The sequence below is a fragment of the Palaemon carinicauda genome, chromosome 27 (assembly GCF_036898095.1).
Source record: "Palaemon carinicauda isolate YSFRI2023 chromosome 27, ASM3689809v2, whole genome shotgun sequence".
NCBI classification, from domain to species: domain Eukaryota; kingdom Metazoa; phylum Arthropoda; class Malacostraca; order Decapoda; family Palaemonidae; genus Palaemon; species Palaemon carinicauda.
The window spans coordinates 34,753,987-34,873,986 of NC_090751.1; the positions used below are offsets into that span (position 1 = coordinate 34,753,987).

Below are 120,000 nucleotides of genomic sequence, written 5' to 3' on the forward strand. Positions count from 1 at the left end.
GAAGGGCACTCCAAAATCAAACCATTATTCTCCAGTCTTGGGTAATGCCATAGCCTCTGTACCATGGTCTTCCACTGTCTTGGGTTAGAGTTCTCTTGCTTGAGGGTACACTTGGGCACACTGCTCTTTCTAATTTCTCTTCCTCTTGCTTTTGTTAACGATTTTATAGTTTGTTTAGGAAATATATTTTTAATGTTACTGTTCTTTAAATATCATTTTTCCTTGTTTCCTTTCCTCACTGGGCTATTTTCCCTGTTGGAGCTCTGAGCTTATAGCATCCTGCTTTTCCAATTAGTGTTGTAGCTTAATAAATAATAATAAAAAAAATAAAGAGAAAGTCAGCTCAACTTCAACCATCAGGGATGTTGCTAATCATTACCGAAGTATAGTTGCTTTAGAGTTTAAATTCCATGTATACGTTTGTTTCTAAAAAGAGTATAGATCTACCAACTGAGTCATCAACAGCCATTGTCTGGCTCTCCCTTGTCCTAGCTTGGATGGAGGGCGGTCTTGGGTGCTGATCATATGTATATATGGTCAGTCTCCAGGGCATTATCCTGATAAGGCATTGTCACTATCCCTTGCCTCTGACATTCATGAGTGACCTTTGAACATTTACTGTTTCATATTCTGTAGGACGACTCGTGAAATCTTATCCTGGAAGAGTAAATCTGAGATCTAATTTTCTATTGTTTGAGAGTTTGTCTATGTGTAGGGGGTGCAATGCTATACTCAATCTTTTTTAATGAGGCGCATTTGCACCGACTCGCAGCGGTGCCCTTTTAGCTCGGAAAAGTTTCCTGCTATCTGATTGGTTAGTTATCTTGTCCAACCAATCAGCGATCGGGAAACTTTTCCGAGCTAAAAGGATACCCCTGCGAGTCGGTGCAAATCTGCCTCACTAAAAAGAATTGACTATAGTATGTGCCATTGCTTTGAACAATGTATGGATGGTGTGAGTCAGAGATAAAGTTCAGGAAATATAGGTCGAATATACGTTTAGTCTGTTCGTATGGAGAATTTGAATGGTTATAATTCAAGAAATATAAAACCTTAATTGTTAGTTAATCATCTGCTGGTAGGTTTTTAAAGTCTGAAGAAGACATCAAAACAAGAAGAGAGAGAGAGAGAGAGAGAGAGAGAGAGAGAGAGAGAGAGAGAGAGAGAGAGAGAGAGAGAGAGAGCAAAAAATAGAAGCAGTAGGTTTACAGATCGATGCAAATAAAAGATAATAATATAAGAAAGACATAAAAAATAAAACACTTATCGAAAGAGAGCGGTAAATTCGCACGTTTGATTTCCATAGAAGACGAAACAGATGGTGAAGGGACCGGGAATGGAAAGTCTGTCTTCAGTATGAGCGGAATGCAAAGAATTAATCGCACCGTAAAGATGAACACTAAATTTCGGTCTAGGGGAGAAGCATTTGGAAAAGAGAGTTCTGTGACCGATCGATATGTGTAATGGACGAAAGGCAAAAGAATGTAGCAATGAATGGGGGGATGTGAATGTTGTAAGACATCCGCTCCAAGGATGAATGAAAGGTATTGGGTAGGTCATACTGCGTTTCTCTGGCCAGGAACAAGAAAAGTTTACAAACGTGGTTAATGTGGTTTTGTGAGAGTGGGTTTAATTGTTATTAAAGCTGTGGTAGGTAGAGGCAGGGCATTTCTTTTATCCGTTTTTTATACTATCCGCTGAGGAATGCGTTGCTATCTAGAAAAGAACTTATCAATATAATAAAAGCACTTGTAAAATAATCCTTGCTGATTTTCTTATTTCCTAGTCACACAAAAAGAAATTAAAATGAAACTTTTGTGTATCTCGATAAGTTTAATTTGAATTTCTTTTATTGTTCTTCTTCTTTGTCTGCATCTTTTTCCCCCAATGTGGGAAAAGATGCAGATAAAGAAGAACAACAAAAGAAATTTTATCGAGATACACAAAAACACTTATCACCGGGGTATTCGGAGACTGAATCATTTCGTGACCTTTGTGTGAAAGGCCTCGTCGCACATAATGTATGTTCCAACTTAACATAAGTAGAACTACATACAAGACTAATCCTCTTTTCTCTACATTAGGTTTCACGGCCGTCAAGACAAGAGACACAGCTCGTCATTTTAGATATAGACAGTGACGTAATAAGGCTTTACCTCGCGTATCATATAGCCAGCCAGGTATATTGAGTGTCTGTCGTGTGATTATTGATGTTTTAAAATAGACAGTCACAAATTTCTCTTGAAAAAAAAAGTAACGAAAATGTCCAAATCATTAACAGAGACGAGATACCAGAACTACAAAATTAACGAGATGAAAATTGGCTTTTGTAATATTCTCGCACAAGGTCATTTACTGACATTCGGATGTGCTGTATTTATGTCAAAGTAGCATCATTAAAATACTAATCATAATAACATGATTATACTTTTGAGTAATTCCAGTTCAAATACCTTCATATAAACTAAAAGGTGATGCAAGAGGTTTCACTTGACTCAACAACACTTTTGAAATTCACTTTTTCCTAAATCTTCTGATCTTGCAGTACATCACGCTCCAACTTCAGTTTGCAATGCAAATATGATGCTTTTCAAAACACCAATTAACATTAAAGGAACTTTGACAAGTTCATTTCGTTAACGAATGATTTTCGTACACTTAAAACACCTCTTCACACACACATGACCTAGTCTCTACTGTAGTACGAACTCTCTCTTCTCTCTGTTACCTTCTTGCACGTGTGGTAGGTTGCCACCTTTCCAAATATGATTGTGATTTTTACATGTAAATCGCCCCTGTTCTCTTTGTTATTGCTGGAGTAACGATATCGCAGAAGTAACATCCATTCGGAAGTATTACCACAGCATTTTAGAAGTAACATAACGTTGACCAAATAACAAAATGGGATTATGAATACCTGTCACCCCTCGTCCTGTGAAAGTGACTTAAACGAAGGTGTGCACTGGGCCGAACCAGACTGCATGGGTTGACGTGTGACATAGCTGTAAATGTTTGTTTTATGTACCGTACAAAGAGACAGATAAACGTACATGGAATTTTAGTATCAAAATGAATTTCCTTGGATGCTTGGTAGCTGGTCATCTTCCTTCTCTAAGATGTTTTCAAGGCCGTTTGAAGGTTCGGAGGACGTGAGTTGTTATGACGCACCGATTTTAGGACTATAATGGACATGGTTATTATAGTTCTGGGGGATTCCAACTCTGCCTCGGGAGTGATGGAAAGGTAGCACGTTGTGTTGGCAAAAAAAAAAAAAAAAAAAAAAAAAAAAAAAAAAAAAAAAAAACAAGAAGAATAATTGTGTTCGATATGATACCGAGATAAAATGACAACATTTGAATTTCTAACTAAAGTTATTAGATACATCTCTCTACATTGTCAGCTTCCCACATATAATAGATATCATTATTGATCTGTAATAATGTAACGACATCGTATAGGCCTACGAGGCCCTGCTACCGTTTGTTTTGAAGACGGGGTTTCCTATATATTAGTGTCGCAAATTATCTCTGGCCTACTACAAATTAATTTTCATACATATTGAGCCAGGGATGAGGAGCATGTGCCAAAAAATAGATAAGGAAAAATAAATTAATATATGACAGTAAAGAGAGTTTCATACCATTGATATTATTATTATTGCTGGTGTTATTTTAAAGAAAATAATGTATTGGCGAAACTAGATTGTGAATTATTCACACACAGTCCAATCCCATAGATTTATAGATTTACACATGTATGTGAACTTAATGAGAAAACCATAGCAATAGACACCAACACTGCTAGCATGATACCATTTACTTGATTTCTCCTCTGCCATCAATTAGGGAATTATAACATTGAGAGTTGAGTGAAGTTCAATTGGAATAGAATTGATTCTAATCAACCAATTTCTATTCAAATATAGATAATTCAGGCTATCAAATTTCCATTCGTATAGAATTTTTACAATCAGAGTAAAATAGCATAGAAACCATACAAAATAAACAATATCAATTTCAATAGATTTTTATCATAGTTAGAAGAAAAGTTTGATGAAGGTCAAGAGATTATATACCTAAATGAAGGTAACCTTCTATCAACTCTAGTCTGACTAATGTAGGCTACAGAAGGCCATAACAAATGTACTGCGTATACGAGTATTTACAGTATAGGTTTACTCTCCGTTACCCAAGCCTACTTAATATTTAAAGGAAATTAGATTTTAGCATTTTTCATATTATTGGTAACATAAGCAAAATGGAATTTAGAAAAAATGGACAAATTCTACAAGAATGTCTATCTCTAGACTCTTAATTGCTGGATAATGCCTTAATCAGACTACACTAAAAGAACTAGTTGGGGAAGCAGCAAATTAACAGAGAGAGAGAGAGAGAGAGAGAGAGAGAGAGAGAGAGAGAGAGAGAGAGAGAGAGAGAGAGAGAGAGATGGGAATAGAGGAATTAAAGTTTTTAGAAGATGACGTATGATAATTTTTTTAATTGAAATCATATATTTCAAATTTATATACTACACACAGTACATTCAAGTTTATTCCTTTTTCCATCTGTTTTTTTTTTTTTTTTTTTTTTTTTAACATTCAAAGCCTTTATGTTTATTCCTTAAGGTGTATAATGATAATGATAATAATAATTTACTTGACTTTACATAATATCAGTTCTCCTCCAGTTCTTGGGTAACGTAGAAAGCGCATGCGCTTTTGTTATGCGTATCAAGTGACAGTTCTGTGGTCAAGGGGAAGAGCCAGTGTGAACTAAAAGCCTAAGCATAAAAGACATTTCTTCGCAGAGTTTTATTCAACTATCATCCTCTCTAATTTATTTATTTATTTATTTATTTTTTCGTTTTCAAACAGTATCTCATTTCAGATTTCAGATAAAACGTTTAAATAGGTCTACATTTTCGATCATTAAGCATGTAGTTTTTCATTCACACTTAAAAAGAAGACATTGTTTTTATTAGTATTGTTGTTAGTTGTGGTATTATTATTATTATTATTATTATTATTATTATTATTATTATTATTATTATTACTATTTTTGTTGTTGTTGTTGTTGTTGTTGGTGTTGGTGTTGTTGTTGTTGTTGTTGTCATTTAGAAGAGAAAAGCAATAGCTTTCGTTAGTAAATACTTTCATATAGATATTTTAGACGGATATCAAGAAACGTATTAACAATGCTTGTAAAATCCTTATATACACTCGGGAACAGTACGTAAATTTGAATACAAAAAAGTAATAACGAAATATATAGATGAGCAGGTCAGTCGGTAGAAATGAAAATGTGTCCCAAATAAAGATTAATCCATATGGAAAGGAAGAAGAAAGCGAACGAGGAAGGGGAAGAGGGCATAATGCCAATAAGCGATCCGCAAACTTTCTCTTTAAATCCGGTTCGATTCGGAGAAGCTTGGAAGTTGCTCTCACAAAGCTCCAAAAGGCTTCTTCTTTTTCTTCGTGCTCATAAATAAGCAATTATTATTATTATTATTATTATTATTATTATTATTATTATTATTATTATTATTAGCTAAGCTACAATCTTAGTTGGAAAAGTAGAGTGCTGTAAGCCCAAGGGCTCCTACAAGGAAAAATAGTCCAGTGAGGAAAGGAAATAAATAAACTACAAAAGAAGTAATGATCAATTAAAATAACATATTTTTAGAACAGTAACAACATTAAAATAGATTTTTCATAAATAGACTATAAAAAGAGACTTACGTCAACCTTTTCAACATGAAAACATTCGCTGCAAGTTTTAACTTTTGTAACAGTTAATGAAAACCGAAAAATTTAAGGAGATTTTTTTCTGTGCCTATAATCATAGAATACATAATTCATAAATAAAGCATTTGTACTATCATTGTTATTCGATGCATTTACTAATAATGATAACCTTATCGAGAGAACCTTCTAAGCCCCTTGCCTTAGTTTATAACTTAAGATAAGATTAGAAACGTTGAAGTTACTCTTTTATTTTCTGATTGTCTCGTATTATTCTCGGGAGTTCATGGGACAAAGGTAAGTATGTTTTAAAATTCATTTCCCGAACTAAGAGATGCAGCCGATATGGTATTAATATGACCAATAGTGTAATAAATTACTTGATTTCTAAATGCATACCTTATAAAATTCCTTGAAAATATGAATCTCTCTCTCTCTCTCTCTCTCTCTCTCTCTCTCTCTCTCTCTCTCTCTCTCTCTCTCTCTCTCTCTCGTGTTGATGACTGAGTTTGTTGATGAGTTCACAGGGTATCTAGCAGTTTGTTTATTTTGACTCTGAAATAGATATCTGTATATGTGTTTTTATATATTAGTCCGAATGGAGCCATATTCGTGTTTACGAATTTATAGAAGGGAGGTTCTGATGATGAGAGCGAATTAAAGGAAAAAGGTTTTATATATTGAGATGAATTGCTTGTGTAAAATATTCGTATATTTAGTGACGTGAACTAAAAAAAAAACTTATGAATCTACAAATACGTTGATATGTTAAGAATAAAAAAAAGGAGAATGTACGTGGTTAGAGATTATTTTTCCATGTGGATAATAGAAAAATATGCAGATTTATGAAGTGTATAATTCTTAGATATAGGCGTACAAAGGTTCCGAAGAGAAGGAAAATATAGAATTTGCATTACTACAGATATATTTCACCGTGTTCATTGGAACCATCGATCCTTTAAAAGGATTTATATCATTAGTAATTTCCAATTTAAATTTGATGTCTGCCACGTTTGCTTGTAAACAAGTTCTTCTTAGTCTAAACTGAGTCATGTTTTGAATAATCTTGTTTGAGCTAATCAAAATGCAGCGCATGATATAAAGCCTTACAAATGGTTTTCTGTTGCTTCAAAGGGAGAAATAGAAATGAATGAGTCGTGATGTTCATGTATACATCAAGTTGAATACAACTGTGCCCTAAGTATAAGGGAGGTTTATTTCAGGCAGGTGTTTTAACTTACGTCATTTGGCCCCACGGTGCTAAGGTGCAAGTATGCGTAACCCGATGTCAAACAATGAAGTAAAAGTTAAAATAGGTTGAACAAGAACACTGAGGGAAGTGAAATGGAATGGCAGTGAAGCAGAAGACAAAAAATTGGTTGCAGTTGTGGACCAAAGGATGATGCGAAGACCTATTAGTAATTACTATAGCGAACATCGTGAGGTGCACTGGTGACACTATCCCCTTCTCATAAGTTAGTAACTTGGTGATCCTGCGTTAGTCGCATTAGTCTTAGAACATCTATTTTTTCCTTCACAATGCTTCCTAAGCGTACCATGCTGACATAGGCTAGTTTGGCGTGGGAATTAATGTAAAAGAAGAATGTATGAAGACGCTACTCAATAAAAGACTAAAATATAAATTGTTAAAATACCCGTCACTTAAGAACACATTCTCACTGTCAAATAATGACCTCAGTAGACCTTTCCGTTTTTAAAAAGGAGGTGACCTATTACCCTCCAGAGTAAAAAGTTCAACTGTCAAGTAAACATTCAATTATTTCCCTTATAGTATTTTATAGTCTTGCCTGTGATATTCTCCCTTTTACGTGGATTTTAAGTACAGTATATACACCTCGTTCAGGTCTCTCTATCTGTAGACTATGTTAATTACGTCAAATGAAAGGGCGCTACATTAATCAAGACTTTTAGAAAATTCATAAATGGTTTCGTCTATGATATGTAAAGCAACATTTTCCTTACCACCTCCTAATTTGTTAGAAGAATACGAGGTTTTTATTATTATGGTAAACTATTGTAAAAATATTCCTCCAATAATAATAATAATAATAATAATAATAATAATAATAATAATAATAATAATAATAATAATAATAATTATTATTATTATTATTATTATTATTATTATTATTATTATTATTATTATTATTATTATTATTATTATTTGTTAAGGTACAACCTTAGTTATAAAAGCAGGATGCTATAAGTCTAGGGGCTCCAACAGGGAAAATAGCCCAGTGAGGAAAGGAAACAAGGAAAAATAAAATATTTCAAGATAAATACCAACATTAAAATTAACATTTCTCATATAAACTATAAAAAATTAACAAAACTAGAGGAAGATAAATAAGATAGAATAGTGTACCTGAGTGTACCCTCAAGCTAGAGAACTCTAACCCAAGATAGTGAAAGACTATGGTACAGAGGCTATGGCACTACCCAAGACTAGTGAACAATGGTTTAATTTTGGAGTGTCTTTCTCCTAGAAGGGCTGCTTACTATATAGTCTAGTTGGTAGAGGGGGTCTGCGTGCACCCCCCGGAAATCAATTTCTAATTGATGTCTTCCTATGGGGAAAAATGTGTAGAAAACAGTTTGCTATGTTAAAAATTTGAAATATTGTCCCACGTGCCTATTTTATGCAAATTAAGCCGCCATTACATGAAAATACTAAAATCGCTATAACTCCGCCAATGCAACAGATAACTGCAAAAATAAGGTGTCTAGACCCAGGTTTTGAGGGTCTAGCATCAATATAAGACCAGTCTCATAGTGACCACATGTGTTCCTGACATGTAAGATATGCAAATTAGTGCCGCCATTACTGAAAAACCTATTTTTACCATATCTTTGCAAATGTTATAGCAATCGTGAAGAACGTGTTGTCTGTACCCTTGTTTTATGGGTTGATGTTTATTATTAGACTATATTTGAATGTGCCTTTTGCTTATTTGTTTTATTATAATGAGATATAGTCAGGTAATGAGAGATTCTGAGGGTACTTACCAATTAGTGTTTATTAAGCAGTGAAATATTTTTTATCATTTCATCATAGGTGGCAACACTTTACTGAATAGGAGAGGATGTGATTCATTGAATCCGTGTCATTTATATTGGATGAAGCAGTGTGTTTTTCAGCAATTTATGAATCATTCTAGGTTTATCTTTTCTAGGTTTATCATAATTTAGTCTGCTTATAGTCAGATAGGTAAAAGGTGTTTATATAATCTCTCAAGCTCTATTTGATAAGACAATTAATGCAATTACTTGCATGACTTAGTGTCATTGGTAGTAATATTTCAAAACACTTCATCATGTTGGTTATAGGCCTATACTTCTCATTTCAGAGTAATAGTTTTGGTATAAGTTCGCCATCATGCCAAAGCGAAGGAATGCTGAATCTGCCAGCACTGAACGCACCAGCCTGAGCAAAAAGCCTGCTTCACCTGCACCTGTATGCATGCTTCATGTGTTATCCATCTCTGATCATGGGCCTTTTACCCCACTCAGTAGAATCAAAGGAACTGCATTTGATAAACTAAAGCACCTTCATGAAATCCGGGACCTGCGGCTCTGTCAGCCACATGCATCTCCCTATCGTATGCAGTCTGTATGCGACCAGATTCCTGAGACTGTCCCCGAGGACCTTGAAAATAATGGGTATCACCGTCAGTGTTATCAGCGGTTCTCTGGCAATCTGCATCTTATAGAAAATAAGACAACTGAGGAACCACAGGCATCCACCTCGCTATTGCATTCACCTCGTAGACATTCAACTGGACCTGTCTTTTCAGAGGAGTGCATTTTTTGTGAGAAAGTAGAGATCAAAGGTGCTGATCGAAAAACTGTACGACCTGTCCATTTCTCATCTTGGAGAAACAAGGAAAATGCATGGGAACAAATTGAATCGAGAGCTGAAAAAATGGGCATGTTTCGGCTTCATAGACGTGTGAAAAATGTAGACCTCTTTGCTGTAGAAGCAAAACATCACCCATCATGTTTGAGATCATTCCACACCGCATTTGCTAACTTTGAACGCGGGGTTAACAGAGCAAATGACCCAAAGCGTACTGAACACGCGAAGATTTCGGCCGCTTATGAGAAGGCACTGAATTTTGTACGGGAGCACATTCGAACTCATGTCATCCAACGGAATGAAGTCCTGCGTCTAACATCATTGCGCTTGCTCTATATTGAAGAACTGAAACGCAATGGGCAGGAGAATGAAAACTACCGCTCAGAGAAACTCCTGAAACGTCTACAAAATGATTCAATCAAGGAGCATGTGTCCTTTCTGAAGGTTGATCATGATAAACTTGATGCAATTTCATTTTGGCTTGTGTACAATTCCAATATTTCGGTTAACGATGCTTTAGCACAAGCTTACACGCTTGGTAGCAAAGACAAATACCAAAACGCTGCTCTGCTTCTTCGCAGTAATATTCTACAGGCTTACAAAGACTCCAAAGTCCTCCCATGGCCGCCAACATTAGATGATATGGACCTCAGCTGTGATGATCTACTACCATCTGATCTCATTCGTTTTCTAAGCATGGTGATGTCAGGAAAAGAAGACATAGATACAAGTGAAAAGATGAAGCGACTGGTATTCTCCATTGGGCAAGACATTTGCCGTGCAGTGTCAGATGGAAAATGGAAATTACCAAAGCACATGCTACTGTGTGTGACCGTTCGACACTTGTTTCGTAGCAAGCAGCTCACCAAGATATTGCACCGACTTGGTCACTCCGAGACATATGATTTTGGTTTAGAGATGGAAACTGCACTGGCCAAGGTCCTGGATGAGGTATCAACCTATCTCACACCCCAGATTGTGACAGGAGAGGGCAACATGGTATTTCATTGTGAGTGGGACAACCTCAACAAAACTACAACGAATGTTCATGGCAGCAATATTGTCAACAGTGCTGGGGGAATCATGGTACAGGAGGTCAAGCCCGGGATCCAAAATTCAAATGTCCGAATGCTTCCAATGATGGATAAATCCAAACAGCGTAGCTTGAAAGTTGATACACCAGAAACCCTCCCACCCCTGCACTTCACTCGTATTGGACCAGTGTTTCCAGATGGCTCTTCATTCACACCACCTGTTAAAAATGAAACAGTTTATACTACCAAGAAAGAAGAGTACTACGTCTGGCTCTTCAGCAGGTATATTGGAAGCAGTGGTGAACAGCCTGTGCCTGGACTAGGGGGGTTCATCTCTGCAACTGGAACTCCGCCACCAAGGAAATCAACTGTTGACTACTTTACACCTATTCATCAACCAATAACTGACAACACAGTCGTTCGTGAGCTACTGAAGCGGTCTGAGGCAGCCACAGCCGAGGTGGGTCAGAAATGGGTCCTCAATACATTTGACCTTGGCGTTTGTATGAAGGCACTCCCCATTATTTGGCGTTGGCCAGAAGAGTTTGCCAAACATGTTGTAATGATTGGCCCCTTTCACACATCCATGAACTTCATCGGCATGCTCACAGGCCACAAAATGAAGGGTTCAGGATACACTGAGATTCTCTTAGAGGCACAGCTTGTGACAAGTGGATCCATAAAAGGTGTTCTTAGCGGAAAAGCATATGCAAAGTCCCTGTTTTGCATTAAAACTGTTTGCGAAGCAATGGAAAGGCTGTTGATTGAACAGTTTGCTGAGGAAGAGAACACATTGATGATTGACAATCCTTCCACACTACTGGAGATTATCGAGTCATGCAACCGGGAGAACCTTGAGGACGCACTCAAAGATGACTCCACCATGAACCTTATCAGAAAGTATCAAGCCTACGAGGACAAAGTACGCCAGGGCCACTTGGGAAAGACTGCTACTTTCTGGATGTCCTTTGTTGATCAATGTCATCTCGTCTTCATGCTGCTTTACTCCGTTAAAACCAACAACCTTCAGCTGTTCCACTTCTGTAATGGAGAGATGGCACCACTCTTCTTTGCATTTGATGGGCAGAACTATTCAAGGTTTGTTGAACATGTATTTCATCTCCTTGTTTCTTTGATAACTATAGAATGCCGAAATATACAAGTTGACTTATACAACCAAATACAGTGTCAGCATAAACACAAACACAAACATGTTCCCACAAATAGGTTTTTCAGTAATGGCGGCACTAATTTGCATATCTTACATGTCAGGAACACATGTGGTCACTATGAGACTGGTCTTATATTGATGCTAGACCCTCAAAACCTGGGTCTAGACACCTTATTTTTGCAGTTATCTGTTGTATTGGCGGAGTTATAGCGATTTTAGTATTTTCATGTAATGGCGGCTTAATTTGCATAAAAAAGGCACGTGGGACAATACTTCAAATTTTTAACATAGCAAACCGTTTTCTACACATTTTTCCCCATAGGAAGACACCAATTAGAAATTGATTTCCGGGGGGTGCACGCAGACCCCCTCTACCAACTGTACTAATAGTTAAGGAGCCTCTTGTAGAATAAGCATACTATATGTTTTCATGACAACTGACGTTAGTGTGATGCCCCTGTAATGATTGCAATCAGCCAGGTCTTCTTTTTTTCACCAACACTTCTAGCTCCAATTCATCGGGGTTTACCTCTTCGTGCCACACTTCACAAAATAATCTTGTAAGTATTCTGGGAGTCACTTCATTTTCAGCCAGTATCATCTCAGCAGTTATTCCATCGTAACCAGGGGATTTCCATCTCCTGAGTTTTTATAGAAATAGCTTCGACTTCAAACACACTGAATTCATTCATAGGCACATCAAGGTCTTCATTAGCTTCAGGTATATCAATCAAATTATTCCCTTCGTATCTCCAATGCATGACCTCACTAAAGTGTCCCATTCAACGTTGCCTTTCTCCATACTCTGTTATTATAAAAAAAAACATCATTTTTTATGGGTATATGCTTCTTTTTTTGCTCCCATAGAGTTTTCATTAATAATTCTATGAGCGACTCTTACACCATAGCCTCATCTAATTTCCTGTTTAGATATTCTCTCCAGTCATTCTTGGCATTTCTTTTGACCTCACTATCAGTACTGGAATACTTAGCATGCTCTACTTTGTAATTTTCATCACCCAAACTCTCAACCACCAATTTCTGTCTTTGTCTCCTTTTTATAGTTTCCCAAGTACCGTTTGATATCCATGGCTTTCTATTTGTTACTGCATGTCCCAAAACTTCACTACCAACTGACTTATACATGTTCTTAATATTACACCATGCTTCATTAATTGTCTGCTCTCCATCTCTCAAAGTCTCTACGGCTTCAAATATATCCCTGCATTCAATTGCAAATGTTTCTCTGTGCTTATCTTCCAGAAGCTTGGTGGTATCAAACCTGGGCATTCTATCTACATTTTTGTTAGGTGCTTTCAGTTGTAATTTCAGTGTGGCAATGAGGAGCTGGTGATCACTACCAATATCTGCACTTGTACAGCTTCTTACGTTTCTCAGAGTCCTCCTTCTCTCTTTATCAATGGCTATGTGATCTATTTGATTTTTGTAATTGCCACATGGTGTAGTCCATGTATATTTGTGGATGTCCTTGTGCTGGAAAAGAGTACCTCTAATGACAAAATTGTTTGTTGAATAGAAACTTATGAAATGTGCTCCATTTTCATTTGCATCTTCACCAAGACCCTAAGCACCCATAACATTCTCTATACCTTGGTTATTCCTTCCAACTTCAGCATTGAAGTCACCAATTACAATTTTCATATCTCTCTCTTGGATCTCATTTATTACACTCTGCAGATCTTCATAGTATTCATCTTTCCTTTGTTCAGGGAATCATTTGTTGGTGCATAGTAAACAATAATACTCATATTGCACTGCTTTGATTTAACCTTTGCAAGTAACACTACTATTTACAGCTTTCCACACAGTAAATGCCTTTTCTGCTCTTGGTGTCATCATCATTCTTACCCCTTCTGTTCCAACGCCATCTGTCCTTCCTGAATACATATATAAATTGCCTTGGTCTAAGGTTTCCTTACCAATCCCTTTAAAACGTGTTTCACTTAAGGCTAAGATATCCGAACTTATTTCATAAATTAATTCTTCACTTGCTGTACCTTCCCAATCTGATTCATGGTTCTAACATTCCAACTACCAATTTTAAATTTTTCTTTAGTATTTATAAACCGGGGGATTCTTAACACCCTACTACGCCTGGGACTGGGAGCCATTCTGTGATTCTCGCTTTCCATAAACTGAATAAATCCATAGAGGATTCATTGGCTAAATTCGTTAAAGGATACCCAGTTCCTTGTGATGTGCAAAGCTTTCTAACTAAGGCAAGTGACCCCTGCTGGTCCTTACTAATTCCAGTAAGATCATCCGCCAGGTGTCCGGAGTAAAAGCCGAGGAGACATCCTGTCTATCGCCTTAAACCTAATCATTCAACCTGTTGCCAGTGACTTCTTCGAGATTTAGGGTGGCATTTCCTCCACACCCAAAGTTCTTGTTACTCCTCCAGGTTACTCATCGGCTTATATAACCGTTGGCAAACGTGGATTGCTAACATACACGGCTTAGCACGGTAAGGAAAGGAAATAAATGAACTATATCTGAGAATTAAGAGTAAACCCTATAAGATGTCTTAAAATCAGTAACAACATTGAAATAGATCTGTCATTTATAATCTATGAAGAGAGACTTATGTCAACCTTGTTGCAAGTTTGAACCTCCTGAAGTTCCACTGATTCAATTGCCTGATTAGAGAGGCCATTCCACTATTTGGTGACAGCTGGTATAAGACTTCTTTTTTGGCTGAGAGAGAGTAATAAGAAACTCTATCTTCTTCATTTCTAGGTCAAAGGTCAGGGTCGAGTAAAAGTTCGAGAAATAAGCTGCCGTGGCGGAGGTCACAATTTTACTCATAGAGTAGTGAAACTTTCTGGGATTAATTGTTATGTTGAGCCGACGAAGTGATTCAATTTTGAAAGTCCCAGGTCAAAGGTCAAGGTCAAGCAAAAGATCGAGAGGTAAGCTGCCGTGGTGGAGGTCACAATTTTACTCATAGAATAGTGAAACTTTTAGGGACTAATCGTTATCTTGATACGTGGAAATGATTCAATTTTGAAAATCCTAGGTCAAAGGTCAAGGTCAAGCAAAGGGTCGAGAAATAATCTGCCTAGGCGGAGGTCTGCACTTTACTGAGTGCCTCTCTAGTTTCTTTTATTGGTGACACATATTTCATTCTTTATTAGTTCATGTAGTTCCTCAATCTTTTGGCCATATTCAATCCGTAATGTTTCTCTTGCAGGTATCCTTTTCATTCCATTTACTCCTGTTTTGTTCCTTCCTTTCTTTTATTCAATTTATCAGTTCATTGTTCATGTATCTTTTCTTCCTCAAATATTCCTCTATTATAAACTTTCAGTAATATTTTCTCTGCTGCTTCTTTTATTATCAGGTCCGTTCTTTTTATCTTATCTATATGCTTTTTTCTACTCTCGTGCATTTCTTCAAACTTTCCCCATCCGATGTGAAGTATCTAATTTCTTTTTATCTTTCCTTTTTAAAATTCCAGCATGGTGATTAAATTATGAACCGAGGTATAGCCTACACTAACAAATAGTTTTTCCCCTGGTCTATATATACATTACATTGATTAGCACTTAGGATATTGGTCTTTTCTGTTGCAGTATTTACTAAGATTAGTTTCTGTACAATTGAAATCCCAAATATTAAAAACTAACCGATAATCGTTCATCCAATTTATGATATCCTCTCTTTACATAGGTTTTGATATCCTAAGAATAATACATGTTCATTGAAGTCCCGTAATATAGTTAATGCCTCTATTTTCATTTATATTTCTTATAATTTTTCCACAAACAGGTGTTATTGCTTTGTCCCTATATTTGTCGTCTTCAGTTTTCCGGCTAAAATTATACAATCATAATGTGAAAACATTTAAGTATAATTTATGTTAAGAATAGAATTTGCTCTTATTTCTATTTATCTATTTCCAACATGTCTGTGTACGTGTCATTTGCAAAAGCTTAATTCCTTTTTCTATAGCCATGATCTTTTCTGTACAGAGTTTAAGCACCGTATTTTTTATCCATAGAACATTAATACTTTTGAAGATTTTTTATTATTGCTATTATTTTTAAAGTTAAACTTGGCGTTTTAGAGAAAAAATATTCAAGTAAAAGTTATCGTAACCTTGATATAAAGTTTACTATGTCTTATGGATACCGGAAAGGTGTTAGAGATATCAGGGAGATATTTTGAGTTTGTGAAGGGATATGTATATAAGTTAAAATAGTGAAAAACTAAAAAACAATTCAAAGTTCTTAATTATATAAGTATATATAAATCATTGTGCTTAATATCAGAACAGATAACAAAATAGAGGGTGAGGTGTAGTCGTGGCAACTGAAATTTACAATTTTACTCTTCTCTTTGAATGTCTTTCGTACTCACCAGGTGTTGCGTTGACAGCTCTGCTAACATAAACATGTCGGGACTCCTGGTAAGCACCTTGTTATTGCTTGTTAAAAGTAATATATATTTTGTTATTTTAGTTTGAATAGTTTTATTCGATAATTATAAGGAGAAGTTTAAAAGTAACCATGACAGGGACAAAGTCTACCTTAGCGTTAGTAGTCTACGTATGCCTAGCCGTAACGTACTAGCCCGTGGCAATAAACTGATCAATTTTTTTTATAATATTATGATATGGACCCTACCTGTATGTTAGTTAATTATAGTCACTGGTTATTTTCAGAGATGCGTATCGTTTTTTTGTAGATTTTAGAATGGCGGTCACATGCTAAATAATCCTTTTAGAGGTAACTGAAGATGTCACAGGGTGCCATAGCCCCCCAAGTCCTGACGGAGCCATTGTATATTAGCGGCCAGTTCCTTCCTCGTGGATTAAAAACGGACATCAATTAACCTAAACTTTCCTCCATTACCTAACATACAAGCCGTGCCCTTACCTAAGGGCGGGGGGCCGCTAACGGCCCATTGCAACCCCCCTTACATTGCTGTATTTTAAGTTGGCCATAATCATACATGCAGGTGGCCGCTATGTTACATACTCCCCGTCGTGACTAATGCCCCTTGTGATTAGTCTGTAAACTCGGGGTGTATGTATGATAGCGGCCACCTGCATGTATGATTACGGCTAACTTAGAATACTGCATTGTAAGGGGGTCGCAAGGGCCATTTACCCCCCCCCCCCCCCGGCTAGGTAAGTAGGTTAGGGGGGAAAGTTGAGGTTAGCTGATATCCATTTTTAATCCACAAGGGAGGAATTGGGCGCTGACATACAAAGGTTCCATAAACTCTCTGCTGTTGAATGGTGGATTCCCTTTCTAACTATTCCTGGTGTATGTATGATGACAGCCATGCCCCATAACTCCCCTATTTCCAACCCTTTTGCTTAGAATATGGCAGGCTAAGTGGGGGCGAGGGGGGGCGGGGTTAGTTGCGGATAGTGTTCTATACTGTACACATATTCCTGTCCATTGTTATACAAAAGCGCCAGCTATTCTTAATAGAGTTGACCGAGTGTCGTAACTACCCTTGGTAATGACATGGTGATTAATCTTTGTGGTAGAATGGCAGATGTACTTTTGGAGCCTTTGTGTGTCAGCGGCCAGGTGCTCCCTTATGTATTAAAAATGGACATCAACTTTCTCCCCTAACCTAACCTAACCTACAAGCCGTGTACATACCTAACGGGGGCCCCCTTACACTGCCGTATTCTAAGTTAGCCGTAATCATACATGCAGGTGGCCGCTATCATACATACACCCCGTACTTTCTAGTATTACCTAGTAAAGGTAACTGAGAGTCATAGCTGTGTGTTATCCCTGTCCTTTTTAAGAAACTACATCATTTAGCCTTCCAGGTAATGATGTATAGCTTTTGATTTGATAGACTATTATTGAACTTCTCATTTTATATGCCTGAATTGACCCATATCTGCAAATCTATAAACTTTTATACATGGAAGCCTAACACTATTGTATTAACTTTATCTACAAAGCCTTTTTATGTTGACTGGTAAATCTATAATGTTATTAACCTGCTCATCACATAGTGAAAATCGATGAAGTCATTGTTGTTTGTCGACTTTTACATTTTTATTCAGTCCTAGTGAGAAATAAAGATCATAGACCTTTCTCCAGTTCATCTTTGACTCCATTAATGATATTAGGCCTATAGGTGATGCTCAACATAATTTAATGTTCTTTTTAGTAGAGACTATTTAGTAGTGGTGATCATTAAATACTGTATATGAAACTTTAATTTTAAGAATGAAAGTGTGCTGGCCATCTTTGTTTGTTTCTTTGTAGTATAACTACAGTAATGTATGCAAGGGCATAATAATTTGCGTATTGATAGACTAAAATGTGAACACCACTTCCATTTTCTAAGTCCATTGTTTACATTTGGAAGGCAGTTGAAGGGTTATGGTGAATGCATTATTTGCGATCGCTTATGGCCTACTGTTTTGGTGTGACATTTGAACCAATTAAGAGCTTCTAAGCATTTATACATAATTTCCCTTCTACTGTTTTTTACAACAGCCAATCCCCCCCCCCCCTCCTCTTCAGATCCATCATGGCTGATGATGTAAAAGAAGAACTCCCTAGATGAGTGTCGCTTATGGTGCACTTTATAGCTGTTGTTGCCCAACTGAAAGTAAAAAATATCACCAAAATAATCGTCCCCACATTTGGTGTGGAAAGCACAACTTGTGCCACTCTCCAGAGCCATACAAATGTGGCAGTAATGTTCGATATCATACAAAGCAAGCCATGGCTGAGTAAACACCAATTAAAGGAAGTGTTATATATACTACAGTACATACAAAATTGGTAATTATATGATACTTTAATATCACACTAAATATATGAACCCTATATAGTTTCAACTTTTTGTCTTATGTTCTATGCATTTATGATCATTATTAATGGTGCAAAAGACCCCAGTTCCCCACTGGGATCCCCCGTAGCTTTTTATATAGGGGGTTGGGAAAAGTCATAAATTGGTGGTTTGCACCAATAATCATGGTCAGAAATGCATGATACGAGATAACTAGTATATAGATATGGTGTCCATGTATGTTACTAGAAATTAAAGTATCGTGTAATTACCTGGTGATTTTTTATTCGCAAAATCATGACAATATAGCACGTTATATCTTGAAAAATCGATCAGTTATGCAATTCCAGTTTGTTTATGGTATAAAATTGTGACAGCAGACAAAATGTTTGGAATAATGCACTATTTTCTAGAAAATTCTTGGAGTATTGCTGGTCAGTTTGGTACGAAATAACCACTAATGATTTATAATGATTGGATATTCAAGTTGTATTTGATTAGTGTATTTGAAACAAGACATGTGAACTGATACCAAAGCATATGGAATTTGCATTTGTCTCCTTGTTTTGGTACACATTTTATCAGGTAAAATTATGATACTGTACAGTTTTTTTTTTATCCATTTTTGACCATGAATATTGAGGCAAAACCACCAGAGCATGAGTTTTCTACCCTGTTATGGATTTTTAGGTTGGGAAACTGCAAAACAAGCAATTTGCAGCAATATAAATGGTCATAAGTGCAAAATAAACACAAGATAACCAGTTGGAAAAATACTTTATTGGGTTTATGTAAGTGGCGTGATATTAAGGTATAATTACCTATAATTTATATTGTTTCTAAAATGGTATTGTCTTCGACTTGGCTCACTTCGCTCGCAAATAAATATTATCTTATTTCTTCTCTGTTCTGGCAAGCAGTACGTGGATGTGCTGCTTATACCATTCACATTGGTCATTTTTGTTTTAAAGTATTGTAATTATTTATATCGAAAATTGAATAGCCCTGGCTCTGCCGTGGCCAGCTTTTGTCGCAAAAAAACATTATCTTGTTGCACCTCTGCTTTGGCAAGTGGTAGAGGGATTTGCTGCACACATCAGCCATGTGGGTTTTTATTTCTGTGATATTTTTTGCTTTCAGGTAAGCAACAATAGTAAAATACAGAACAGAGAACCTTAAGAATATAATCAATTATGGAAATAGATGAAAATATTACGCTTAATTGGTTAAAAAAAAAGAAGGCAGGTAATTGACGTCATACAAAAAAAGAGCAGTTGACAAAAACAAATGCAAACAATGTATGCGCAGTAACCCAGCATTAGGTTCCCAAAAGTAAACATAGGACTTAGACAATGAAATGGTGTTCACATTTTAGACGATTGATATCTAAATGATTGTGCCCCAACCCCCATTAGTCATAACAAAATAACCAGTACTCGTCCATTTCTTATAAAGAATTTAAGTATTGTATATTAACATATTCTATGGTCCATTTCTTTTAGCGAGGCAGATTTGCACGGACTCGCAGCAGTGCCCTTTTAGCGCGGAAAAGTTTCTTGATCGCTGATTGGTTGGACAAGATAATTCTAACCAATCAGCGATCAGGAAACTTTTCCGAGCTAAAAGAGCACCGCTGCGAGTCTGTGCAAATCTGCCTCGCTAAAAGAAATGGACTATAGATATGTTATAAAATTAAATCTGAACATTAAGAGGGAAATGCTATAAAGATTTTATCATACTTTTATTTATTCAGGAACCTACCTTGTATGTGATTAAGGGTATTGCTATCCTTGACAATGATGGCAATAGACTTCTAGCAAAATATTATGACCCAACAGTCTTCCCTACTGTGAAAGATGAGAAAAAATTTGAGAAAAATCTCTTCCAAAAGACCCACAGAGCAAACGCAGAAGTCATCATGTTGGATCGTCTCACTTGCGTCTACCGCTCCAATGTAGACCTTTTCTTTTATGTGATGGGATTATCACATGAAAATGAGGTGAGTTGTCATTTTTTTTAACATAAAAATTTTACTGAATTTATAATTCTAGTCTGTTATGGGGTCTTGATTATTGTGGCAATATTCTGCTGGTGGGTGAAGACAGTTCACCAAGCTGCAGTAACTGTTCACTATGCACTTCATATTTTTCCTCAAGCTTTGCTGTTTAGTAAATGATAGTTTTGGGATGGTAGTCTACATTGTTTTAATTTTGCTGTAAAGAAATTACATTGTTACTTACTTCAAAATTTTAAACTTGCAGCAAATATTTTTATGTTGAATAGGCTGACATATGTCTCCATTTATAGTTTATATATGATACATGGGTTTTAATGTTTTTACTTTTCTTAAAATACTTTATTTGAATTGTTTATTACTTTTCATATAATGTAGCTTATTTATTTTCTTATTTCCTTTCTTCACTGGGCTATTTTTCCCTGTTGGAGCCCTTGGCCTTATAACATCCTGCTTATACAACTAGGGTTGTAGCTTAGTTAGTAATGATAATGAGAGCAATCAGAGATTGCAGACCTCTGTCAATGAATAATACCAACATTTAACTAAAGTCTATGGACATCACCTCCCACTTTTCATATGCTGACTGTACGGTAGATGGTGAAAAGTGCTATATTGATTCAGAATCGTGATTTTGATCCATATCTCCTCCAAATTTTCATGGTTTCTTCCCATGTACTGTATAATATGTATATCTATTCATTATCAAAATTTGGCTAAAATCTGATACCTGTATGTCAATTTATTTTTATGTAATCTTTAAAATTGTGAAAAATACAAATCCGGATCCATTACCGGATCGTCTCCAAAAATTAATGAAGCCGTCCATGGCCCTAAAATCTATCTGTGGTGGAAATTTGGTCAAAATATGTTAATTTTTTTTATGAAATCTTTAAAGTTGTTGAAAATCCAAATCCAGATCATCTTCAAAATTTAATGGGGTTCGTCTGTGTCCTAAGATTTATCTGGGGTGAAAATTTTTTCAAAATCTGTTGAGTACATACATACATACATATACCAAGGGCACTTCCCCCAATTTTGGGGGGTAGCCGACATCAACAAGAAACAAAAAAAAAGGGGACCTCTACTCTCTACGTTCCTCCAGCCTAACCAGGGACTCAGCCGAGTTCAGCTGGTACTGCTAGGGTGCCACAGCCCAACCTCCCACATTTCCACCACAGATGAAGCTTCATACTGCTGAGTCCCCTACTGCTGCTACCTCCGCGGTCATCTAAGGCACCGGAGGAAGCAGCAGGGCCTACTGGAACTGCGTCACAATCGCTCTCCATTCATTCCTATTTCTAGCACGCTCTCTTGCCTCTCACATCTATCCTCCTATCACCCAGAGCTTTCTTCACACCATCCATCCACCCAAACCTTGGCCTTTCTCTTGTACTTCTCCCATCAACTCTTGCATTCATCACCTTCTTTAGCAGACAGCCATTTTCCATGCTCTCAACATGGCCAAACCACCTCAACACATTCATATCCACTCTGGCCGCTAACTCATTTCTTACACCCGTTCTCACCCTCACCACTTCGTTCCTAACCCTATCTACTCGAGATACACCAGCCATACTCCTCAGACACTTCATCTCAAACACATTCAATTTCCGTCTCTCCATCACTTTCATTCCCCACAACTCCGATCCATACATCACAGTTGGTACAATCACTTTCTCATATAGAACTCTCTTTACATTCATGCCCAACCCTCTATTTTTTAATCTATGGCCTAGATCTTCCAACTCATTCACGAGATAGGGATTGGAACAAGTGACTTCTCTGGTCTAATTTCAGTGCTCGTACAAGCACCAAGATACTATATCGTACTTGCACGTTCTTGGCAAGGATTCTCTCCAACCAAGGAAAGGCCATTGCATGACACTTTTATGAGGTCTGCTGTACCATGCTCTCCCGTTTATCCTCCAAAGGTTAAGGCCCTTTGTACACTTTATTCAATGAAAGCTTGAGAACCAGAAACATTTCAGTCGCTTAAAGAGACCAGTCAACGCTCATTCATCCTTCTTCCTCTACAGAGGATTGCCTTGTTCTTAGATCGACTGGTAAATGTCCTAGGCGTAAAGGATTCTTTGAAGAGCGTTGACAGAATCATCAACCCTATGGTACCTGACTTGAATCCAGTACCTGCGGAGGTAGAGGGCTTCAAAACTTGGTTTACGATCACGTAGGTCCTTGCACTCATGATTTTATTGACTAATGGAGGCAACCATTCTCAACTTCAAGTCTTTCATTACAATACTGTACTTCCCTACAAGAAACGACGATTAGGGACCAGGATGACTTCCTTCATATCCTGGGTAGACCCCACGACTCTTCCTACAGCATCGGAAGGAATGCAATAAGAAGATATTTTAGAACACCTGATTCTTTTGGGCTTTGTGGAATAATTAGATCTCCTTTTCTTTTTAGTGAGGACTTGGAAGGACCCTCCCAGATTAGAGCGCACAAATTCAGATATATATCATCGGCAATACCTTGTCACAGGACCAATTTGTGAAGGCAGGAATCTGGTAACAACAGAATCTTCACTGCCCATTACCTATGGAAGTATACCCATAGGTCCCTGGACACTTTTATCTTTGACCCAGTTGTAGTTGCCCAACAGATCATATAGCAAACTAAATTCATTCACGGTACAGGAAATATCTCGTTTAAGATAACGGTCGTGACATAAGTCTGTAATGAGAGATAAACTGGTCGTTTTTACATCTTTCTTCCCCTACCTTTGGGACACTGCAGTTACTCCACTATGACATAAATCTATAATGAGAGGTAAGGTCGACTGGCCCTTTATACCTCTTTCTTCTTCCCCCTTTTTTTTTTTTTATAGTATGACAGTCACTCCTCTATTTGCTGAACTGGATGGTATATCCAGGTAAGCTGCATGTTTGAGTAACATTTCTCAACAGAATAGTTTTGTTTAGATGTATCTCTCCTATCCTCTAAGATGAGAGTTAGGATGGGCAAGCTTATGCAAACCCATTTATCATAAACGGCCATAAATTCAGAAAATATATTCTCCACAGACATAGATTCTCTCTTGACCTTCTACCAATCTCTGGTAGTGACCTAGCGTAACACCTGCCTCATCTTTATGTTCAGGTCTTAGGAGGTTGACAGGAGTCATCAGTTGCTCTCTAATACAAGACCAAAGTGCTTTTACATTTCCCTGGAAAATAAACCAGCCAGTTAGCTTTTAGTAACTCCCATCCTTGTAAGAATGAGTTTTCTATTAAAGGACATATGTTTGTATTTGTGTAGGAACACATCACAAATTTTTAAAGTAATTTGTATTTTTCCTAACTATGCAAAGCTGAGTGCTAAAGTTGAAAGTCCTGCCTCAACTGCCCAGCAAGTCCTGGTTAAGGTCAAAGGGTGGCTCAGTGGCATCGGTGAGGGAACAGAGCTAACCCACCACCTGGCAGTAACTACCACCACTGTTATGAGTTATTTAACAGCCGTATCCCTCTTGGCTCCACTTCTTTTATGTCTCACAGGATTATGATACAGGAGAGGGTGTTCCCAGCCCACTCGTCCCGTCCCTTTTAGTCGCCTCTTACGACACGCAGGGATATGTTGGCGCTATTCTAATTGTTTTTATGCCCCCGCGGCCACAGGGGAGGAACGTAAAGAGGAGAGGTCCCCTTTTCTGTTTCATTTGTTTGTTTGATGTCGGCGACCCCCCAAAATTGGGGGAAGTGCCTTGGTATATGTATGTATGTATCTCTCTTAGCTAAAAAACATACCCCTATTAAAGGATTCAGGTTTGTATAGTTAGGAAAATTACAAATTACTTCTAGTTTTTTATTTTTCTTTCAGCTTATCCTGGTGTCAGTTCTCAGCTGTTTATATGATGCTGTCTCATCCATACTGCGAAAAAATGTGGAAAAGAGGACGTTGTTGGACAATTTAGACATTATTATGTTGGCCATGGATGAGATTTGTGACGGAGGGTAAGATAGAATACTGTATTGATTTGTAGATATCTAAGCTTCAAAGTACTTAATCATTCCATTGACTAAGCTAAATAGATTTTATGCATTCCGTTGTTGTTACAGTACTCTAATTAATTTCTTGGTTTTTTGTTTCATTGATAATGTCTAATACTGTTTGTGGTATTTTTTTCTTTAAGTGATACAGTATAATGTGGACCAATACTTCATTGTATTTAATGCTGTATTTTTTTTTCAGACGACACATTATATATGTTTTGACTGATTATTTTTATTTTATTAATTTTGGAATTTTTAACAGAGTGCCATTGGAAACTGACCCTCAAGTAGTTAGTCAGCGTGTAGCATTACGTATGGAAGAAAGTCCTTTCAACGACCAAACAGTGACGCAGGTATGTGTATTTTTATCAAATATTTGATAATCTTATTTCTGAGAGCCCTTCCCAATTTATTGTTCATTATTTTCACTTCAAACTAAGCCATATAATATTCTTGCATAGTAAATTTGAAAAGTACTGTATTAAAGTTATTTTGACACTACCAGAGAAGTTAACAAATTTTTCCCTAAGGTATCCCAGGCACACCAACTTTATTGTGCTAGGAATAAAAACATCCCATGGTGCTGCACGGCATCCTTCATTCCATTGTGCTATAAGGACTAGACTTAAAGAGTGTGGGGGAAGTGAATAGGATATTTACGCAAAGATTAATGGGTGCCTTTGAGGAGATAGAGGAAAGTTATATATATATCATTGGAGATGGTGACCACCTGGGCAAAGGAGCCGGAGGTTTGAGGAACCAATCTAGCTGGTGCTTGATGAGGAAAAGGAGTGTGTGCGCTTGCCCTCATGAGACAGTAAAGACTTGTAGGAAAAGAAAACTAATAATGTAACTGTTGGCTATTGAAAGAGCTTGTGAGATTAATCTGCAAGAAGGAAACTCTTACTTAGTAATGTCTTTGATATTGTCATCATTTATCCACTGTATTAAAACCTGGAGGAGCCTTTCTTGCAACTTTGCAAGGAATGATACCAATTGGTCATGGCCATGCCTCAAAAGCGAGAATGACTTTAACTCACGCCAGATTAGTAAGAAGGCTCACCGCTTATCTCCATATTATAAAGATCCATATAAGTAGAGCAATACAGACTTGAGTTTTAAAGACCTGGTTGGAAGGAAATGAATTTCTTTGGCAACAGTTACTACAATGTAAGGCAATGGAGCTCTTTGGCTGTTAGGATAGTCATCCAGTTTATGCATAACTACTACATTAGAATTCAGGGCAAAACAAAAAGCAAGAACTGGTGTTGAAAGAAGCAGGACCTCGGGATCAAGCGGAGTTGCAAAAAAAAAAAAAAAAAAAAAAAAAAAAAAAAAAAAAAAAAAAAAACACAACTATGTAGTGAAGGAGGGAGTTGTTTGAAACTGGAGATGAAAGGTAGGCCACTCTTGGTTCTGAAAATCAGAAAAAATCTGTTGAAGGTGTTCCTCAAATCTAGGTCCTTAAACTGAGCAGATGTCCCTTAGCCATGAAAAAAGAGTCAGCTGAAATGAGCTGGATACAGTAGAGGCCAAGGGACCAGCAAATTATGGATGGGCAGTGCAGCCAGGGAAGGGAACAGAGGACTATCCCACCCTGGTATGAAAGAAAGAGGACTGAAAGAATTATTGGACTTTATCCAGTGACAGGTTTAAGGCCTAGTTCAGAGAGGGAAAGAAGGATGCAAAGTGTTGGGGGCAGTTACGGGAGTAATAAAAAAATAGAGGGTTGGGCATGAATGTAAAGAGAGTTCTGTATGAGAAAGTGATTGTACCTACTGTGATGTATGGATCGGAGTTGTTGGTAATGAAAGTGACGGAGACAGAAATTGAATGTGTTTGAGATGAAGTGTCTATGGAGTATGGAGTAGATAGGGTTAGGAATGAAGCAGTGAGGGTGAGAACGGGTGTAAGAAATGAGTTAGCAGCTAGAGTGGATATGAATGTGTTAAGGTGGTTTGGCCGTGTTGAGAGAATGGGAAATGGCTGTCTGCTAAAGAAGGTGATGAATGCAAGAGTTGATGAGAGAAGTACAAGAGGAAGGCCAAGGTTGGTGGATGGATGGAGTAAAGAAAGCTCTGGGTGATAGGGGGGATAGATGTGAGAGAGGCAAGTGTGTGTGCTAGAAATAGGAATGAATGGCGAGCGATTGTGACGCAGTTCTGGTAAGCCCTGCTGCTTCCTCCGGTGCCTTGGATGACCGCTGAGGTAGCAGCAGTAGGGGATTCAGCGTTATGAAGCTTCATCTGTGGTGGATAACGGGGGAGTGTGGGCTGTGGCACCCTAGCAATACCAGCCGAACTCGGTTGAGTCCCTTGTCATGCTGGGAGGAACGTAGAGAGGAGAGGTCCCCTTTTTTGTTTCATTTGTTTTATGTCGGCTACCCCCCTTGGTATATGTATGTGTACAGGTTAGTGTGATGGGATATCTTGCATGGGAAAAGACATGATAAATTAGGTTATAGTGAACAAATAGTACAGTTAAGAGTTTGGAACTGGTAAATTTTTTTTTATGTAGTTAGATTACTTTGTGTAAATTGCTTATTTGGGATTACTATTATTTAATAAGTAAAGAATTTCACTGAATATAGGTTTATTGACGCAACTGGTTATTAAACACAAACTATATTTATTCTGTATTTACAGTGCACTATCTTTTCCTTCCTCTCCACTTGGTTACTTTTACTAAAGCTTTTTCATTCATTCTTCATTCCAAGATTCAGAAATACTTTGCTAATACTAGTATTTTAGAGCATTCTTTTGACAAATTGCCTGTTGAATATAGTTATTGTGTATGATAAATTATAATTTGTAATTTTCACTTGTTGTTGAATATAGTTGAGGATTTTAACATCTTGATTTATTCTAGAGAAGTGTGAGCAATTTTCTGAAAAGATTATCACTACTGTAGTTGATTATCTGAAATTTACAATTCTATATGGTTTTGAGGTTTTAGTCATTATTGTGGTTATACTAAGATTAAAGTATTTATTGGGTAAATGTTCAGAGATCTATGATAAATTCTTGAAGATCTACAAAATGTATAATTATAAATTTCCAAAAATTACTTGCTTTGGCACTAGATAAAAACCTTAGACTCGTTATATAGAAGTATTATTTCGGAGATAGCTAAAACCAGCTAAAGATTTGTGAGTTGTATCTACCCATCGCTAGTTAGTGGAGGGGGGGAACCCACCAACACTCACACCAGCACTAGTAGACACTCACTTTTTATTTCAGCTTGGTAGAGTAAGGACGTTGTCTTTCTCTCTTGTCAGAACTGGCCTAAAGTTTAAAAAGTCCTTTTTCTTTGAGCCACCTTCCCTAGGGCTCACAGGTTCCCCGTGCAAGGTAAGGTAGCAAGAGTTCTTATGGTTGAGCTCACAAAGGGAGCAGATATCTTCCCTAGGGGGGGGGATTTCTCTCCCCCTAAGGCTCCTAAGGTCTTTGACCTAAGAGTCTTGCGCCCGCTCAACTGTTTTGGCCTCAGCTTCTGATCGTCCCGATGTGCACTCTGCGGGCTGGCATGAGCAGTTGCTGGCAAAGACGCCTGGGAGTGACTTAACCGGTAACCCCTTCAGGGTGACCCTAGAAACGAGCTTCGGCTAAGTTTCGCAAGTAACGTTCGATGCCGACCTTCAACATGAACAAAGTTTGTTGACAGGAAGCAGATAGCGCTGCCCAGACTTCCACCTCCAGATGTTGGAAGTCATCCTTTTCGGGGGACAGGCATCGTCCATCAGGTATTGAGCAACGTTCCCTTTTAAGGGAGAGACATTCTCCACCAGGTGTTGGGCTATCATCCATTACAAGGGATAGATCCCCTCCAAGAGCTGCTGTCCAGCAATCTTCCCACTGGCTGGAACAATTGCCGACAGTGGCAACAGGGCTTGGCTGCCCTTCCTGTCTGCAGGAGGGACTGCCTTTGCCTGGGTGGTTTTCTCCTTTCGGGGGATTCCTCCGGCGGGCATTGGATTTGTCAATGCCCGCCCTTTTTCTTTGGAGCTTGGCAACAAAGGAGTTAGGTGACTGCTTGCAGTTCTTGCTCATTGCCGCCTTACCATCAGAGTGCAAAACAAGTCTCGTAGGCTTTACTTCTTCGGGGTTATTGCCGACATCGTGCCTTTGGGCACAACAAAGTTCTTTGAGCTTTGTGAGGTCAGGTTCTTCGGGATCTGTGCCTTATGGGTTTCCACCTCTTTCGAGGGAGAAACTACTAGTAGGCTGTAACTCTTCAGGGTTATTTCCCATGTCGTGCCTCTTGGGGCATAACAAAGCTCATTGAGGTTTGTGAGGCCAAGACCTTTGGGACCTGCACCTCATATTTCAATCTCTTACTAGGAAGAAATGGCTGGTCTACAATGCAGCACAAACTTTTTCTTTCCCTTCCGAGGGGATGACATGAGGCTACTTGCCAACACCCTGTAGGGGTTAAGATGAGCATGAGTACATTGCAAAGACCACGGTTTCGCAGAGAAGTCGTGCACAGTGTTGCACACCCATCCACTGAGCCCCAGCGAGGTGGATGGGCAAGCTCTTCAGCCGGATGAGCAACCCAGATTGTTTGCCTTGGTACCCAATATGAGTATGTGAGACCCCACTCGCCAGCGTGCAAGCCTGCACAGAGCTCCAGATTATTGTTTCCTCTAGTGGGCACTAATCTAATTTTGTAGAGCACAGGTCTTCATCTAACTGTTGCTTCAAATATGCACTACTTCGGTAGCAAGCAGAGCTTCAGCTAAATGTTGCAACAAGCGAGCGCTACCAAAGTAGCGCTCACTTACTCACATTACCCGTATATATCCTTACAGGTAAGAATCAATTCTCTGCTCGCCGGCGCTCGCTGGTGTCAAGGTCCCTCGATGACCCTAATAGCTCAGTTGTGGCGACATACAGATTGATCCCCTGTCCTTCTATAAATGCTCACAGAGGCACCGAAAGGGCTCCCTACACTTAACCATCTACTCAGATACCCACAGGGAGATATTCCATCAAACGATTCCATTGCTTTGTCTTCACGCCAAGAGGTTATCCAATAACCCCCTGAAAAGAAAGGCTTTTGAGATTGGGGACAAAAGAAGGGCAGGATACCTCCAGGGAAATATCTGCTTAGTAGAGCAGGCAGAGTGTACTGTCCTTTGTGGTTTGTGTCATAGACAGGGTATTGCTCCCCTCAGTGCCACTATAATAATGATAGCGGAGCTCCTTTTGTTCCAGAGTGAGGAAAACTTTGTCATTGGCCATGAATGGCTATCACTCGGCCTTGAGCCTTGTTTTAAACTGAACAGAGTTAGCATTCCCTCCTCAACGTAATGCTCTCTCCTCTTACAGAATTCTGAGCACACCTGCCCTCAGTCGGGAATCAGACCACCTTCTATGAACATAGTGGGGTACTGTGCTGCAGTCACTGATGGAACACTATCTTTGTCAGGCATCAGACCGTGACCGTCTCAGGAAACGGTCTTTTCTTTCTCTCCTAGCTCTGTCCTCTGCAAAGAGAGATAACGAGCTACATGGTTGGTCCTATGACATCGCCCATTCACAAGAATGGAGGCAAGTGACACTGATTCATCCCGGAGTCATGTCCAAGACTCAAAATTCAGCTGGAGTGAATCCTAGAGTTAGAACCTTCCAAATAGAGCCTTCATTCCAGATGACCCAGACCAACTGTTACTCTTGTCCTGTGAGGGCAAGGAGGAATTGCTTAGAAAGAACCTCCAGAGCCTGCCATCAGATCAGCAGGTTCTTGGCAGAGGGAGGACCAGAGGAAGATTACTAGGAACTCTATATCTTCTGAGATTAGATAGGAAATGGAGAGACTTCTCATCTTCTAGTCACCATCCCCTTGCTCATGAAGCCAGGAGTGTCAGTAAATTCTAGGCATTCAAAAGGAATTTCTCTGTAACGCAGGTGATACATATGGCAAACGGCAGCAACCACCACTACCTGCGAGATATAACCCACAAGAACCTGAATACATTTACCTTAGGTCCTGTGGTGGCTACACAAAACGTGGTCAATAACACCTTGGCTCCCTTGTAGGAAAGGCCACTACCAATTTCATTCTCCCCTCTCTTAAGACTCAGCATCTGAGGAACTCTGCAAGCTGACCTCTTCTAACTACAGGTCAGTACCATCCTCTTTGTGCAACCTAATATATTTATGTACTGTAAAGCCTATTTGCTATGTCCCCATCCTCCATGGGAGGTGGAGTCAGGGAATGTCTAGGGTAAGTGAGGTATTCAGCTCCAAGTTTATGCTTACCTGGTCAAGTCGCATTGCTAAATTCTATGCCAGCACTAATTGCCCAGGCTGTCATCATTTATGGATCACGAGATGTCAGGTTTCCCTCTAAACAGCTCGTATGTAGCACAGAGGGACACCCTGAGACAGTCTCCTGGCAGTTGGTTTAGGGACTCCATCCACCATAAGGTTAGGTGAATCTCCTATGTAAAGAGTGTAAGGTTTGTATCTAGCGCTGGAACAAATGACAGATTAGAAATAATTCGTATCTTTAATGAATATACAAACTGAAGCTCTTTTCACATTCTGGTCCTGCCATCACCTACCCCCAGAAGTCATGCTGCAATTGCCAAGTGTCTGTTTACTAGTGCTGGTGTGAGCTGGGTGGTGGGTTACCCCGCTACCTCCCTTCTCACTAACTAGCGGAGGGTAGTTACACCTCGCAAAACTTTTAACAGCTAGTTTCAGTTACAGTGATACCTCGGTACTCGACCATAATCCGTTCGAGATCCGTGTTCGACCTCCGATTTGTTCGAGTACCGAATTTTTTTTCCCCATAAGAAATAATGGTATATATTCTATTCCGTTCCCAAGCACTCGAACAGGCCCAAAATATTAATAAAACGTGTACCTAAACAACAATAATTATCTAAATGTGTATGAAATTGGTCAGAAAATCCTATAAAACAATTTTAAACCATTTACTGTACTAAAATAAAACAATTTTAAACCATTTTCTGTACTGTAGTGAACATACCTTTGAGCAGCGGTTCGATGGCATACAGGGATGGATGTGGAGAGGATGGAAGGGGGAGGTTACTGCTTGGAAGGAGAGTCCCCTTCCATGATGTGGCGGGGTAGTTCTCCTTCAGGAGTTGTTTCTCTCTCCAATGAAAGGGTGGGCAGATCTATTTCAGGGGTTTCTTCTCTTCTTTGTCTCTTCTTTGGAGGAGAAACAGGCTTTGATGTAGCAGCTTTCTTTTCTTTTGTGAAAAACTGGTCTATTGTTAATTGTTTCTTCCTCCTCTGCAGTATTCTTCGAAAATGATACATGACACTATCATTAAACATATGCACTGCCCGGTTTGCTACTGCAATTTCTGGGTGGTATTTTTCAGCAAAAGCCTGCACATCTGCCCACTTGGAACAAATTTCATTGATGAGAGAACTTGGAACATCCTCCCTTACCTCATCCTCTTCTGAAGATTCCTGCTCCACAATCAGATCCTGCTGCTGTTGTTGTTGCAGGTGCAACAATTCCTCCACAGTCAACTCGGTAGAATGGCTTTCTACAAGCTCATCAATATCATCCTTGTCGACCTCAAGCCCCAAACTCCTGCCCATGACAACAATTTCCTCAACGACATCAGTGTCATCAGAAATTACAGGGGTAGCAGTGCTTGGACCCGCCTCTGGTTGGAAACCTTCAAACTCCCTCTCTGTGACACATGATGGCCACAGCTTACGCCAGGCAGAGTTCAATGTCCTATAGGTCACACCTCGCCAAGCTTGGTCAATCATGTTAACAGAGTTGAGGATGCTGAAGTGTTCCTTCCAGAATTCCTTTAGGGTCAACTTCGTGTCACTGGTCACTTCAAAACACTTTCTGAAAAGGGCCTTGGTATAGAGTTTTTTGAAGTTTGAAATGACCTGTTGGTCCATGGGCTGGAGTATGGGAGTAGTATTGGGGGGCAAGAATTTGATTTTGATAAAGCTGTATTCTTCTTTCAAGTCATCCTCGAGACCTGGAGGATGTGCAGGAGCATTGTCCATAACCAGAAGACATTTCATTGGCAAGCTCTTTTCAATGAGGTAAGCCTTAACCTGGGGGGCAAACACTTCGTTTATCCACTCGGTAAAGAATTGTCTTGTGACCCAAGATTTAGTGTTCGAGCGCCACATAACTGGTAGTGCACTTTTACAAATATTATTTCGTTTGAACACCCGGGGGTTGTCCGAGTGGTACACTAACAAGGGTTTGATCTTGCAATCGCCACTTGCATTTGCACACAGCAACAATGTTAGCCTATCTTTCATTGGCTTGTGACCTGGCATCTTCGTCTCGTCCTTGGTAATGTACGTATTGGCTGGCATTTTCTTCCAAAATAACCCAGTCTCATCACAATTAAAGACTTGTTGTGCGATCAAATTTTGTTCATTTATGTACCGATCGAATTCCCCCACGTATTTATCGGCTGCAATTTGATCCGAACTAGCTGCCTCCCCATGCCTAGTAACACGATGAATACCTGTTCTATTACGAAACTTTTCAAACCAACCCCTGCTCGCTTTAAATGTAAATGAATCACTTTCACTGGTACTCGGACTTTTCTTCACTAATTCTTCATAGATATGCAACGCTTTTTCACAAATGAACGCTTCACTAACACTTTCCCCGGCCAACTGTTTTTCTTTAATAAATATTAAAAGCAACTTTTCCATCTCCTCAATCACTTGTGGCCTTTGCTTAGTTACCGCCGTAACTCCCGTTGCAACATTCGCCTTCTTAATCATTTCTTTATGCTTTAAAAACGTAGAAATGGTCGACTTCGCCATTCCGTATTCTACCGCTAAATCGGACACTCGTACACCATTCTCATATTTCGCTATAATTTCCTTCTTCAACTCGATCGTTGTTCGCACTGTTTTCCTCTTCTCCTTCCCCTTAACACTCATTACTTTCTTGGGACTCATTATGAAAGCTAAAAAAGCAATTAAAAGCACTGAAAATCACTAAATCACAACGAATGCTGATCGCGCGTTGTCTGAGTGACGCTCTCGAGAGAACTGATGCTTCCCGAACAAGCGAGAGTGGCCGAGATGGCGCGATCATCACAAAGCCCATGCGGTCGTCACGTGTTCGGCTGGTCGAGTACCGAATTTTTGGTCGAGCACCGCAGCAAAAATTTCTCGAAAATTTTGGTCGAACTCCGAATTGTTCGAGTATAGAGTCGTTCGACTACCGAGGTATCACTGTATCTCCGAAATAATATTCCAATAGAAAGAGCTTCAGGTTTGTATTATGAAGACTACAAGTTATTTCAAATTTGTCATTTCAGTGTTTCAAAAGGTGCTTTTAACTCTAAAGTTTATAACATTATTTTAATGCCCAAAATTTAGATGGGGAGAGAGAGGGTTCAGATTGTACTTTTGAAGATGCTATTATTATGTTATTCATCAAAGTAAGCTATGAATGTTTGTGGTCAGTATGCAGACTTTTTATATAGTGAGCTGAAAAGGGTTGGAGGAAATTGTTGGCACCTTGAACCAGTTACTGTACTGTACATTGTGTTGTTTCTGTGTAGATGAATATTTCTTCCAGTGCAATTTTCAAAGAGTATGTACAGATTTCTGTAATTTAACTTTAGATCATTTTTTTTCAAATTAGATTTAAGTTTTTTACTGAAATAAATTGATTTACTTATTTATTTTATACTGGATAGGGTAGAGCCTGGTGATATTGGAATTGAAGTGCTTAGTAGCTTCTTTATTCTGTTCAGCTAAAGTCCTTTCTTCATCACATCTCTAAAAATTTCATATGGCACCTTATCATAGTTTTCTGTGGTTTTAATATACAGTACAGGTATTTTGAATTTCACACTGAAAAGAAATTGATTTTTGTTTCAGCCTTGATGTAGTAAAACTATAGTTTAGAACATAAATTTTGAATGATCTTACTTTGTTTTTGCACTGTACTATCAGTTATTTATGAATTTTCTTTATTGAGAAAATTCTATATATTTCATGTAGCTATTCCATTCGTATACCTTATGGTTTCCAACAGAAAATTCTCCCAAAGGGCAAATATTTCTGTAGATTTACTTCATATTTGTGGCATACAGTAGAGAACTGCAAATGTACCTACTTTTTAGCATTTTGTTTTCAAGTATTCTTTAAGAATTAGTGTTCTTTACAAGTTTAATTTTATCCTTTGCTATAGTGTACACTTTCAATAGGTAATATCTTGAAAAATCCATGGAGGATAGTAATCATTATTTAATGTACCATGCTTTGGTAATAAGATCCCGTTAACTGTTTATGGGGCTGCTAGAACCCATGTAGGTAATCTTTAAATTTTTTGGAGAAAAATGCATTTCAAATTTTACATTTTTGTTGCCTTTTCCAGTTGTTATTCGTTAGACTAAGTAGATCATTTAGCTTATAAATGGCTCTGATTTTTGGAACTACAGTATATACATTTTTGTTAGTAATGGTTGATATATACTTGCGACATAAAATGAAGTAGGTCTAGTTTTTAGTACATTTCTACTAGTTTAGGTAACTAATAGGATCTTTTCACACTTGAAGGTGGGATTGTATTATGAAAAATTTTCTTTTAAATACTCTTTGTTCCTATACTAATTCAAACCCGTGACCTTCAGTAGGAGTGTGCTTTCAGCTTGGCTGGAACTTTGGGTGTTAAGATTTATAACAAGGTGCTGGTAGTTACTGGCAGGTGGCGGGGAAGCCCCATACCCCAACCTCTACGAGTAGCTACTTTGTTTTAAGCCGCCAGAGAATAACAGATGTACTCTTGGTGGTATCAACTGGCTGTTTTGATTTGTTTGTCTCCTAGTTTATGGTTAGCAGTTCATTGTGTGAGGGAATTCAAGCAAGACAAAAGTTCTTGCAGTATCCAGATAATTGTTGCTAACAGTTTGTGTAACCTGCCAATGCAGTATACACTTTGTTTCTGTTGACAGCATTCCTGTTACTGTTTATTCCCTTGCTGGTGTGTAGTAGTGATGACAATGTCATCGTAATTTAGGAATGTAATGTCATTGCACACCATTGATAGGAGGTGAACTTCGTTATTCCTTCGCCTCTTGCTGCACCTTTGTCTCTTGATGCCGATAGCAGATCCACACATTCATTGGACTTACAACACAGCTGGTCAAAGAATGACGTGCCCCCTCCTTCTTTTTCCCCTTTTATTTTTTTGGGGATAGTTGGTTCTTTTAAGACCGATCAATAGGAATTACATTTAAGTGACTCCATCTATTTTTTAAGCAGTGGAAGAGAGTTGCTCAGTCCTTCATCAAGGACAGAAAAAGAGATGGTTAGATTGCATGCTACTGTACTATGCATTATCATGCTACTATGTGCCAACATGCTCTAAGTGAGCACCACCTCATCTGTTTGCAATTGAGCATTTTCTCACCTGTTTACGATCACATGCTCCTTTATCATTAGAGCATTTCTATGCATTAGCATGCTACTATTTACTCAAGTGTTCCTATATCTATTCACAATAGGAGTGCCATTTCACCCATTGAGATAACTTGCTCCTACGGAAATGCCATCTCACCTGTTCACAATCACTCGCTCCTACTAAGAGCACCAGCTCGCCTTTTTACGATCTCTCGCTCCTACAAGAATACCGCCACCTGTTTTGCGATCTCTCGCTCCTCAGGAAACGCCATCTCGCCTGTTTGCGATTACACACCCCTAAGGAAGTGCCATTTCGCCTGTTAGCGATCACGCACTCCTAACGGGGTGCCATCTCGCCTATTTGCAATCGAGGGTTTCTACATGATCATCACCACATTTGATCATGAGCTCATGAAGGAGCACCACCTTAACTGCTCATGATCACCTGCTCTACCTCTCTTATTTTTGATCGCTCTTATCTTCAGGAGCACCACCACACCTCCAGGCAATCAGGCTCCTTCTGACCTACTCATGATTATACTCTATCTCATCTGCTTGCGATCCTTACATGCACGATTACCCTCTAGCTTTGGGGAAAGTTAAGGGGAAAAATGAATACCAAAACCGAAAGACATTCTTTCAGGAACCAACATCGGTACACACTATTTGCACTATTTGTTAACTGTTGTCGTTCTCATACCCAATGCAGTGTCTTTAACTGAACGCTAATGCTACACTTAAAGAAGAAGCCATCTAAATACTGTAGGTCCAATCAATGTAGCTACGTGTGTTCGACAATATCTGATAAGTGAGGGAGGTGTTTACAAGATTATACCTAATGCTAAGTGGTTCATATAAAGAGAGTACTTACCACTGCAACTAGTACTCTGGCTCATATAAAATCAAACTCTGTTTTCTCATTTTTCGATTGGGGAAAAAAAGCCCCTCACCAAGCAGTGTGAGTTGTGTACAGAATGCATTCTGAGAGGTTATATACTAGAAATTCTGGCAACTGCTGCATCCTTTCTCTTCCATTTCATGATAATATAGAGGAGTTGTTTTCCTCCCCTGAAACATTCTCAAGACGCTTGGGCGATACTATCACTAGAGAACTTCCAACTCGCTGATACTACTCCTCGATTTAGATCTTCCTACTCTTGAGAGTCCGATTCATGACTTGAGTTTTCTCTGATGTTAGATTCTTCCATCTCCGTCACTTGCTTGAAATGTTGGGACAGCTGACCTCTCATTTCTGATCTCAGCACTCCTACTAGCACCTAGATGCTAAATCATGCGTATGCAGTTGTCAGCAAGGATCCTCTCAACCCAAGGTCTCTGGTGTATTTTCTTCAGGAAGAAGGGGCCACAGGCAACTACCCTTAAAGATGCTTAGTAAGGCAGTTCTAACTTCCGCTGAGTAATGGAATTCCTTACAATATAACAATTGGTAGAATTTAAGTTCCTGAGATATTTGCAGACACCAGATTTCCCCCCCCCCCCCCCCCCCCCCCCCCCGATCAACTAAACCAGAGGAGTCTACTCTGATGGTAGGGACCTGGATGGAATGAGGACACGACATCCTGACATCCGAATCTTCTGTCATCGATTCTACCTCCGTGGCCAGCTTTCAAAGTACATCAAGCGCAGCCATGCATTGTACTATGACCCTGAGGTTGTCAAAGCCCATGTACGTTGATGTACAGTACACAGATTTAATCAGATCAATTGCCAAGAACAAAGCCCACTTGATACACTATTCAGATGCCTCGTAGGCCATTTGAAACCCAAAGAAAATTAATGAGATTACCTCCCACTCTGCCAGACAAGGGGTTCAAGAGATTTATGTTCCCTACAGAATTTATTGATACAAGAATTGCTGTCCAGTTCTTATGGAGGAAACTACATCAGGGTGGTAATGGTAGATGAAGGTGCAAAGAGAACTACTCTTCCACCGATCAGTTACCACTAAGGGCCCAGGACGTTAAAGGATAACTTTTTCGAGATCTGCGTCATACCTTAAGCAAGTGCTGAGAAAGAGTCTGGCGACCTACATGTCCAGGTTCCTGCTCCCCTGAAAAAGTTCTTTGACAGTGCTCCTTCCATTCACCCTTAACCTGACCTTCCAGGTAGAGTTATAGGAGGAAAGGTAGTAAGGACCGCAGCTGCTATGAGTAAGTATATGCCAGTCAGTAAGGGGAGCAACACAACCTTGCTGATATTGCTTGCAATCTACCACAATTTACCTCTTACTGGTAAGAATAGAAGCAAAGTGAAGGCTACCGAGAAGTTTTACAGACTTCTTCAGTCTACTCTTACAATGGAATAGTTTACGACAAATTGGAGACCAGTCTTCTTTGGTCTTCATGCTTAGTCCCTAGATGCAATTCAGACTGGCCACGGCTAGTTCCATATGGTCCATCGTAAGAATGATGAACACTCCTTTCTTGTAGTCTTGAAGGACATGTACTCTCAGGACCATTATCTTTGTCTGACAGGTTTTCTCTGTTTCGTCTGTGGGGAAAGTAGCTACCAGTTCAAAGCCCAGTGCTTCAAACTGGCTACCACTTGCTTAGGGTTCGTGCAAGTTTTCATGCAAGTCTCTTGAGCACTTAATCTGCACTCGTGTACCGACAGGTCTCTGCAATTGTCCCCTTTTATCCATCTACAAGGGAATAACTAAACATCGAGAGAGAAACAATCTCTCTGTCTACATCTGTGGATTAAGATATATTGAATAAGATTTTTTAGGACTCCAAGACAGAGGGTGGAATATCTGGGACTACCTTAACATGGTTGCCATGGGGAGCTCCCGGCAAAAAATCTTATAAACAGTTAAACCTAACTATTCCTATTTTGCTTTCTGGATCGACAAAGACAACCCCTTAAGAGACTTTTTCCATCTACAAGAAGGCTAATATGTCATGGCTGCCTCCCTAACGATCACTCTGTAGTTCATGAAGTTTACTGGTTTACATACAGAGCTCCCCTATCTTCGGGTTAAGCAAGAAGAGGAATACGGGGCAATCTACCGTAATAATTACGTGATGCACTCCGTTGTGGATACTTCTCTCCTCTGAGAATCTATCTTCCACAGTTGTAGAAGAGAAGGGATGAGGCACCTACCTGAATGTCCTTTCTAGAGGATGTGATCGACAGAAGTATCACACCTGCTTCTCAACTTTCTGGGAGTGCTTGTACTGCTTCTACTTTTCAAGTTTTCCAAAGAGTTTGATAAAGCGCTTGGTAGTCTTTATTACCGATAACTCTTCCATCCGTGCCCAAATTTATAAAGGGTCATAAACCCTTCAAGTAGGTAGACTCTTGGGAATAGAAGATATGTATAGGGTTTTAAGGTATCTCCACATCATTGTGTTGTGGAAAGACTTAGTTTCTCATCAGTGCTCATTCTGTTTGCCATGTAGTAGAATATAAAACTTGAGGATTCTCCCAATTGCAGACTGTTGGCAAAGTTTGAATACCCCTCCAACATCTCCATGAATCCTAAACGCTTACACCTTTCTGCCCCTCGTTCCCTCTCTCTCCTATTCCTCAAAATTTGGTGAAAATCATCAATATTCAAAAGGACCCTGATCACTCCATAGGAACCATAAATCGATGGTACCCTGATTATCTGTCTTCCTTTATTGTGGAAGCTCCCCAATATCTGCTGTGAAGATACCGCTCAGTCTCCAATCCAAGTGTTCAACTTAGATTCAGACCATGACTTTTCAAGAGAATCGACTAAACTCTCTAGGAGCCAGGTTAGTCACAGTCCACTATCCATGGGAGTATACCTTCAAGTTTGTAGATAAGTTTTCATTGTGACCTGTGGTAGTAGCTCAGCAGGTTGTGCAGCTAACCTAGCTCCTTATGGGACAAGAAGCCCCTCGTCTAATATAACAGTTAAGAAATTAGTCTAGGATAAGAGGTGGAGTGTCTGGTCCTTTCCTCCTTTTCTTCCCCTTTCTTGGGGTGTAGCGGTCATCCTGTTATTTGCTGGATCAGACCTTAATGCGAGTGAGCTTCCATAATGAGTATCTGTTCTATACAAGTCAGTTATAGAAGTTGCTCAAAATCCTCCTTAAGAGGTAGAGAATGGATACAGTGTAGGATGCATTACTCCTAATTGGCGGTACGTTGTGACATTCTTCCTAAGATGTAAGTTCTTCCTCAACGTGTGTCAGCAGACAGAATCTATTCTCAAGTGTTGGGAGGTGGTAGGAATCAACACTCCCACTACTCTATCAGGTTTTAGTGTATTGACATCTTGATATTTTAATCCAGCCAGTATGGTTATAGGGACTTAATCCCCCTAATGATCCTGAGATTTTAATCCAGCCAGTATGGTTATAGGGACTTACTCCTTCCTAATGATCCTGAGATTTTAGTCCAGCCAGTATGGTTATAGGGACTTACTCCTTCCTAATGATCCTGAGATTTTAATCCAGCCAGTATGGTTATAGGGACTTACTCCTTCCTAATGATCCTGAGATTTTAGTCCAGCCAGTATGGTTATAGGGACTTAATCCCCCCTAATCCTGAAATTTTAATCCAGCCAGTATGGTTATAGGGACTTACTCCTTCCTAATGATCCTGAGATTTTAGTCCAGCCAGTATGGTTATAGGGACTTAATCCCCCCTAATCCTGAAATTTTAATCCAGCCAGTATGGTTATAGGGACTTACTCCTTCCTAATGATCCTGAGATTTTAGTCCAGCCAGTATGGTTATAGGGACTTAATCCCCCCTAATCCTGAAATTTTAATCCAGCCAGTTTGGTTATAGGGACTTACTCCTTCCTAATGATCCTGAGATTTTAGTCCAGCCAGTATGGTTATAGGGACTTAATCCCCCCTAATCCTGAAATTTTAATCCAGCCAGTATGGTTATAGGGATTTTATCCCCCCTAAGGATGAGCCTCCTATTAAGGAATGAGAATTTGTATTCATGTAGGAACAAATCACATTTTAAAAGTAATTTGTATGTTTCCTAATTGCAAACCCGAGTCCTTTTAAGTTTCACTTCTTGCTTCAAGCACCCCACAAGCAATAGGTGAAGGTCGAAGTGGGGGTTGGTTTGGCAGGGCTTCCCCCTTATCTGCTAATATCTACCAACCCCTTCATTACAAATTTTAACAGCCGAAGTTCCAGCCCTGCTAAAAGCATATTCCTATTAAAGGACACAGATTTACATAGTTAGGTTTATATAGTTAAGTGATGTTTGTAGGGTTCATAATTATGTATCCTTTTATTTTTCATCTTTTATTCTTAACTTTTCCTAGTTAAATTTTATATTCATTTGATTTGACTATGGTAATCTTTATGATTATTAGATTGCATTTTGAATTTTGGAAATTAAGTTCAATTTCTGGAATTACATGAAAGCCATGACTTACAAGATTCAAATTTTCAATTTTCTTCTGAACTTATTAGGTATCCAGTGAAAATTTTTTAATGAATCTAATTTCATACCTGTCTTTATATTCTCAATTGGCGTTTGCTTGATTCAAATCAATTTAGACATTAAATCCTAGCGCAACTACTGTATTGTACTAAAGAAAAAAACTAAAGGAACCAGGTTATTTCATGTCAAACCATGATAGATGTTATCTTCTAGCTGGTGCAAGTACTAATGGGCGCTCCTTAAACCTCTCTTCCCCATTCCCCTACTGCTCATTATACCCATGTAAGTCTAGCATGGCTGCTGATGCATGCTTGTGATGGACTAATAATTATTTGGCCTCAGAGACCTGCTCAACTTGCTTTTTTCTTTTTTCCGATAGTCTGTCTTTTTACTTTTAATTTTTAACTTTAATTCAGGGCAATTTGAAGTTATTGGCATCTAAATTTGAGTTTGGGTGATTTTTGCAGTTCTATTACTACTGCTTATGCCTTTTATGTGTTGAATCTGTAAAAGTTTTTATTTTATCATTAAAGTAGTGGCTAAATATTGTGTGAAATTTGGAGGAACTTTTATAGAATAGGGTTGTCATGGGTCATTGGAAAGAGAGTGATAAGTTATTAAATGAATAATGGAACCATTTTGGTGAACTAAGAAAGAAGGAAATTCTTCAACTTACGATAGCTTGTCAGAAGTTCACAGGTGATTATTGCTGTGTTTTGTTTATGAAAAAAAAAATGGATTAGTGAGTGCAGTAACCATTAATTTTTATCCTTTGGAGATTTACTGTAGCATTATTGTACTTCATGCATTATTTAGAAGTCATGCTTTTGTGCTCAGATATGAGATTTCCGATTTATTTCACCGATTTTTTATTTTTTATTTCTCTGGTTTTTTTATATATAGAGATTTTTATTGGTAACTGAAAGTGCGCTACTTATTTTTTCTGAATGTTATACTGTATAAAAAATTTCTTGTATGCAAGGCAACCAAAACGTTAAGAAGGATCTTTCTAGTGGATAGCCTAGATATATTCACAGGTATAAAATGGTTTTGGTTTCATTTACAACTGCCTTATACCTGAAAGGAATGTTTTATTTCCTTAAAATTCCTCATTCTATAGACAAATCTTAGCTTTTTTTTTCATAAAAGGAATCAAAGATGATATTCTTGTATCATTACGATACATATTTCAGTAAATTAGAGCTAAGTTTTCTTGTTTAAACTATTATCTCTTGAATCTGCTTGTTGTTCTATGTAGACCTTGTAAGATTTATTGCACCTGACAATTTCAATGCTTTTGATGGGATGCCTATTTAGGTATAAGTTAAATTCCTTGCTTCAATTCTCTCTCTGTAAATTGTTTAATACTGCCTATCCATTTCTGTCATTAAAGTACTTTAGTGTCCTTTATTTTGTTGTTTCTGAGTCCTCTTTAAATTTAGTTCCCCCTTCCTCCAGTACCCTCCTCCTCTTCCTCTACTCTAGTGACACTAGTTTGGTTCCTTCTATATCGATCAGTTTATGCACAGACTATTCTATTCATTACATGTCATCATCATTTTTTCACCCATCTTCTAAAGTATTTTGTCAGTCTTTTCAAGTGCTTAGATTTTTATTTCGTACTGGTGGCTACATTTTTTTTTTACTCATTTAGATTTCAGTATTTTTTTATTCTAATTTATTTGAATGGCTTAAGAAATTCTGTATAATTTGTACTAATATTTATTTTTCCATTCAAAATGCTGTGATAAATGCAGTATACTGAAAAGATTGTTGTCCTTGTGTTCAGATTTGAATTTTTATAGATGTTACCAATAACTCATGAATAGCATTTTGATATTAAAAGATGATATACAGTATTGGCTATTAATGGCTTAAGTTATCTTTTCATTTAGTTAATTTTATTAATCCTAAGGTTATTTGGTGTCATAAACTTGAGCACATACACATGATCGACACTTTTATCAGTCAACATATGTATTACTGTAGTTGTAAAATATTTAGTCATCACAATTCCGTTTAAGATTGAAGGTTACTTTGACTTTTGATCTTGGGCTGATAATTTTGGTATATTTGGGATATTTATTGAGAAAAAAAGTTTGCCACTTGTAAAATTTCTGAGAAGTTTTCTGGTGATTTTAGCCTCATGATGGTAGTACAGTACTAGAATTGATAAAGTTAATTGGTTTCATATCTTCCAAAACTTTGCTTTCAATGTAGACTGTTACCATATAATATTTTTTGTTCTTAGACGCCTTCTCAGATTCGGTCAGGTTCAGACTTGCTTCAGGGTCAGCTGTTTCCAACTACTCCAGTCCATAAAAGGTTAGAGTCAAGTATCTTGACTCGGTGGTCTGGTCAAACTATTTTGTACAGTAATAATAATATGAAAAGATTATTTCCGTTTCCTTTTTTTCTCGTATGGTGTATCCTATTCCTGGTCTGAGGTTGATCTAATTTTCATATTTTTGTGTTCTGTGGTTTTAATACAGTTAAGACTTGTTTGTTTGTTAGAGAGCCTAATGAAACCTGCCTTGTTTTCCTGTTAGCATAGTATTTTGCTTTAACTTTTTTATACTACCTGTGTGTGTTTTGGAGATAAATTTAAATTGTTATAATTGTAAGTTTTTTAACATAATAATCAATTCAAGTACAGTACATTTTTATTCCTCTTCAGGTCATAGGTACAGTTAGCTTCATTAATTTTGGTATACTTCACTGGACGCTAAGGAGATGTCTGACAGCTGTACATTGTAGCAGGAAATGTTGTTTCACAGAAGAGAAATTGTTGACAACACTGCCTGTAGAACAAACTCGCCAAGCTTGTAAACAAGTAATCAAAACATTTCTATCAATTTAACAAAGGGCTGTATGAAAAAATATTCTTATTTGTGTACAAACACTTCGTAAAGTTGATAGTGATGCTTTTGATCACGTAATTACAAGCTCAGCGACTGTTTTACAGGCAGTGTTGCCAACACTTTTTGTTTTGCTAAACACAGCAGCATTACCTACTTCAATGTACAGCTGTCAAACATTTTAGTTTCCAGCGTAGTGTGCTGAAATTAATGAAGCCATTTACAATTTGATGTACTGTGATTGTGATTGGACATTAAACTATCATGCTTTGATAATGATACATATACCATAGCTTGAAATATTTTACAGAGACTTTGTGTTGGTGTGTATAAAATTTTTATGTGCTGATTGATTTGATGTTTCCTACACAATCAGCACAAGAAATATATAGAATATTAGTAATTTATCCAAGTGTTTAGCATTTAAGTAATGCATGCAGCTTTCAGGAATGGCCTTCATATTCTTGATAAGAGGCCAGTATCAAACCACTGCATTTAGTTTTATATATCTTTAGGAAACACCCCTGCCTGGCAATCTGCTGGATGGAGGTTTGAGATCTGCTCAAACTTTATAATTTCTTCTAGTGTTTGCAACCTCATCATCCTTGTGAGCTAAAGTTGGGGGGGGGGGGGGGGTGTTTAGGGAGCCTATAGGTCTATCTGCCGAGTCATCAGCAGTCATTGCTTGTCCATCCATGGTCCTAGCCTGGTCAGAGAGGGGGCTTGGGTGCTGATTATATGGTTATGGTCACTGTCCGTTGTCTATGCCATTCATGAAAGACCTTCAAACTGGGAATCTCGAGAATAGGATTTGTTAGTATTATAAATGAGAATTTTTTAGGCTAAGAAAGAATTAAAAGTTCACGTCTCCAGAATTCTAGCTTCAGTTTTCCTTTAGAATCTGTCAGGACTGATTTTATGCTTGAAAATTTTTTTTTTACCTGGATAGTTTCCATAGCTCTTAGAATATGGAGATGGAGAGTAAGGGTGTATGACCAGCCTTGTCTTGAGTAAAATTTTAGCAACGCATGATATAAAGCTCCTCTCCTATTGAAGAGTCAAATTTTGATTGACTAACAAGCTTTTAAAAAGTATTTTGATTTATATTATGAAACCAGAGGTAAGGAAAATAATAGATACGACCCAGGCCTTCTCTTTTTTCCATTTCTTTTTTGAGAATGAAAATGGGTCTGTCTTTACAGTTTAAAACTATTTCATTCTTGAAATTATGAAACTGTATTATCTACATATCCCATAAATTTCTTGAAGGCAACTAAGACAAATTAATGTATAGTTCAAGGAAATCTCAAATTTAATACAGGTTAAAAATCCTTTATTTAATGTTCCTCATATCCAAAGTGTTTTGGATTTTAGAATACAGTATCCTTTTAATGACAGGTTGACAAATCTCTAATTTAATTCTTAATGAAAATTGTGTAATGCTCTTATTGATTTAATTACTTTAAAAAGTTTGAAGTAGGTATGCATACAAAGTAAATTATTATTCATGATAGATTTCTTTATGGAAGCTTGATTTTTTTTTAAACATCCTGATGACTACCTAACTTTACGTGTTTTATCCATTGGTGATTTTGAAACCCCACACATGATCGTCATTCTGTAATCTGGTGGGAGGGTATATTTTATTAATGGTTCCATTTGTATTGCTAATGTGATTATTTTATAAACATAGCAAGTAACATCAAAGTGGCACCATAGGAAAAATATTGAAGGGGAATTCAAAATTGGCACTTTGAAATTCCTGTCAGAAAACTTCAAGAATTAGTACATACTTATACCATGGCACTTATCCCAAATTTGGGGGGTTGGCGACATCAAACAAATAAAAAAAGGGGACCTTTCCTCTCTACGTTCCTCCCAGCCTCACAAGGAACTCAACCGAGTTCAGCTGGTACTGCTAGGGTGCCACAGCCCACCCTCCCCCATTATCCACCACAGATGAAGCTTCATTAGTGCCATAGAAAAAAAGATATTGGAAAAAGAAACTTCTGAAAGGGACAAAAATACTATTTGTATGTAAATGAATACTGTACAAAAATTTTTCCTGTAATAGGAGTATGATTTTAACGTAGCTGGAGTTTGGCTCTTAGAATTTATAGTGAGGTGTCGGTAGTTACTGGCAAGTGGTGGGGAAGCTCCACCTCTTGCCAGTAAACTGAATAGTTACTTCTTTTTTCAAAGTATTTGGGAGCATTTGATTACAGAGAATCCACGTGTGGGCATGCTGTCCTGCCCTGGTAAACCTGTGTGCAATTGCAGCCAGGACATGGATCCCCATTCCCTAAACTGTACCTGTTCTGCATGGGGCATAACTATTTGAAGACATCCCCTATGAAGAGTGTAGGGCGTGGTCGCTGGTGCAGTGGTCCGAGTATGGCCTGAAGAGGAACTAGTCCAAAGGAGATTCTTCAGTTTCAGGGACTTCCCCAAATCAAAGAAGTATGCTAACTCTTCTTGTCACTTTCCGGTGCTACTCACTATTCCTTCTCTGGCTTCTTACAGAAATAAATCCTCTGTTGGGAATCTGAGGAAATAAGAAAACAACAACCTATCCTTAGGACAGGGTTTAGGTGAGGCAGCATTATTTCCTTTTCCGAGTGAAGTTGGTACTTCCTGCCCATCTCCTTTTATTAACCCCACCCTTACAGTGGCTTGTGTCATATCTATAGAACTAGGGACCAGGCCCTGAAGACTATGGCCATCTTTATGTATTGAGGAATTTCATGAGGCTCTGCACAGATGTCTGGATATTCTTTAAGATCTAATGCAGTTGTCTACCAGGGAAAGTAGGTCATCCTCTGCAATGGGTATTTTAGACGGGATGTTTCTTTGGTCGAATCCTCTGCCATTGATGGCTGATTTCCTTGTCTAGCCTTGTCAAGAGAAACTCCTATGTCTGTGGTGAAAAGCTATCACTCAGACTCGAGCCAAATTTTCAGACTGAAGTGTTATAGACTTCCTCTTTGTGTGAATTGTCTATGTTCATGAGGAGCTTTAGGCAATCTTGCCCTCCCAGAGAACTCAAACTACTGTAGTGGGATGTCATGAGAGTTCTCAGCTCTCAAGCTTTATCCATACGAGCCCATAAGGAGAGCGTCCAACAGATACTGTTTCTTATTATAGTTATTATTATTACTTGCTAAGCTACAACCCTAGTTGGGAAAGTGGGATGCTATAAGCCCAAGGGTTCAAACAGGGGAAAAATAGCCCAGTGAGGAAAGTAAATAGATAAACTATATGAAAAGTAATGAACAATTAGAATAAAATATTACAAAAACAGGAACATCAAAACAGATTATTCATATATAAACTATAAAAAGACTTTTTTGTCAGCCTGTTAACATAAAAACATTTGCTGCAAGTTTGAACTTTTGAAGTTCTACCGATTCAACTACCCGATTAGGAAGGTCATTCCACAGATTGGTCACAGCTGGAATAAAACTTCTAGAATACTGTGTAGTTTTGAGCCGCTTGGTGGAGAAGGCCCGAATATTAGAATTAACTGCATGCCTAGTATTACGAACAGGGGGAATACTGTCCGGGAAGATCTGAATGCAAAGGGTGGTCAGAATTGCGAAAAATCTTATGCAACATGCATAATGAACTGATTGAACGACGGTGCCGGAGATGAATGTCTAGATCGGGAAAATGAAATTTAATATACAGTAAGTTCATGTCCAATAATTTAAGATGAGAATCACCAGGTGAAGACCAGACAGAAGAACAATACTTGAAACAGAGTAGGATGAAAGAATTAAAACACTTCAGAATAGATTGATCACTGAAAATCTTAAGACTCAATAAGCCAGTTTTTTGTGCAATTGAACAAGAGACAGATAATGTGTGTTTCTCGAAAGTAAATTTCTTTTTTAGAATTGCACCTAGAATTTTGAAAGAATCATACAGTTAAAGAAGCATTATCAATGCTGGGATCGGGATGTTGTGGAACCGCCTACTTGTAATCATACTTGCGTTTTGTTAGGATTCAAATTCATGCCCCATAATTCATAACATGCACTAATTTTAGCTTGATCTCTAAGAGATTCAGCTACCCCAGATCTACATTCAGGAGTTGGAATTGATGCAAAGAGTGTAGCATCATCTGCATATATGCATCATCAAGCTTTCTTTGGCCTCTCCAAAGAGAGTAGGCAACCTACATAGCCTCTCATATATCACAAGTCACTCAATAAAATGGAAGAAGCTCTCTTTTATGGTTATCCCAAACTTTTTGGCCAAGACTCAGAATCTGGCCATACATGAACCAAGGTTCTATTCCTAACCCATCCCTTTCCTCCAAGATGTGACTTAAGATCAGGATGACCTGCTTCTCTGTCATGTGAGGTTGCTACGGAGCTACCTTAAGGTACCCCAGCATTACAGACTGGAGTAGCAAAGGCTCTTCTTCAGCATTGTAGGGTGAAGACAGAGATATCTAAGAACACAGTTTTGTTCTGGCCTCTTGTGACCATCAGATGTGTATACCCCACTTCCAGAGAGACTGCAAACAGACCATCTAGAGTGTGGGTTTACAAAGTAAGAGGTATCGGCTCCACCGTAGCCTTTTGAAGGTTCTATCTGTAGTGTAAGTGCTGAAGGCAGGAGTCTGGAAAAGTCGAATAACCTTCACCACCAATACCGTTTGGGAGAATATCCACATGTCCCTAGATAAGTTTACCCTTGGACCTGTGGTAGCTGCTCAACAGGTTGTATATATACCCGGCTTCCTCACAGGACAAGGAGAATCTCATCTAAGATAGTTGTGATGCAAGTCTAGAGTTTCTGAAAGGAAAGAATTCCTTGCAGTTTTCCTTTCTTTTTCCCCTTACTTGGGATGTAGTAGTTGTTCCATTGCAAGCTGGACCAGACACTATATGTAAGTAAACAACTCAACCTAGTAACTTGTCTTTACAATTAAGATTGTATTGAAGTAACCTCCTCATCCTCCCGTATGAGGGGAAGGATGCATGGAATGTATGTACACTAAATCCATTTTCCTTAAATGCTCGTACATTTGGACACCATACCCTTAAAGATATACAGTAGTACCTTGGCGTGCGAATTTAATCCATTCTGGGAGTGAGCTCGCAACCCAAAATAAACGTAAACTAAAACCAATTTTCCCATAAGGAATGAAAGAAATTTATTCGATGTATTGCACACATTCATAAATACACATACTTTACACACTTTTCTTTAAAGGTTTGTAATGTTATTTAAAGAAGAAATTATAACCCTTATAAATCATTAATTAATGCAAATCAGAAATTCACAATAAAGAATAAAAATATATTGACATATTTACTCGCACTCTAACTTGGAGGAGAATCGTGGCTGGATAAGAGAGATGAGAGCAGAGGAGGTTACTGCTTGGAAGAAAAATTTTTCTCTCGAGCGATTCTGATAAGGTATCGGGAGTTCTCTTGAACAACATACGCTATCACGAACTGAATACACTTATATTCAATTTAACAAAGAACCTAAATATAGATGACTACCTTTGCCCTTTCTTTAGAATGGTATGAAAATGGGGTAAAATTTATACGAACATAGGGAAACCTTGTGTCTGGCGTATAGGCAACACATGACTGATTTTGTGCTAGCCTCATTAGTACTTATCGAAAAAAGAAATGCACATACTTAGCGAATTTTTTGCTTGCAGACCAATGTCATGCATGTGTATCAATTTGCTTGTAAGCAAGCTAAGGTAATACTGTAGATTGTCGTGACTGTGTAACCATTTAGTGTTGGGGCCTAATCTACTACTGTACCTTGGACATCTTCATGCTCATGTAGTTAGGTTGGTATAGGAGGCATGATTTTTGGTCCTCCACATGACCAAAGTACATTTGACATCGACCAGGTTAGTTAACCTGCCAGTTTTGGTTATTGGGACTTCTTTCCTAAGGATGAGCCGCTTATTAAAGGACATTGGTTTGTATTCGTGTATGAACAAATCGCAAATTTTTTTAATTAATTTTTAGACTTTCCTAACTACAAAACTGAGACCTTTCAAGTTACGTTACTTGCCTCAACCACCCAAGAAGTCTTAGGTTAAAGGTCAGTTTGTGCCACCCTGCAGGCAGCTATGTTTACTTAGTTAAAAGTTTAAATGGCTGTGTTCCAGCTTTACTGAAGTAATGCTCCCATTAAAGGACTTGGGTCTGTTTAGTTTTAGTAAAAGTATCAATAATGTAAAAAAAAAAAAAAAAATTAAGCAATTTTTCTCAGAAAATTGTTTAAAATAGGACAAAATAGGAATACAGTGGAACCTCTACACACGAACGTATCTACATCCGAATTTTCCAACATCCGAATTAAATTCGAGCAATTTTTCGACTCAACGCCCGAATTTTATTTCGATACACGAAGTAAGCAATTTTCGTCGTACCGGTTGTATCCGAATTTTTCGACACGCGAGGTACAATTCGAACACGTTCTTACTCTACACCCAAATTTTTTTTCGACACCCGAAGTAAACAATACCCATGCACGTAGATGGTACTCATAGCGCCGGATGTATTTTTTATTTCCGCCGATAGAAGGCAGCATTTCTACCTCGGAGGGACCCTCAATTAGCGTGGCTTGGGACATTCCTCTGTTCTCGTCGGCTTCGTGTGGTTATGCCCTGTGCGTTCTGCTATTAACTGTGTTTTAATCGTGATTTTTTACGTTCATCCTTTTACGGAATTTTACGTAAATCATGGGTCCTAAAGCGCTTAGTTTCGCAAGTGGTAGTGGTAGTGGTGAGAAAAGGAATAAGGAAATGCTTTCTTTAGAAGTAAAGCAAGGAATCATTGAAAAGCATGAGCGTGGCGTCCGTGTGAGTGAACTTGCAAAAGAACATCACGACGAACTTACTACAGAGGAGCTCAAGGAACTCCATGCTATGTCTGAGCACATGAGTGATGACAAGGAAGGGATCGAGGAGGTAGAACATGTGTTAGGTTCGGCGCAAATAAAAGAGGTGTTAGGAAAATATCAAGACGTGGTCGACTTCATCGACAAATACCATCCAAAGAAATTGCAGGTTTGTCGTGTAGTTGCGCAGTTTGATGATGTTTCCCTAACTTATTTTCGAAACATTCTGAAAAGCTGTACCAAGCAACTTTTTATCGATAGCGATCGATAACTTCTTTAAAAAAACTACGAAGCGAACTCGTGATGAAGAGGAAGGAAGTGGTTCAAAGAAAACGGCAAAGAGTGAAGCGAAAGAAAGTGAAACAAAGAAAACGGCAAAGATTGAAGAGAACAAAATTCAATCAATTTTAAGTGTAGAGTGAAAGTGATTAAAATTAATCATCAAAAAGAAAAAAAGAAAATGTAAAAAAAATATAAAATATGAAAATAAAAAAGAAATAAGCTAAGTTAGGTTAAAGTTCACTTAGTGTAAGTTAGAATAAGTTACGGTAGTGTACGTTTATCTAGTCAACCTCTCTACCTCCTCGCCGCCCGTCCGTCTCCTCTCTGCGTAGCAAGACTAACACCTGCGCTGGACTTTCTAAGGTAAAGTGACGCTAAAAACCCGTTTCTCATTTATTATTTCTTGATAATTATTCTTTTTTACATGTCTATTATCTAATTTAGAGTGCATATTGTCATGTGTAATTATGTGTAGTAATTTATTAAGGAGTTATCATAGGTTTTTGGGCTCAACCACGGATTAATCCTATTTCAATGTATTCTTATGGGAAAATTCGTTTCTACAACCGAAGTCGGTTGTGGAACGGATTAAATTCGTATGTAGAGGTACCACTGTATAGTAGTGTACTCTACTGGCAGGTAATAGCAACTTATCACTAGGTAAAATAATGGAAAGAAACTTTTATCATTTGAATACAAAGCTCATTATCATTGTAAGCAGTGTAGACAAACACTTCTGAAAACCCAAAACAGGAGGAAAATTGAGTTTGAAATATTCAAGTTGAAAATACGTGTTACATAAAAATATTAATGGAAGGGCTTGAGTTCCCTATTCATTCATTCTGCAGTTCTTCACCCATGGGAGGCATCCCCTTTGAAATAATTATAGCTTGTTTCACTTTGTAATGCATTTGCTTAAATTCTATAATCATAGAAGATTGAAGATTTAATTTCCAAAAAGAGTGCAAAACTCTTACGTATAAATAGTAAAACTTGTCAAGACTATTAATGTTGATAATTGCCTACTAATATTTAGAACATGTCCTTTTATTAGATATATCAGACTTATTTTTTTACTCTATAGTTAAATACGTCTCTGTTCAACAATGTATATTCTTTTTTAATTTTACTGAATGTGTTTTATTTTTATTTTTTACTTTTCATTTAATGTACTGTTACTCTGTTGTAGAGTACTATATTATACACTTTTTTAGTTTCTCACAAAGGATTTGCTTATTTTTATTTTCACATGTTGGTCGGATAAGGCAGTAATGCCAAACAGTGTACATGTTTAAGTGTTCTGATGACAGCGCTCCTAATTTTAATTTTTCTTATTAGCATTTCTTTGGCCTCAACTGCATTGCTTGTTTTCTTGTATACATTTAATCCTCTGCTGTTGAGTCATTCCTCTACTTAATGCATCTTAAATTTTTTTTGGCTCCATTTCCGCTAGTCATACACTTTTTTTGAGATTCCAATACGATCCCAAAATCCAAGTTTTATTGTACTGAAACTGTGTGGGGATAGCAATTCTTCTTAAATTGCTTGCTATAGCAATATTCTTTTTCTGTTAATGGAGAAAATTTAAAGCTAAATGCTTTTGCAATATTGTAAAATGGCCACAAAAAAATTGAACTAGAGAAAAGGAAAAGGTGAGTTGAAGTTAGCCAAAAAAGTTGTGCATTTAATTGCATTCCTCAAAAACTTCAAGTTTATTTGTATATAATTGCAGTCTTGGAATTCTTCAAGTTCGTTTGTATTATGGTACTTTAATGACATCAGAAAATCACAGGAGAGTGTGAGCTGAATGGTGGCTGAATCATTTGAGAGTTAGATAAATGTATGATTGACTCCTAATCTGGATAAGTGTGGTTCTTACCTTCTATATATAAAAAGAGCTCTTTTTCCATAAACTTTTACTACTGCGAGAGAGTTATTGAGTCCTTTGACCTGCCAGAAAGTATTATGCTGGATCCCTCTCTGGTCTGGCCTATTCTTTGCACATTCTTCTCTCTCCTCATACACCTGGCAACACTAAGCTAACCAAACAATTCTTCACTCAAGGGGTTAACTACTGTACTGTAATTGTTCTGTAGCTAATTTCCACTTGGTAAGGGTAGAAGAGGCTCTTTAGCTATGGTAAGCAGCTCTTCTAGGAGAAGGACACTTCAAAATCAAACCCTTGTTCTCTTGTGATGGGTAGTGCCATATCCTCTGTACCATGGTCTTCTTCTGTTTTGGGTGAGTGATCTCTTACTTGTGGGTACACTTAGGTACACTTTTGTGTCTGTTCCATAATTTCTTCTCCTCACTGGGCTATTTTCAATGTTGCAGCCCTTGTGCTTTCAGGACCTTGCTTTTACATGATGTTGATCTAGGTCTACAAGTTAATTCGTTCTGTAAGCGAGCAGGTAAACTAAAATGCTCGTATCCTAAAACAATTCTCACCTCTCACTAATACATCAATGACAATTGCTTGCGCCAGATAGAAGAATGAGAAATCAAGATGACGGTAGCTAGGAGAGAACATTTATTCGCTCGTTCGAGTCACCACGGCCTCTTTTTTATCGGGGTTTGTTATATACGGTACGTCATTGCAAAAATGATTTTTTTTTTTTTTTTTTTTTTTTTTGTCCAAGCTCTTCATTTTAGAATGAATAACATTGATTCCTGGTAAGTATTGAAATGATTTTGGTTTAGAAATCATGTTTTCATATCATAATTCCTTAAAGGGAAACACTGTTGTAAGAATGGTAATGGAGATGATTAAATGTACCTTAGAAGTCATGTAATGCAGTATGGATGAAAGGAGGTTTAAGTGGCTGATGAGAGATTTACTTTTTCCTCACCACAGCTGACTTGCAAACTACATTTCCATGATATGGTTGTTTTAGTAACTATGTGATTTAAATATGGGGATGGTCTGCTTGGTGGATTTGCAAAAGAAAAGGCTATTGTAAAGCTATGTTTTGTACATTTGAAATATAAGAACTTAAAATTGTTTAATCTTTGCAAATTTTTTAATGATATTGATTTATTGGTTCAGCAAGTGCGACAGAAACTTGAATCCACAACTGGGGCGGTAAGTGTATATTGTTGGTTACAAGGTGTTTTATGGTCTGGTTTTTTGGTGTTTTCTCTCTCATCGTTTCTGTTATTTGACATCTTTCTTCTTTCTGTTACTGCTTAAATGTTGCACTTTAAGATGGTATATATGGCATTGGTCAGTTTTGTGATGTGTGAGACACAGGTTATACAGTACACTGGCACTATTGTGGTTTGGTGCTTAAACTGTGTGCAATTCTCATTATTGAAATTGTTAGAATTTTCGGTATATTTTTTTCTCTGATGTAGTGGGTTGTTTGAATGTTGTATTATATATCTAAGAAATGCTGCCATCTTTTTTTTTTTATAATTTTCTGAAAGTGTTAATTTAAAACATTAAGTTGGCAATGTTAAAGTATTTTATAGTAGGTGCTCTTACACAGCTTACAAACCGTTGTCTTACATATGCTAAATCTGTTGCTTTGGGTGATATTAGACCATTTCGATTAGATGAAACTGCCGTTCGGTCACCAGTGTTGGTTACTGTGATTGTAAGCATCTTCCAGTTATGGCAAGACCTTTACTTGACACTTTGGTTCTTTGTGCTTCTGCCCAATAACACTACAATGCAAACAGTGGGATTAGATCTGTATAGTATATAGATGAAAGGTTTTTGGGACGAGCACATTTTGTTTAATTTTGCTCCAGTCAATAAATCGGTTATTGCACTCAACACTTTCCATTATGTAGTTCTGTAGACATGCACATTTACTAAAAGCACTGATTGGAAGGCTCCATAGTGGATTAACACTTACAGTCTGATTTTATACCGTACTAAAAGCTTGATGCAGTTGCATTGCTTCTGCCTGTTACTTTTCATGTGTGCTCTATCATCTTTCTTCATCAAGCTGTCCAATATTTTCAACTTACTTTAAGCAGGTTTATGTTTTCTTCACAAACAAGTCATAATGATAGTACCAATGTAAGGTCTCTTTAAATTACTTGAATATTGACATGCAGTCAGCTCTCACCATTCGCCAGTTCTATCTTCACGGATTCAATCATTGGCAATACAGTACTGTACAGAGAACAGTATACTGTAATCTATTAAAAAAAGAAATCACGCATTCGCAGTTTTATGATAAGTACTCTCATGACCTGATGATTTCGAACCGACTGCGCTCCTTTACACCCATCATGCTTCGCGCCATTTCCAATTTCTCTCAGTACAACGCCCCATCTCTCGCTGACTTGGGTTCGGTCTCCCATCGTCTCTCCTCGTGTGTGCATCTCCCGCTTCAGTCCTTTTGTGCAGAATCATGTTGTAATGTAAAAAACCTGTACATGTCCAGCGTGTTTATAGTGACTTTAGTATAAAATGTAATATATACATTACACTACCCCATGCATCAAACAGTCGATGGGTCAAGAGTTGCATTTAGACTTACTGCATAGAACTTATGTAAATGGTTAGTGGTGTTGTACCGATACTTTTTCTTTGAATTTTTGTGTTAGTCTATTCATTGTATATTAGTGTTATTTTTATATTAACTACTGTACAATACAAAATAACGTACTTTACAGCAGTAATATAAATGTGAGCTACATGTACAATGAGTTGGAATGGTGAGTCGACATGCGGAAAACCATGATCATAAGTGTACCGTACTGTACTGATACTACTGTACATATATTACAGTAATACTGTATGTATATACTAGAGTATCAGTGAGTGTTGTTAGATAGAAACAACAGTGTTTCGTGTTATGTGTACCGTAGTCTTACCGTATGTAGTACATATGTACAGTACATGTACTGTACACATTGAAATGTGTTAATTCATTAACACAATACTCATACAGTGATAAAGACCAAGTAAAATCAATATTAGGCAGTACAGTGGGTTACTTTGTGTTAGTTGGCTACATGTAGGCGATGGGGAATGAGTTGATAGGTTTGGCACTTATCGTGACTGTCTCTGTTACATAACCCACATGAATAAGGAGGACTGACTGTATACTATAAGCAAGGTGTTTGCTTCAATCACATATGATGACTACTCTTCCCTTTCTTCCATTGAATGAGTAAAATTGAGTTTTGTTTTAACTTGTGAAGTTTTTACTATTTGTTCCAAAATATGTTATGAAACTTATTTGATTTCACTGGTTTCATTACAGTACTTTAGAATATAGTTAACAAATGTACCCCTTTGGAGAGTTTGTTGTAATTAAGAGAAGTCATCTTTATTAAGCATTCTATTCTCTCCATCTGTAATGCAAACCTATAAAAGTAGACCGACCAGTAGGAAGGATTTTCAGAAACAATATTGTAGTGTAAACTCTGAATTTCCAAAATTCTTGACATGATTTAGGGTGAAATATGATATCAGGTTATTTCACGACACCGTGAACAGTGCGAGACGGTATGTGAATTTTGTACAGCAGATGTTTTGAGTCGGGATGCCAGAGTACAGTATACCTTTGATTGTGACTAAAGTGTGGTGACAGTCCAGAGAAGTTATGTGCAAGAGATATTGCCTGCAATTTAGTGCATTGCGAGGAATGTTCAGTATACCAAGGCTATTGGTTGAAACCACAGTGTGTATCACTTGATTTCTGAAAATATTTTGGAAAAACACGAGTAAAGATTATGAAAGTAAAAAAGAACTATGAACTGGATAATTCCTGTTTTTGGTATTTCAGGGGTTTGGCAATAGGAAATATACAGTTCACTCTTGCATGTTGAATACTGCCTAGAATGTCAATAGATGGAAATAATTACAGTAGGCTAACTTTTACTTGCCAGAACAGTGGACAATACCGATATGAAAATTGTTATTTTGTAGAAATGATATGTAAACAAATAAGGAAGGAAATAAAAAGTAAATTTTGTCATCTGCCATGATGTTTACAGCTATCATTGTTACTGATATTGAGGAGATATCTCTAAGATCTGTGAAATGCAAGTAAATGCAGGAATTCAGAAGTTTATATAAAGGTATAGGGAATATTTATATGGATCAAGACAAAATCAAGTAATTATTTTATGGAGATAATTTTGCGCGATTTTAGATAGAGTTTTCTTTTGGAATTCAACCAAATAGCAGCTCTCATCAACTTGCACGGCTGGTGTCTTGGTGGAGGTCGTGGGTAGGATGCAGAGGTGAAGAGCCAGGGTGAATAACACAGCTATGTCTCGCTTTAGAAAATGCTTCTTGTGCGATTTAATCACGTATGCCAACATAGAAATATACAAAAATAGCTCTTATATAATCATGAATAAAGACTAGAATTGCAAGTGTCTAAGTTGGTGGTAGTGAGATGTGAGGGTAGCAGTTACGTCTCGTAAGTGGGGTTGTTGGGGTGGGGTTTGATTAATGTTGCTATTGACAGGAGAGATTTGGTGATTATGCTAGGTAACATAAAAGCACACTAAAAAAACCAATACACCATCAGGAATAAAGCCTAGAATCCCAAAATTTTTGTTAGTTGGCTGAAGAAGGGAGGGTGGCTAAAATTTTTCAGGAAAATATCCTCTAAATGTGATGTACAACCATATGTTGTACTCTTTGGTAGGACATATAAATGATATTAACTCCATATTGTTTATATTTGTAAACGACATATCCAGTATGTTGTATCTTAATCTACCGGGCATGTTTTGATGTTCAATGAATGTTATCGTTGCAAAGGGATTAATAGCAGAATAGAGGCTGAATACAATTGTGGAAAACTACAGCATTAGCAGTGTCTTGTCTTCTATGCACATTGTACCATTTACTCTTATCATATTCACTATCACACTTCTATCTTATCCTTGCACACTTGCCACTCCGTCGACTTGACATCTTTAAAGCCTCGTTATCCTCCTTCCAGGACTTAAATTAAGTACTACTCTTGTCTGTACAGTTATTTTTTTCCTATTGAAAACTAAATCAAAGTCACATCCTGTGTTTCTTACTATTTACCACATTAATTACTTAGCTTACCCCATTATCATTTCTTTATAGTTAATGCCTATTAGATACTTCATACTGTCCTCAATATGCAGTAGACAACTTCCATCCTTTTATATTTATTTGCATTCATCACAGCAGTACCTGTAGTTTTATCTCTACTAACTTCAATACTCTTGACCTCGTACCTTTTTATTATTAAAACTAAATTATTATTTACCATAGAAAAAAATAGTTTAGAATCAAGTACAGAATGTGTATTACAGGTATTCAATTTTTTTGTATCAATACATTGACACAAGGTTCTAGGTGGAATGATTTTTATTTATAAAACACAATTTCTCCTACCCAAATACAAACCCATGTTCTTTACATAGGAGAAGATAACAGTACAAACTGGAACACTGCTATAAAAACTTTTAATGAGATGTCAACAATATAACAGTTATTACCAGTGGGTAGCAGAGGAAGCATTGTCCCCCGCTCACCCACTACAACTCCACTTTGATTTCAGCTGTGATTGAGAGTGGATATATCTCTTCCACGCTCTAACTGGAACTGTCAAAAATTTAAACTTTTTTCCCCTTTATCTCTTTGCAGGCCGGTGTGATTGGTGTGTGTGCATTCGGAATGCAGGTTTGTCAGATATGTGCGTTGAGGTATGCACAGAATGCGCGTTTGTCAGCTCATACCTTACCGCTCTTGCATGCCTCACCGACTTTGCCCTTCGTGCAGAGGACATTCCTGCATGTAGGCTTTTTCATGCGATGAGTGTTGAGGAGTGGCCATCTTCCCAGCGGGAGTGCCGTATGGTAAGAGAAAGAAGTCTAAAAGGGATTCTTTGCCTTCAGGGTCCTCCTCAAAGTCAAAGAAGTTCCAACTTCTCCACTTCTTTCCTGGTACTCTCCCATCTGCCTCCTCCAGGGGACAATTGAGCAAGAGAGGTGGATGTTTAACTCATGGACAATCTTTGGGCCAGGTAGTTCATCCCATCTCCCGTAGTGAGATCGCGAAGCTTTCTTCCCTTGGGGAGTCTGCAGTTAAAGAAGCTTTGCGTCTATTGTGGCCGTTCTTTGGAGCTTATGTGTTCCCCTCAAAGGACCAGCATTTGGACGTGTTGGTCTGTGGGGCAAGGCAGGCGAGTCTTAATGCTCCTGTTAGGGTTGGCTTTGGCTCTCTCCAATTCAGCATTGAGAGGTGAGAGGAGGGAGTGCCATTTGCTATGTCTCGTGCCCCCCAGGACCTTCATCCTCCACAGCAGATACTCTCCCATCCGAGGATCTACAGGGCTAGTGCTCATGAGCGCCCCTCGGGGTAAGTGTGGTTGCGCAGCACAAGGACAAGCATTCTTGTCCTCACCCTTCTGTGCTCACTGATCCTTAAGGGACTTTCAGCAGACACCCTCGCAAGCTTGAGAGGTTGTTTTGGCCTGGGAGTCCTTCTTCCCAGATGGCTCAGAAGCACTAGCACAATTTTTCGCCTGTTCCCCGGATCTCGCAGACAATCACATTCACGATCATCTTGCAGCCCAGCCCTCCACTGTGGTCTCCCAAGACTTTGAGTCTCCAGCACTCACAAGTGTCTTTGTTAGAGCACCAGGTGTGATCGACAAGATCGTAACAACCCCCATAAAGTCTCTGGAAGCTAGGGGGTAGAAGTAAACTTCCAGCATTCTTTCCTCTTTCACGAGCAAGGCGGATGATTGGAAGGATGCAAATTCGCTTGTGAAGAACGGGGCTTATAAGCTCTTTGAAGATATTAGTCTTCAGAAGCAAGTGCAATGCACTGTAGCTGCCTTGGCAACTTTTTAGGTAAGTAGTCTTCAGAAGCAAGTGCAATGTACAGTAGCTGCTTTGGCAACTTGTAAGGTCACTAACAACCCTTCTGGGCCTTGCTCCTCTATGGCATCACCCAATCATGACAGCAACCTATTCCAAATCCAGCCTGGTATAAGCATGGAGGTGGAAGTTGACTCTTTGATTGGTGTTCTCCCTACACCAGCTAGCCATAAAGGTCCTGATAGGGAGGAAGGCAAGTCTGAGTTTACCTTCTTGCAGGTCCTCGCCTGCATTAGACTAGGTAATGGCTTTGGCGAGCCCCTTTACTTCCCTCTTAACAGGAGGGACGCAGCCATAGATATATAGTGTTGTGCTCTAAGAGTCAACAAACCATGCTTGGCCGCGTGGTCCTTCTCGAAGGTCAACTCGCAGATTTCTGCGAGGAAGGACTCCCTTACGGCTAGGAGATCAAATAAGATTGGCGCAAGGCTCGAACATAGAGAAGTTGTCGGCACAGTCAGTGGTGTTTTCCGCTGCTGAGGCTGGAAACGTGGAGAGGATGGCAAAGGCTACTTTTCTGGCTTCCTCCTGGATGGACCACTGGTCAGGGACAGTTGGCTACTTAACCGACACGAAGATCTGTCAGACCCTGAAAAGCACAAGCTGTATAAGAACGTTTTCCTTACAGGCGCAAGGGTGGTGGAGTACTTTCCTCAGTGCGGTCAACGAGTGGGCCAACTGGATTCTGGAGAGGCACGATGCTGGCGCTTCTTGAGTTCCTGAAACAAGTACCTAAGAGGGAGATTCTCCATCGCCATCCCTCATCTGTTAAGAACTTGTCTTTATTTGCACTTGAGAGGCAGTGATCAAGAAGTGGAGGAAAACAAGCCAGGACTCTCCTCTATAGAGCCATAACATCCTGGCTGGCCTCTTTGGCATCTGTCTTGCCTACAGCTTCTCCGGCCATGAGGAAAACTTATAAGGCCTTCAAAGAGGGTACTCGGCAGTTCACTGCCTAGAAGGCTAACCCTCAAAGACCACTCTTTCAGGAAAAGAACGCTAGAGGAGGGGGGGGGGAAAGGCTGGTAGACATGGACAATTTCTCCGTTACCACCAAGGGGCGAATGCCTAAAGTTCAGGTAGCAGAGATTGCTGTGCCACACGGCCTAACCTTTACATTTAGTGCCCTCCGCTCAGGTTCCGTCATCCCTTTTATCAACTCACCTCCCTCTTTGATTTGTCCTCCAATAAGATTCATTTCCTTCGCGGACGGATCAGTGAAGGACATTACCCTTCGGGCAGAAGTCCAGACCGTATTAGAGTAAGACGCTCACCAAGAGGTCTTCGATAAGTCTCCAGGCTTCTACAGTTGACACTTCCTTGTTTTAAAGGCGTCTGGATGTTGGAGAACGGTCATAGAAATCTCGGCCTTGAAAAAGTTTGTTCTGCAGACTCGGTCAAGTTGGAGAAGGCGGCCACTGTCAGACAGGCAGTAAGACTGAAAGTCATCATGATCACTTGAAATTTAAAGAATGCACACTTCCAGATCCCAGTCCATCTATCCACAAGGAAATACTGTACCTCCACTTCATAATGCATGACCAAGATATACCAGCTCAGGTTGCTGTGCTTCGGTCTGTCAATGGCCCCTCAAGTGTTCACTTTATTTCAGCCTGGGCCCCCTCCAATGGCATTCGTCTTCTCCGTTATCTGGACAATTGGCTGATTCTGGTAGACTCGGTGAAGATCCTTTTCCTTCACCAAGACAGACTTCTTTGGTTTTCCTTGATTAGGGGGAAGTTAAAAACAGAACCTGGCATATCTTGGGATGCAGATAGATACCTCATGAGGGATAGTCTTCCCGTCATATTGTAAGATTAAAAAAAAGTGCTACAATCATTCCTTCAGCAATGTTTGGTGCAAGCACATCTGTGGCAGTGCTTGTTAGCTCACCTTGTATCATTTGAGCACCTGGTGCCAAGCAGTCGCCTTTGCATGCACTCAGTAGCAGCTGAATTCTAGTCTCAAAGCAGGGACCCTCATGGAATGCTTATTCTGGTGGGGACAGAGCAGAAAGATATCTGGGTTGGTGAATTCTAGACTCCAATTTTCTCAAAGGTGTAGATCTCCTTTCCCGTTCCCTGGATTTGATGCTCTTCACTGATGCATCAAAAGAAGGATGGGCGCTCACCTGCTTAAAAAATGACCCCGAGCTGTGGTCAGAATGAGATCGGCATCTTAACCAAAATTTGAGAGTGACATGACTAGCACTTCAATACTTTATATAGTTTCAGGCCTCTCCATAGTGTTTACGAGTGATAACATGACCATAGTAGCATATCCAAACAAACAAGGGAGGACTATTTTGCGGTAACTTTGCCAACTATCCGTTGAAATCCTGCGGTGAACATAAGATAACCCAATCTCCCTGTCAGCCAGGCTTATACCAGGCAAGAAGAACATATTAGCAGGCAATCTGACTAGGAAGACTCGGATAGTTTGATCGTAGTGATCTTTGGATCCTCGGATATCGAAAAAAGTACTATAATGACTTGACTTTGTGGGGTTTGCCAGTGTTAGACCTTTTTGTAATGTCCCTCAACCAGAAGTTTCCGGTGTATTGCTCGCCAGGACCAGACCCATAGGTAGCATGTCTTCCAACACCCGTGGGACAACCTGGACGTTTATGCATTCTCCCCCTCCTCCTGTTATGCCTCATAAGGAAAGTTCTCACCAGGGTGAGATCCTTATCCAATCTATTTGTGGCTTTGATAGCTCCTTTATAGCCACAGGTAATATTGTATCCGGACCTTTTACTGTTCCGAGGGGGTTGTATCCCCTTCCCAACCTGTTTCGTCAACCTTATGTGGAGATCTTGTGCAACCTGGTCAGATCCCTAGTCTTCATGCCTGGAGTTTATCTAGCATCTCCTCACTCAGAGGGGTGTTTTCGGGACCAGTGGCAAAACAGATGTCTGTATACTACAGGTCATCAACCTCGGTATATGAGGCAAAGTGGGCGATCTTTTGTGGTTGGTGTTGTAGAGTGGGTGACTCTCCACTCGTAGCTACTATCCCCCTAATTACTGAATTATACTTTTATCTATGGGAGGAAAAAATTCTGCTCAGTTTTGTTCGTGAAAGGCTATCGCATGGCCTTGAGCCAGGGCTATAGACAAAGTTGATACAGCATTTCCTTCTTCAGCAGAATGGCCTATGCTCATACGGAATTTTGAGCAAACCCGCCCTTAGTCAGAAGTGAGACTATTAAATCTGGTTTCTAACCATAACCTAACTCATGACGTCAGTACTGGGACGGCCAAAAGGGAGGTAACCAAAAACTCCACTTATAGATTAGGCAGGTCATAGTCTGGGCTATTAATATTTCCCCTTCTCAACAATGAAGAGCACAACCCAGAGCTTACAATGTTAAGGACAAGGTATGTCCCTGGCAATCAGAAAGAACCGTTCTATGATGCAGGTACTTTAGGAGAGTGTATGGAGACGACATAACTACTCTCACAACCCACTACCAGCAATATGTGACACAGGTCTATAGTATAGTCACTCTAGGCCTTGTGGTAGCTACCTTTGCTCCCTAACAAGACTATTAGTGGGATAAATGTAAAAGAATGATTGGCCTTTTCTTTATTTTCCCGTCTCTTGCGGGTACAGCATCCGACTCCCTGTCAGCTGGAACTCGTCAACTACAGGTAAACCCCATGTAGCTCGTAGCTACTGTATTATCTATCTTGATATTTCTTGTTACATCCCCATTCTCCTTATGACCTGGGGATGGGTGTCTTGAATAATCCAGTGTGTATATTCTGAAACTTATTGCTTATATTTTGCCTAGACGGTGTCACACTGTTGTTCTTACTCACCTTCTGCCTTTGCACAGGTCGTCAACCTGCTGACATTGTCAAGCCACTGGTTTACGGGGTGTCAGGATGATCACTCTGTACACATAATTGTGCTCGGGTGTCAAAATCCCAATTAATAAAAGTTCCAGCCAGTTAAAAATGGGACTTGCACCCTCCTAACTTTGAGTCTTCTATGTAAAGAATGAGGGTTTGTATTCGTGGAGGAACAAATGACAAATTTAGAGATGATTTGTATTTTTTATAATTATACAAACTTAAATTCTTTCCACAAATTTTGCCTGTCATCATCTACCCACGGAAGTCCCATATGTAATCGAAGTGGAGTTGCAAGTGAGTGGGTGTGGGGCAGGTGCTTCACGACTACCCACTGGTATCAGCCGGTAGGCTACAATTGTTGACACCTTTTTAAAAGTTTTTATAGCTGTGTTACACCTTGTGCTGTTAATATCTATGTAGAAAACTGAGGTTTGTAGAGTTAGGAAAAATGCAAATTACTTTCAAATTTCTCATGTTTTATGGTGATTGATAATGCTGTTTTTTGTCCTTTGATATACATTTCACAATCCAACCAGTTATTTTGTAGGATCATATTTTTCTTGAATTTGGGGATCATTTTTTATAATAGGAAAGTAAACAGTATCCCATTATTTATAAAAAAAACTGTAGCTGGTACATAATTATTTTGTAATGTAGAGTACTTTTATATGCAAGCAGCTTTTACAAGTTGAGCCAAAGCTTATCTAATACTACATGGGAAAAATTATAATGAATAATACTACGTGGGGAAAATTATAATTGGAATCAAATTAATACAACTAGCATCAGTAATATCCTGAACGGATTATTTTATGCTCTTCTAAATTATAGGCCATTGAACTGTGGGTACCCAATCTCACATGGTTCTTTCGTGGAGGATTCTCAGATATCTACCCTTCTACAATTTTTATATAGCTTAAGATTGCAATTTTAGATTGAGGAGCTTGTATTTGAGTTTTAAGAGATCTTTATATATCTACAGTACCATCTTAACCAAAATTTGTTGTTATGTTTAACTCTAAATTTACACTAAAGAAAAACATACAATTCAATAAATAAAAAAAAAATTTATAACCAGATAAAGTAGCAGTTTATAAAGTGGCCCTCAACCCCAGACAATGTGAGAGGCCACTTGCCACTCTTAGGAAGCCAGAGCTTGAATAAAAACATGTCACTAACACTTAAAGGACTCCAACAGAGGTATACAGTAATTTAAACAGTCTTAAGGGTTGTATTAAGTAGATTATTAAGTTGAGTTGAGTATTACAGGGCAGTATGGTTCTTCAAAACTATTGCTATATTCAAATATTTAGATCAGCTCTTAAAATTGAGACTGATGAATGAAGACGCTTTCAAGAACTTCTTTATGTATTAATCTTAAGGCTAAATTTTTTTTTCTGAAAATGTAAATGTGAATAAATTGGTGATAGCTGGAGCAGAGGCACTAAATATAATATTAATTATGTATTTATTGTTTGATATTACTAAACAAACTTTGCCTACTGATGTATTGTTAAAATTATGTTGAAGTCTTGTATGGAGTTATAACCGATCTAGTTTCTGTTAGTGCAATCTTATTAAAAAAGTTTAAGTACTCCTGCTAGGGCCATAGGGGCTTCATGAGTGTCACCTTTAGTGTTCATTGATGTCCACAAACTTCACAAGGACCTTCCGAATGAGAGTGAAATGTGGAATTATGTATAGATGTCTGGATTGCCTCATAAAAACGCCATTATGTCAACCTAAGGTTGGCAATAACGCAACAGTTTTATGTTTGTGGAAGTCACAAACAGATAGGAAAGGGAGTTACTCCTAACCGGGATTCGGGTAATAAAAGTTTGTGGCTGGTTATAACAATTTCTATTTGTGTTCGATCTACCAGAATCCAGATGATTCTATTTTTGACTGTCTTCTTACCATTATGGCTAAAATGCAAGATGATGATAGAAAGGCTTCTATTTTTTTTTTATTTCAATGCTCACCGTAGGGAGTGATTAAATTGTTTTTTCTACTGATCGCTATGGCTTAAGAACTTTGAAATTTGCCTCTGAATCATGGTGTGAGCAAATCATAAGTGAAGCTACTCACTGGTCTTGTAGCTGCTTGGACTTTGTATACACCGACTCCCCTGGTGTAATAACAAGTAAGGTTGGTTCTCCAGTTGAGACGTCTGATCATACCTTGATTTCATTAGTGGTGAAGACTGAGCAGCTTGTCCCTGATGTATTATACTAGTGTAAGATTTATATAAAATCTCAAGCAGACTGGAATTGAATTTTGAGTGATCTATAGAGCTTGGTTACAGTTGTATAAGAGTTGATCCTGTTGTTCATTTGAATGAGAATCTAGTCAACATAATTGATAGGCATGTTTGCTGAGGTACCGAATGAACGACAAACCATGGTTCAATGATGACTGTAGACATGCTTAACTGGAGAAGCAGGAGGCCTATCATCTTTGGAAGGGTAACAGATCAGATTTAACTTAGAATAACTATACTCAGCCTAGAATTTTTGCTTCAACTGAAAAGAAATTCTATTTTACCATAAAAGAAACCCTTTCTGGTACAACCCAGGAACATAAGTTATGGACTACCTTTAAATCTGCACGCTTTGTTTTGTATGCAACAGTTTTCTTTTACTTAAACCAAATGGTTCTGTCACTCACTGTCCAAAGAAAAAGGCAGCCCTTTTGTCTGATGTATTTAACAGTAAGCTGAGTAACGAGACTCTTGACCGTCCTCATTCCTATTTTCCCGAGGCTAAGCTAACTAGTTTAGCTTTTTGATCCAATGAAATTAAAGCTCTCTTGATGGACCTTGATGATTATGGAGGTGTAGACCCAAATGATATTTTTCTTTTGTTTTTTATAATTACCGATTTCTTCACTCCAAAATTGCCTGTCATTTTGCGCCTTAGCAAGAAGAGGAGCTTTTAATAGCTGTTAGGAGAATTGGTATCGTTACTCCACTACGTAAATGTGTTTTTGGTAGCTCAAGTCCAACTGATAACTGCCCAATTTCCATAACTCCCATATCATCTAAAGTTTTTGAACGTCTTTTGGCAAAACATGTTACTAGGTTTGCTGAAGGTAATCATCTGTTCCCTAGTTTGCAATTTGGCTTTCGTAAAGGCCTTGGAACATGTGATGCTCTTCTTACAGTTTCAAATGCTCTATAAAAATCCCTTTATTGTGGTCAGGAAGTTTGTATGATTGTCTTTGATTTTAGTGCTGCCTTTAACCTAGTTAATTTTGAGGCCTTTGTTTTCAAACTCAAAACTGTTGGGAGGGAGGATGTCTTTTCTTAGCATTATCTTTGAATTTTTAAGTAATAGATAGCAGTTGTTGTTGTTGATGAACACTAATTTATAATGAGCATAGAAATGTGATATCTGGTGTTCCTCAGGGTAGTGTTCTTGGCCCATTACTTTTCATACTATATACACATATGTGGCTTGGCCTAGAAAACAAGCTCCTTGCATATGCAGATGATGCTACTCTCTCTGCATCAGTTCCATCTCCTGAATGTAGATCTGGGGGTTTGCTGAATCCCTTAATAGAGATCTGGCTAAAATTATTGCATGGTGTAAATTATGGGACATGAAGTAGAATCCCAACAAAACTCAAAGTATGATTGTAAGTAAGTCGAGGACAATTGCCCCTCAAATCTGGATCTCTGCTTTGATAATGTTTCTTTAACTCTGTACAACTCTTAAAACTTTAGATCTGTACAACTCTTAAAACTATAGGTGTGATTCTCGTCAGCATGGTTACTTTTGAGAAACACATTAGGTCTGTGTCGTCTTCAGTGGCATAAAAATTGGCTTATCGAGTCTTGTAAGATTTTCAGTGATCAATCTATTCTGAAGAAATGTTTTAATTCTCTTATTCCACCTTTTTTTGAGTATTGTTCTCCTGTCTGGTCTTCATCTGTGGATTCTCATCTTAATTTGTTGTACAGGAACTTAGTCTATTAAATTTCTTATTCCTTACCTAGATAGTCTCTGGCACCGTTGCATGTTGCATAAGATTTTTCATAATTCTGATCATCATTTACATTCAGATCTTCCCGGACAGTACCATTCTGTTCGTAATACAAGGTATGCAGGTAAATCTAATAGTCGGGTCTTCTCCTTCATGGCGCTCAATACTACACAGTATTCTAGAAGTTTTTTTTTCCAGCTGTAACCAAGTTGTGGAATGATCTTCCTAATTGGGTAGTTGAACTGCTAGAACTTTTAAAAGTTCAAACTTGCAGCAAATGTTTTTATGTTGAATAGTCTGATACAGTAAATGTCTTTATAGTTTATATATGAAAGATTTATTTTAATGTTGTTACTGCTCTAAAAATATAAAGTTTTAATGTTACGGTTCTAAAAAATATTTTGTTTTAATTGTTCATTACTTGTTTTAATTGTTCATTACTTCTCATATAGTTTAGCTATTTCCTTTCCTCACTGGGCTATTTTCCTTATCGGAGCCCTTGGGCTTATATCATCCTGCTTTTCCAACTAAGGTTGTAGCTTGGCTAGTAATAATAATGATAACTGGAGAGCCCAACAAAAGTAGATGTGTTCAATGTCCCCCTTAAGATGGCAGTTTCAACATTACTGTCTTTCCAGTATTCCTTTGGTCCCTTGCAGCTTTTTTTTAAAGCTAGCTTTGAATGATATTGGGTGTTATCCTGAAACCCCATATATCATCTTCATTATTGCATATAAAAAGAGTCTTCTACTCTACTTCTAGTTCCATTTCCTTTATTGTGTCTTGCTGTTCAACTTTTTAACTCAACTTCATGCAACTGCTGGGTTTTCCCCTAAATTCGTAAATGCATGCAGTAAGGTTGTCTTACATGCTCCGCCTAAATAAATTATTCCATGATGATGGTCTCTTTAGTCCATCCAGTTTGTTCAGAACTGGTTATAGGACAAAAAATAAAGATTTTTAATATGAAACGGCTTGTTCAAAAAATTAAGTGCACCTTGCCTGAAAGTCCAGAAAATATGCACATCAGTCCTGGTTCAATGCATGAACTATTGGCAATTCCCAATATACAACTCGAAGGAACTTGGTCACGGATGTTACTTTTGTTCCCGCAACTGTAGGTTCTGTAGTACTGCTTGTCTCAGAATGAAAATTTATCAAGGATTGTCACCTCTGTTGGAGAGATAATGAGCTAAACTGCAAGGATCAAATCCATAAGTGGTTATGGGCTACTATCTTCTCCAGAGACATTAGATAACCAAGCAGCTCTTCCAGGAGGACACTCCAAAATCAAACCATTGTTATCTAGACTTGAGTAGTGCCACAGCCGCTGTACCATGGTGTTTTACAACTTTGGGTAGAGTTCTCTTGCTTAAGGGTACACTTAGGCACACTATTTTATCTTCTTTTTTTCCTCGTGTGTGCTTCCTGCAACTAACCCGAGCCGAACAAAACTCGTGTAAGTCGATTTGGAAGGACAGAGACAGGTTCTTTGTGAATACCCGGAACATGGTCTCGGTCGGGTAAAGTGAGGTTAGGGACTCCACGGAGGTAATGGAGTGGAGAGACCTAGCCAACCTATTCCGTGCCTCAAACTCAGTCTTGAGAAGAATATCTGGTAATTTAGGAAGCTTCTCGGAGAACAGATTAGAGGCACAGTCTGGGTCTAACTTCCCTACTGTGAAAGTAGCGGGGGCATCATCCCAGATAGTAACGGTACTCGGAATGAGCATGGAGGTGGGATCGGTCTCTTTAAGAGCTGGCATGGCAGAACCTTCTTTGATAGCCTGAAAAGTAAGAGCTGCCACTTTATCTGTAATAGGCAAGGTAATACCTGGAGAAGCTGTAAATATGGTGTAGGCTCCTTTGTGTGGGGTGAGCTTGGAATTAGTGCAACCCCAGTCTGACAATGTCCTGGCCCAGAAAGATTGGGCCTGCTCTTTAGGGAATATTACCATTTCCTTCGGTACCTTGTCTAACCTAACCAAGGCATGTTCTTTCAATCGGACGAAGCCGTTGAATGGGAATTCTAGTCCCGGAGGGTAAAATTTTAAGTCCTCTAGAGGACGGGTGCCTATGCCCTCTAGAGTTATGGCACCATCAATATATGGAGCATGTAAGGCAAACCTCCAAGGGTTGTTTTTCTCGAAGGGAGGTAACTTCGATGCGTCCGGGGCTGAAGGAGGGGGCATCTGAGTTCCGGAACGGATGAGACTTGCCACCATATCTTTGAGCTCCGTCATAGCTCCTCGGTCTGCCCTAGACTGTTGAAGATATTGTTGTATCTGCTCTTTCACAATATCCCTGACCATGGCGGCGGATAAAGGGGGCTCCCGAGCTTGATCCTCTAACGAAGCCCTGGACTTAGTAGACTTTGACTTCTTAGGAGTCACGGTTTTAGGTATAGCAATATGAACATCAGGATCCTTTGAGGGTCCCGGAACCGGTGACACTGATAATGGCAAAGCTGAAGGCTTAAAGGTACGTAGTGGCTTCACCTTGGGTCGTACAGGAATGGAGGAACCTAGAGGAGAAGCCGTAGGTTTATCAAAGCCGTGAAAGGAAGTAGTAGAGGAAGGAGTGTGGGGTGAAAGGGGGTCCACCAACTCAACACCACCTACCTGCTCATCCATGGGTTCCTCGTCCAGACCTAGGTAGGGCTCGGCCTCCGTCACTAAAACCTCTTCCTCAGTTAGAATGGTTTCTCTAATCACTTCAATTAACGGGGCCGCTGTCTCCGGTGGAACTGCTGCAGTAGTAGAGCCTGGGAATAGGCGAGAAGCCATGTCTCCATCAAGAAGATAGGGTGCGCCAGCAGGCGCATTCCTCCCAAACCCTGACACCCAAGGCCGGAGAGTAGCTCTCGCCTCCCTGAGAGATTCATCATCAGCCTGAAAGAGGAGAGGGAATTAATGATGAAGTCAAAACTGAAATCAATATACAAAGAGCAATTAATTCTTCGCAAAGAATATTAACAGGGACACTAGAACCAACTTACCTCCTCGCTCAGGAGTAGGGCTGACCGCTCATAGCAGAGCATGCATGCCTCCGGAAACCATATCGTATAGGGGGCTTGTCCCGGTTCCCGAGAGAAGGATATGGCGCAATGGGCATGGGCCCGGCATAGATCATGGCCCATGGGATCAGTAGAGGCAGCGGAGCAGCCCCTGGCAGTGCAGCGGACTTTCTGTAAAAAGAAAGAAGACATAAGTCTGGATGTTCCTTGAGATTCTTGTCATTGACTTATGAATCAGAAACACTTAAATCTTAATTAATGTGTGAGTATGGTAGTAGCTAACACCTTAATAAAATAAGAAATTATAATAGAAAACCAGTAACCACATAGCATGAATCTCTAAACTTCATCGATATCACACTGTTAACTCCGGTTCTGGACTCCTGCTTGATCTCTGTTTTTACCGGAGGTCCGGTAGCAAAGGCCCGTCATCGTGATATCGTGACCGTCTCCGGTACGATAACATTATCCTCAATGAATGAGTTATCTCCAGTGAAGCCGGAGATACGATGAAAACGGGGGCCTTAACTGTGTAATTGTGATCAAACATGACAAAGGTTCGTGTGTAAAAGGCTTCAGCCGGAGTCCGAGTGCCGGATTTCACCGTTGCACTCCAAAAATCTGCTCCGGAACGATAACTAGTTCTCACCCAATGAGTATCCATTATAGCGGAGCATAACTCAAGGCGGAGCCAAGCATAACTCAAGGCGGAGCTAAGGGTGTCGGTATAAAACGACCCCAATTAATGACTCATACACTAACGTACCTAATAATAGTGTTAGCTATATTAACAGTAACCACATCAATAAATCGTTTATAATATTAAACGTACTATCATCAATTCTGATACTGAGAAGAGGCCTGAATAACCCGTGATCGTATAAAAACGGAGAACGGGAAATTCACCTCTCTTACTCAAAGAAAACGAGAGAAAGGATAACTCATACCTGTAGAACAGGAAACGAGCACTCTATGCTTTCGCTCTCAAGGTTACATATTAAAAATTAACACCACACAATAAATAAGAAAATTAATAAAATTGATTGCTTTTCTTAGTAATAGTAATAACGAAGAATAACGACAACGTAACAAAAAAACAAGGATATAGTCTAAAACGAACCTTCCAGGAGGGTACAAATTAACAGACTAAATCGCTAAGCTTTAAATCGTTACTATGCTTTAAAACGCTATCTTAAATCGCTATTCTTCGTAGGTCCAAATTGGACTTGCAAGCAAATAAATACCATAGTAAAAATTAATAATAATTAATGATAACATAAAAGGCCATAAAACGTAAGTGATATAACCTATCTGACAGAGTACCAGATGGGCAAAATTAACTAGAAAATTTACCGAAGCGAACATACCCAAAATGGCTGCCGATATCTCGGCAGGACAATCGCTTCCAAAACTAAAAACCACCATAATGGAAATAGAACAAATGCCCGGTACTGCCAAAAGCTGCCAAAACAAACTATGGTACTTAACATTGGTAAGGGTGAAGTAACAACGTCAGTCATGTTGAAATAACGAGAAATTCTTCGAAAAAACACTGTGCCCAAAAAAACTATGCTTGCTTCAAGTCCAATTAAAGAAGGATGTCCTAGAGGGCGCGCGTGGTAGGTGTCGTTGGGGAGTTCAACCATGTTATCTAGGGCCTGTCACGGCCCTCCCCATTGATGAAGGGATTATCTAAATGGAAGACAACCTGTGAATAGTGGTTTACACACGCCTTTGTTTAATACACGACACCTACAAGGTGTTCGCGCGAGGGTTGTAACCTCTGCATTCCATGCTTTTATCTTTCTCTAGTATATTTGGAAGATTTATATTAGGAAAGGTATAAGGAAGGACCTTTCTCACCGGGCGTCACAGGCCTCTTCCCAGAAATAGATTTTTCCTTCGTCAAAATCCCTTTTTAATATGAAACGGCTTGTTCAAAAAATTAAGTGCACCTTGCCTGAAAGTCCAGAAAATATGCACATCAGTCCTGGTTCAATGCATGAACTATTGGCAATTCCCAATAAACAACTCGAAGGAACTTGGTCACGGATGTTACTTTTATTCCCGCAACTGTAGGTTCTGTAGTACTGCTTGTCTCAGAATGAAAATTTATCAAGGATTGTCACCTCTGTTGGAGAGATAATGAGCTAAACTGCAAGGATCAAATCCATAAGTGGTTATGGGCTACTATCTTCTCCAGAGACATTAGATAACCAAGCAGCTCTTCCAGGAGGACACTCCAAAATCAAACCATTGTTATCTAGACTTGAGTAGTGCCACAGCCGCTGTACCATGGTGTTTTACAACTTTGGGTAGAGTTCTCTTGCTTAAGGGTACACTTAGGCACACTATTTTATCTTCTTTTTTTCCTCGTGTTTATATGAAGCTTTTATATTTTATATTTATAAAAAAAAATTTTCAATGTTACTGTTTTTAAAATATTTTATTTTAATTGTTCATTACTTTAGTAGTTATTTCCTTGTTTCCTTTCCTCACTGGACTATTTTTCTCTGTCGGAACCCTCGGGCTTATAGCATCTTGCTTTTCCTACAAATTATTTTTAGCTTATCTAGTAATAATAATAATAACAACTGATGGTTGTTGTCAATCTTACAAATACTGTCCACAGAAGGTTGAATGTAGTTTGTTTAGTGTTTACTAGTTTTGCCAAATAAGTTTTCTCCATGAATGAAGTTAAATCTCATCTTCTCTAGTTCACCTACAATTCCTAATAGATAGAGCATTATATTGGATAATTCAACTTTATAAAGTTGTAATTAGCCAGTTCTGCAGGTACCAGGTGAGATATTCCAATCCTGTTGGGCTAAATCCCCCCCCCCATGGTAAATTTCTTTCGAAGCCTTAAGGCACTGAGAGATAGGCCTTAGCAGAACAAAATACTTGTAATCCTTTCCTTTTTGCGCAAACTAGGCACTTCCTTAAGGATGGGTGCATTGGAATGTGAAAGTAGCTTATCTTGTTAGTCTACTGTTCAAAGACTTAATGCCATTTATGTTTTTTTTTTTTTTTTTTTTTAAATGAGAAATAGTGAAGTGTGCATACACAGCAGTAGAAACAAGCTAATGATGACACGATCCTTAGGCTCAGAATTAAAAAATAAAACTAATTTGGATTCTCAAATAAAATATTGTAAAAAATTGTTTATATGGTTACCTTAAGAGATTCTGTACAATACATAATTTGAGAATACAATATTATGAAAGCTTTTGGTTAAGAGAACTCTACTACTAGAAAATCTTCATGTATAATTGATAACCAATTACCGTAAAGCCATGCCATTTGTTAATTGTTAGTTGGTTCCATGACGCATGACTTTACAATTGAAGAAAAACACCTATTAGTAGTCCATTATCATAACTAATATAGAATGATGTTCATTTTTATTGGTTTTCCATTAAATTTATACATTTTAATTGTAATTTTTAAATATTTAACTTAACCGGTGAATATATAGCTGCAACTCTGTTGCTCGACAGACAAACTCTACGGAAAAAACTCGCCAGCGATCGCTACACAGGTTGCGGGTGTGCCCATCAGCGCCATCTGTCGACCAGATACCCAGCTCTTATGTAAACAAAGACTCAATTTTCTCTCTGTCGAGGTGTCGACAAGACGTACCTTACTCGCTGTTGCTAAACTGGAGTTTTTCACATCTTATTGGTGAAGTACTATATTCTGGTTTTGAGCTTTCGCTGTGCAGGATTTTTCTTCAAACAAATCCTTGAACTCTTTTTTTGTAACGGATTCATTGTTGATGACTTAGATCGTTTTTGGAATTTTCCCTTGACCAATTCAAAATGGCTGACCCTTCACAAGTTCCCAAATTTAGGAAATGCAATGCTAGGGACTGTTCTAGGCGTCTTCCGAAGGCTTCTATCGACCCTCACACTGTTTGTTCCAATTGTAGGGGTAAAACCTGTCAATTGGAAGATCGGTGTGAGGAGTGCGTGGGCCTTTCGGAATTCGATTTTATCGAATTCGAAAAGTACACACGTAGGCTAGAGAGAGATAGAGTTAGGAGAAGTTCTTCTCGGTCTATTGATGTATCCTCTCCTCATGCCCCACAACCTATTCCTTCCCCTGTAGTGGTTGTTCCTAACCCCCCTCCTAGCACTCAGGAACCATCGATGGCTGACATGATGCATGCCATCCAGGCTCTGGGTGAGAGAGTTGAGTCCCTTGCAAGTGACCGCAATCAGCTCATGGCGGATGTTAAGGAGCTTAAGTGCCAAAGTGCAGTGGGAAGTGCTAAAGTGCCCAGTGATAGTGTTGTGAACAGTGTTGCGCTTGAGGGTTCGTCTGTTCGTGCCTGTCGTCCTCCTAGTCCGGGACCTCTTGCAAGCTCCCAAGTCCAGGGGAGAAGCAATGTCGTACGACGCATGGGTTCGAGAGGCTTTAATCAGCGAACAGACGTTCCCTCCATGGTATCGGGCGCATCTCCCCAAGATCGCCCCTACCTACCTAAGACGAGAGAGCCCATTTATACCTCGTCGTCTGAAGGTGTTTCTCGCAAGAAACTTTGGACCAAGGTCTCACGACCTTTAAAACGTAAATCGGTCCCTTCAGGACAAGTCCAACGTCCCGGTTGTAGTCACTGGGTCAGTTCGGACTCGTTGCCGTCATCTGATGACTGCTCACCGCCTAAGAGAGGCAAAGCGGTACCGCTTCAGACACTAACACCGTCTGTCGCCGCACCTGCTCCCGTAGACCCTAAAGGGGCTTTACTGCAAGACATGCAGTCCAAGCTTACGTCTCTGATGCAGGACTTTCATGCGGAGAAGGTTGCTGCCGTACCAGCAGCGAGTGCAGTACCTAGCCTACAACCTTCCAAGCGATCGGTTGTGCGTCCTGTGGACGCTGAGGTAACCTTCTCACGTACACCAGTTGAGGGAGTTCCTCCACCGATGCGTTCCAGTGTGGGCTGCCAGCCGCATGTTGACGTTAAGCGACGCACGGAGGTGGGTGTTGACGTTCTGGACGTTCAACAACCTTCAGAGTTGACTTGTTTTGACGCGGTGCGTCAACCTCCGCAACCCAGTGTGGTTTCCACTGCGCAACCCAGTCAGTCTAGACAGTCTCGGGTAGACGCTGTGCGTCCTCGCGCTACCATGGTTGTTGACAGCTCACACACTGTGCAGCAGGTCCATGACGTTGCGTCCGGCTCAGTCACGCATGCACCAGTGCGACCGGACTCAGCGAACCAGCCGTTACCCACTCCGTTGTCGTTTCCTAATTAGTTCTCGGATGAGGAACTTTCTGATGACGATGTTGCTGCACATCAAGATGAACAACAATCAGAACTGGACGAGCCTAAGTCTACTCAACCCTCTTTGGACTTTAGAAAAGTTTTGGCTATTTTCAAAGAGCTGTTTCCTGACCAGTTTGTTTCTGTGGCTCCTCGTTCTCCGCCTTCAGAGTTTGTTTTAGGCTTGCCTTCTACCGCACCTGCCTTTACTAGACTCGTCCTCGCACGCTCGTCCAAGAGAGCTTTGCGGGTGATAGGAGACTGGTTAGAGTGCAAGAAGAGTTTAGGGAAGACAGCGTTTGCTTTTCCCCCTGCTAGACTCTCTTCTAGATCGAGCGTCTGGTATGCCACGGGAGAAGTTCTCGGCTTGGGAGTTCCTGCCTCTGCCCAGGGCGACTTCTCAAGTCTTGTAGACTCTCCCCGCCGCCTTGCCATGAGAAACTCAAAGATTTGTTGGTCATCATCGGACCTGGACCACCTTATGAAAGGAATCTTTAGGGCTTTTGAAGTCTTTAACTTCTTAGACTGGTGCCTAGGAGCCCTAAGCAGGAAGATCTCTTCGACAGATAAAGAGACTTCTTTGCTCATTATGTCCTGCATGGACAAGGCCGTCCGTGATGGGTCCAATGAGCTTGCTGCCTCATTTGTGTCCGGAGTCCTAAAAAAGCGAGAATCTCTCTGCTCTTTCCTTTCTGCTGGAGTTACACCGTGCCAGAGATCTGAGCTTCTCTTTGCTCCTCTTTCCAAGTGCCTTTTTCCAGAAGTCCTGATAAAGGAAATAGCCGCTTCGTTAGTGCAGAAGGACACTCACGATCTTGTTGCGTCCTCAGCTCGCAAAGCTCCCCCTTTGCCTACATTGTCAGCTAGACCGAGGATGGACACTCCAGCGTCTCGCTTTATTCCGCCCTTTCGTGGCAGAGCCTCCAGCAGAGGAGGTGCTCGTGCCGAAGGGAAGCGAGGGAAGAGGAAAGGATCCAAGTCCTCTAAGGGCAGAGTCTGACTGCCCGCAACTTCAGACAGCAGTGGGAGCCAGACTCAAGAACTTCTGGCAAGCCTGGGAGAAGAGAGGCGCAGATGCTCAATCTGTGAAGTTGCTCAGAGAGGGGTACAAGATCCCGTTTGTACGAAAACCCCCTCTAGCGACGTCTCCCATCGATCTCTCTCCCAGGTACAGAGAGGAAGAAAAGAGACAAGCCCTGAAACTGGAAGTGTCTCTTTTGCTAAAGAAGGGAGCGGTGGTCAAAGTCTCGGACCTTCAATCACCGGGATTCTACAACCGCCTCTTCTTGGTTTCAAAAAAGACAGGAGGGTGGAGGCCGGTGCTAGACGTCAGTGCTCTGAATGTCTTTGTCACAAAGACGAAGTTCTCCATGGAGACCACAAAGTCAGTCTTAGCAGCGGTCAGAAGGGAAGACTGGATGGTCTCCCTAGACCTAAGGGACGCCTACTTCCACGTCCCCATCCACTCAGACTCCCAACCTTTTCTGAGATTCGTTTTCGAAAAGGTGGTCTACCAGTTTCGGGCCCTGTGCTTTGGCCTAAGCACAGCTCCTCTCGTGTTTACGAGGCTGATGAGGAATGTAGCCAAATTCCTCCATTTATCGGACATCCGAGCCTCCCTTTATTTGGACGACTGGCTTCTCAGAGCCTCTTCCAGTCGTCGCTGTCTGAAGGATCTCAAGTGGACTCTAGATCTGACCAAGGAATTGGGACTCCTAGTCAATTTGAAAAAGTCGCAACTGGTCCCATCCCAAACTGTTGTGTATTTAGGGATGGAGATTCACAGTCTAGCTTTTCGGTCTTTTCCGTCGGCCCCCAGAATAAGTCAAGCCCTGTTATTCATCCAGAACATGCTGAAGAAGGAACGCTGCTCAGTCAGGCTGTGGATGAGTCTGGTAGGGACGCTATCATCCCTGGAACAGTTTGTGTCATTAGGAAGACTACACCTCCGTCCGCTTCAATACCATCTAGCTTTTCACTGGAAAAAGGACAAGACGCTAGAAGCGGTCTCGATCCCGATTTCCGAAAAGATGAAGTCTTGTCTGACTTGGTGGAAGGACAATATCAACTTAAGAGAGGGTCTTCCCCTGGCTGTTCAGACTCCCAACCACGTTCTCTTCTCGGACGCATCGGACGTGGGCTGGGGCGCGACATTAGACGGTCGGGAATGCTCAGGACTGTGGAACTCGAGTCAGAGGAACATGCATATCAACTGCAAGGAGCTGTTGGCAGTACATCTGGCCTTGAAAAGCTTCAAGTCTCTCCTTCGAGGCAAAGTGGTGGAAGTGAACTCAGACAACACCACTGCCTTGGCGTACATCTCCAAACAAGGAGGGACCCACTCACTGACGTTGTACGAGATCGCAAGGGACCTGCTCATCTGGTCAAAAGGTCAAGACATCTCACTAGTAACGAGGTTCATCCAAGGCAACTTGAATGTCATAGCAGATTGTCTCAGTCGGAAAGGGCAAGTTATTCCAACAGAATGGACCCTCCACAAGGATGTGTGCAAGAGACTTTGGGCCACTTGGGGCCAGCCAACCATAGATCTCTTTGCAACCTCGCTGACCAAGAGGCTTCCAATCTATTGCTCCCCAGTCCCGGACCCAGCAGCAATACATATAGATGCCTTTCTCCTAGATTGGTCACATCTAGATCTCTACGCATTCCCACCGTTCAAGATTGTCAACAAGGTACTGCAGAAGTTCGCCTCTCACGAAGGGACAAGGTTGACGCTAGTTGCTCCCCTCTGGCCCGCGAGAGAATGGTTCACCGAGGTACTTCGATGGCTAGTAGACGTTCCCAGAAGTCTTCCTCTAAGGGTGGACCTTCTACGTCAACCGCACGTAAAGAAGGTACACCAAAGCCTCCTCGCTCTTCGTCTGACTGCCTTCAGACTATCGAAAGACTCTCGAGAGCTAGAGGCTTTTCGAAGGAGGCAGCCAGTGCGATTGCTAGAGCAAGGAGAGCATCCACCATTAGACTCTACCAATCGAAGTGGGAAGTCTTCCGAGACTGGTGCAAGTCAGTCTCTGTATCCTCGACCAGTACCTCTGTAGCTCAAATAGCTGACTTTCTCTTATACCTCAGAAAAGAACGATCCCTTTCAGCTCCCACTATCAAGGGCTACAGAAACATGTTGGCATCGGTCTTCCGGCATAGAGGCTTAGATCTTTTCAACAATAAAGATCTTCAAGACCTCCTTAAGTCTTTTGAGACCACTAAGGAGCGTCGTTTGGTTACACCTGGTTGGAATTTAGATGTGGTACTAAGATTCCTCATGTCAGACAGGTTTGAGCCGCTACAATCAGCCTCCTTGAAAGATCTCACTCTAAAGACACTTTTCCTAGTATGCTTAGCCTCAGCTAAAAGAGTCAGTGAGATTCATGCCTTCAGCAAGAACATCGGATTTTCATCAGAAAAAGCCACATGTTCGCTACAACTTGGTTTTCTAGCCAAAAATGAGCTGCCTTCTCGACCTTGGCCTAAATCGTTCGATATTCCCAGCTTATCGGAGATTGTAGGTAATGAACTAGAAAGAGTCTTATGCCCTGTGAGAGCTCTTAAGTTCTATTTAAAGCGCACTAAACCTTTACGAGGCCAATCTGAAGCTTTATGGTGTTCAGTTAAGAAACCATCTTTGCCTATGTCAAAGAATGCTTTATCCTACTTTATCAGACTGTTAATACGAGAAGCTCATTCACATCTGAGTGAGGAAGACCAAGCTTTGCTTAAGGTGAAGACGCACGAAGTTAGAGCTGTTGCAACTTCCGTGGCCTTTAAGCAAAATAGATCTCTGCGAAGTATAATGGACGCAACCTATTGGAGAAGCAAGTCAGTGTTCGCGTCTTTTTATCTAAAGGATGTCCAGTCTCTTTACGAGGACTGCTACACACTGGGACCATTCGTAGCAGCGAGTGCAGTAGTGGTGAGGGCTCAACCACTACAATTCCCTAATTCCATACCCTTTTAATCTTTCTCTTGAAATGTTTTTAATGTTGTTTTTATGGGTTGTCCGGAAGGCTAAGAAGCCTTTCGCATCCTGGTTGATTTGGCGGGTGGTCAAAGTCATTTCTTGAGAGCACCTAGATTAGGGGTTTGATGAGGTCCTGTTGTATGGGTTGCAACCCTTGATACTTCAGCTCCTAGGGGTCGATCAGCATCCTAAGAGGATCGCGAGGCTCCGTAAGGAAGACGTACTTAAAAGGCAGAGTAATTGTTCAAGTCGACTTCCTTACCAGGTACCTATTTATTTTGTTTTTGTTATTTTGATAACTTCTAAATGAAATAAAAAACTCTTAGCTCATAAAATGTAAACATATATTACTGGTCTCTACCCACCATCCTGGGTGTGAATCAGCTATATATTCACCGGTTAAGTTAAATATTTAAAAATGATATTTTAATTATAAAATAAATTTTTGAATATACTTACCCGGTGAATATATAAATTAAATGACCCTCCCTTCCTCCCCAATAGAGACGCAGTGGGACGAGGAGAAAATTGAGTCTTTGTTTACATAAGAGCTGGGTATCTGGTCGACAGATGGCGCTGATGGGCACACCCGCAACCTGTGTAGCGATCGCTGGCGAGTTTTTTCCGTAGAGTTTGTCTGTCGAGCAACAGAGTTGCAGCTATATATTCACCGGGTAAGTATATTCAAAAATTTATTTTATAATTAAAATATCATTTTGTAAAAAAAAAAAACTTAATTTATATTCCCGATTACAGTATTTCTTAACAAAAGCAACATATAAAGATGAAACATTAACATGTGACTTCTGATTCTCTAAATGTTTAAAGAAACCATCCTGTATAAACCAACCTACTAAAGGTAACTGGCCATACATATGTATATCCAATTACAATACTGTTAAGAATTACAGATATGGTAAAACTTCATTTTAGAATTTCTACTTTTTAGGAGGTAAATCCCAGTAAGAGTCTTACATATTTAGACAACATAGATTGTTTTTTGTAGTGCTATTAACAATATTTTACAAATTTAAGAAAATTTTGATACTGATTTTTTTTTTCTATTTGTAGCATTTAATTTTTGTGTGAGCTTGTGGTTTAGTTAATCTGGAAGTGGCACTTTCTTTTGTGTGCAATACTTTGTATGAAATCACAATTCTTTATAACATTTATCTAACCAACTTCACTTGTGGTGGTGGTTCTAGTACAGGTATCAGGGTGGCATAGGGTGTGCTGCTCCAGTTTTGCTTTTTTTCCTCTTACATTTCTTGTTGGGTTACTTCAAATATTTATTACATAAATTATGGCTCCCTTTATATTACTATCACTGAGATTAAAGAAAAAAACGTGAATAACTTGATAATCACCATTATATAGAACTACATTTCCAGTACGATATTCTCAAATTAAGTCTTCCATTTTTGTTGCAGGTTCTGCAGTCAGCCCGTGAGCAACTGAAGTGGTCTTTGCTAAAGTGATGAATGAGGCAGTCCAGGAGTTTTAAGCAGTTATTTTAGGAGCAAGAAATTTATAAAAGTTGGGTGTTATGTTATTGTAGAAGACACTTTTCTTCTCATTCAACTCTTAGGTATATAGTAGTTTCAAATTTATATCGTCTTTTTAGGACTTTATCTTTAACCAAGTAGTTATTGCAAAAATTTTGTAATAATGTTATTTATATTTTATGTATTTTCTCAGTTTCAGTTGCCACATTATAGTTGTTGAGATAGTTTGTTACATAAAATAATTTTTTGTAATTTATCCATTTTATTTACCCTAGAAGTTAGAGAGGATAATTGAAAGTTCTACTTGTAACCTTTTACTTTTTATATACTTATTTTCAGTAGATTTATGCTTCTCCAAAGAAATAATTTTTTTAAGTGATTGATTACAGTCTTAAGGTATGGATTCCAAACAAACTTTTTGGTCAGCAGTCTCACAGGTAATATCATCAACCACTTTACAATTTTTTAACTGTAATTTCATTCATATCCATATTTTCTTTACTAATTACAAAGTGAAATATAACCTAGGGACCTGTTTTCAATTTTTTTTTTCATCGGGGTCCACTATGGGTACATAATACCGATATGAGCCCCTTAAAACATTTTAGGTTTCACATTTTGCCTGTACAGTATTTCTATAGATAGTAATTATAGTTTATTCACTATTAATACAATTCTTTCGCTGAAGTAGTGTGTACTGTAGTGTATAATTCATAAAGTAACTGAATATTTTAAATGCAAATGATATTTGGTACCGCTGTTTAACATGCTACGTATGAATGTGTTGAAGAGCTCCTTATCCCAAAGTTATCCAACATCAGTACCAACGGAAATTTAATGATAAAATTTATTTTGATACTTGCCTAAGGTTCACATAGCTTCCTCAACAAAGCTCTCTTCCGTTGATGTCTATCATTAAAGTATTAAAGTTCCCATTCGCTCAATTCTCTCCCCCTCCCCCCTCAAGAATGTTATGGTTGTGGAATCCATCTGTGGTGTTCTATGGAAAACAATCTAGACATGGGTATGCTTCATATGCAAAGTCAACCTTCAACATTAAAACATCTTGACATTGCTAATACTTGAAAAGGATACTGTATATCCAATCCAATATGATTTATAGCTGAATTAGTTTTTCTTATAAAAAAAAAGCTTATATCTTGCCAATTTTGTTGAAACTGGTCCTAAACATTTCCAGATTTGCACCAATCAAAATACACATGCCACTATCTCTTGTAAAAGTTATTTGTAGATTTCCCTTTGGATGCTAATTTTTACAATCTTGAGGACTTTGAAAACCTTTTTTTCTTTATGACTACTGTGAACAGTCCCCATGCGGTAGCTGAAGCACGTGGGCCTTCGGGCAGCCACTTGTGATTTAGGATTTCTGAGAAGATTGGTCTTTCAAGGTAACCTTTCCAGGTACTGTAATGCAACATTAGAGACCATACAGTAGATCTGTAAACTGCTCTCTTATAGACCAATCGGAGGCTGCCAGGGTCATTCTGCTGATTAGTGATAACTAACATTTGATTTTCACCGCTCAAATCATGGAGAATGGAACACTCAAAATATTTTGTTTGACCAATCTTCCAACATGGCATCTATTATCCATCCCTAGGGATCTTGAACAGGGGAACAAAACACAAATTTTTCTATTGAGGAGGTCGCAAAGATCTATATTATATTCGCCTTTCCCCACCAACTCCAAATCTGCCATCGTACTAATGGATGTAACAACCTTATTTGGATGTGCTTGCCGCTCTCTTCTTACCTGTTGGGCTAGGTTGTTAAGTCTTCCCCGGGATGATTTGAAGCAACAGGTGGTTCACCTTTAGTAGTTCCATCTATGATAACAGCTCCGCTGCTGTATGGAATACTTGAATAACCCCAACCTGGTGGCGTGCTTTCTAATGTATGCTAGTCATGTCATATCTGTAAAAACTGCAAAGCAATTCCCTCCCCCCAATCACCAGTGGTTCCTGAGATTGAAGAGCCTTGATTACTGCTTAAAAGTTTGAGGCAATTTTAAATGGAAAATTATTGTTGTCTAGATCCCTAACAGGGTTAGATAATCCATTGTAGCTCCCCACCCTTCCTGGGTTGCATTGGTGGAGGGAGAGGCTCGAAGCCATTACCTTCAAAGAAGTTCTGAGACAAACAATGAGGGTCATCCTATCATTTGACTATAGTCCATTTCTTTTAGCGAGGCATATTTGCACCGACTCGTAGTGGTGCCCTTTTAGCTTGGAAAAGTTTCCTGATTGCTGATTGGTTGGACAAGATAATTCTAACCAATCAGCGACCAGGAAACTTTTCCGAACTAGAAGGGCACCGTTGCGAGTCGGTGCAAATATGACTCGCTAAAAGAAATGGACTATAGTTCCAACTGGTTCTAAACATGGGGAATGCAAGATTTGATTAAATCGGACAGTCTGTCCCAATACCTGTTGGAATTGAATTGGAAGTGTTCTCATCCTCAAAACGCCTCAAAGAAATGAACTTCTCCCAGAACCCTTCCAATATATGCCTTTTCTGTCTGAAATTCTTATTTTATTCAGAAATATATACATTCTCTTCTAAGATGGAAAAGCCCAAAAAACAATAGAGGCTCTCATCATCCCCATATAATAGATTCTTCAGGGTCAGTCATGAGGAACTTACACCAATTGATCTCGACTCCCAGATGCTGCAGCATGTTAAGCAACCATGCCTGATGAATATTTATCTCCAGGGAGGAATTCAATACCAACCAGTCATCCATGTACAAAAGCACTCTTACACCAAGACAACGCAGCCTCTGTAAGGACGGTGCCATCAACCTCGTGAATACTTGGGGAGCCATTCTTAGGCCACGACAGACATAGAATTGATAGATCTCTGGCCCTTTCGCCCACAAATTGAGTTTGTAAACTGAAAGTGAATGAACATGTGGAAATAAATATTCTTCAGAACTATCATAATCCTCTGATCTTTTCTCACCTCCCTTAGGACCGTAGGGGTAATCTATCGAATACATTGTGAGAATTGTATACCTTTTAAATTGATACATCTAGGACTTTGCTGTGGCGGCATCTAACACTTTTATTACAACTTGCTTTTCCAGATTTTACAGGATTGTTGAGGCAACATGGAAACAGAATTTGATCCTTATCACCGAGAGAACCCCCCCTCCACCAGGATTCCTGGTTGTGACAGTCCTTGTTGCATACCATCCAAAACTGTTATATCCAAGCAAGTTGTAAGAAATCAAGTAGATGATTAAGATTAGGGTGGCCTACAGACATCTCGATAAGGGTCGATAAAATTCTTGCCACAGAATTGGCAAAGGAAGGAATTTCTACTAAACCACTCATGATTTCACCAATAGCCAACAAACATCTCTCAAGTTATTCGACCTGAATTTAACACCTGTCTCCATAACACTGAGGGGCGAGGCTTTGAAGGGAAGGAGAATTGAAATGTTTAATTTTTTAATGAGGTACATAAAAAGTGGATAGCTTAACTGAGGAAGCCCAGTGAACCACAGGTAAGTACTGTATCTGGCTATGTATGTATGTATGTATGTATGCATGCATGCATGCATATACAGGAGGTAGGAAATGGGTTGCAATGAGATGGGACAGTTGAATCTGTGTGTATGTGCATACCTATCTAAATACTGTTTGTTCCAACACGGATTACTTGCCTCGAACTACTTTCTTTGGAGTATCTGGGATCTCCTCCCATCCGACCAGAGTTTTGTGTAGTTTACCCTAGTCCCATTTTCTATGAGGGGTAACCTCAGGCGGAGTGATACGCGCAGAGGCTAACCCCGGGTCAGAGAACATGCTTGCTCAGGTCTCGACCTCCAGTAAGTTCTCTGGTTGCGTCGTGATATCATCTCGACACACTCCTAACCCAGTGCGACCCTTTGTGTCTCACACGGTCCCCACGTGGTACCTTTGTGCTATAGCTTATTCTTTCCCTCTGCGTTCCTGTGTCTCGCGGTGCGTTACTAGTGTGTCATGGAGCATCCCCATCGTTGTTCTGGCCCTATGGCCGGTAAATCGTGTGGTGCTTTCCTGTCGAAACCTGAGGTAGACCTGCATTCCTAGTGTTCATCGTGTAGGGGCAGTGTGTGTTCCCCTACAGCCACGTACTCGGAGTGCGTGTCCTGGAACGAGGTGCTGGGTGCATTACGGCACCGAAGAGGTCACGTAAGAAGCCGAACGTCTCTTCTCTTACTTTGCCGGGCGTGCTGTCAGTACGAGCCTCCCTGCCACCTTCCCCTACCCAGAGTAGGGGACGAGGTAAGTCCGTTGCCGGGAAGAGGCCTGTGGCCCTTCCCCAGGAGTCTGAGTTGCAGGATAGTGGGGTTGTGGCATCATCCCAGGCAAGTGAGGGGCCTGAGGGAGGGTCGGGAGTATGTGCGGGGGACGAAGCCTTGGTGCAAGCAGGGCCCGCCTCCTCAGATGACCCTATGTGGGGTAAAAATGTTCCTACATCTTCTCCCGCCTCTTGGCCGTGCTTTTCAGGTACTTCTAGAGCCGAGGGTGCTGTTGAGAGGGAAGACTCGCCGCCGTCAGACTCCCTCGCGTGGGTGCCACAGAAGACGCCTTTCAGGTGCCCGTTGGGGATGGAAGAAGGCTTTGGAACCTGGTCCCCCAATGAAGAACGCCCACGCTCTCCTCCAGCGCCTTCAGCTACACTTCTGGACGTTTTCTTGCAGCCCCCGTCTTCCATCGAGCGTCGAGTGAACCCCCCAACAACGCGGCGCGAGTCGGGCTTGCTGGCGAGACCTACAAGTCGTCGGGCTCTTTGGTCGAAGCCTTTTCTTGCTCCTCGGAGGATGAGGCCCGGAGGAAACTTCGAAGACGTCCTGAGAGGTCCCGCAGGAGACACACTCGTTCTTGCTCCCGCTCCAGGTCCCGCCAGGTGGGTAGACGATCCAGATCCCCCAGAAGAAAATATAGGAGAAGTGGCTTCCCGGGGGAAGAATGGGTGGTCATCCCACGCAGCAAACTCATCGAGCTGTCAGCAGTCCCGAGCTCCTCAAGTTGGCAACCTAGAAATCGATCGCCGGAGAGGTACGTATCCTGTGGCATAAGTCCGCAAAGGTTCAGACTCCATCCGCCCAGCGGAGAGAGTCGCCCCTTCGGTCTGGCAGCCACGTCCCGACCCCCAAGTTATCTTTGAATCGGCAGGATCGTGGGAAGCGACTCCCCTCGTCGAGTAGGCCCGCGGATGCCTGGACATCCGCGAAGAAGGGTAGACCTAGGACGGAGGCCCCCGTCTCGACGGCAATGCCCATCCTACGTCCAGAGCCACAGGAGTCGGAGCGGGCCAAGTTGTCTCCTTCCCCCTGTACGGAGGCCTCCTTCGGAGGAGCCCCGTCTCAAGCAGTAGGGTGCCCTACGGAGGAGCTGGACGACAATGTAGAGGGTTCGGCAGCGGAGGTATCAGCCTACAGGAGGGTGATAGGGCTCATCAGGAGGCATCATAGGTTGGACGAGCCCGAGCCCTCCGAAGAATTCTGGCAATCTAGTCTCAGCATTAGCCAGGGATGTTAGGCTAGGTAGGGCCCACGTGAATAAGATCGTGGCCAACCATGCCGAAGCCCCCAAGACCCAGAGTTCCTCCAAACTGTTTCAGGGCCTGAAGTTGCAGAGCAAATTCTACCTTCCGGAGGGCCATCGTACAGGTGCTTGTACGATGGAGCCAGCAGTCGCCGTTTTAGGCCAGGGAGCAGCGGAAGAAAGGGCCTCTACAGCACCAGTCTGTTTCTCTCCATCAGAAGTGACCATGATGGAGGAGATAGCTATGGACCTCGTAAACGTGTCTTCATGGCTGGATTAGCGGACTTCCACGCTAGTAGGTGTCCAGTCCTCCTACAACCTCACTATCCTAGAGAACCAGGCCTTACTGAAGGAGCTGATTAGCTCTGGAGGTAAGGCCCTGAAGTTCTTGTCGTACCAGTCCCTCGCACAGGCCGCCAACTGGGTTCTGCGGAGGAGGGACACAGTCCTCAATAAGCTCACCAGGCATCTCCCCGACAGGGAAGCGAGGGCCCTGAGGAGCCTACCCCTGTAGGACGATTCAATTTTCCCCCTGAAGGCGGCAGAAGAAACAATAGAAAGGGTCAGGAAGCTGAAGGACACGGGAGATTCCAGACCCCCTCCGGCGAGAAGACCCACCCACAGAAGAACCACCTCCGACATTTCCCGCCCTCCTCGGGCTTCGCCTAGCCAGCCCAGGAGAGACGCCCCTACTATGGCCTGGTCGCAGCCACAGCAGCCCTCCAGTAAGGGAACAGCCCCGGCTCAATCTTCCTATAGGCCTTCCTACGCAGCAGCCAGAAGAGGGCGGTCAGGCCGTGCCTCTAGAAGAAGATAGAGGGAGAGGGCCCCCTACTCCTGCCGAAGCTTCAGGTGGGGGGATGCCTCAGACATTCTTGGCAAGCATGGAAGGACCACGGAGCGGACCCGTGGACCGTAGTAGTCCTGAAAGACGGGTACAGGTTACCTTTCCTAGCAGACCACCCCACCCCTAATGCCAGATCAACAGGCAGAGTGGTTGGCTCCCAAAGACCCCTTGAGAAGGACAGCCTTGCAAGAGGAGGTCTCGACGATGCTGGCAAAAGGGGCAATAGACCCAGTCAAGGATCCGGGCCCAGGGTTCTACAGCAGGCTTTTCCTGGTGGAGAAAGCGACAAGGGGCTGGAGACCGGTCATAGACCTCTCAGCCCTCGACAAGTTTGTGTACAAGACCGACTTCAAGATGGACACCCCTTAGTCGGTCCTTGAGGGAAGGGAACTTCATGATGTCCATAGTCCTCAAGGACGCATACTTCCAGATTCCAGTTCACCCCTCCAGCAGGAAGTACCTAAGGGTGAAATGGGGTTCCCAAACATTACAGTTCAAGACCCTCTGCTTCGGGTTGTGAACAGCACCTCAGGTCTTCACGAGTCTTCACAACGGTCTCAGCCTGGGCACACGAACAGGGTATCCGCCTGATTCAGTACCTGGACGACTGGTGGTTACTTTCAGCCTCAGGGGAAGTACTGAGGGAGCAAGGCGTGAAGCTACTGTGGTTCTGCAACGTCTTGGGTATCATCATTAACCTGGAGAAGTCCCAATTGATACCCTCCACCAGGATAACCTACCTCGGAATGGTCCTAGACTCCCGGTTGGCGAGAGCCTTCCCTTCCGGGGAGAAACTAGACAACTTGGACCAGATCCTCCGTCTCTTCCTGTCGGACCAGCCCAGGAGAGCGAAGGACTGGCAGAGACTGATAGGCCACCTTGTGTCATTGGAGAAGCTGGTCCCCCAGGAGAGACTCAAACTCAGGGGAGTCCAGTGGAATCTGAAAGAGCTCTGGAACCAGAGAGACTCCCCCCACAAGGTGATCCCAGTTTTTCCGGAGACGAAAGAAGTCCTGGAGTGGTGGCGCATCAGATCGAACACTCTCAAGGGGATGCCCTTCACAGGAGATGCTCCTATTCACGGACCCATCCAAGGAGGGGTGGGGTGCCCATCTCCTCGGAAGGTCAGCAAGAGGAAGTTGGACGGACGTGGAGAAAACCCAGCACGTAAACGTGCTAGAAATAAGGGCAGTGCGAAGGGCATGCCTAGAGTTCGTCCATCTACTCTGGGGGAACACCGTGGCACTGATGTGCTACAACGCCACGCGGGTCGCCTACATAAAGAAGCAAGGAGGACTAAAATCGAAGGAGTTGTGCGTCCTCACGTTGGAACTTCTGGAATGGGCCGAAGGGGAACAGATCAGAATCTCAGCAAGGTTCATTCCAGGAAAGAGGAACATCCTGGCCGATGGTCTCAGCAGGATGGGACAAGTAGTAGGATCCGAATGGTCTCTACACCCAGAAGTGGCCAAACCATCTTTCAGAAATGGGGATCGTCAGTGATGTACCTCTTCGCAACGAGGCTGAACACACAACTCCCCGTGTTCGTGTTCTGTTCTCCTGTACCAGACCCAAAAGCGGCGTTCGAGGACGCCTTCCAACACCCTTGGGACAACCTCGACGTGTATGCCTTCCCTCCCTTCGGGATGCTCAGAGAAGTCCTCAACAGAGTAAGGCGGGCGGACAACCTGTGGATGACTTTGGTAGCGCCCTGGTGGCCGGAGAGAGAGTGATTCGTGGATCGAAAGGAACTGGCGCGCCTTCCACCTTGGCCCCTTCCGGACAGACCAGACCTCCGGCAGCCCCACTTTCAAAGGTTCCACGAGAACCCTCGGTCCCTCCGTCTTCACGCGTGGAGGTTATCGAGCATCTCCTGAGGAAGGAAGGCTCTTCGTCGGGAACGGCACGAAGGATGTCAGGTTATCTGAGACAATCATCGGCAGCGGTCTACCAGGCAAAGTGCGCCACTTTTACTAAATGATGCATCTCTAAGAACATCAAACCACTGAAGGCCTCTATCCCAGAGATAGCGGACTTCCTGATCTATCTCAGGGACGTGGTTAACATGTCCATCCCGGCCATCAAAGGAATCCGGGCTGCGCTGGGCCAAGTCTTCCTCCTGAAGGGCATTGACCTGGGTGCCTCTAGACATATCTCAATGCTCATCAAGAGTTTCGAGCAATCGTGCGCCCCTCAAGCCGTTAGGATACCACAGTTGGACGTGGCCAGAGTCCTGAAGATGTTGTCAGAAGCGCCCTTCAAACCCCTAAAAGACATCGTGGACAAGGACCTCACCCTCAAGACTGTTTTTCTGCTAGCGTTGGCTTCAGCAAAACAAGTAGGTGAGATTCATGGACTCTTACGAGGTTTCACACTCGAAGGGTTGGCGGGAAGCTACCTTCAGGTTCGTGCCATCCTTCGTAGCAAAGACCCAGAATCCAGCTGTGTGGGATCCCAGGTTTGAGGGCTTCTTAGTGCCAGCAATTCCTCGGTAGGACAACCCGAGGGACTTGCGGCTGTGCCCTGTCAGGGCAATAAGGAAATACTTGCAGAGGACAGCCAGACTTCGACCCGGGATCAAAAGTCTTTTTGTTTCCACAGGCCTAGTGAAGAAGCCAGTCTCGAAAAACACTATCTCCTTCTGGTTGCGGCAGGTGAATATCAGAGCCTACAGTAGCGCGAATCCCACTGCCGGGCAAACCCAGACCCCACGACATTAGGGTCCTAAGTACGTTGTTGGCATTCGAGAAGAATATGGCAGTGGGCCAGATCCTGAGAGCAGGCACCTGGGCTAACCAGTCAACCTTCACAGTTCACTACTTGAAGGACTATTCGAGGAAGTCCCTGGACGGGTTCTCGATAGGTACCGTCATTTCCACTCTCCAAATGGTTTAAAGGTATAGCCCCAGTGATAACCGCAGGTAGTAAGTCCAAGAGACACAGGTTCGTTTCTGAACCCCCTTGTTCTTCCTTCCCCTGTTTCCGCTCAAAAATTGACTCCGATAGCCCTCTGAGCCTGTTACAAGATACACTGTCATTGGAAGGACATGTCTCCTAGGATTTCTTGCAGAGGTGAGTTACTTAGACACTAACATAGGTTTTTTGTGTAGTTTTACCTCTTTTCTCGTGTTTCCTTGGGGTCAACAGAACCTAGCCTTATCTAGGTTCTTAGGATATGCTTCAGCACAGTCTCTAGGTCTGGAAGGCCACTCCCACCTCCTAAAATATAAGTCTCCTAAGAAAGTAGTTCGAGGTAAGTACTCCGTGTTAGAACAAATCACAAATTTTAATTAATTTGTATTTTTCCTAACAGTACTTGCCTCAAACTACTTTCGGGTAATGGCCCACCCATCCTTCCCCCAGTGCCTTACTGGACTTCGTAGAAGCCTAAGCTGCCAAGAAGTTACTGGAGGTCGAGACCTGAGCAAGCATGCTCTCTGACCCGGGGTTAGCCTCAGGGCACGTATCACTCCGCCTGAGGTTACCCCTCATAGAAAACGGGACTAGGGTAAACTACACAAAACTCTGGTTGGATGGGAAAAGATCCCAGATACTCCTAAGAAAGTAGTTCGAGGTAAGTACTGTTAGGTAAAATACAAATTACTTAAAATTTTTGATATTTAGAAGTCACTTTTGACTGCTCGGGTACATTAGTTAGAATATAATTAGTAGAATTAACAACAATCTTGTGCTGAACAGTGGGTGAATTGTTGAAATGAATCGCTTGATGACAGTACCTCCAGCGAGTTAAAACAAAGATATTGTATATCACTCCTACAGAGCTTAACATTTAATTGGATATTGTTACTCCTGTAATTGATACCAACCAAATTTTAATCCTTTTCCTGTATGTATTTAAATTCTTGCTACTTTAATTTCTAATGTTAAAGGTACAATGAAAATACTCTGTTAAGAAAAAGCTTTTATTGACTAATTTTCTCATGTTAAGAATCTTACTCATACCTATTTATCACGCATGAAAATAGTTCTTTTCAAGAATATCAATTCTATTCATCCAAATATTAGATAAATCTTACAAATGACCCAGCAGCCATCTTCCTGTATTTTTAAAGGATATCACTTGCTGCCTAAAGCATAAGGTCTTCACTGACTTTTCATTATATACATTTTACAAATTTCACCAGTAACATTTGCACCACTACTATGGGAGCTAGGGCATATAATCACATAACCTTTTAATGCTGTATCCGCAGGTGGAGAAACAATTAACAAAATTCACATTCTTTGACATCCAAAGAAGTAAATCCCAAGATGTTAAGGGAATAAAAACAATTATCGTGCACTTTTTCAATAAAACTGCAACATACAAATTCAGCAAATATTGTACTGTATAGTACAGTATCACAATACATTTTACATATAAAATAAGATGTTGACGAAACCTAACATGCAGCATTATTGTGAGGTCCACTTTTCATAAATCAAAGCTTGAGCCCCTGCTTTACTATTCATACTTATTTCACACCATGCTATCTTTGTACCTTCACCTTAGGGAAGTATATAACATTCATATTAATCAGTTAATTTGGAATTATATTTCTAACTTTTTTATAACTGATAAATGACCACATTATTCTGTTTTGTGCAATAAAATATAAAGGAGATTTCTATCATACTGTCCAAAAAAATGTCTTATTAACTGTACAATACAGTACATCAGTATTGTGAAACAAAATATATTCAAATATAATTAATTTTAAAATTTCTAATTTTATTTCTGTACTATGCATAAGAGCATGAAGTAAAATACGGACACTTCCTAATTTTACACTTCCTACTTTTACCCATTAAGCAATATGGATAACAAAGTCTTCCCTAAACTCCCTCTCCAAAATTGTGTGATCAGCATGATGTGATTTTATAGGTTTCTATGTTCCATTGGTGAAGGAACCTCTTATGAAATGTATCTATCTTCCCACTTATAAATGATCAAATATGTATACATCCATGTGCCTTAACCTATCTGCATGTTTAGGTTAAAATTTCCATTGATATCTTTAACTGCAGATTCCAGGTAACCAGTTATCGGCGAGTAAACTATGTTTAAAGTAACTTATCTTACTTTATCCATGGTCCAAATCTTGTCAGGGGAACTAAACCACAAACTTCATACATAATACTTTGAAAGAAGAAAATAGTTTGTCCAAATAAATTATCATGGAACAAAACAATGTGGAATTTACACATCAGCATTAAATATTTGAATATTACTACAAATCATCAAAACTAATTTTAATGCTGCAACTGGTACATTCATTTGCCCAGATATGTTATATGCTGCAGTGAGAACCCATTTCTAAAACAATAAGAAATTGTTAACATTTATGCTTACGAAATGCATTCTTGGCATTTGTTAGTCTGTATTGGATACAGTAGAGAATTTTATTATACAAATTGCTTTCTTTCCAAGCAAAAAGATTTGCTTGATATTACACGAATCAATTTAATTTCACTGAAGTAGGCTATGTACCTAAAGCATTTATCCAAACATAAAACAAGACTCTCAGAACATTTAACTCTTGAAACTGTAACATACAATAGTACAGTACATTTGATGATCAATGTTTTTCTTTTAATGTCTTGCACGTCACTGTGGTATCCTGTGAACCAGAGAAATCCTCCCCATGTAGTACGGTATCTTACTTCCACACTAATTCTTTGGTCACATACCTAAATTTAATTTGATTAAATTTCACTAATACTATTAATTCAAAGTAATTTCTAGGATGCATCACAACAACTGTTAATGTAATTCAATAGCAACATTTCAACCTTGTAGCCAAAGGTAAAATATCTGGAGCATCTGAAGTATGAAAATAATGTATGAAGGTCATCTCCATAGTGATTATTACCCGAATGTCATCTCCATATTTTACCATTCGAATATGGACACAAGCAAGTTGATTTTCTTCAATGTTGTACTTTATATTTTAGTTAGACACTTAATTTGCATAACCACTTGCTTGCCCAAACTTTTCATGACATATTTGTGCTAATAGGTTTTCTTGTCTGTTTACAATGCCTGATAATGGCACCCTCCTTCATTTAATCGCAGCATAGTTGTAAACTCATCCATGCCATGTAGTCTCATACAGCTCTATAAAATAAATAGCATTCATACTCCTTTAAGCATTACTGTAATATTTCTCAGCTGACCACCTCAAAGGCTTCATAGTCCACTGGAATTGTGAGAAACTATACAGTATGGTATTATAGAAAATATACAACTGTAAATATAATAACAACTTATCCACAGTCATCTCAGGAAGTTTAGCTAGTGTAGATGACAAATTGCTGGTCCTCAGGAGAGGGCATTTCAACTTGTACAAACTGCTGTGTAGAATTGTAGTCTGTCTCATATTGGGGGGTGGAGTTTGCAGCTGCTCGCATGTTGTTTCTGGAATAAGAACTTTCTTGAGATACACTACATACGACTAGATGTCATTCAAAGATGAAACTCAAATTAAAGCTAAAACTGAATATTATCAACTATTAAAAGATAGAAAAAAAAAAAAAAAAAAATCCAAGTTCACGCTTTAGGTAAAAGTGAAGTGTTTTTAAAAATAAAAATTTTTAGTTTTGGATAAACGGGTAAGAACCATTTTTACTTCCAGTATAGATTAATAACGATAAAAAAAAATTGAAAACCTACAATGATTAAGCATTTTTGTTCCATCCCCCTTGACATACAAAATATGCAGAATTCTGTTTATCTATTTACCAAGACACATCCCCCAATTTTGCGAGGTAGCCAACATCAAACAAATGAACAAAAGGGGTCCTTTCCTCTCTCTGCTCATCCCAGCCTGACGAGGGATTCAGCCAAGTTTGGCTGGTATTACTAGGGTGCCACAGCCCTCCCTCCCACTTTATCTACCACAGATTTAGTTTCATACACTGAATCCTCTACTGCTGCTACCTATGCGGTCACCAAGGCGCCGGAGGAAGCAGCAGGGCCTACCACAACTGCATCCCAATAGCTCGCCATTCATTCCTTTTTCTACCATGCTCTCTTGCCTCTCTCACATCTATCACCCAGAGCTTTCTTTACTTCATCCATCCACCCAAACCTTGGCCTTCCTCTTGTACTTCTCCCATCAACTCTTGCATTCATCACCTTCTTAAGCAGACAACTACTTTCCATTCTCTTAACATAGCCAAACCACCTCATCACTTTCATATCCACTCTAGTTGCTAAATCATTTCTTACACCCGTTCTCACCCTCACTACTTCAATCCTAACCGTATCTAATCGAGATACACCAGCCATACTCCTCAGACACTTCATCTCAAACACATTCAATTTCTGTCTCTCCGTCACTCTCATTCCCCACAACTCCGATCCATACATCACAGCTGGTACAATCGCTTCCTCATACAGAACTCTCTTTACATTCATGCCTAACCCTCTATTCTTTACCATTCCCTTTACTGCCCTCAAATGCCTAAACCTCTATTCTTTACCACTCCCTTTACTGCCCCCCAACACTTTGCATCCTTCATTTACTCTCTGACGTACATCTGCTTCTACTCCACCATTTGCTGCAACAACAGACCCCAAGAACTTAAACTGATCTACTTCAAGTAACTCTCCATTCAACATGACATTCAACCTCGCACCACCCTCCCTTCTTGTGCATCTCATAACCTTACTCTTACCCATATTAGCTCAATTTCCTTCTCTCGCATACCCTTCTAAACTCGTCACTAATAGACCAAGCTTTTCTTCCGAGTCTGCAACCAGTACAGTACCATCCGCAAACAACAACTGATTCACCTCTCACCAACCCATCAACAAACAAGTTGAACCATGGCGACATCACACATCCCTGTCTAAGCCCCACTCTCACTGGAAACCACTCGATCACTTCATTTCCTATCCTAACACACACTTTACTACCTTTGTATAAACTTTTCACTGCTTTCAACAACCTTCCACTAATTCCATATAATCTCATCACATATAGTGGTACAATACACGCACACACCCTGTCTACTGGTACCATTGACAAAATAAAACACACATTAAACCATCTCGCCAATCATTCAAGTAGTCACACCCCTTCCTTTAACATCTCGGCTCTCACACTATCCATACCAGGTGCTTTTCATACTCTTGTTTCATCTAGTGCTCTTCTCACTGCCTCTCTAGTAATCTCTCTCATTCTCATCTCCCAACACTGGCACCTCAACACCTGCAACAGCAATTATATCTGCCTCCCTATTATCCTCAACATTCAGTAAACTTTCAAAATATTCCGCCCACCTTTGTCTTGCCTCCTCTCCTATTAACAACCTTTCCATCTTTTAGTCTCTTCAATTCTCAAACCAACCTCCTCACTCTCTCCAATTCTTTCCAAAACTACTTATTCTCTTCATATAAATGACCCAATCACTGACCCCACCTCCAGTCAGCCCCTTCTTTGCCTAAGCTACCTTATGTTTTACTTCCACATTTTTCATTATATCTTTCATACTTCTCTACACTATTACTCTGCAGACATTCTTCAAATGGCCTATTTTTCTCTTCCACTTTTATCTTCACTCCTTCATCCCACCATTCACTACCCTTCCTCATGCTGCCTTCAACAATCCTCTTGTCACACATCACTTGCAATCAACAAAATTTTCTTTAACTTCCAAACACTCCTCTAAATTCTCTTTCATCTTCATTACCTCCCTTTTACATCCCCCCACTCTTTTGCTACAAGTAATTTTCCTTCCATCACCAAAAAATTATCAGACATACCGTTAGCCATACCCCTAAATACGAGCACGTCTTTCAATCTTCCAAACAGTCTTCTAGTTATCAACACACAATCCATTAATGTCCTTTCTACCACTCTTCCATTTGCCTCTCTTACCCATGTATACTTTTTAATATCTTTCTTTTTTGAAAAAAACCAGAACTTACAACCATCTCTTGCTAAACACACATCTACCAGTCTCTCGCCACTCTCATTTTCACCTGGTACGCCATACTTCCCAATGCACTTTCTACCTCACCAGCGCCCACTCTAGCATTTAAGTCAACCATGACAACTACATAATTCTTCTACACACCTAGTTAATTCATTCCAGAATTAATTCCGCTCTTCCTCACCTAACCCTTATCCACATTAACCTGGATGATATCTTCTTCCATTCCATTACTTTACCTGTTATCCATTCACTCAGCAATAAAGCCACACGCTCTCTTGCTCATCCCCTTTCAATCCCAGACTCTCTACCAGTCACTTCACCCTTCCCTTTTACCTTTGTCTTACACAAAGCCAATACATCCATCTTTCTATTTCTAAACATACTTCCAATCTCACATCTTTTACTCTATTGTACTACATCCACGCATATTCAGACACCCCAAAACTAGAGTGCGGGGAGGGGTTTCCCATCCCCCTTGTCCCGTCCCTTCTAATTGCCTCTTACGACACACAGGGATACGTTGGCGCTATTCTAATTGTTGTTATGCCCTAAATATTCTCTAAATATGGTAAATTCATTCATTCCACCTTCTCAATTCCAAATAAAACACTGCATTACATAGAATTTCAATTGCAGATGAATATTAACTATCAAGAAAATTGACTATTGAAGCACAGTGAATACATGAACTAAAAGGCTAACATCCACCTGGTTCTTCTTGTATGGGGTGAATGATAATTTCATGGACTAAATAAAAAAAAAGAAGTAAATTTCAAGCCCTATCTTTTTGGATCACATTATTAAACTATACAGTACTGAAAACTATAGAAATACTAAATGAGACAAAATCTTTTATACAGTACATAAAATAACTTAAAAATCAGTTATAGAGTTGAAGAGGACCTCTTGGAGGTATTTATCTAATTCAATATAATAAACCACACTCAATAAAACAAACAAACAAACAATGTAAAATTAAAGACTTGAGTACATTAACATCAGCATAAAATGTATAAATGCATATGCTTATACAGTACTTGAAAACTTTACACATTTTAAATTAAAAAGTAAAAATCTTCAGTTTTCAATTGAACTTTCAAATTATATGAATAGTATTTTAAAATGTCAGTATAGTTGCAAGTATACCAATAACAGTTCAACGAGAATTAACTGTATTTAGTAATACTGTAATATAGATTAACAAATAAGGTCAACACCTGATATAATCTGCAACCCCCTAAAAGTTGAAACAACCCTGCACAATGCTACAAGTAAATACAGTACAAGAGTGTGAAAGAATTGACAAATAACACTACATATGCCCAGTTATATCATTCACAACCAAAAAGAAATAAATTGAAAAAAGATCCATTAGGATTGTCAACAAAAGTAGCAACAAACAAGGATAGCAATGCAACAAGTACAGTATCAAACAGAACATGCTGCCAAGCTCCCTATAAATCACAAAGAATCTAGCTACCTTGATCTTTTACTTTCCTGCTGAAGTCAAACTGGAACTATCAAAACTTCTTACTCTATTGATGGCATATACAATAAACAAGGGCAATTGATAAATTTTGACCACTAATGGAGCATGAACCCACCCAAAAATTATCGCTTAGACCTAAAAGTGAAATTTCTCAATACCCACGTAAACAAACGTAATTAGATAAAAATCCACACACACAAACATCTTTGTTGACTTCACCGATAACCTTAAAAAAATGCAGAGATCATGACAGGAATTAGTGCCAATACTGTATAATCCTTTTCCACTATCTGCATTTGAGCATAAAAGATTCACCAAACTCTAAGGTCAATTGCAAGTAACTGACCAAAGACCTACAGTTCCATCTCTACTATAGCTAATGTAAAGGGTTACTCAATGTACATCAGTGATTCTCTGGCAGAATCCCAACGTGTCCTTGACCTTTTTAACGATACTGTAGTTTTATCCCTCTCCACAAACACCTTGTACTGAGAACCTGGAGTTATCTTGATTGGTTACTTTAAAGTAATTTGGGGAGAGTAATAGGAAGAGGATGTTATCCTACCAATAATTTGTATATTATAAAATAATTAACTGTGAAAAATGTATAGCAATTTATTAATCATTCATTAGATTCTGTATGCTGTCCAACAGTAATAACAACACACAAAAGACTGTCTTGAAGATGAACAATAAGTTTATATAAATTTTTGTGGGCAACTGACACATAATACATGTAATTTTTAACCAACCAAGACTATAAAGGGAAGCAGAAGCATGATACCCCATTTTAAGGTGTTTTAACAGGATAATCATTACTTTGCTAGCTTTTTAATCATGATTCTTTGTTATCAAATACCTTTATTATAAAACAAAAAGTTACTTGAACCCTTAACGCAATTATGGCACAGAGCTTATATTCCGTAGCAGTCCAGATGTAAAATTTTGGGTAGTTAACCATGATATATGATACACCAATGGAACATAATTTTCAAACCCATCTAGGACCTCTTAGACATACAACTACACTACAATGTTCCCTCTCACACAAGTAGATTTAAATTACGTTGGGAACAATGGTAACCATTATTTCTTTTTCTTTTTTAAGACAGTATAACCGAGCCAGTCATTTGGCAGGAAGTGACTATCTCAACATGCATAATTCAGTCATAATGCTTGTTTCCACATTTTGTTATCCTCATCAAGAATAAATTTCATGTATGTTCAGAGCTTCAGAACTCCCACACATCAAGCAAGACAATTATTGGTATAACTATAGAAGTTAGAGCATAAAATTTCTAACTTTACAAAGTGCCTAGAATGTTTGTTGGCAGTGAATTGCCTCTCAAGCCCCAATGCCAAGCCATGTGGCTCAAATTTTCTCATTAATAAAACTATCTTATCAAATAAATTATAATACACCATTTTCAAGATAAGACAGCTGCTGTTAGTTAGAATGAGGATAATCGTATAAAATTTGTTATACTATTGGTGTTGAATAGAATTTGTTGTGGTTGATGGTATAGATCAAGTGAGAATTTGTGATACAATATTACTTAAATATAAATTTGTTCGTGGACTACAACGTATTCCTTGAATCTTCACTCTTAAAGTAACTCTAGAAACTAATCCACATCCAAATAAAGAACCCTATTGTTTGACAATAAGTTGAATCAACCCATGTTACAGCCAACTATTTTCAGTTTACTGTACTTGTATATCTAAAAATCATCAAATATTGAAAAAAAAACATGACATGCAAAATACAAATTACAACATGAGGTTGAAATAAAAACACATTCAACTTTCTAACAAATAAAAAAAAAAAAATCTTAACTTTGCAATAAAGTCCAAACTTACTAACTTTTAGATCAATTTCCTCCAAAAATAGATACAGTAACTCAATTTTTTTACTGTCACAAACAAAAACAGCATCGGTTATTTTTTTATTTCACAGTTGCCGCATGGATAAAATTTCCATCAATTCTCCTCAGTCAATGCAATGCATTTCAGATAGATCACATTCATGATGAATCCCCAATAAAGTAACAGAAGCCCAAAATTTTTTTGTACATCAAAATAGTTGCTGACAAGTGGATCTGGAATCAAGACAATATGACTAAAGGTGTTGTAACAACTGGCAAGTCATAGGACTCATACAAGTGTGTAGAAGACCATTGATAAATTAGAGTGATTTTATACTATGGGTTAAATCCCTAAGTCAATGATTTGAAGTGACGACCCTCACTAGAATTTACATAAATGGCAAATTTGTTTTAAAGGAACACACGGATTAGGGATGGAAAAAGAATTAACACATTCTCTACACCCAAGGATAAAATTAAACTAGCAAATTATTACCAATTTGAATAGGAAACCTTATGCCAATAAGCAATTTATTAGGCAAGTGTACGAGTCTGTGCATTTGTTTCTTATAATAAAATCGCGAAAAATATAAATTTTGAAGTGCATACATTTCCTTCAAACATATCTAAAAATTTCCTATTCAATACCAGATATACCATCTGATCTAGCCAAAATGGACTGGGTATGAGACCTCAAATTGGTTATTCCATTGAGACTGATTTCTTTGAGGTTTTTAACGTGTTGGTTCACTCTGGTTGTTTTATGTTGAAAACAAATAGCTGATTTACAACTATCATCTGTTACCATCTTAAGTACAACCAGTATTATATAGAAACTTTTGAATTGGGTTTTATAAAAAATGGAGCTCTAAGGTACAGCACTCCGAGATTAATGCATTCATATAAAATGTGTGTGTGGGAGTAATTGTATATTATTATCATTACTGCTAAGCTATAAAGTTGGAAAAGTAAGATGATACATGCCCAAGGACTCCAACAAAGAAACTAGCCTACTGATAAAAGGAAATAAACAAACTATATATGAGAAGAGTAAAAATTATATAAATATTCTAGTCAGTAACATTAAAATAATGTCATATATAAACTACAGAGACTTATGCAGTCTTACTTTGTCAATATAAAATACTTATTGTATCTACCTTACTATGAAGGTTTCATACAGGTGAATTCAATCAGTTGCATGAATTTCCCCTTTTTAATCTGTTAGGGACAACATGAGGGGGATACTTTTCCTTAAAAACAGCAAACTTTCAGCATATTTTACACCACGGATGAAAAGTAAACTTATTTTGACCTCGGTTTAATACTTGGCAAAATAAACATGGTAACAGACCTTTCATTAACCAAAGATCCTTTACCACAAATATAACTAAACCTGCAAAACATTAAACTGACTTTTTGAGATATCTGGAATAAGAAAAAAAAAAAAAAAAAAAAACACCAATGTGCTATCTTAAGGTGTTTACTATAACACTAGTGTACATGGTTCATCAAAAGTGATGGCTACATATTTAGATAGATATGCACACACACACACACACCCCCCTCTCACCAGGGTATGACTACTCCCTCTCTCCCCCATGAGGGACGGAGAGAGAGAGAGTAGTTAAGAAATATGTATTCATAAAGACAGCCAGACACTTGCTCTCTATTATATAAGGGAGATGGTAAGTCCATAATATCAAATACTGTATAACCAACCATAACCAAAACCATGTATAACCATACCGATAACTAAAAGAATACCTGTTTGGAAAAACAAGGGAATTGAATTTGAATTAATCATACTGAATCTATAAAACATGACCTTGACAAAACAATGGACATACTCCAGTGGATATGAGGTTTAAATAATAATGAGTCATTTATATTAACCTGTCAAATTCAGCATCCTAATATCATTCTAATATGACCCCACCTCCCCCCTTTTATAGTACAGTAATGGATTATTTTTTTTTTTTTATAAACTTTCCATACTCTCCAAGCCGATACTAAAAAAAAAAAATTTGATTATAATATATTACTATTTTCAACGCAACTGCATAGGGCCCCTCAGTTCTTCCTTTGAATAATTTTCAGTCTCACTCTACACCTTAAATAGGCCTCTCCCATGTATTTTTCTCTCTCTCTCATTTTATGTCTAGAAATGTGATTATTAGATTATTAAATGTAATTTCTTTTCCCTCAAGTGCAAGGGACCCGGAGGGGTTCTATTCTTATTCACCATAATAACACAGAGGCAAAGATTTCATATTAGCTTAAACCACTTAAGTAAATATTCCTTAAATTGTTCTTATGATATTTTGGTGGTAAAAATGTTTTGATGCATCAGCTCAAGACTAGAACACTTGTTCCTCTTATTTATATCGTTACCAATGCATTCCACATAAAGTTATATCATAAACAATCCTCCTCCTCCTATTCTAGATCCAAAGAGGGATGTAGCTAAATTACAAAATGACTCAACCCACGATAGAAAATAAAATAAACAATCTCAAGAATTTAGTTGCACAGCAATGCCCAACTTTACGTAATAAAATTAAGTGGCTACAAACCCTAAGACCATCCATTTAATTACATTACACAGCATGGATTTCAATAATTTAAGTTTCATTTGTTAAACGAAGATATTTATCTGTAATCTAGTGGGAGTATTTTCTGGAGTTCAACATTTTGAAGGTGAAAAAAAAATGGATTGTTTCGACATAAATTTTGTTTTATTTTCATGTTTATAACACCACCATCACAACTCTTAGAGCTATTTCTGTTCCACAATTACCGACTTTATGTGATGTCTAAGAGTTTATCTCATAATCCTATAATGCACTATGAAATTGAAGCATTTCATTTAAAATCCATACCCAATACATTTTGAATGAGGTGTTAAGGTTGGAACTAATGAATAATGAATTTTTCATCATCCAAAATAGCAGTCAAATTTAACTACAGTACAATACCATTTATGGGTGTATCCACACCAACTATTCACTATAACCATTATATTTTGTCATATCAGAGTAGCATTAGATCTCAAATATTTTTTGATAATACAGTTTCTTTATACTTTCTTAACTCGTTTCTGTTTTTACATCCTTTTCTTTATACACATACAGTAACACCTTGCTATTCTGACATATATGAAGTGGCACTCGAGGGATCAGAATCACGTGCGTGAACAAAGATTGCCAGGCTACGCTGCCAAGATTCATTGCCAAAAGTATGTTAACACTAAATATTATTGCAAAGTTAAAATGTGCAAAAGGGATAATGTAATAAATTCATCCTTCTTTCAACAAATTTCATGACAAGACTAATACAAAACATATTGAGTTATAAAGCTACAACACATAAAATGTTTTAAAAAAGGCTAAGCTAGGCCACCAAGATTTAAGGCATACAGTAAGTTATGTAATACCATAACAAATACAGTAATTACTGTATTATTGCAAAGCTACAGATGCATTAAATCTATAATGTAAGAATTTGATCCTTTCAACACTTTTCATAAGATTCATACCAATCTTTTCAAAACATTTGCAACATCTCTGTTACCTATAAAGATCAAACAAACTTACCTGTTATATCATTATTGTGAGGAGAGGGTGGAGGTGTGAGGGGGTCATTCAGAGTCTGAGTTGCTAAGTGACTGCAACCGAGACGATGAAGGCATAAGAAAGGGCTTGCAAGGAATGCTTCCATAGATTGTGGTTGTTCCCTCAGAAGCTGAAGAAGGAGAAAGATGATCAATATGAGTTGGAGCTCCAGAAGGAGTTTTGGATGAATGAATTGATCTTGGACTGTGAGAATGAGTGATACTTTCAATTGCAAGACTCCTTAGCTCTTGAAGGTGTGCACGGAAAGCAGAGTAGTATGCCTTGCCTATTTTGCCCATGAATTGCAAGAGGTAATTTAGATTCACTTTGACTTTAAACAGTTAAGTCTTCAGTTCAACAATGCATCACCACCATCAGCTAGGTTCCTCATCTTCAAAACCAGAAGCAGCAATTTCTTGTATTGAGAGAATAGCACAGGCTAGATCCAATGTGTTATTATACACCCACTCATGCACACCGAAATCCATCTTCTTCCTGCCTGCATTCATAAGCACTCTCCTGAAGTTTGCAGCCTCATATCCAATAAATCAAAGCACAATAACCCATTCTTATTCTTCAGCAAAAGATGCCATAAATAGACATGTTTTTGCACTTATCTGCCTCCACGCAGTCAACAAGTTATAGATAGCTGAATTGATGTTTTCAAATTGGCCAAAGACCTTTGGCGTGATCCCCTTTGTCCTCTGGGCCTTCACATAAAAAAAATGATCTCCTCAAGATAAAGGCGTTGGTGTCATAATGGAGTTGCTTCAGTAACGCTTTGATCCATGAGCTCCACAAAACTTTGTGTGGTGGGTGGTATTTACATATAATGTAACATAAATGATCGAAGGATCCTCCAAAGGTTGTAGGCAGGAGCGTTATCCAGTAAAACAACAGCACAAACACAATCCTAGTTTATTTTAGCATTATCAACTTCTAATTTTTCAATGACTGAAGCAAGAACTTTGGAGAATACTTGCTGTGTTTGCAAATAACTACACTTTTTAAAAATAAAACCAATAAATGATTGTGGTAGTATTTTTGAGGTGAATGACTATCAGAATAAGACAAGTTCATCAAAAGTATACACTCGAGATAAACAGGACCCCATCTTTATTTTTGTCAATTCAAAAGTCACAGCAAAGGGCCTAAAACTTCATTAGCATCACTTGTGAATTTGTTAGGATATGGAGTAACAATCTCCAGACCCCTGCATGTGATATAACTGGAGTTGGAAAGAAGCCAAATCGTTACCTACGATTTCAGCAATATTCTTCAGCTGAAATGTCTAACCTTTAGAACACTTGAATGTTAATGAGGTATCCACTTGTAATACTGCAAGTTCCACTTCTTTAGCAGAGTGCATAGAGTTCATTTGTACTTTACTACTTCCACAATTATCACCATGCAAATACTTTTTAATTTTTAACAATCTTATTTTTCTGACTTTATAAGTAAAAATGCTTTGCCAACCCAACTCACACTTCCAAAAGCAAAATTACAGAATGACTTTCTTCTTTCTCAATTCTTTTTTACAATTCTTTTTATTATAAAAAATTCCATGCATATGCTTTGGGGCCATTGCTAACAAACTACCATAACACTAGCAAAATAAATGATAACAGATCAATCCTAGAATTTTTCTATACCAGAAATTGGCTGAATCAACAATGCTATTTTGAAAACATGGCAGCAAAAGTCATAACAATGTGGTGTTTGTAAATAAATGACTACTAAATGTTAATTTAATAGCACTTTTTTCATTTTATTATTATCGTGAATAGTGCAGAACAGTAGATGGTTTTAATTATTTTTGGTGTAATTTAATAGTTTACGTTTACTCGCCTGAAAAGTAATTAAAACTTTTTTCATTTCCCACTTACCCAACAAAAGCCTTTGGAAATCAAAATTTACACAGCATTGCTTAAAAAAATAATATAAATAGGTGCCAAATTAGTAAGGTGTTACTGTAGCTAAAAGGCCACTGCTAATTTGTCTTCATATGAAGAGTTTATTCTCCGTTAATGTTTTTCATACAATAGTATACAATGCGGTAGTTTTGGAATACAGTACAGTATAGGTATTATACCTTATACCATATGTAGCATACAGTACTCAATATGAACAATCATGCAAAAATACTTCCAGCAATACTACACTGAAGTTCTTTTATTGCTACTATTTGGTTTGTTTAAATGTTTAATAAACCAAATAGGTTGATATGCATTTTCACTCAAAAGCACAAATCATGGTATAAACCAAAATGAAGCATATATGTACTTTCGTTACAGCAAAAAATAGATTTTTCTACATCGTTACCACAGCTGAAGTTAACCTCTTCCAGCACCACTTCATAGTAGACATTATAAATACTGTATAAATAATGTACATACTTTCTACATTGTAGAATATACCTTTATGCATTACAACTGTTTTACTCCATACTGTTTGTGGGTATATGAAGAAACTTGATCCGGTGCCAGATGAGAGAGAAAAAAAAAAGCCAGTATACAGTGAATGATTATGTAGTCAAACCCTAACACTTGCTTTATGTAAAGCATTTTTCAGGTTGTCTTTGAAATCCATTCCTTACAGTAGGGTATTTATAGTCCGCTTTGAAATATTCAAAGCCATACTACTCTACATTAATAAGGCTTTCAAGGGGATTGCTATGCTTTTCTTATTATCATACATATACCACGGCATTTCCCCCAATTTTGGGGGGTAGCAGACATCAAACAAATGAAAAAAAAGGGGGACCTTCCCTCTCTACGTTCCTCCCAGCCTGACAAGGGACTCAACCGAGTTCGGCTGGTACTGCTAGGGTGCCACAGCCCACCCTCCCTTTTTATCCACCACTTATGAAGCTTCATAAAGCTGAAACCCCTACTGTTGCTACCTCAGCAGTCATCCAAGGCAACCAGAGGAAGCAGCAGGGCCTACTAGAACTGCGTCACAATCGCTCGCCATTCATTCCTATTTCTAGCACACACTCTTGCCTCTCTCACATCTATTCCTCCTTTCACCCAGAGCTTTCTTCACTCCATCCATCCAACCAAACCTTGGCCTTCCTCTTGTACTTCTCCCATCAACTCTTGCATTCATTACCTTTAGCAGACAGCCATTTTCAATTCTCTCAACATGGCCAAACCACCTCAACACATTCATATCCACTCTAGCTGCTAACTCATTTCTTACACCAGTTCTCACCCTCACTACTTTGTTTTCATATTATGGCATGCAAAAATAGAATAAATTAAAAAGGAATTTTAATAAAAAAAATTTGTCATTTTTAACTCGCCCGATGTTCATATTATTGCTTCACTAGATACTGAGTTTAACCAACATTTACCCATATTTTTTTTAAATGCTTACAATTCCCATTTTTTCCCTCAGAGATGCCATCCTGTGAAGCATCTACAAATGGAGATATCTCTGGGATTTTCAAATCCAAAGAAACTCCTTGAGATAATTGCCTGTGATCATCCCACTAACAACAGTAGAAGTTGATTTTTCATCACTAAAATAGATAGACTTGCAAAGCTTGCTTACCATTGGACTAGATTAGTAACGAAATTAGCTGACCTAGATTATACTGATGATGCTGTCCTTACTAGCAGAACACCACAGGACCTGCAAAGCTTCCTTACCAGAAAGCATGAAATATCATAGGAAGCTGGACTCAAGATAAATAGAAGAAAGACAGAGATGATGAGAATGGAATATGCAATAAAAGATGAAATATCATTGGAAGGAGAAAGGATTAATGAGGTGAAATCATTTAAATACTTAGGAACTATGATCGCTAATACAGGATCTTTAGACTGAGTTTAATGAAAGATTGAAAAAAGCAAATCAGACAGTGGCTAAGTTAAGTAAAATTTGGAAATCAAATCGCCAGAAATTACGTATGAAAATCAGGCTATATATCAGTTTAGTGAGATCAGAGTTACTGTATGGACATGAGTTGTGGTATGACAATGAAATAATAACCATCAGATTTTGCAGATTTGAGAACAAAGCCCTCAAAAGAATATCGAGAGTTAAATAGCAGACCATGATTAGAAATGAAACTATAAGAGATTACTCAAGTGCCATATGTGGATGAGATCATGGTGAGGGGTAGATGGACCTGGTTTGGGCATGCTCTTCGCACTCTCCAAGAGAGATTAGTTCACCAAACGTTTAGCTGGACTCCACAAGGTGCTAGAAGAGTTGGAAGACCCAAGCCTACATGACTAAGGACTATGAAGCATGAAGTAGAAGATAACGAATAAAGAAGTATTGATGTAAAAGCTCAAGATAGCGACGACTGGCAAAATCTAACTGAGGCCCTTTACGTCAATAGGCGTGGGAGGAGATAATGATGGAATAGATGGTATTTAGATTAGTTATTCTGTCCCAATGTAAATTTAGATGGAATTGAAAAACCCTCATCCTTATGCAACCCAGTTGGTCAAATTTCTCTAAGGAAGCCATGGTACCTAGTAGCCCCATCCACATCCGAAGCTACGCATGCTTCAACGTTTTGAGTTCTTGTAACAATAATAAAAAAATAAAAAAATAAATCACTGAATCCTTTTCTCCGACAGAAACCCAAAACGGAACTGTTGCTATTATCATTCCTCAATATACCATCTTTTGAGTTGGACCCAGAAAGGACTTCTTAAAATTGACCAACCAGAGTAACCACACTTTCTGAACCCAAATTTTTATTAATGAATCACTTAAAATTAACCGATGGCAATCATTCTTGTGAATACCTGAGGGGCTGTCCTGAGACTGAAACATGGGCACTTGAAGTGGTAAACCTTTGACCCCTAGGTGAAACAAAGGTATTTCCTTGACTTGACATGAATTGAAATGTGAAAACATCCAAGTCATCTCTGTATTGAAAATATCCAATCTTTTTGTAATTCATCATCACAAAAACTGTGAAAGGCATTTCATCAAAAACTTTGTGAAAAATTGTAAACTTGTTGAGGGCCAAGACATCTAGAACTGTCTCCAACCTCCTGAATTTTAGGAGACTTGGACTGATCTGCTGTAAAATCCTGGGGAAGGCTTTACAACCTCTACTATCACATCTTTCTGTAGAAGGTTCACTCTGTTGTAAAATCACGGGGAAGGCTTTACGACCTCTTCTATCACATCTCTCTGTAGAAGGTTCACAATTTCTGTCTGTAAAATCAAAGCTTCTGCTGTATTGGAGAGAGAGTTTGGATATGAAACTGAGTTTTTGGATAAGGGAGGATTGGAGGTCAGATGAAACTAATGACCTTTTTTAACCACAGCTAGTATCTACAAATTGGATTGAAGGCTTTCCCAAACAGGATAGAAGTGGGAAAGTCGTAACATTCTCCAATAAGACCTTCGAGTCCAGTTGGCTATCTTTCCGAAATATCTTCTGTACTATATTAGATTTCTGATATTCTACTGTTGGAACAAAAAGAACTCCTTGGTGACATTTCTGAGGTTAAAACAATTAATCTAAAGGTGGAAACTTGAATATTCCTAAAAATTACCTCAAAACATCACTTTGAAGTCTGGTCTCTACTTAAACAACCACTATTAATTTTTACGTCTCCATGAGGCCCTAAATATGGTATGAAATGAATGCCTGTTTTTGTGCCTCACAGACTAACCCACCATAGAAACATATACAGTACAGTATAGTATTTGCTTTGCTCTCTTCTCTTAATCACAAAACACACAAAGGCCATGATAGAGCTTTGTAAACCCAATCTGAGACAGTTTTATCTAAACAGGTGCAATGATCCAAAATTAGTCAAATCCTGATGACCTGCAAATTTCTCTTCAAGGCGACTAGCAATAACCCATATAGAATCTGCTATGGAAAGTGCTTCATGAACACTCTTTACCTGACTACTCGCAAACAACATTTCTTTAGTCAACCAGTTTACAAAACCCAATTTAAAGCAAGCTACGATGGGCTCAAAGCAGGAAATTAAATTGAAATCTAGAACAAGATACGTAACTGATTAGTCTTCTACAAGTCTGCACACCTGTGTTACAGAAGGCTTACGGACTAAACAAGAGCTAGAATTACTAGCCTTTTACTGACTCTGTGACATTAACTTATCAATTCTATCCACAATGAAGTTGGAGAACTCAGGGGTACTAAGTCTTGGAAGTAGTGGTCTCCGAAAGCTTAGAAGATATCACAAATTTTTTTAAGTAATTTGTATTTTTCCTAGCTATATTGTACGAGCTGGAACGGCCTTTAAATTCATCAACAAAGTAATTAAGGGCAGGTGGTGCACACAGGCAAGGAGCCCCACCTCCCCACCTGTTGGAAAAGCCTCGCTTTGACCTTTCAGCTCAGGACTAAGAGGGGTGGTTGAGGAGGGGAAGTTTAATTTAAAGATTCAGGTTTGTATTGCTAGGAAAAATACTAATTACTTTGGAAATTTGTGTTTTGTTCCTAAGCAAATACAAACCTTCGTCCTTTAAACAGGGAAACTAGTAGGGCCTGGCCGGTTCAAGGTGAATTGTACATAGTCAACTGAAGAAACCCTTCCCCCGAAGAGAAAAAACTGTAAAGAATATGCCTGGTGTTGATATGAATTCATCATCTAACCCGTTTGATAGAAAAGATTGGGGAGATACACTACTTCTTTAGGATTACAGAATGTAACTCAGAAGTGTTACTAACCAGCAGCAAGTCAAATCAAACATGTAATGTTCAAACGTTTCGGCCCCAAGAGAAGGGACAGATAAAATGGAGGAGAGCCAGTCTTTCAACCTTTCATTCCGCACTTAAATCTACATGCTGCCATAAACAAGATGCTTCCTGTCATGTGTGGCAGCTGAGCTGGCGGCACAATTACTTGAGCAACCACAACAAGACCAAGCACAAAGGTGACAAGGGACTTGTGGGTATTCCCGTAGAATAGAGGCCGTTAAGGTGGTTTGGCGCTTCCAAATCCTAGCCTTCAACATGTGGTTGATTGATAAGTGTCTCTTGAAGGCTTAAGGTGGGGCCTATACTACTGGCTTCATGAGTTCTGGTCTTTTCTGGTACCTTGACTCTTAGCAGTTTAGGCGTTTGCTGTACTGATCTTCTGACAAAGCCAAAAAGATCTTGTATTCCTTGACACCTACCTCTTTTTTTGTCCGGCAAGTGTTAATGAAGTTGCAAACACTCAGCCTGACATGTAGGGTCCTCTTCAGATAGTACTGCAGAGCTCTCATGGGACAAAAAAGCACCTCCTCTCGATCACCACCCAACACTTCACGTAGTAGAGGGGATGGAGAAGGTCTCGAACTGGGGGTTGTGCGTGGATGGGTTCTGGGTTTGGGCCAAAAAGTTGGGCACAAAACCAAAGGAGACCTCCTTCCATCCCTCAGCAAGGGTGACTAAGTAGGAGAGACTATAAAACTCAGCTACTCTCTTTGCCAATACTAAGGCTAACAATAATCTTGAGCGTCGGATCTCTGACTACCTTTTCAAAGGCTCATATGGGGTACACTTAAGAGCATCAAGAACGTGTGTCATGTCACACTCAAAGGGCCTGAGATTCCGGGGAGGGCAAGACCGTTCAAAGCTTTTCCCGAGCATAAACAACTACCAGGAGGAGGAAGGGTCTAAACCATTTACTCGATAGACAATGCTTAATGCTGAGCAGTAGCCTTTAACAGCCACGACTGAGAGGCGCTTCTTTCGGTGAAGGAAGACAAAGAAATGCATGATCTGTGCTAGAGTTGCTCCAACAGGAGAAGTACATCTTCTACAACACCAATCACAGAAGTTAGTCAATTTCCCTGGTAGCCAGCTGCAGAGGGCCACTACAGGTACTACGACACCAGTCCAGTACCTCGAGGAAAGCCCTTCGGACGGAGGAGATGCTCGATGGCCTTGAACCATGAAATTATAATGACTTCATGGATTGGTGGTACCTCTAAAGGTGACAAAGCAGTATGGACCAATAGATCAAAACTCCACTCTGCATGGGGCCATCTGGGAGCCACCAGGGTCATCCTGTGTCCTGTCATATTTAACACAGTTGATTATCAGGCTGAACAGAGAAAAGATGTACGCATACCAGTGATCCCATGGGTGTTGGAAGGAGTCTTCAAACACAGCCCGTAGGATTAGAAGGGGGGAGCTTCCTATTTAGCCATGTGGCAAACAGGTTGATTCCCAGTGATCCTTACATGGCAAAAAGCCTCTCTCCAATGCAAGTATGTAGGAACCACACCAACCCTATAACCTGCCCTTGGCAACCGTGTGTCTGCTAACTACTGTACAGTACATTCTTGCATGTGTATCTGGCTGACAACTCTACAGCATGGAACGTCGGCCAGACGTTCCCAGACATGCAATCGCGACCCCTTGCTTGTTGATATAAGCCCCTAAGGTGAAGTCTTCAATCAACGACACTGTAGTGTGTCTGCTCATACATACAAGGAAATACCAAACAGCAAAATAAAAAAAGGAACCAGAAATGCTGTTCAAGTTGAGGGGTTTCTGTAAATTGTTTTACTTTTCATCATCACCATCTCCTCCTACACCTATTAACGCAAAGGGCCTAGGTTAGATTTCTCTATACTGAGCTTCTCATTCAAAACTTCTCCATTCATCATATCTTCTTCATGTTCCATAGTCCTCAGCTATGTAACCCTGGGTCTTTCAACTCTTCTAGTGCCTTGTGGAGCCCAACTAAATGTTTGGTGAACTAATCTCTCTTGGGGAGTGCAAAGAGCATGCCCAAACCATCTCCATCTACCCCTCCTTATGTTCTCATCCACATATGGCAGTTGAGCAATCTCTCTTATAGTTTAATTTCTAATCCTGTCCTGCCATTTAACTTCTATCTACGATATATTGAAATTTTCAACAGTGTAAAAAAATCTAGGGAAAATATTTAAACAAGATGTCAGTCTCTTAAACTATCTGCCAAATGTATTTCTACGTCTTCAATTAAGGGGACGCGCCTCACGACCTATGCTTGGAATTTTGGATATTACAATTCTTGCATTTTTGTTTATGAGAAAGTCTATATCTCATGTTTCAAATAGTTCCTAAATAAAAACAAATTATTTTATTGTTCAATTGTACTTTTTATATTTACGCAAGCTTGTGCGGTCCGCTGCATGTTTATCTATGTTATGTTCATCGTACCTCTTTGTCTGTTCGATTATGTATACACAATTTTCATGTTTAACTGGGAGGGAAGATACAAACTAAACACTTCTAAGACATGAAATTCGCCCAGAAAAAGTACACGAGAATATATTGTGCTAGCAAAGTCTTACTTGTGAGGGCATTTGATACATGTAGCATGTACTATACTGTATATTTCTTGATTTGAATGACGGAGCTCACCACTGATTAGTAAATAACTGAAATACGATGATTATGTCTTTATGATCCCAGTCTGGAGAAAAATTATTAGTAGAAGCCCACGTATATGCATACCATAGTATTAACCCAATTTCTACAAAAAAAATTTGAAGCCCAATTTCTCAGAATTGAAATTTTTTTCTAATGTAGCTCAATTTTTTTCAAACATGAAAAGGTAAGGAATTTTATAGCCTACAATCTGTACGTTCACTTTTCGAAAAAACGAAAAACTTCCATATGAAAAATAAGTCATCTTTGAAAGAGAGTTATATATGGACTGATAAAATACACAAAGAATTAAATTGCTAAGAAAATTTCCAATGTACAACTTTTAGAGCAGAGATTTCTCTTTCAAATGGTTTAAAAAAAAAAAAATGATCGAGAAACCAAATACTGTAATACTTAATGGGGCTGACTAGTGGCCCCTAACTACAAATTAATGCCCTTCAACTTTTGTATACAGTGCTGCATGAAGTTTCTAATGAGGAACTCCCACATTTAAAGCTGTATAAAATACTGAATAGCCATGGCATTGATATCAAAATACAGTAAACACGCTATTACAAGGAGATACCTCTTGGGTAACAACCTACAAGATACTGTATATAATGAACTTAAAACACATCACTTTGTGGGAGACATTTAATTATCTACACACTTGAAAAAGTGAATCAATATTTTGTTTCCAAGTTGCAGATTGAATTTAATAATAGGAATGCTTAATTTCCATTCTATTACCTCCTATATCACAATATATATTGATGCACAGATAAGACAGAAATTCATATTTTAAGAGGACTCTGAAGAATGAACATTAATTAGTACCTGGGTCTAGGAGTTTAATTCTTTCTGGGAGCGAGTTCGCAACCTAAAATACTTGTACTGTATCTTAAAACAATTTTTCCCATTAGAATATAGAAAATCCACTTGATGCATTCTATAAATACACATACCGTACATACTAATTTTTAGAGGTTTGTAACGGTGATTATATAAAAAATCATAAGCCCTGAAATAAGATATTAATAGAGATTAGTAATCCACAATAAGAAATAGAAATACTGACAAATTAACTTCCATTTTACCTTTGAGCAGAGCTGTAGCTGGCAGGAGGAGGAGGGGAGTTACTGCTTGGAGGGAGAGTTTTGCTAGGCCTGCCACATGCGTACCTTGTTCATGCTTCACAATTTCTTTATTCATATCTTCAATAATTATTTCCTTCTTAGTCTTTCTTAATAATTTTGAGGGCCATTATCACAATACTGTACTGTACTGTTAACTTGACAAGACAACAATGTTTTATGATGAACAATAGCAATCCCAACTCGACAAAGAACAGTTCCAAAGACGCTTGTATGAGATGATGCTTCTGAGAGTGGATGAGTTAGGGTAGGAGGGGAGAACTAATGCAAAAAATATGGGGTAAAATCATGTGAACACCGCATGAACACTACGTGGGTGACACATGTGCACCGTGCGACTGATTTCTGCTTATCTTGTACAAGGCTTTGTTAGTACCTGTCCACAAAAAAAACCATACCTGTCCTATTCTAAACCTTAAACTGAATTCTTAAGCCAGGTCCAGTGGCTCTAATGTTCCATTCAGTAAAGGTTCTGATGGTGCACAGCGCATTATGGACTCAAGATCCTCTCACAGAGTATCAAATCGCATTCCCGTAATACTAGCTGCTCTTTAAGACACCTAGATTGTGAAGTAGAAGACCGAGTAGATAGCCTGGACCCTAATATCCCTCCACTCTCTAAGTAAGAGTTCTAAAGCATACTCATATTTCAATTGTAGATGACTTATATACAGTAATACCTCGCCATATCACAGTTCACTTGTCACACCCTCAGTACACCGTAGATATATAATCGTATGACAATCTATATCTCTGAGTACTCTTTATAGAGCGGGTTTCTGTGTGCAGTTAATTTTTATTTTTTTTTTTTTTAATTTTAACTATTTTGTTGAAAAAAATAAATTATGGTAACATGTTAAAAGAGAGAGAGAGAGAGAGAGAGAGAGAGAGAGAGAGAGAGAGAGAGAGAGAGAGAGAGAGAGAGAGAGAGAGAGAGAGAGAGATTAATTTGATCATTTCAGTTTTTGGTATTTTTCAGGGGCTTGGAACCAAGGAATACAAAGGTCACCCCTACATGTCCAATACCAGTACTGTATAGAATCTCAATAAATGCAAATAATTACTTCACTCTAAAAAACAATCGACAGGACAGTACTAATATGAAATATATAGTATATCGAATGCATGAAAATAACAAAATAAGAGGAAGTTTTATATGGATTGAGACATTTCCAGATAATTATTTATAATATGGAGATAATTTGGAGTAATTTTAGATATTTTGTGATGGAATTTGACCAAACAGCAGCTCTCAACAATTTCCACGACTGGCGTTGTGGTCGACAGAGGGGAGGAAGCAACACAGCTACGTCTCACTTTACAGAATGCTTCCTGTGTAATTTGATCATATATACCAACATAGAAATATATCAAAATAGCCTTAACAGTCACGAATAAAGACTAAAACCGCTAGTATCTCAGCTGGTAGTGGGGTAAGACGTGATAATAGCTACGTCTCTAAGCTGGGGGGCGGAGAGTAACGCCTCACATAGGGAATGTTGCCATGGGCTAAAAAGAGTATTACAGCCTGATTCTAAATAGTAAAATAAAAACACGCTGAAACAGCCCTGACACAACCAAGACTAAAGGCTAGAATCCCAAAGTTTTTGTTGGTTGACTGAAGAAAGAAGGGGCTAAAATTAAAGGGAGGAGCCATTTTTAGCAAAATATCCTTAGGTGTGATATACGACCATGTGTTGTATTGTAATCTTTGGTACGAAAAATCAATGATTTTAACTTTCATGAAGTTTATATTTGTAAATGATTTTTCTGGTACGTCATACAACCTTGTACCAAGTTTGTTTTAATGCACAATGTACGTCATTATTATTATTACTAGCTAAGCTATAACCCTAGTTGGAAAAGCAAGATGCTTCAATCCCAAGAGCTCGAACAGGGAAAAATAACCTTGTGAGGAAAGGAAATGAAAAAAAATAAACTACAGGAGAAGTAAAGAACAATTAAAATATATTTTTAGAACAGTAACAACTTTAAAGTAGATCTTTCATATATAAACTATTAAAAGAGACTTATGTCAGCCTGTTCAACATAAAAACATTCACTGGAAGTTTGAACTTTTGAAGTTTCCCACTGATTCAACTACCTGATTAGGAAGATCATTCCACAACTTGGTCACAGCTTGAATAAAACTTCTAGAATACTGTGCAGTATTGAGACTCATTATGGAGAAAGCATGACTCTCAGAGCTAACTGCATACCTAGTATTATGAACAGGATGGTACTGTCTAGGAAGATCTGAATGCAAAGGATGGACAGAATTATGAAATATCTCGTGTAACATGCATAACGAACTAACAGGACAACAGTGCCAGAGATCAATATCTAAATCAGGAATAAGAAACAATAGACCGTAATTTCCTGTCCAACAAATTAAGATAAAATTCAGCATCTGAAGACCACACAGGAAAACAATACTCAAAACAAGGCACAATGAAAGAATTAAAACACTACTTCAGACTAGATTGATCACAGAAAATCTTGACAACTTTCTCAATAAGCCAATTTTTTGCACATTTGAAGAAGAAACAGCCCAAATGTTTCTCAGAAGTAAATTTTCTATCAAGAATCACAACTAAAATTTTAAAAGTCATACAGTTAAAAAAAAAAGACATTATCAATGCCGAGACCCGGCTGTAGAGGAGCCACTATCCTCGACCCACTTACAATCATACATTGAGTTGTGTTAGGGTTCAACTTCATGCCCCATAACTTGCACCATGCACTACTTTTAGCTAGATGTCTATTAAGGGATTCAGCAATCCCAGATCTACATTCAAAGGATGGAGTTAATCAAAGAAAAGAGCATCATCTGCATATGCAACAAGCTTGTTTTCTACGCCAAACCACGTCTGTGTATTTAGTATGGAAAGTAATGGTTCATGGGGGAAGGGGTTAACATGGCAGCAAAAGGGTGGTAACTTCCTACAATAATACTATCGTACGGATGGTAACTTCCTGCAATAATAAGACTATCGTGAGGATGGAGTCAGCATTAGCCCTTTATTTCCAGGAAGAACATTGCACTGGATATCAAAACCACGTGCAAGAAGGAAAGCCAACTCTATGGCAAGTTTACAGATGGTGGTAAAGACAACCCAGAACCACAACCATCTATGGTATCTCCCACCAAAACAGGCAAATTTAATGCCAGCAAGGGCTGGTTTGATAAATTTCAAAGGAGGTTCAGGTTAATCTGAAGAATGTTTACTTATATGGAGAAGCTAACTATACTGGCCTCTTTTGGAAACATATGCCATATAGGATCACCTTACACTTATAAAGTGTGGAAATGCTGCAGGCTTTATGAAAAGGTCAGAACTTTGTTATAAGTTCAAACCACAAGAGCCATAAAAAAGTAAGCACTGGATGCACATCCAAAAGGCATGTATAACAAAATAAATGACATAACATTAGTTTCACCAGTTGCCAAAAACAGCCTTGATTTTAGGCAGTGAAGTTGGCAAAATTGCTTGGAGAAGATGGCTTCTCAGATATAGCTATCAGCGAAGTACAGTAAATAACCTGATCGAGGTCAACTCAGATCTGACAATAGAGATGACCAATTTGCAAGTGAGGGCAAAGAAAAGAGCATGAAGATCCCACAGAAGAAGAGGGAGTTGTTCTAACGCTAGAACATCTCTCGACTCTTAACAAAAACAGCAAAAGAGCTTCAGACAATGGATGAAGATTAGGACCCGCAGATGATTCGCGTGTTGCAGTTCAGAAATGCAATCGATCGAGCTTTGTTAGTTTATAAGATCATCCTTTTACATAAGAAAATGCAGCATAGCCAATTGCTGATCACCATGTTGCTCACGAGCAAAAACAAAAATATGCGGGCACTGCACTGACACCATAAATAGAAGTTACTTCGCAAGATGACGACAAAGATATTACACCAACTGATGAAAAGCCTTCAGAAGTCACGTTTTCTGAAGAGCAGTGATGCTCTTCTTAGCTATGCAGTAAATGTACCTCCTCATCTTAATCATTTACATGCTTCATTATTGCACACCTAGTCATCACCATTATTAATAGTTTCCATATCTTCACTGGCGAATGTTTCGATTTTAATTTTTTCTGTTATTTACATGTAAGGACATGTAAGGATGTGCCTACAGTAAAAGTAAGTTTTAGCTTACATGTTAATTAAGAGTGTATAATGGTTTAACAGGAATTTTGGGAGATTATAATCTTAGTTTATAAATATAAAAAATAGGAAAAATCATAAAAATTGAAAAAAGGAATAGAGTGGATTTCATTTATCTACTTCAGAGTTTTTCAGCGACGAAAGGGTTCGGTCTTGAAACGGAGCACCTATGATAACCAAGAAATTAGTGTAGTATCATTCTCTTAGAGCAAAATATCTGATCAAGTTTTGGCGAAAGCTGATATGTCGCATCTTTTTTTGGATAGCAGTGCACATCATACCCATTGCAAGCTTGGCCACTATACTTAATGTTGCAAGAAATGGACAACAGGGGAAGGCACCCAGTTTTAAACGGATTCCCACATTGGTGCCACATCATAAGACAACCAGCCTTTCTTTAACTCTTACCCCTTACTATTTCTCTCTCTAAGTTTCGATACAAATTGATATATTTCCAAAATATTTATCTCTCCCTCTACTTGCCTCTTCTTCCAAGAAGTTAAATGCCTTAACTCAGCTATAAAGGTGGCCATATGCAATTTTGAACCAGGGGAATGATCTATCACGAAAGTGTGCATTTCACACAAAGTATAGAGCGCGCGCGCACACACACACGTGTATGTATGTGTATGTATATACAGTATATATATATATATATATATATATATATATATATATATATATATATATATATATATATATATATATATACATATATATATATATATACAGTGAACCCTCGTTTATCGCGGTAGATAGGTTCCAGACCCGGCCGCAATAGGTGAAAATCCGCGAAGTAGTGACACCATATTTACCTATTTATTTAACATGTATATTCAGACTTTTAAAACCTTCCCTTGTACGTAGTACTGTTAACAAACTACCCTTTAATGTACAGAACACTTAATGCATGTACTACAGTACCCTAAACTAAAACAGGCACAAATATTAAAGGCGATTTTATATCATACGCTTCCTAAACACGCTAAAAAGCACGATAAAAAATGGCAACCAATGTTTTGTTTACGTTTATCTCTGATCATAATGAAGAAACAAACGCATTTACACATCTATGTATAGGTTAGTTTTT

General features: G+C 39.2%; 2 protein-coding genes and 1 pseudogene across 5 annotated transcripts in view; 1 reads left to right on the plus strand and 2 right to left on the minus strand.

Moving 5' to 3' along the window:
- Positions 1-2,698, minus strand: part of LOC137620671 (uncharacterized) — a 47,088-nt pseudogene extending 44,390 nt beyond the window's left edge.
- A 13,400-nt stretch (positions 2,699-16,098) lies between these two features.
- On the plus strand, positions 16,099-82,163 carry zetaCOP (COPI coat complex subunit zeta). Of its 2 annotated transcripts, XM_068351015.1 has the most exons (6): positions 16,099-16,251; positions 20,371-20,616; positions 24,475-24,608; positions 24,910-25,000; positions 54,511-54,546; positions 81,837-82,163. In XM_068351015.1, the coding sequence occupies exons 1-6, from the start codon at positions 16,186-16,188 to the stop codon at positions 81,882-81,884; spliced, it is 621 nt and encodes a 206-aa protein (XP_068207116.1). In that variant the 5' UTR covers positions 16,099-16,185; the 3' UTR covers positions 81,885-82,163. The 2 variants fall into 2 exon arrangements, with proteins under 2 accessions (XP_068207116.1, XP_068207117.1); XM_068351016.1 differs by lacking the exon at positions 54,511-54,546 and having other exon boundaries at positions 16,100-16,251.
- Positions 82,164-92,225: 10,062 nt separating this feature from the next.
- LOC137620673 (transcriptional repressor protein YY1-like) overlaps positions 92,226-120,000 on the minus strand; it is an 88,637-nt gene continuing 60,862 nt past the window's right edge. Inside the window, exons 5-6 of one of the 3 annotated variants that reach the window (XR_011040092.1) lie at positions 104,210-104,357; positions 94,601-94,734 (exon numbers count right to left, since the gene is read on the minus strand). Coding sequence is in view for 2 of the 3 variants with exons in the window: in XM_068351017.1 (XP_068207118.1) it covers positions 94,608-94,746 (139 nt within the window). In the remaining variant the exon portion in view is untranslated. Of the gene's footprint in view, positions 94,747-104,209; positions 104,358-120,000 lie in introns of all 3 variants that reach the window. The other 2 variants (XM_068351017.1, XM_068351018.1) reach the window with 2 other exon arrangements.

What these genes read in the sequence shown, in the direction of transcription:
- zetaCOP (XM_068351015.1), top strand. Translation starts at nt 16,186, where the DNA reads ATGTCTTTCGTACTCACCAGGTGTTGCGTTGACAGCTCTGCTAACATA. An exon ending in GATGAGATTTGTGACGGAGG is followed by an intron (nt 24,609 to 24,909) that starts GTAAGATAGAAT and finishes AATTTTTAACAG; the next exon opens with AGTGCCATTGGAAACTGACC. An exon ending in TTGAATCCACAACTGGGGCG is followed by an intron (nt 54,547 to 81,836) that starts GTAAGTGTATAT and finishes TTTTTGTTGCAG; the next exon opens with GTTCTGCAGTCAGCCCGTGA.